This window comes from Zeugodacus cucurbitae, chromosome 2 (genome assembly GCF_028554725.1).
Source record: "Zeugodacus cucurbitae isolate PBARC_wt_2022May chromosome 2, idZeuCucr1.2, whole genome shotgun sequence".
Classification (NCBI taxonomy): domain Eukaryota; kingdom Metazoa; phylum Arthropoda; class Insecta; order Diptera; family Tephritidae; genus Zeugodacus; species Zeugodacus cucurbitae.
The window spans coordinates 41,970,550-42,114,728 of record NC_071667.1 but is presented as its reverse complement, the minus strand read 5'-3'; the positions used below and the strand labels follow the sequence as shown (position 1 = coordinate 42,114,728).

At 35.4% G+C, this 144,179-nt stretch overlaps 5 protein-coding genes and 2 long non-coding RNA genes across 20 annotated transcripts; 4 read left to right on the top strand and 3 right to left on the bottom strand.

Annotated features, from left to right (window-relative positions):
* Positions 1 to 19,995: 19,995 nt before the first annotated feature.
* LOC105219528 (adenosylhomocysteinase-like 1) lies at positions 19,996 to 34,968 on the bottom strand. Of its 6 annotated transcripts, XM_054225993.1 has the most exons (11): positions 34,788 to 34,968; positions 33,821 to 33,930; positions 28,650 to 28,698; positions 22,721 to 22,808; positions 22,343 to 22,662; positions 21,683 to 22,032; positions 21,471 to 21,623; positions 21,244 to 21,409; positions 20,842 to 21,088; positions 20,662 to 20,782; positions 19,996 to 20,611 (listed from the first exon to the last, which is right to left on the bottom strand). In XM_054225993.1, the coding sequence occupies exons 4-11, from the start codon at positions 22,776 to 22,778 to the stop codon at positions 20,524 to 20,526; spliced, it is 1,503 nt and encodes a 500-aa protein (XP_054081968.1). In that variant the 5' UTR covers positions 22,779 to 22,808; positions 28,650 to 28,698; positions 33,821 to 33,930; positions 34,788 to 34,968; the 3' UTR covers positions 19,996 to 20,523. The 6 variants fall into 6 exon arrangements, with proteins under 6 accessions (XP_054081968.1, XP_054081965.1, XP_054081966.1 ...); XM_054225990.1 differs by lacking the exon at positions 28,650 to 28,698; XM_054225991.1 differs by lacking the exon at positions 28,650 to 28,698 and having other exon boundaries at positions 34,917 to 34,949.
* Positions 34,969 to 65,666: 30,698 nt separating this feature from the next.
* LOC128919981 (uncharacterized) lies at positions 65,667 to 67,012 on the top strand. Its single transcript, XM_054225996.1, has 4 exons — positions 65,667 to 65,911; positions 65,982 to 66,184; positions 66,241 to 66,367; positions 66,431 to 67,012. Exons 1-4 carry the CDS (start codon positions 65,888 to 65,890, stop codon positions 66,764 to 66,766), a joined length of 690 nt encoding a protein of 229 aa, XP_054081971.1. The 5' UTR covers positions 65,667 to 65,887; the 3' UTR covers positions 66,767 to 67,012.
* On the bottom strand, positions 66,040 to 68,408 carry LOC128919983 (uncharacterized). The gene is made up of 3 exons (XR_008470093.1): positions 67,614 to 68,408; positions 67,002 to 67,553; positions 66,040 to 66,584 (listed from the first exon to the last, which is right to left on the bottom strand). It is a non-coding gene; the product is annotated as an uncharacterized LOC128919983 (long non-coding RNA).
* A 3,767-nt stretch (positions 68,409 to 72,175) lies between these two features.
* LOC114804937 (uncharacterized) lies at positions 72,176 to 73,597 on the top strand. The gene is made up of 2 exons (XR_003753042.2): positions 72,176 to 73,334; positions 73,396 to 73,597. It is a non-coding gene; the product is annotated as an uncharacterized LOC114804937 (long non-coding RNA).
* A 9,177-nt stretch (positions 73,598 to 82,774) lies between these two features.
* Positions 82,775 to 109,894, bottom strand: LOC105219527 (uncharacterized). Of its 6 annotated transcripts, XR_008470092.1 has the most exons (5): positions 108,315 to 109,769; positions 91,772 to 91,800; positions 89,270 to 89,812; positions 83,746 to 89,203; positions 83,497 to 83,635 (listed from the first exon to the last, which is right to left on the bottom strand). XR_008470092.1 is itself a non-coding variant. In XM_011195727.2 (3 exons), exons 1-3 carry the CDS (start codon positions 109,874 to 109,876, stop codon positions 83,358 to 83,360), a joined length of 405 nt encoding a protein of 134 aa, XP_011194029.2. In that variant the 5' UTR covers positions 109,877 to 109,894; the 3' UTR covers positions 82,775 to 83,357. The 6 variants fall into 6 exon arrangements, 5 of the variants coding, with proteins under 5 accessions (XP_011194029.2, XP_011194032.2, XP_011194031.2 ...); XM_011195727.2 differs by lacking the exons at positions 83,746 to 89,203; positions 89,270 to 89,812; positions 108,315 to 109,769 and adding an exon at positions 109,779 to 109,894 and having other exon boundaries at positions 82,775 to 83,635; XM_011195730.3 differs by lacking the exons at positions 83,746 to 89,203; positions 89,270 to 89,812 and having other exon boundaries at positions 82,775 to 83,635; positions 108,319 to 108,493.
* LOC128919982 (uncharacterized) lies at positions 92,933 to 95,470 on the top strand. Its single transcript, XM_054225997.1, has 2 exons — positions 92,933 to 94,027; positions 94,098 to 95,470. The coding sequence occupies exon 2, from the start codon at positions 94,627 to 94,629 to the stop codon at positions 95,050 to 95,052; it is 426 nt and encodes a 141-aa protein (XP_054081972.1). The 5' UTR covers positions 92,933 to 94,027; positions 94,098 to 94,626; the 3' UTR covers positions 95,053 to 95,470.
* Positions 109,895 to 113,907: 4,013 nt separating the features above from the next.
* LOC105219525 (leucine-rich melanocyte differentiation-associated protein) lies at positions 113,908 to 116,013 on the top strand. Of its 4 annotated transcripts, none has more exons than XM_011195725.3 (3): positions 113,908 to 114,028; positions 114,660 to 115,091; positions 115,156 to 116,013. In XM_011195725.3, exons 2-3 carry the CDS (start codon positions 114,781 to 114,783, stop codon positions 115,586 to 115,588), a joined length of 744 nt encoding a protein of 247 aa, XP_011194027.1. In that variant the 5' UTR covers positions 113,908 to 114,028; positions 114,660 to 114,780; the 3' UTR covers positions 115,589 to 116,013. The 4 variants fall into 4 exon arrangements, with proteins under 4 accessions (XP_011194027.1, XP_011194026.1, XP_011194025.2 ...); XM_011195724.3 differs by having other exon boundaries at positions 113,914 to 114,249; XM_011195723.3 differs by having other exon boundaries at positions 113,933 to 114,217.
* The last annotated feature ends 28,166 nt before the right edge of the window (positions 116,014 to 144,179 follow it).

Genomic DNA, 144,179 nt, shown 5'->3' with positions numbered 1-144,179 from the left:
AAGATGACATGATACGAAACTCTCTCATTTTTCCTCAAACCGAATTCCCTGATCTCTCATTTTAAGCTGGTAGCAATGCGAGTTGATGGAATTTTTGACAGAAAAGGCGGGAAGCCAGAAGTAATACCGGTAAAAGTATATGACAAAATCAGTGCGAAATACAATTTTAGGGAAATTCACTTACAATATTAAATTGAGTGAAACTATTTTTTTGCTATTATTTGTTACAAATGACATCATTATAATTAATATATTATTAATTTTATGTTAATAAATTAATATATTTTGTTCCATGAATATAAGTATATTTAAGTTAGTATATATATGATATAGGTCTAATAGGGAACAGAGCATTTAAAAATAATATCTAAAAGTTAATGTTAAAGTTGTGCAGAGCAAACGCGACTTATCTCGGTGAGAGTATCAAAAGGAAGGAAGCAACTTTATTAAATACTAGCAGACCCGGCCACACGTTTTTGTGGCTAAGGTATACATTAAGTTAAGTTGGTCCAATCTTGGCTTCGGCGACGATATTGATTACTCGAGGTTGATTTATGTTACGCAATATGATTACAACTCACACTACTTTTAATTGCAAAGTACAGGCAATTTTAAATAGTTTGGGATAATTGACTACGTCATCCTCGTTAGTAGCTGTGTCAACTCTCTTGGACCGAAATTCTAAATTGTCGCATTAAGATCATCGATAATTTTTTTTTACCACCAATATAGGTCATTCGATCAGTCATTTATGGTTATCATATTGAGGTTTCATGTCAGGAAAACTTCTCTTTCGAGTCAATGAAGTGAAAGAAATCTGTTGGAAATGCTATTAATCCATCGAGGTGTCAACTGCCAACTATTTCTACAATCGCAATTTGGTATTGTTGCAAAAACACTCATATGTTAGTTGTTAATTGACGATTCTTTATGTGTCGCCACAAATTAAATGATTTTAGGCATGCGATTAGCCCGTCAGTAACAGTTGATCCAGGAATAATTGGAAGAGTCTGGCGTAAATCACCTACTAACAGAATCCTGGCTCCACCAAAAACGTTCATCGACAATCAAGATCTTTTAAAGTCCTGTGCAGTACTTCCAACGACTTCTTGAATATTTGGAAAATTTTCGTTAAAGCGCTATTTTTGACGATTTTGCTGACTGGTGTTTCGTTCATTTGCAATTTAGGAGTAATTTCAAGGCCGAATGTGCCGTATATTTGCCTACTAACAGGTGCCAAGTCGCCCCTATTCCCGTTAACCTTGGTGGTGAAAATGAGTGAAATTGGTTCTGGAATTACATCAGCCCTCATATACTATATATGATGATTTTCTATTGGACTTTATGTCGAATATATAGGTAAAATTGTGTGTTATCTTAATAAAATTACATCAATAAATTGTGAGAGTATAAAATGTTCGGTTGGACCCGAACTTAGCCTTTCCTTATTTGTTACAAATTGTTTTGGGCTATCGACACAACCTTATACAATTGAACAATAACAAAAATATTTTAACAAAGCAACAATGACAACCTTCAAATTATAATTTTTTGTTTTCTCTTTTATATTTTTCTTGTCAACTCGAATAAAATTCTCTTATTATTATCTTCCTCGAAATTTTTTCATATTTACTCACTTTCTAATCTTTTTCTGGCCTTCCACGAATATTTCAAGACTAAAATTAGCCAGATCGGTTTGGCCGCTCTCGTTTTTTTGCGGTACAAACGAACAGCAATTTATTTTTATATCATATTATTATCAAGCGACAATTATTTTTAATTCCGCACAGGACCATTCAAAAATTTCAAAATTTTTAACTCGTGATATCTTTTGAATGGTATGTTAGAATCTAATAATTCAAAAAGTTATATAAAGGTTTTATTTCGATAAGGATTAATACTAAGGTATAAATAAAGAGCCTTTTCAAGTAGTGGTATTTTAATTAATTTTTTTATATAAAATTTTATCTTATTGTGACAAAACTATAATAGTTAGAGGTATGATGTCGCGGCGTTTTTTGTAGATAATGATAAGTTCTACAAAATTGTAGTACAGCACTTTGTTATATTTTCAATTGTTTTCACAGCATTCGCGATTAAAGAAAGTTTTTTGGTATTTTTTTTTAAACTAAATATAGCCTATGTCACTCAGGGATAGAATAGCTTTCCAACGGTGAAAGAATTTTTCTAATCGGTTCAGTAGTTTCGGAGCCTATTCGACACAAACAAACAAAAAACAAACATTTCCTCTTTATAATATTAGTATAGATGAACTTAGCTCCTATTAAAAATGACATCTGTCAATACTAAGTACTAGAAATACACAGGGCGTGTCGCATATCTAATTATACAAATTTCTTCTCAACAGTTAAAATACCCAAAAGTTATTTCTAAAATGCCCAATTTATTTTTTTACACAGTGGGATCATTGTCATATGTTATAAAAAATGTGGATTTTTACAGCGCTCTCTCTCAGCGCTCAGAGTTTCGTATCATGTCATATTTGATCTGAGTCGGCAGAATTGTGCCAAGCAGTGCCGATCAATGGTCTTAACGCATTAACTTTTATTTAGGGAAGGCAGTTAAAGCGTCAGCGGCAAATGACTGTCAAAAAATTCTCAAGGCCATACAATTTGTATGGCGCATACCGAAATAACACGACGGCGACACTGAGCGGTTGAAATTTTCTATTTTGACAGAGCGATCCGTAGTAAAGTTGGCTGCGAAAAACGAATTTCTCTGTACAATAAAATTTCACAACAACAATTCAAGTAAACATTTTGATATTTGACAACGTTAACGCTGAGAGTTAAAAAACGTTCCGCCAACGCTTTTATTTAGGGAAGGCAGTTAGGTGCTCTGCAATTCGTGCGATTTCATCTGATTTCGAATTTCAATTCGGAATTCGGATTCGGATTCCACGTGAGTTTTACTAAAACGTTTCTACTTGTCGACTTGATATGATTTATTTTTGTTTAAGGTTTGTTTCCAGATGTCGGTTAGGTAAGCATGCATTTTCAGAAATACTTAAAAAAATTATACCTTTTAGAAAAGAAACGTACACACCTAATTTAATAAAATTGGCGGCAAGTCTTACGTTTTTCTCTGAAGGTTGATATCAACGTTCAATTGGAAAGGCTATCGATCTTGCTATGGGTAGAAACATAATATCCAAAATTTTATCCGAAGTGATTAATGTTTTAGAAAAATTTTGTGTCCGAAGTGGATTAAGCTTCAAATGTTTGAAGTGGATTCCAGAAAAGCAAAACTTCATTTTGTGCAAAAATTTAAAATACCAAAAGCGATAGGATTCATTGATGGCACTCATGCAGCTACGGTAAAACGATTTGTAAACGAACATCTTGTTTTAACATACAAGGTATTTTCAGCATCAATACAATGATTTTATTAGTTAGCAGCTACGGTAAAACGATTTGTAAACGAACATCTTTTTTTAACATAAAAGGTATTTTCAGCATAAATACGATGATTTTATTAGTGAATTCTTATTTTATTTCTAACCACCTTCTTTAGTTTCGGAAACATGTAATGGGTTTCTCGCTTGTCTGTAGACGTTCTTCCATCGATGCACTAACTTTCTACCCCAAAACTTCGAGAATCCGTCGCAAAAATTTCACAAGTCCTGGCAAAACATGTTAATATACAGTTTGTCAACTAATTCTTTGCAAAATGATAAAAAAAATCAAATTTAACTTTAAATTTCTTTAACAAAAGTTTAGTTTTTTATGATTTTTCTTTTATAGTAATATTATAAGATATGAACATGCACGAAGATCTGCCAAAAAAAATGTAGAGAAATGTTTTTTGTTTGCTATTATTCAGTATATTTCTGAACCTGGGAACTACTGGGATGATGTCATATACTGGGACGAGAACAAGAAGATGTTATATGTATTTCAACAATTGGCTAACTAGAGTACGACACAAGGCATTATTTTCATTAGAAAGACACAACATCATTTCGATTATTTTTTTATAGCACATCTTGATACATATGTATTCATGTCGTATCCTGTTTTGGCGCGCAGTTTCATGAGAAATCTGAATGTTGCATTTTTCCTAGAACTTTTTCGTTAGAACACCGATCGAAATTTTTGGAATTTGGTCAAGTTTTCGAGACATTAAGCACTGTACATGTCCACTTATTTATAATTTAGGGCCTTTTTCTGGCTTTGGTTCTTGTATTTCCATATTTTCTGATCTATTTTAGCCATAATACACTATTTAGAGGGTTAAAGAAAACATTGCTGTTAGATCTCAAACGTTTTTACCCCATTGGGGATTATGGGGCAATAGTTGGACCTCTTCAAACTAAACCCTTTGCATGGAATATTAAAAAGACAATATTGGGTACTTTAGATATGAAAAAAGCAAAAATTAATCACCAACTAATTGACAAATTCATTGTAAATGCCTTTGCGAAGAATAGGTAACGGTGAAGTACGGTTACCTGTATAAGACGTGCTTAATAAGTAAAATAATCGAAGTGTGTAAAGTTTTTCTTGACACTAACAAAATTGAATGATTTTTGTTTTTTGTTGTTCTTGGTTGGCTTTTGCATTGCTTTCGCAGCTTTTTTTGCATCACATCTCTTGAAATACTGTAAGTAACCATCGCTGATTCAAAAAATATGTTGAACTGAAGTAAAATGTAAAAAAATTTGCTGCGGAAAGTGAAAAAGTGTATTTATTTTCAATGTGTAAACTATTTCTTGACATACTGTATGTAATCTCGTCTGTCGCGAGAGCACGAACGAATTCCCATGCAAAGAGCGCGTTTAATATACATACATATATTATAAGAATACACGCGGAGTATATCTGTGTAAAATCTCATCTGTCGCGAGAAATGCTCACCCACAAAAGTGCCCAACGCGCCATAAGAAGTTTTCACTTCAAAAATTGCTTACAATTTTCCTCTTTTAAGTGCCTTTTAATATTTTTGACATTTAATGCGCTGAGAATTGTCAAAAGGAAAACATATACATACATACAGTCCACGACAAAAAGATAGCACATTTGATTTTTTTTCTTTTTTTAATTTTATTGAAACATAAATACTTTTTTATTATATATCTTATTTTTACAATAAAAGGTAGCAACAAAAAAGAAACAAAAAGAAAAAACGTTAAAAAACTCTTATTTGTATTCAGCATAAAACAAAACCACTTCTTGTAGTACGACAAAATGATAGCACATTTATAAATATAAACACAAAATTAAATAAGTAGGCAAAATTTTTAGATATTAAGCGGTGTTTAATAGTTTGTGGATCCTCCTTGGTTTTTAAAACTTCAGTGAGACGATTGGGAATTGACTTAAATAATGTTTTAATGCATTTTTTTCGGAATCAAATCCCATTTTGACACAATAGCATTTTTCAGATCCTCAACGCTAGACTATTGTTTATTTTCTGCAAAAACGTGCCTTGTCAGATATCCCCAACAATTTTCAATAATATTAAGGTCAGGTGAACGTACAGGCCAATCTAAAATTTTGACATTTTTCTCCTGAAAGAAAGTCTTGACTACTCTTGCAGTATGCACAGCCGCATTATCTTGCTGGAATATCATGGGACATTCTGTTAATTGTTGTCCCCGATTCACTACTTCATTACCAATCAAAGCGAGAGGCTGTTAATTTTTGACGGAACAAATTTTATTTCAGTTTTCCCACGATAGCCAATTCCAGCCCAAACAATAACGCTTCCTCCTCCATGCTGGCGGCGACTAAAGAAAAGGTTTTCCTTTCTCAAATCGTGGTAATAGTATGACGAACCATTTTTTCATCTGTAAAAAGCACACGACGCCATCTTTTCTTCGATTTTATATGACTTTCAGCAAACTTTAATCGTGCTTCACGATGCTTCGCTGAAAGTGGTGGTTTTCTGAGCAACTTTCGACGTTTTAAGGTATCGGAATTTTGAGATTTCAACATTGTTGTTGTTGTAATATTTTTTTATATTTTTCCCTATCTCTTTCAGGCAAGTTTTTGGGTTTTTATCTACTTATTGTAATATTTTAGCAAAATCCCAAAATGAAAGATCTGTAAGTTTTCGTTCAGAGTTCTTCCAATGCATTTTTTTCTTTGAAATAATGAAAATACAGTAATCTACGCTTAAATGCCCCTTCATAACATGCAAGACTTTTGAGACACTTAAGCGGGAAAGGCACTTAAATGAATCTCGCTTAAGTGCCTCGTAGGTACTTACCAAGCTTTTTTTCAAATACAACAATCTAACATTTTTTTCTTTTAGACTGAAAATCACATTTATTTCTTATTAATAACAAAAATACTTATTAATAACAATAAATATGGAAAAAAACATTACAAAACTATATATGTATATGTTTTCCTTTTGACAATTCTCAGCGCATTAAATGTCAAAAGTATTTAAAGGCAATTAAAAGAAGAAAATTGCAAGCAATTTTTTATTTGTGACTTAATATTGCAGGCATTTAAGCGGGAAAGGTACTTAGCGGAGGCTCTTAAGCGGGGAATTTTATATGTAAATTTCGAGAAAAACAACGATGCTGCAAAGTATGGTCACTCAAGCGGGAAAGGCACTTACAAGGTCGCTTAAGTGCCTCGTAGGTACTTACCAAGCTTTTTTTCAAATACAACAATCTAACATTTTTTTCTTTTAGACTGAAAATCACATTTATTTCTTATTAATAACAAAAATACTTATTAATAACAATAAATATGGAAAAAAACATTACAAAACTATATATGTATATGTTTTCCTTTTGACAATTCTCAGCGCATTAATTGTCAAAAGTATTTAAAGGCAATTAAAAGAGGAAAATTGCAAGCAATTTTTTATTTGTGACTTAATATTGCAGGCATTTAAGCGGGAAAGGTACTTAGCGGAGGCTCTTAAGCGGGGAATTTTATATGTAAATTTCGAGAAAAACAACGATGCTGCAAAGTATGGTCACTCAAGCGGGAAAGGCACTTACAAGGGGGGCACTTAAGCGGGGATCACTGTATACCAATTGATTAAATTTCTCAAGAACTCATTTGCATGACGTTTCTTATCACACGTACGTTTACACTCTATTATTCAGTCGTTGTCGAACCAGCAACGAGTAAACATCGCGCATGGCTATGGCACTTTGCATAAGTGCCCTGCGCGAAATGTCTACTTTTATGAATGTCGTTTTATGTTATGTATTATATTTATGGTTTTAAGCTATTTAAAGACAGAAAAGTTAATACTTTTGTGTTCTAATATATTTATTTAAATAATAATATAACTAAAATGAATAAATGAGCCCAAAAATTCATGTTTTATGATAAAATTAAAAACATTCTTAAAATGTTAGGCTACAAAGTTCGCACTGGGTATTCATTATTTCGTGCTCACCTATACAGTCACAATTCCTCTCGTGTCGACCACTGTTTTACACAGATATACTCCGCCTGTATTCTTATAATATATGTATGTATACCAGTCTCGACCAAACTACCACACGCACAAAATTATACAAATGTTAGTTAAGAAGAACAAGAAGCGAAGCAAGCAGCGAAACAAAAAGTAAACAAAGCAGCTACACCGAAAAAAGTTTTCATAATTAAAAAATATGTTTATTTTAGTTTATTCAATTATTTTATTAATGTCAATTTCATATTCATAATTTTTGAAGCTTGTAGATATCGTTTATTGTGTTCTTATATAAAGTTGAATCCAGACATACAATTTCTAAGTCTATATATTGAACTTCTAAAAATATATGAACTTATTTGTTCTGTTCGACGGACTAGCGTGGGGCGGGACAAAGGGACAGATTCTAATATCCGACAGGCATCATAACCTTTCTTTCCAAAGCAACTAAAAAATGCAAGATTATTTTCATTTTCATACATAAAAAATTGATCCATTTTTTTGCTCAGTGCAAGAACAAATTTTGCCGTAGCGAGTGTCTGATTTGCTTTAGCGAACGAGTAAGGTGTTGCTTGTTCAAAATTCAGACAGCAACTGATTTGTTTTCGCTTGTTCTGCTGCGAAGCTTCGGGCATGTTGGTGTGAAAAAACGAACGGTCAACTGTAGGTGTGAAAAAACGAAGACTAAAAATAGTAGGAGCTGGTCGACACTGATGTATACTGTGCGCGCTCTTTGCATGGGCATTCGTTCGTGCTCTCGCGACAGACGAGATTACATACCTCCCAGATAGCATTGAGTTGATTGTATGGTGATTTACGTATCATTATTGATTGTTCTTGGTGATTGGTTTTTTGATAAATTTGCCGTTTACAATAACAAATTGTACAAGTATCAAAAAACGCTCAACAAGTTGATTAAATATCAATTGTGTTGTTTCGTGATCCCGTTATGAGTATACAGTTAACAACATCAAAATATTTCTTTTTGTGACAAAATAATGCATGCATTTCTCACTTCCATATAGTTCATCTCCAAAACAACAGCTCTCTAGTGCGTGAAATAAATAAAATAAAACATAATTTTAAAGTAATTAATTAAAATAGCTTAATAATTCATTATTTTTGAATTTGCCAATTAAAGTAATAAAAATTAATTATTTTATAATGTCAGCCACTCAAATAAAAAGAAAAGCTAGAAAGGAAGCTAAAAAGTGTTGAAATTCAATTTCAAGACCAAGGTGTTGCAGTGGTAAATAACATTGATATTGTCAACGAAGCGAGAGGGGAAAGTAGATTTGTGGATTTCTTGGACAGTGATAGTGATAGTGTTACAAGTGATGAAAATGATGTAACCTATGATATGCGTTCAGAGCTTAGCAAATGGGCGTCAGACTTCGGAATAAGTTTTGTGGCATTTAATGCTTTACTGTGTGTGCTAAACAAATGCAACGTAAAAGTTCCCAAAGATGCTAGGACAGTTTTACAAACACTGGCTGGTCAAGCGAAATGTAGGAGATGGGATTTATGTACATTATGGTCTAAAGAATGCGTTGACAGACTTCTTAGTATTAAATAATTTCCGTCTTCCAAATATAATGCTTGATTTTGGCATTGATGGTCTGCCACTGTTCAGGAGCAGCTCGAAGCAAGTTTGGCCAATATTAGGCAGTATTGTCAATGCGGACTATGTTTTCATTGCAGGAATATTTGAAAGCAATTCAAAACCGCACTGCTCGACTGATTTTTTAAGTGAATTTATTTATGAACTTAAAGTCCTGCAACAGGAGGGTCTCGTTTTTGCAACAAAATTTTTTAACGTGGCGGTCCGATGTTTTCATTACATGTCTATTTTCACAACATGTCGTTGGGATGTAAGGAAACTATTACAAACCAAGTTTCATTGAAATCGGTCGAGTAGTTCCTAAGATATGGTTTTTGACCCATAAGTGGGCGACGCCACGCCCATTTTCCATTTTGTAAAAAAATCTGAGTGCAGCTTCCATCTGCCATTTCTTATGTGAAATTTAGTGTTTCTGACGTTTTTCGTTAGTGAGTTAACCCACTTTTAGTAATTTTCAACCTAACTTTTGTATGGGAGGTGGGCGTGGTTATGTTCCGATTTATTTCATTTTTGGACTGTATTAGGTATTAAAAAAAACGACTGCAGAAAGTTTGGTTTATATAGCTCTATTGGTTTGCGAGATATGTACAAAAAACTTAGTAGAGGGCGGGGCCACGCCCACTTCCCCAAAAAAATTACATCCAAATATGCCCCTTCATAGTGCGATCCTTCATACCAAATTTTATTTCCATAGCTTTATTTATGGCTTAGTTATGGCACTTTATGTGTTTTCGGTTTTCGCCATTTTGTGGGCGTGGCAGTGGTCCCATTTCGCTCATTTTCGAAAGCAGCCTTCCTATGGTGCCAAGAAATAAGTGTGCCAAGTTTCATCAAGATATCTTAATTTTTACTCAAGTTACAGCTTGCACAGACGGACGGACGGACGGTTAAGTTCGAAAATGGGCGTAATCGGACCACTGCCACGCCCACAAAATGGCGAAAACCGAAAACACTTAAAGTGCCATAACTAAGCTATAAATAAAGCTATGGAAGTAAAATTTTGTATGAAGGATCGCACTAGGAAGGGGCATATGTGGATGTAATTTTTTTGGGGAAGTGGGCGTGGCCCCTCCCCCTACTAAGTTTTATATACATATCTCGTAAACGAATAGAGCTATATAAACCAAACTTTCTGCAGTCGTTTTTTTTAGCCACTTCCTAATACAGTCCAAAAATGAAAGAAATCAGATCATAACCACGCCCCCATCCCATACAAAGGTTAGGTTGAAAATTACTAAAAGTGGGTTAGCTCACTAACCAAAAACGTCAGAAACACTAAATTTCACATAGAAAATGGCAGATAGAAGATACACTCAGATTTTTTTACAAAATGGAAAATGGACGTGGCACCGCCCACTTATGGGTCAAAAACCATATCTCAGGAACTGCTTGACCGATTTCAATGAAACTTGGTTTGTAATAGTTTCTTTACATCCCAATGATATGTTGTGAAAATAGGCCAAATCGCTTCACAACTACGTCTACTTCCTATATACCAGAATTTTAAGACGATCTGAATCGTTTACTTTGCAATATATAAAGTAAGCACTAGTAAAGATATCGATGCAGAACTTTGCACAAATACTACGTTTATAGTGTGGCAGGCCCATTCTAAAAATCGCCGAAATCGGACCATAGGTTGTCAAGGCCCCATATATCGAACATGAGGACCTCGGTACTTCTAACCTAATATTAGGGTTTCCAACTTTCAATGGACTTTATACAATATACATGACGAATATGTGGGTCAAATTGTGTATTATATAATATTAATAAAGTCAAATAAATAAATTGCGAGAGTATAAAATGTTCGGTTACACCCGAACTTAGCCCTTCCTTACTTGTTTACAAATTGTTTTGGGCTGTCGACACAACCTTATACAATTGAACAATAACAAAAATATTTTAACAAAGCAACAATGATAACCTTCAAAATATTATTTTTTTGTTTTCTCTTTTTATATTTTTCTTGTCAACTCGAATAAAATTCTCTTATTATTATCTTCCTCGCAATTTTTCCATATTTACTCACTTTCTAATCTTTTTCTGTCTTTCCAGGAATATTTCAAGACTAAAATTAGCCAGATCGGTTTGGCCGTTCTGGTTTTTTTGCGGCACAAACGAACAGCACTTCATTTTTATATTATATTATTATCAAGCGACAATTTTTTTTTAATTCCGTACACGACAATTCAGTAGGGAGCCGACCGTGCGGGTGATCTAAACCCCCTCCCGTACCCCCGTGCCCGAGTGACGCCTACAACTCTACAACGCATAGTTAGCCGCCGAGTAGCTTTTCAAAATTTTTAACTCGTGATATCTTTTGAATGGAATGTCAGAATCTAATAATTCAAAAAGTTATATAAAGGTTTTGAAGCGATCTTAAATAATAAATCATTTATTTCGATAAGGATTAATACTAAGGTACAAATAAAGAGCCTTTTCAAGTAGTGGTATTTTAATTATTTTTTTTATATAAAATCGCTTATTGTGTCAAAACTATAATAGTTAGAGATATGATGTCGCGACGGTTTTGTAGATAATGATAATATCTACAAAATTGTTGTACTCTTTGTTATATCTTCAATCTTTTTCGCAGCATTCGCGATTAAAGAAAGCTTTTTGGTATTTTTTTTACATTATCGAAGTTTTGGTAAGGAACCCTATTTTTTTTAAACTAAATATAGCCTATGTCACTCAGGGCTAGTATAGCTTTCCAACGATGAAAGAATTTTTCAAATCGGTTCAGTAGTTTCGGAGCCTATTCGAGACAAACAAACAAAAAAAGAAACCTTTCCTCTTTATAATATTAGTATAGATGACTGGAAATTGACTCAATCAAAATCATTCAATTTTGTTCGACCATTTTCTCCCGAGGGAACAGTCAATTTACAATGAATATTGATATAGAAATTGACTGTTTCTATCAATTTTTCTATTGAAAATGAGTAAATTTCCATTAAAAATTAATAGTAAATTCTGGCTGGGCTATATGTACATATCCTCAGAGTGTATAGGTATGCGAGAGCGCTGCATGCTATACGCAGTCTTTGCATGGGCATTCGTTCGTGCCCTCGCGACAGACGAAATTGAGAGTTTTTATACTCTCTTTTTATAAGTCATAAAACTAAACGAGTTAGATATAGGGTTATATATATCAAAATGATCAGGGTGATGAGACGAGTCAAAATCCGAATGTCTGTCCGTCCGTGCAACGGATAACATGAGTAAAAATTGAGATATCTTAATGAAACTTAGAACACACGTTCCTTGGGACCGTGAGAGGGTTGCTTCAAAAATCGGACCACTGCCACGTCCACAAAATGGCGAAAACCGAAAACGCAAAAAGTGCCATAACTAAACCATAAATGAAGTTATAAAATTTAGAACAGGGGATCGCACTAGGAAGGGGCATATTTGTATGTAATTTTTTTGGGAAAGTGGGCGTGGCCCCGCCCCCAAATCGCTTATTTGTATATATCTCGCAAACCAATAAAGCTATATAAACCAAACTTTTTCCAGTCAGTTCTCTTACGTACCCCACCACACACCATGAAATTAGTTGAAATCGGATAATAACCACGCCCACCTCCCATACAAAGGTTAGGTTGAAAATTACTAAAAGTGAGTTGACTCAGTAATGAAAAACGCCAGAAACACTAAATTTCACACAGGAAATGGCAGAAGGAAGCTGCACTCAGATTTTTTTACAGAATGAAAAATGGGCGTGGCATCGCCCACTTATGGGTCAAAAACCATATCTCAGGAACTACTCGACCGATTTCAATGAAACTTGGTTTGTAATAGTTTCCTTACATCCCAATGATATGTTGTGAAAATAGGCTAAATCGCTTCAACCACGCCTACCTCCTATATACCAGAACTTTGAAGACGATCTGAATCGTTAACTTTACAATATATAAAGTAAGCAGTAGTGAAGATATCGACGCAGAACTTTGCACAAATACTAAGTTTATAGTGTGGCAGCCCCATTCTAAAAATCGCCGAAATCGGACCATAGGTTTTCAAGGCCCCATTAATCGAACATGAGGACCTCGGTGCTTCTAACCTAATATTATGGTTTCCAACTTTCAATGGACTTAATACAATATATATGACGAATATGTGGGTCAAATTGTATATTATATAATATAAATAAAGTTAAATAAACAAATTGCGAAAGTATAAAATGTTCGGTTACACCCGAACTTTGCCCTACCTTACTTGTTTATATTTATTTTATAAATAAATGAATATTAAACGGAAAATTTATTTATTTAAATATTTCATTTGACTTGTGTTGTTGCTATGGTATTGTGTAAAAAAAAAACAAATATAAAGTGTTAATAGAATTAATAGTTAAAACCATTGTTGTAGTGCTTTTGTATATTATAATGTTACTATATTTCGTATATGGGCATTTCCGCCAGAAGGTCTACCAGAGACAAAATATTAAACATTATTAGAATTACAAAGTTTTTGCATATTTTCATAGGAAAATATCTAAATTTATTGATATCAAATTAATTTTAAATTAATTCATAACCAATTACGAGATATACCAAAGCCAAGTCGAATAGGAACTACTTTTCTCATTTCGATTTTTCTACTGCATTTGTTTTTTCGTCAAAATTGTTAAAGAAACATATCATGTATAATTTTTTGCTTTGTGTAAAACCTTTATAAGGGTTCAAAGATCCAAATAAAATGTATAAGAAAGCATGCGATTGCAAATAACTGTAAGTTTTTGCTCTCTTATTATCCTATATTTTAATGTCCCGTGCGACATCAAAAAACAACACTTATTCCCACTGCATCGCAAATAAAAGCAGCAAGCTCGCCAAATTTTGGGTATAAACAGTAAACTTGTATACAATTAAAATAAAAAAAGCCTTGTTCAAAAATCATTTGTGGTTTTGGTAACTACTTAAAATTGGTCCCGTGCGACATCGTAGGTGTGGAATTTAAAAATTGAAATTTATTTTTGGTCTTATAAAATTGACTTAAGTATGTAAATAGATACATTTACATTAATTATTTACATATGAGCAAAAACCGCACTTTAAATTGCACTGAAATAGCTATTCAAATAGATTTTGGCGAAAATTATAGGCTTCCAAATCAAAATAAGAGTGCTCATTTTAACAAGGTTGTAGGGAAAATCGTTTGCTTTTATAAGTGACAAGCTAACGCATGAAATATTATTTTCTTGATAAATCTCTTAACTAAAATTAAGAAATCCTTTAGTTGCTTTTCTAAAATATTTATTTTTTTTTTAAGGTAACTGCTCTCAGTTTAAAAACAAATTTATATTATCAAGCCTGGTTGATTTTATAAAATAATTAAAATACTCTTCATTAGAATAGAATTTTTTTTGCAAGGAGCCGTCGATGGAGTGGGAGCAGTTATCAAAAGGAAAGTCTAGCAGATAACGAAATCCAAAAAATTTTATACCCGAAGACAGCATTTTCTGAAAAAAAAATGTATTTCACATTCATAATACCATTTTCATTTCATACTATAGAATTTTTGTTGTGTTTCTCGTTGGATATTAGTTAAAATAAATAAATAAATAAATTTTAAGTCATTTTATTGGACTTGTTGTTAAATAATTTCGTATTATAAAACAAAAACAACATAAATATTATGATGGAAAAAAATGTCCCGTGCGAATGTGGTTAATAATTAATTAAAAAAAAAAAATATAAATTATTTTTGGATGAAATTCATATCATCTTTAAAGGCCATCAATGCGCAACATTTTACAATCAAAAACATTTGAATATTGCCTCACAATTCGCTGAAATCGCCGTTTGAATCGTTGTTCCCAAAAACGACTTCCATTTTTTGTCCCGTGCGAATGCCTTGGTTTTTTGCAATTATCTTGAAAATGAAAACCGTTCCAAAATCAACCTTAACACTAAATGTAGAGGTAATGAAGGGCTATTAAAAAGTCCTACTGTCAAAATTAAAAAACATTTTTGTTCAAACTTTTTTTTAGTTGAAAGGTGTACGATTGTCCCGTTCGACATGGCGGAAATGCCCATATGTACATTATTACAACTGCTGCTCGTCATCACGTAAGTAAATTATTATTTTATTTGGTAAATTTTGTTACGTACATGATACGTACATAAACAAATGCAACACGTTATTAAATCAAATTATCTACAAGTTTGGCGCTAGCGTTTAAAAGGGCGCTGCATTTAAAGTTTGAAATTGATAAATTTTTACAAAATTACAGAAAATCTCGAAATTTTGGGAAATTAGGAAAATTAACTCTATTCAATTTATTCAGTTAATCTAAAGCTGCTTCCACACTATTTATGATGCAAATTAATAGAAGATTTGATTATTATCCTATGATTTTGAGTGGAAATTTCAACATAAACTTTGCAGATGTCAATTTTTATACTCTCGCAACAAATGTTGCTAAAGAGAGTATTATAGTTTTGTTCACATAACGGTTGTTTGTAACACCCAAAACTAAACGAGTTAGATATAGGGTTATATATACCAAAGTGATCAGGGTGAAGAGTGGAGTTCAAATCCGAATGTCTGTCTGCCCGTCCGTCTGTGCAAGCTGTAACTTGAGTAAAAATTAAGATATCTTGATGAAACTTGGCACACTTATTTCTTGGCACCATAGGAAGGCTGCTTTCGAAAATGAGCAAAATCGGACCACTGCCACGCCCACAAAATGGCGAAAACCGAAAACACATAAAGTGCCATAACTAAGCCATAAATAAAGCTATGAAAATAAAATTTGGTATGAAGGATCGCACTATGAAGGGGCATATTTGGATGTAATTTTTTTGGGGAAGTGGGCGTGGCCCCGCCCCCTACTAAGTTTTTTCTACATATCTCGCAAACGAATAGAGCTATATAAACCAAACTTTCTGCAGTCGTTTTTTTTAGCCACTTCCTAATACAGTCCAAAAATGAAAGAAATCAGATCATAACCACGCCCCATCCCATACAAAGGTTAGGTTGAAAATTACTAAAAGTGGGTTAACTCAGTAACGAAAACCTTTAGAAACACTAAATTTCACATGAGGAATGGCAGATGAAAGCTGCACTCAGATTTTTTTACAAAATGGAAAATAGGCGTGGCGTCGCCCACTTATGGGTCAAAAACCATATCTCAGGAACTACTCTACCGATTTCCATGAAACCTGGTATGTAATAGTTTCCTTACATCCCAATGATATGTTGTGAAAATAGGCCAAATCGCTTCACAACCACGCCTACTTCCCATATACCAGAACTTTGAAGACGATCTGAATCGTTAACTTTACAATATATAAAGTAAGCAGTAGTGAAGATATCGATGCAGAACTTTGCACAAATACTAAGTTTATAGTGTGGCAGCCCCATTCTAAAAATCGCCGAAATCGGACCATAGGTTTTTAAGGCCCCATATATCGAACACGAGGACCTCGGTGCTTCTAACCTAATATTATGGTTTCCAACTTTTAGATTTAAATCAAAATGGTTCATTTCATACTTTAGTTACCATAGACCTATTGTTCCAGTTTTAGAATTTGATGAAAATCCTGATAATAATGATGAAAATGTTGATAATGATGTTGTAAGAGTTGTTGAAATTATGGATGAGAATTGATAAATTTTGTATTTACTATTTACTAATATTTAAAAAGTGCCCACATTGCTTTGATAAACTTGATTTTTTATGTACAATTTCTCATGTCGCGAAGACACCTAAAAATGCTCGCCCAAAAAAGTGCCCAACGCGCCATAAGTCCAAGTTTTCACTTCTGCCTGCACTCCCGGAGTGCAACCCCACTAGGTTTTTTGAAAAAATGTCCCGAACATTTCGCATGAGTTCGTTCTTCGACTTGTGCTTGCAATTTGCAAAGAATTCATTGACAATTGGTTTTTTGTTGGTTTTGCTTATTTGAGGCCTATCTTATGTTTTTGTTTTTACTTTCGTTGTCTTTTTTTAACATATTCTATTACTATTATATAGTATAATAATACTGTAAAAGAAAAATCGTAAAAAACTAAACATTTGTTATAGAAATTTAATGTCAAAGTTGATTTTTTGTATCAATTTGCATTTTGCAAAGAATTAGTTGACAAACAGTATGCTTATAAATATTTAATAATATTATTTTTATGTTTTCTAATAAATACGTACATTGTAATAAATGTTTCTTAAGCAAATTGTTGATTTTGGATTCAAAATCGCTATCGTTTATCTTGCCGAATATGAAATCGGATAATTGAAAAGATTCCGATTTGCAGAACAGGGCGACAAAACAATTTAGTAATATTCTAAAAAACAAAAACGGAACGATTTACAGAACATGTCAAACGATTTGAAAACGGAAAATGCGAAAATATTGCCCGAAAACGATTTGCAAAACATGTCTGATAGAGAAGGTTCTTGGTGCCGTTTATCACGCTGGTCCGCTTTTGGAAGGGGTACTCGTTTCTATAAGCGCGTTCACCACAGTTTAATATGAAAGAGCGTTTTCAGTGTGAGAAATGAGAAAAATTGTGTTATTTTCTATGTTTGTGAATGTACGTTTGACTTATTTATATACAATAGGGGGAACTCCCCTACGTTCGTGATTGCGGGCAGGGAGGAAGTCATTGACCTTACCCTAGTATCTAGAGACATCGTACCTTTTATCTCCGAATGGAAGGTTCTCAATGATCACTCCTTTTCGTATCATAGGTATATCAGTTTCAACCTGGACAGAGCTTTTAGGAACCTTAGGAATACTAATTGCGAACTATATTGAAGGAACCTTCGTTCAGCTCTTCCGGTCACGCCTCCACGAGACTCAGTTCTCTCCGCCAACGCGATTCGCGAGTGTGTCGAAGTTCTGGGTGCAGGATGGCCTTTGAAAGTCCCTGTCCTCTGAGATCTCAGAAAGGCAAAGGGAAACCTCTTTGTGGACGTCGGAACTTTCGGAGCTCATATCTTCCAGTCGAAGGTTCTTCAATAAAGCCCGTAGAAGTGGTCTAGTTGACGACTGGGCTTGGTAAAAGGTGAGACTTGCCATTTTTAAATCTGAAATGAAGAAGGCCAAACGGAATACTTGGAGAGCCTACTGCGAAAGCGTGGAGGGCTGCCAGGAGTCCTCGAGATTTAGACGCATTCTGTCGAAGAGCCCAATAACCGTGGTTTACTTGAGAAATGGTGCTGGTGAATGGACCTCGAGCAGTGAGGAGTCACTTAAGGTACTTTTGGATGTTCATTTCCCAAAAAACCAATCCTTATGGATGATCGGCACCTAACCTGGTCGCTGAACTCTTTAAAACCTTTCAAGTCCCCCGGACTAGGTGGCATTATACCTGCACAGCTACAGCGAGAGGCCACGCTGCAGCTGGCTGGCGCCAATCTACGCGAACTGCGTCAGACTGGGTCATATTCCGGAGGCTTGGAGGCAGATTAGGGTGTCTTTCATCCCTACAGCTGGAAAAACTCTCATGTTACTGCAAAAGATTTCAGGCCCATTAGCCTCTCCTCGTTCCTCTTGAAGGCGTTGGAGAGGCTAATGGATATGTACATAAGGGACAAAATCCCTAGATATAAGATAATTAAAGCTCAATACGTCTACTGTAAGGGCAGGTCCGTTAACACCGCCATACATTCTGTAGTGTCGTGGTTAGAGGAGGAACAATGATTACGCGGTAGGTACCTTCATCGATATCGATGGGGCCTTTAACAATGTAAGACCGGAAGCGGTCATTGGTATGGTACGATTTTGGGGTAGAAGCGAACCTTAAGCATCTCATCTAGTAAAGGAGTATTTTAGATCCTTATCAATAGCTTCTAGCTATTTTGCTATCCCATTAGTGTGGGTACCCGGTCACCGCGGAATCATTGGTAACTGTATATCGGTCAAGCTTGCAAGGGAGGGTACCCTAGCTACATTGACGTCGGAATGGGAGCGCATGTCGGAATGGGAGTCCATGATCTACCTGCGCAAGAGCGCTGGAAATGCAGTCTACGCATGAGCTCGTCAAACGCACCAGCACTTGTGCAGTGGCGAGGTCCTTTTGGCCCTCTGTGGAGCGTAAGAGGTGCTTTCAACTGCTTTCTCTGGGCAAGGTCCATCTCAGCGCGATCATTGGTGTACTTACTGGACATTGTCCAATGGGTACCCATGCGTTGAGTCTTGGGATCGTGGCAAATGCAAGTTGCCAAAGCTGTATGGAGGAAGGCGAGGTGGAATCATCTAAGCACATCCTTCTTCATTGTCCAGCTTTTGCCAGACTGAGGTTGAAACACTCCGGAAGGCCCTTTTTCAGCGATCCTAGCGAATTGGTTAGAATCGACATTAGCCGTCTTAAGAAATTTGTATCAAATTCCAAGCGTTTTGCTGAATCGTAAAGATATTTGATCCACAGGGAGTTTTACTTGTATCACAACGGACAGTGCCAGTCTGTCTAAGTGAGATCTTGCAGAGATCTGCCTACAAACCTAAGATAACCTAACCGAACGTCTATGTATGTATACTGTATACTTTGCATATACATATGCATGTATGTAATTTATAGCTATTATGTTTGATTGATTGACCTATTTTACATTCTCTGCCAAATATTTATTACGGTTCCAAATATGAAACGAGTGTTCTGTTCTGAAATAATTTAAAAAAAAATCTTTAGCCATGGCATAAAATACAGTAATTTGAATCTCGGATCTAACGCATTAACCAACGCCAGAATTGAATTGTCATAAGTGATAATAAAATTAACGGCAGTAGTTTATAAGGACTCATTTCACTAACGAATTCTCAGTATTTTACAACAAAGCAAATGTCAGTGTGACAAAGCGTTTCCAAATACATGGTTTCGGGCAAGAATGATAGAATACAAATCACGACATTCGTTTACAGTTAGCTGTTTTGGGTTTTAATTTCCTGTGACGTGACGTAATAAAGAGCCCATTGTATGGTAGTACAAATCAATAAAACAAAGCCAAAAGGTGGAAGTGAGCGATAGTGCTTTATTTTATTTTAAATTTTAAGTAAAAAATACATTAACTTAAAAAAGAAGTGCACAATGATGGAATTTAATAACAATAGTACAAAAAAATCGTATATAAAGATTTTTCACTTTTCTAACTAACAAAAAGCTTGGCAAAAATGGCGAACTTTTTGTAACAAAACAAACAATTTTAATTATAAATATGCATATTATATGGGATCATTTTAAAGATGGCGATTTTAAGAATCACGTTCATTGTAATATTATATATATATCTATATCTATTATATTATTCAATTTGGTTCACTATATTTTACATTTCCGTTTTTGATTTGACAAAATTTTTTGGTTATTCAACATTCACAAACATTTTCTTTTGTAATATTTTAGAAAGCTTTTCAAAGCTTACAAACATAACGTATTTCAAAGTTTTCTATTTTATGGACGTCGCATGTTTGAAACGTAAACCAAATATACTATATATAGAGAAAATAATCAATTTGGTTTTATATATTGCAACACTGATTTCATATATACATATGTATGTATGCACAAATATGAATATTTGTTATATAACCGTTAGCGATATTTAATATCTGAAAAGATAGCATTATACTTAAAATTTATTTTCATATTATTGGATATATACATATGTAGATACCAACCTATAATAGTTGGGCTTAAATGGTCCAGCTTTATTTAGCCCTAGGTACTTGGCTTGCTCATCGGTAAGCTCTGTCAAATGAGCATCTAGTATGGGTAAATGTAAACTTGCGACATATTCATCTGAAACACATGTAATGCCTAGCATAAATCTATATTTTATTACTCAATCTCATTCATACCCATTTTTTTCGGCAACAGATAGACATCAGATTTATATCGACCAACCGGCGCGTTAAATAACTCTATCAGAGCCAACGCTTGCGCTGCAGCTGTAACTGATACCACGAATGACGGAATCGTCGAGCAAGCCAAATTAACAAGACGTCCTTCTGCTAAAAGGATGATTGTACGACCATCGGGCCATATTATATGGTCTACTTGAGAACGTACTCGCAACCACGACAGTTCAGCAGAATGCAAACTATTCTAAAATTTGTACATTTATTTTAAATGGCAACGATTAAGAAAATATGATATAGTTGTTCCCGATTAGTTGTTATACTACTCTTCATTAAAATGTTGTATCGGGGCAACCTTATATATTTACTATTCGCGTTAAACATACAACAAATGGCACATACCACATCGATTTCGGAATTGGAATGACCCATATTACAAACAATGCAACCAGACTTCATACGATCCATGTGGTCTTTGGTAACTACATTTTTATTGCCAGTAGCCGTGACGACAATGTCCACTTGACGGACAATTTCATTTAAACGAACTACGCGAAATCCATCCATACTGGAAACAATACAAAATTTGTATAATTCAAATGCTGCGGGTATAGTATTTAATGGCTTACCTTGCTTGCAATGCACAGATCGGATCGATTTCGGTTACGTATACTATGCATCCCTGTCCTCGAAGACTTTGTGCACAACCCTTTCCAACATCGCCGTACCCGCAAACGACTACTTGTTTACCAGCAAACATAATATCTGTTGATCGTTTAAGGCTATAAATGAGACGATTCAGTGATTCTATACTTTCGTTGAAGTTAAGAGATTGAAATACCTATCCAAAATTGAATCTTTTGAGTTATAGAAGTTGTCGAACCTTGCTTTTGTTACGGAATCATTGACATTGATTGCAGGAACTGTAAGTTTTCCAGTCTTCACCAACTGATACAATCTATGGACTCCGGTCAAACTCTCTTCGACTATGCCCTTGATCGCTTTGAAGAGAATTGGATATTTCTTCCACATTAAATGAGTAGCATCGCCACCATCATCCAATATCAGATTTGGATGCCAATGTTCGGAGTTGACACACTTGTCAAGGCACCACCAGAAGTCTTCTTCTGTTTCACCACGCCATGCAAATATGGGAATGCCAACTTCAGCAAGTGCTGCAGCCACTGCATTCTGGTACATAACATGGATGCATGTCAGTGCATAAATATTTAGAGAAACTCAAATTCGTCAATATACATATGTATGTAACATTAAAATATTGTATCAGAGATAAACATATACATAGCTTCATTAGAAGTTTTAATTGATATCGAACACTTTTTGTAATTTGTTATAAGTTATTAGAAATACCAAGAGTTCTGAAATTATTTTCTTCAGGCCGTTCGAATGGCTTTTCGTTGTAAATTTTCAATCTATCTATTTCGCTTTACATTGTGATAAACAGCAGTTAACTAATGTAGTATGAAATACAAGACCTTACCTGTGTAGAGTATATGTTACAAGCTGCCCAACGAACGGAAGCTCCCAACTCTACTAGTGTTTCAATAAGTACCGCTGTTTGGGCATTTATATGAGTGCAACCTACAATCTGAGCATTTTTGAGGGGCTTATCTTCCGAAGCCCGTTTTCGTAGTGCCAGTATTCCTGGCATTTCCTTTTCTGCTATTTCAATTTCTCTCCTTCCGAACGTATGTTGTGAAGTGATATTTTTTACGCAAAAATCTGAGCTACCCGCGCTGTTACGCTGCCTTTTCTCGCGCGGGGACACATTATCTTCATCTGAACTGCCAGTATAGCAAGCTAAATATTTATAAAAGTTCTCATTAAAAAAATTTAATTCGAAATAAAACAAACTTACCTGAACTATATGAACACGTAGATGTTGCCGAGGAACGTCTCCGGGTCATACTGGCCATTTTCAAAGCACTCGGTTGCTTAGATTCTTGCTGTAAGACAAAACATATAACGTAATAATTAAATTGACAATTATTACAGATTAATTTTTAGTATCTTTCTAATGTAATTTTTTTAATGTTCTTTCAAAGACCCAACTTTGTCAACGTATATCATTTATGACAAATGACATAATTAGCTTGTTCAAAAATGTTATACACCATTGAAATTATGGAGTTATAAGGTTGATATTTGTGTTTCCAGTAAGCTAAATTTCGAAATTCTAACTCGAACATTTCGGCTCAATCTTCTCGAAAAAAATTGAAAAGAAGCGCATTTGCAGACAAAAAAAGAAAGAGGCCGAAATGCGTGAGTATGAAGAGCTTGACAAGCTGGCCGACAGGGGTAATGCTCGAAAATTTTACGAAAAGATCCGGCGACTAACTGAAGGTTTCAAGACCGGAGCACCGGGTCCTGTAGGACCCCCAGAAGTGATCTAGTTATTGATGACCAGAGTATACTGAGTTTGTGGAGGGAACACTTCTCCAGCCTGCTGAATGGCAGTGAAAGTACAACACCAGGAGATGGCGAACCCGATTCCCCAATCGACGACGATGGAGCAGATGTTCCATCGCTTGAAGAACAATAAGGCGGCGGGGGCCGATGGATTATCGGCCGAGCTATTCAAATACGGGGGCGAAGAGCTGATAAGGTGCATGCATCAGCTTCTTTGCAGAATATGGTCGGAAGAAAGCATGCCTGACGATTGAAATCTCAGTGTTCTCTGCCCAATACCAAAAAGGGAGACCCCACAATTTGCTCCAATTACCGTGGGATCAGCCTCCTCAACATCGCGTATAAGGTTCTGTCGAACGTATTGTGTGAAAGACTAAAGCCCACCCTCAACAAACTGGTTGGACCTTATCAGTGTGGCTTTAGACCTGGAAAATCAACAACAGAGCAGATATTCACCATGCGCAAATTTTGGAGAAGAAACGTGAAAATAGGATCGACACACACCATCTCTTTGTCGACTTTAAAGCTGCTTTCGACAGCACGAAAAGGAGCTGCCTTTATGCCGCGATGTCTGAATTTGGTATCCCCGCAAAACTAATATGGCTGTGTAAGTTGACGTTGAGCAACACCAAAAGCTCCGTCAGGATCGAGAAGGACCTCTCCGAGCCGTTCGATACCAGACGAGGTTTCAGACAAGGTGACTCACTATCGTGCGACTTCTTTAACTTGATGCTGGAAAAAATTATACGAGCTGCAGAGCTAAATAGAGAAGGTACAATCTTCTACAAGAGTGTACAGCTACTGGCGTACGCCGATGATATCGATATCATTGGAAACAACACCCGCGCCGTTAGTTCTGCTTTTTCCAGACTGGATAAGGAAGCGAAGCGAATGGGTCTGGTGGTGAACGAGGACAAGACAAAATATCTCCTGTCATCAAACAAACAGTCAGCGCATTCGCGTCTTGGCTCCCACGTCACTGTTGACAGTCATAACTTTGAAGTTGTAGATAATTTCGTCTACCTGGGAACCAGCATTAACAGCAATAACAATGTCAGCCTGGAAATCCAACGCAGAATCACTCTTGCCAACAGGTGCTACTACGGACTAAGTAGGCAATTGAAAAGTAAAGTCCTCTCTCGACGAACAAAAACCAAACTCTACAAGTCCCTCATCATTCCCGTCCTACTTTACGGTGCAGAAGCGTGGACGATGAGACGGCACTAGGAGTTTTCGAGAGAAAGGTTTTGCGGAAGATTTATGGTCCCTTAAACATTAGCAACGGCGAATACCACAGACGATGGAACGATGAGCTGTATGTGTTATTCGACGACATAGACATAGTCCAGCGAATAAAAAACAGCGGCTACGCTGGCTAGGTCATGTTGTTCGAATGGATGAAAGTGCTCCAGCTCTGAAAGTATTCGATGCAGTACCCGCTGGTGGAAGCCGAGGAAGAGGGAGACCTCCACTCCGATGGAAGGACCAGGTGGAGAGGGACCTGGCTTCGCTTGGTATAACCAATTGGCGCCAAACTGCCAGAAGGAGGGATACGTGGCGCGCTGTTTTGGACTCGGCTATAACCGCGTAAGCGGTGTCTACGCCAGTCAAGAAGAAGAAGAAGTCAAAAGTATTTACGCACCAAACTGTTTTTGAACATTCCTCAGAAACCTGTTATTATTGTTGTTGTAGTTGCAGCGCCCCAAGATTTCATGTTGTTGTAAATCGTGATCTATGCCTAAGGGTGGCTGCAGAATGGACGCTCAAAGCCGGGCCGAGCGCAAAGCTGATGAATGCGAGAAATAAGCTTCAAAGCTGTTCACCACATTTGCATACGAAATCGCACAGGTAGCGCATAGTGGAAGATGACCGAAGCCATGCGTAAAGCTGACCAATGCGAAAAACAGTTCTGAAGTGTTTTTCGGTGCTGACTTGCGCTGAAACATTGCATTTATTCACTTGATTTTAGCGGTTACATGCGAATTTGAGTAGAAATATTGTATGTATTTTAATATGTAAGAAGAAGAAAAATGCGTTTCAGACTCTAAAATGTTTGAGGGTGAACGATGATGATGAAGATTTGGTACTAATTGAGGGGAATCCAAAATACAATATTACAATTTACATGACCATGCCATCGTATTGGTCAATCGGTTTTTTGAAACTTTTGACTGGATTTTACATCACGAAAATGATCCATGTCATAAATAATGATTACTTCATTAGTATTGAGTGAAGCGAAGGCAGCTGTCCTCCGCCGAACACCAACCTAAATATTATGTTGTATGTTTTGGCTTTCGTCAAATGTCAGAGGGCGATTGATAATGACCGAAAACGTTGAAATAACCGCAATTTGGTGTAAATTAACAATAGACTATGCGAACCGTAATGCAGACGGTTTCTGATGCCATAAGCGATGTAAGCAATTATTAATTTTGAGCAACGAGAATAGTAAGTTTTATAATCTAATAATTACTATTAATGATCGAGTTTTAAGAAAATTTTAATAATGAAGGTATTGGCTTTAAAAAGCCAGATAACTATCTTGCGCAACGTTGATTCTTCAAGAGAATTTATAAATACTCTTACTACCCAGCACCTTGGCCTTGCAAAAAAGATAGACGAGTTAAACAAACGTTTAATGTTTATTTTAATGGCTATTTTTTCTGGGCCCACGTAGATCAAATAACTTATTTTGCCACAATCCAATTAGGAGCGCTTCCTCCCTCTCACCACACGAATTTCTTTTTTTTGTACTTTTGTTTTTTCTCCATTCTTTTGAAAATGTAAACAAATATTAACTGACAATTTGGGGATGGCAAAATATGTCTTCCCATTATATATATGGTAGAAATTGGTGGAGTATTTGGAAAGTAAAACAAACGTTACCACGCCCATTATCCATTTTATATACCGACGCACATCTTTTATCTATACTAATATTATAAAGAGGAAACGTTTGTTTTTTGTTTGTTTGTTTCGAATAGGCTCCGAAACTACTGAACCGATTTGAAAAATTCTTTCACCGTTGGAAAGCTATACTGTCCCTGAGTGACATATGCTACATTTAGTTTAAAAAAAATAGGGTTCCTTACCAAAACTCCGATAATGTAAAAAAAATACTTTCTTTAATCGCGAATGCTGCGAAAACGATTGAAGATATAATAAAGTGATGTACTACAATTTTGTAGAACTTATCATACAAAAAACGTCGCGACATCATATCTCTAACTATTATAGTTTTGTCACTATAAGCGATTTTATATAAAAAAATAAATTAAAATAACACTACTTGAAAAGGCTCTTTATTTGTACCTTAGTATTAATCCTTATCGAAATAAATGATTTATTATTTAAGATCGCTTCAAAACCTTTATATAACTTTTTTAATTATTATATTCTGACATTCCATTCAAAAGATATCACGAGTTAAAAATTTTGAAAAGCCGCTCGGCGTCTAACTATGCGTTGTATGTAGAGTTGTAGGCGTCACTCAGCACGGGGGTACGGGAGGGGGTTAAGATCACTCGCGCGGTCGAGTTGCCATCATGCTGCGTAACATAAATCAACCTCGAGTAATCAATATCGCCGCCGAAGCCAAGATTGGACCAAATTAATTTAATGTATACCTTAGCCACAAAAACGTGTGGCCGGGTCTGCTAGTGTACTACATTTATTGAACGTTTCTGACATTTTACTTTAGTGAATTATCGCACTTTAAATTGTTTGCACCCTATCTAGAGCACCTATGTTCAGCAAGTTTGGTGCCTATAGCTGTAATACCTAAAAAATAGATAAATCCAATTATAGGTCGATGCCACGACCACTTTTCTAAATTTTTGAAATTTTCTGTTTTTCTGAATTCCACGATTCCGAAATACTAGCATATACATAAGAAGAAGCGCAGGTTCTACAACATCACATTTTAAATTTCTGTTAAAGCGTTTCAAGTTGATGATCAAATCATCATCTGAGCATAGAGAGTTCTCCAATTCTCAAATTACAAGTTTCAAAATTTTAAAATTAACGATGAATAAAGGTGAAATAAGTGAATTATACCCTTTTACGAAATTGTACACAAACATAGCATTTTATGGAACATTGAAACAATTTTGGCGATAAATGTAAGATGTTGCCTTGACGACGGTATCTTTGTCACTATAATTGAATATCAAGTTGCTTGCAACCTACGTCAGGGCTTTCAATTTATGTCAATTTTCTTGCCCTTGTAACGGCAGCGTAAGATACATGAAAGAGATTTGGTTTTTATCAACTTCATTTTATCTTCATGCAAGGTGTTACATAATTAGCGGTAAGATTTCTAAGAGCAGTAGTGCTTGCACATCCATATTAAGAGCAAGAATGATAGAAGGCAAGATTACGCCATTCGTTTACAGTTAGCTTTTTTGGGTTTTAATTTCCTGTTGAGTGACTCACTCACGACCCCCAAACACGCGATCAAAACAAGAAACGAAAGGAAAACTGATAAATTGCACGGTAGTACAAAACAAGGTAAAAAAACAAGTAAAAAATAAGGCTAGTGCTTAATTATTATTTAAAATTCTAAGTGAAAAATATATTAACTTGGAAAAGAAGTGCGCAATGGCGGAATTTAACAACAATAGTACAAAAAAGTCGTATATAAAGAGTTTTTTCACTTTTCCAGCCAACAAAAATGTTGGCAAAATGGCGAACTTTTTGTAACAAAACATATAATTTTAATAATAAATATGTATTATTATATTGGATCATTTTATAGATGACGATTTTAAGAATCACGTTCATTGTAATATTTTATCTGTACATTATTCAATTTGGTTCACTATGTTTTACTTTTCCGTTTTCCATTTGACAATTCTTCTGTTGCCTATTCCCATTCGGGGGTCGTGAGCGCGACACTATGTCGTAATCTTGTCTTCTATCATTCTTGACGTGTGATGTAAGTTCGCCACAATTGTGCCAAGCAGTGCCGACTACTGGTTTACACGTATTATTGTTAATTTGAGAGCGTTAACTCAGCAAATACTAGTAATGACAGTAGATTAGATTGAAACAAACCAAAACTATAGAGAAATATTCACAAACTACCTCTCCAAACGAGACGAAACGTCCATTCGAGTTGCTCTCTTAATTTCAGTAAACACCAAACTAATATGATACATATTGTTATGTACATATTTATGTATGTATGTATTTTTATACTGTCGCAACATGTTGCACAGTCCTTATGGATAGTCTTTCCCTCATAATATGGACAGTTGCTGAAAATATCTAAAATGTGGATGATATCAATATAATTGTGAAAACATTGTGATTTGATGCGACTGCGAATGATAGAAAACTGTGACAATTTGTCCCGGCAAATAACGAGTACATACTTATGTATATTGCATTCGTCCCAATTTTTTGTTTGCATATCGCATATATCTGAAAAATTAAATAATAATACTATTTCGATTAAAATTGTGTCATGAAGATGGAGAATTGTGCTAATTATATTTATTTCTAATGTAAATACCTCCAATATGAATCAGAATGTATGTAAATAGTATAAATTGATAAATATTGACTTCATCTGAAAGATGTTTTAATTCAAAGGAAATATTTCTCTGCCTTCGACCCTTGCAAATACTTGAGTATAATATGTTCGGTAGTATTTGTTTATATAAATCAGACCACATACATTAATATGTATATTTGCTCACTTAGGGTAGCCTGTTACATGTAACATGTACAGATAAATATTATTAAAAACAAGTCAGGAAAGGGTAAGTTGAGGTGCAACCATAAATTGTATACTATCGCCATTTATTGCTATATTTTTATTAAACACACAATTTGACCCATGTATTTTTGAACATCCTCTAATTAGATATATGAGAGCTAGGGGAAGTTATGACCCGATTTTAACCATTTCTGGTACAGAGACACACTATTAGAAGGATAATATTTCCTCTGAATTAAATTGAGATACCTGAGATATTTTCGGGGAAAAATTACCGTAAGGCACTGAATTCTTCGTATTCGATATCCGGGTCATTGAAAAGTTATAGTCCGATTTCGACAATTTTTTCACATATGCCACAAATCATATACAGTATTTGTGCAAAGTTTTATTTCGCTATCGCTATCCTTATGTATACATATATTATAAAGTGAAGGAATCAAATGGAATTCAATGGAGTTATATGGGAAGTTGTCGTAGTTGTGAACTGATTTCCACACGTGTCATCAGGGTGTCAAGAAAATATTATATACCGAATTTCATTCGAATCGGTCGAGTAGTTCCTGAGATATAATGTATTATATACATATTATATGAATGTTATTCCTAAGTTTTGATCTTGATGAAATGTCAAAAAATGACTAATTATACTTGAGGTTGTTTAACTTATAGGGTATGTTATACGAGTATATAACTATTTCAACTTGTGACATTTCCAGATCTAAGCAAAATTTACCATACAACTTTTCGAGGATAATTTAGACCGTTTACACTACAGTTATTCGTTTTTAACATCAACGTTTTTAACATAGAATCAGTATGTTAATCATAAAGGCGCTGTCGGATTTATATTAAACTAAACGAAATATTCTCCCTAGATTTATTATTGGTGTTATTGATATACATTAACTAACCAATATGTGCGGTTTAGAGTCAGCCGGGAGCTATGGAAAGGGGTTGACCTTTCCTTTTAAATGTAAGGTGTAGTAGTATACTCCAGAAAACACTTAACCTGAAACTACATAGCTCGCGTATGCGAATGCGAATGCGAAAGCGAAAAAAAAATAAATGCGCATTTGAATGCGTTGACAGCTGTGTACAAGGTGATACACATACACACTTTTTATTTGCGAGTTTGAAAACGACCTAAATAATATGGACGGCGATTTTAAATTTTTATTGATTTTTATAAGACCGTTTTCACACGGGCAATTTTTGGAGGAGAATTTCTCTCTCTCTCGCTTCCCTTGGTCGCCCCCTCTCCTATAAAACTAAGAATTGCCGCGACAAAAATTGCCCGTGTGAAAACAGTCTAAGCAGTGTATGTATATAGAAAACCTCGAATTAAGCATAGGAAGGAAAATTTAAACTGCCTGCCTTGTTTATTAAAACTTCATCACCCCCTAATTTTTATACTCTCGCAACCTGTTGCACAGAGTATCATAGTTTTGTTCACATAACGGTTGTTTGTGTCACCAAGAAATATAAGAGTTAGATATGGGGTTATATATACATAAATGATCAGGATGACGAGTAGATTTGAAATCCGGATGTTTGTCCGTCCGTCTGTCCGTCTGTCCGTGCAAGCGATAACTTGAGTAAAAATTAAGATATCTTAATGAAACTTGGAACACATGTTCCTTGGCACCCTGAGGAGGTTGCTTTCGAAAATGGGCAAAATCGGTCCACTGCCACGCCCACAAAATGGAGGAAACCGAAAACCTATACAGTGTCATAACTAAGCCATAAATAAAGTTATGAAAATGAAATTTGGAACATAGGATCCCATTAGGGAGGGGCAAATTTGGATGTAATTTTTTTGGAAAAGTGGGCGTGACCCCGCCCCCAAATAGGTTTTTTGTATATAACTCGCAAACCAATAAAGCTATATAAGCCAAACTTTCTGCAGTCGTTTCTTTTAGCCATTTCCTTATACAGTCCAAAAATGAAAGAAATCGGATAATAACCACGCCCACCTCCCATACAAAGGTTAGGTTGAAAATTACTAAAAGTGGGTTAACTCCCTAACGAAAAACGTCAGAAACACCAAATTTTACATAAGAAAAGGCAGAAGAAAACTGCACTGAGATTTTTTTTACAAAATGGAAAATGGGCGTGGCGTCGCCCACTTATGGGTCAAAAACCATATCTCAAGAACTATTCGACCGATTTCAATGAAATTCGGTACATAACACTTTCTTGACACCCTGATGGGGTGGAATATGGGCGAAATCGGTTCACAACTACGTCTACTTCCCATATAACCCAATTTTGAATTCCATCTGATTCGTTCACTTTATAATGTATTCATAAGGAACCAATGAAGCTAGCGGAATAAAACTTTACACAAATACTGTATTTGAGCTGTGACATCACTTGTGGAAAAATTGTCAAAATCGAACCATGACTTTTCAAGGCCCCTGATATCAAACATGAAGAACTCAGTGCCTAAGGTTAATTTTTCACCGAAAATATAGGTAAATCCCTCAGATATTTTAATGTTATTCATTCCCTCTGAATTTTTTTCTTATAACAGTTTCTCTCTGTACCTGAAATGGTAAAAATTGGGTCATAACTTCCCCCAGATCCCATATACCTAATTATAAGTAATATTAAATTAAGTGAGCGTATAGTCTTCGATACGTTGTATCTTGGTGGTGAAAACGAGTGAAATCGGTTTAGGAATTACCTCAGTCCCCATATACTATTTATGATGATTTTTGTTATTCTATTGAACTTTATGCCGAATATATGGGTCGAATTGTGTTGTCTTTATAAAATTACATCAATAAATTGCGAGAGTATAAAATGTTCGGTTACACCCGAACTTAGCCCTTCCTTACTTGTTAAAGATTACTTTAAATATTTGATAAATATATTATTAATAAATTAATAAATATTTAGGCAATTCACAAGTTTTGTTGTATGTCTTATGTCATATTTTAATATTCTTAAAAAATAAGACACTTGTGAGCACCCTTAACTGTTGTATTTCGTCATATTTCTACACTTAATCATAGCGATTTTTGCTGAGGCCAAAACCAGATATATGTCCGTATTTTCCAGATATATACAATGTGCGGTATAAATCGGTTGAGAAGTGTTCGGGCAGAAGGGCACGAGCAAAACCGACCACTGACCGACCCAAAAAAACCGGTTCTTCACAGAAAACCGACTACGCACTCGTCGAAGTTTTGCCCCAAAACGCCCCAAAGCCAAACCCACCGACCGCCCACACTGCCACGAGTGTGTCCCAAAAAAAAACCGGTTCCAAAAAGTAACCGGTTACTGCAGTACTAGGCATATGCCGCAAAAAACCGAAAAAATTCGGCAGAAAGTGGGTAAGGGTATAGAATAGCGAACTCAAGAAACATACCACGCAGTGTTGTATCAGTCATATTTTAATTTTGCATGTGAAACAACAACAGTGTTGATATGACAGTCATAAAAAAATATGACAATATGACGATATGACACAATATGACACTTTGTGAATACCCTAATTATATTTCACAAAATACTTATATTGTATCGAAGAAAACGAGCTTAAACAATTAAAACATACAAGATTGTAAGTAACATAATATTGGTTGCTATTCTTAAGAATGTGAAGGTTGCTGTGTTAGCGCATGAAAGTTGAAAATTTTCAACTTCTGTGCGTCTTCGAATCCGAGTTCGAAATTCGGAGCGTTGGTTGCGAAAACATGCGAAAGCTATGGAGCTCATCTCATAAGAACATGTGTATTCAACTCAACTGTCAAACATTCGCATTCGCGAGCTATGTAGTTTATGCTTTACATATACCCAATTGCAACGAGATTTATATGTTGTTATGTCTACAGGGTGGCTGATGAAAGCCGCTACCAAAAAAAATTAAATAACTTTATATTTAATGAATCTGGTTAATTTTTTTTTTTTATTTTGCAGATTGACTTTTACATTTAACAAAAATGGATAACTGGGTCACTGAAACAAGAATTTGGATTGTCCGCCGCTATCACGCACTGGGGTCCGTAGTTTCGATTCAAAGAGAGTATAGGCAATCCTCCGAGCAGATGGACCATAATGAGACTTGTAAACAATGAAACAATTTTGCCGAGCATGGGAAAGTCAACAGAAGACCTTACCATCGAAACCCTTCAGTTCGAACGGAGGAAACAATAGCTGCTGCCATACAAAAGAAAAAAAGGTAAGATGCCGCACATGCATCAACGGGGCATTTAAATTCCATTAGTTTTAAAACTAATTAAGCTATATTTAATAAAATTGAATGAGCTTTAACATGAATAAAAGAAAAATGAATTCCATACACTGAAAAAAAAGTTATTTGAGTTTCTTAATGTAGCGTAGCAAAATTCATCAGCCACCCTGTATATGAGTCCTAGGGAAGATCTGAACTAATTTGAGACATTTTCGGAATAAAACTACGGAATATTTAATAATACTTTGTTCAGATATCATACATACTATACATCATACGACTATAGTATACACAATTTCAAAGTTAAAGTTAATTTTTTAATTTTAGCGATGGCATATAGTCAACGAGTTCCCCAGTTCGCTTCGAGGGACTCAGTAAAAATTCTGCCTCGAAAGTAAAATATTAAGTATTGTATTATGTTCTAGTCGAAAAGTCCAGAAATTTTTATGAAATTGGGTTTCTATTGTCAATTCAAGAGTTCGAGTTATAGAAGTTCAAGTTATGGTAGTTCAACTGTAATTCGTTTTCATTTTATTTAACGTACAAAAGAAAGGGTTGATGAGGAGATTTTATTTACACATACATATATGCTAATATATATAGAAAAATTAATTTTTCCTTACCTTATCACCGAACCCTAAGTCCGATGTTGGCGTTTCTGAGGCCATTTTTGAAATATTCATTTGTAAATTTCGTTGAATTTGTTTGCAGTAATGCAAGTTTTTTTCGGAGGCTGTAAAATATTTGTAAAATTCGGTAGGTTTCACTATCTCAATAGTTTACTATTCGTATAAGTATTTACATTTACAGTTCCAAATTTATTTATTTATTGTCACATGTCTAAACGCTTATACAAGTTCTTCCATACATACATAAACACACGTTTTTTTTGTTTTTGTAATATATAATCGAGCGAGATTTTAAGCGTAATGTTCCACTCGTGACTTGAAGCATTAGCAAAAATAAATTACTTAAGCTTGATTTGCATAACCAATTACCTAAATATCTAATACGACCGCGAATTGATCACAGCTCGTGGAGTATACATATGTATGTACATATTTAGTTATCTATTCCACAATTATTTACATATACATATGTACGTATGTAACTATGTACAATCTACTGCATTCTATAGAAAAATTATATACGGATCCAGTCAATCGTCACTCACATGACTTATCTATAGACTTGCTTGTTTATGCTTCTAGATATTTTAAATAAATATTAAGGATAATTCTATTAATTCAGGTGGATAAAATATTTTTCATTCGATGATTCAGCGATTTAGTATTTGTTTACAAAAATAATATTAATGCTAAATCCTTAAATATTTATATTTTTTACAATGCTTTAGTTGATATCTCTGTGAAGACAAATTCGAAAACTTTTTTTTTATAAACACGGTCACTTAATATGTTTAAAAATTTATTTAAATTTAACATGCAATGTGTACTTATGTATGTATGTTTGTATATGTATTTATTTGTATGTATATTTATTTTTTATAACTGCTTATGTGATAATGAATCACTACCCGAATCTCCCATCTGGCCAAATTCGGATAACCCCACTAGAACCTGTTCGTACCGTTCAGCAGCGTCTTGTATTGTATTGTCACAGTAGTTATAAGTAATGCCACGAAACGAAATCGTTGAAAATCAAGTAGACACGACAGCAGAGCCTAAAAGCGCTTTGTTACGATTAAAGTGTTTATACCTTCGACGTGCACTCGCGACTGATGTAAGCTTCTAACTGACTTCGACAGTACTAGAGAGTGATCATATATAAAGCAAAATACAGGTATAATAAGCTGCAATGAGATTCTTATCTTACATATTTCGCATTGCTATCGCACGACATACATCTAAAACTATGTATACTCGTTTGTGGGTCAGAGTGGTGTGAGGAGTGGGGTTCATATGTATTCACTGATAATAACATCAATTTCAATAGCAATTTCTACTCTTGAGAATCAAAAGTAAAGTAAAGGGATGTCTGCAATATTCTATTATGGAAAATGTTCCAAATAAAATATATGTATTTATATCGTTCATATTGTTACTATTATCATATTAGTGCTGAAGTAAGTAAGAACCCTCAAATTTTTAATTGGCCATGTGATAAGCGACATTTTCTCAAAGAGGAGATTCTTATCACTAACCGATATGAATGACATAAAGCTAAGCAAAGAGATGGATATAATACCGGGGAACATAAGGTAAGGAAAGTCGGAACCGACGTGACACGCTTACATGGTCTTTAAAATGGTCCCCATTCAATAATACGCACTTATTTCAGCGATTCTTCCAATCGTCGAAAAACTTTTCAAACTCGGTTTTTGGGAGACCATTTATGTTTTTAAACGATGGCCCTTCCTTTTATTTTTCTAAAAAGTTAAAAGTCTCACGGAGTGTATGTTCTTTGGCGAATATGGTGGCTAAGTTATCGTCACAGTATTGTTTTTGACAAAGAATTTACTAATTGCGAGCTTTTAACAAACGAAAATCGAAAATTTGCTCATGCAAAGTATGTAAGCAAAAAATTCAGCTGGAAATGGAAGGGTACACTGCTCGTCATCAGGATAGCGCCCCCACAAGCACGCTTGCTTGACACCAAATATTATCCATAGTATTTGGGTTAAGGCTACCTAATTTTTTTCTAATAAACTTTAAGCAATTGGCTCAATAGGTAAGGACAAAATACAAATATTCGTTAAAAACCAAAACGGTACAAAAATTTGCAAACGAAAGTTGGGTCATCAGGATAGCGCCCGCCAATTAAATTTTTTTTTATGATAAGTGAAACTTTTTTTATTTGTTTATTTATTGAATCTGCTCTGTAAAGCCTAACAATAAGTTATAAAATCATAATTCTAATTAAAACAAGACAAGCTCAACCAAATGATTGAGTTGTTTTGGTGAAAAGTTGCTCTTCAGTGTGCTGGCATATCTCTTATTTTTAGACGTGATTGGTTACAAAAATGTGCTAAAGCACTAGCCAATGGGTTTGGTTGATCTCGGAGTTTGGATAAATATTTGTTTCTGCTGTTCTCTATTTCTTTTTTTACCATGAGAATACCAAGATCTTTATGCATATTTTATTACTCATGTACCATGTTGAGCACGTGATTGTTCTAAGCATTTTTGATTGGAATCTCTGAATTATATCGATACATCCATACGTATGCCGTACATCTTACGCGAAGATAAGAGCTGCAAACTTAAATTGGCTTCTAAACAAAAATTCAAAACTTAGCCTAGACAACAAAGTTCTGTTATATAACGCGGTCATAAAGACGATTTGGATTGTTTGTCTTCAAAGAGCAGATTCAATAAATAAACAAATAAAAGAAAATGCAGGTTATTTTACTCGATAGGTGTTTTCTTCACGTGAGCTTTCTATCCAAGTGAATACCAAAATATGTTACTTCAGTCGCTTGGGGTACTAAAGTATTGCTCATTTTAACTGCAGGGCACGTTTTTGGTCTTAGTGAAAAAGTAACATGCTTGCACTTTTGTTCATTTACATTTATACACCAGTTGGCTAGCCATTCTTCGGCAAAAATCAAATGCTCTTCTAATACTATTGATACTATAATTGGGCATTTGTTTCGACTCACTAAAGCTGTGTCATCCGCAAAAGTTAATGTCAAAACATTACTAGCTGTTGGAAATGAAACTTAACATTTTTAATTTAAAATAAGAATAGAAATAATTAATATAAATTTGAAATGGGTTGTGACACCTTTGTTGGCAAGAACTTCATAAATTTTATTTGGAAGAGAACTGTATAATTTTTAATAAAATCTAGTGTAATGGTTGACCAAATGAGTCCTATGTCGTAGGTTAGTTCCGTTTTGGTGGTATATTAATGTGTATGAGAACATTTCTAACCAACCAAAATTTGAAATTATTTTTCGATGCCTTCCCGTTTTGTTCAATTTTATACAAAAACAGTCCACACCCATGAACCGCTTCGATTTTGGATTTTTAGATAAAATAATTCTCTTGCCAAATTGAATAATTTGAAAAAAAAACTAGTCAATTAAGCACCACAAAAAATGTGTTGATTGTGGTTTCAAAATTATTTCGACATAATTAACATTGTATTTGGCGGCGCTAATCTGATGACTTAAAGTTTTTTCATCGAAAATAAAACAAGCCAATAAAAATATATAACTGTACTTTCTCTATTTTACTGTTAGTGATAAATAGTCTGTCCACTTAAAACCAATAATAACGATGCACATAGTTAGCTAAAACTAAACCAAAGGGGGCTCTAATCTGATGATACATAGTGTACTTCAGGGGCATGTTTATCAACATAATACAAAATACAATTGGACTCTTTAAACCCATGCAATTTTAAATTTTACAATTCCTGCTTCTTTCATTTTCAGTTGTATAGGGGATGCATGTGCTTTATACCCGAACTTACCTTTATATTATGTTTAAATTTGTATTGTGTGTAAAAAATACATATGTATACATGTATTTTGTATATATACATATACATATATTTCTACTAGCTGACACAGCGGAAAGTTTCTTCCGCCTTACAGACAATAAATGAGGAGATTTTTGATTTTATTGAGTTTTTTATTTTTATTAGATTAATATAAAAAGTATTTTAATGACTACTTATTAGTTACATATGTATTTTGTAGCATGGGTTACACTCTCCAGTCAAGCAACTTGTGATGGACGACATTTTTCGCTTTATAATCAACTTTCAAGGATTGGCCTTGTAATTTGTTAATATTTATAACAAATGCAATGCGGATGGGAAATTGACGACGTTTAAACTCAAACGTAATATTAGTAGGGATCATCGAGATCCTCGAAATGATTTATTCTTCTTTTTTACCATCAAACGCGTTTCGTCCAGTTTTAGTTGGTTTAAGTTTCAAAGCATGATTACTACTAATCCAATCTTTAGTCGTAAATTGTGCGGTGGTAGGTCATTCACATCCAAAAGTTTAAAAATTCAATTGAGTAGTTGGAGGCTTCATCTTCATTTATTACACAAGAAGTGTGAATGAAGTGTAGCAATGATCTTATTCTGAATTACATATGTAGTTTAAGCCATCTACATTTTTATTCTTAGACGCCAAAATTGCTGAATTGTTTTTAAGAATACCTTGTTGATAAGTTCGTTCTTCGATAAGTCAAAGTTACAGAAATTTGAAATCCGTTCGATTCGTCGAAAGGTACTCGACGATTACCAAAAGTCAATAATTGCTGAGATATCTTCAACTCTCATGTCTGTTGTTGGCTGAAGTTTGTTCACATAACGCCATAGATTGGATGATTTGATGCAAATGTTTATTTCGTCGGCAGACGTTTATGCGCCAATGTGCATTCGTCCCATATGATTTTCTATGTTGATAAAACTTTATCAATTAGTGTATCATAAACTTCTTTTTGTTGTTGTTTAGAACTACTAAATTTAATTTCTGGTAATCACATTCACGTTCGCGTTTATGTTACATCCTATCCCATGCTATATAAATGTTGCAATTGGTAAAAATACACTAAATATAAACGCACAGTATTAAAGGACAAACAGATTCAAATATTGCGATATTAAAACCTTTCTCAATATGTATATTTTACCACTTCTTACACTGTAACTGACTAAGCAAGGTCAGGCAAATACAGTTCAAAAAAATAGTCTGTTATCCCAAATTCTTAATAAACTAAACGAACAAGAACAAGATAGGGAGGGCTAAGTAAGGTTGTGACCAAACATTTTATACTCTCGCAATTTATTTATTTAATTTTATTAATATCGAGAAATTAATCGAATTAATCGAGAAATTTGCCTATTCATTAAACAAATGTATCAGCACATTTTCGTCGCTGGTTGTCGTTGTTGTTTTTGAAACTGCTCGCTGTTTGCTTTCTACCATCTTTTTTGTTTTAATATTTCTTTATTTACTGAATCTGCTCCTTAAAGCCTAACAATAAGTTACAAAATCTTAAATCTATTTAAAACTAGACAGCACAATCAAGCGATTGCGCTGTTTTGGTGAAACGTTGCTCTTTAATACGCAGGCATATCTATTCTTTTTAGTCGTGATTGATTACAGGACTGTACTAAAGCATTAGCCAGTGGGTTTGGATGATCTCGGAGTTTAGTTATGTATTTGTTTCTGCTATCCTCTACTTCTTTCTTTACCATAAGAATTCCCAGATCTTTTTGGATATTTTCATTACGCATGTACCATGGTGCGCACGTTATTGTTCTAAGCATTTTTGATTGGAATCTCTGAATTATATCGATATTGGTTGCACAGGTCGTACCCCACAGTTGAATGCCATACATCCAAATTGGCTTTATGACCGCCTTATATAACACAAATTTATTGTCTAGGCTTAGTTTTGAATTTTTGTTTAAAAGCCAATTTAAATTTGCTGCTCTTATCTTCATGTAAGTTATTTTACTCGATATGTGTTTTCTCCACGTGAGCCTTCTATCCAAGTGAATACCAAGATACGCTTGAGGTACTAGCACATTGTTCATTTTAACTGGCGGGCACGTTTTTGGTCTTAGTGAAAATGTGACATGCTTGCACTTTCAAATTTTCTATTTTTGAAATAGGACTCCAAGGTTTTATGCAATTTGAAAGGTAAACTTTTTTTAACCTTATACAAAAGTCCTTCATGCCTTACTTTATGAAACGCCTGTGCCACATCTACATATGTTCTAATGCCTTCCTAATTTCGTTAGTAATTCTATTTACTTGCTCTACAGTGCCATGTTTTGCACGAAAACCGAATTGGTGCGTTGGTATTACATTATTTTCATGAAGGAAAGGAGACACCTTTAATAGTAACACTTTTCCAAATATTTTAGAAAGACAGGGTAGAAGACTGATTGGTCTGTATGAAGACGGCTTTGTCAGGTCTTTCCCAGGTTTATCTATCATGATTATCTGCGACTTTTTCCATGAAATAGGATAGTATCCGAAACTAAAAATTGCATTAAAGAGCAAGGAGAGCACAGTTAAAGCAATATTTGGTAACTCAATTAGCATTTTTGGAGAAATGTTATCGTGGCCTGACGATTTTTTGGATTAAGCTCTTTTATGATTCTAACAATTTCAGTAGTTGAAGTCTTAATAGACCCAAGCGACTCGTTAGCAGTATTGGGGATGATTGGCAACATAAAATTGTTCTTTGGGCAATTTGATTGAAATACCTTTTCTAGGTGATTTGCAAAACAATTTGCCTTATCTTCGTCACTTCGTGCCCATTTTCCACCCAAGCCTCTTAAATGCATGTTGGAGTCGACTGGAGGCTTCATAGACTTTTGGGCTTTCCAAAGGGAGTTTCGTTTACTTGAATTTGGACACACTTTCTTTATATAATTTTGAGTGTTATATTCTTCCTCGTTGGAGCTGAGTAGAAGGGGAACGATTTATTTGCCATTCACGTCTTCATCTACAAGCTTTTCAATTTCGCTATTAGTGATTTTGATTAGCGGCGAAGAGGCTTATAATTCTTATTTGATGTTGCTGAGACAGCTGCATTAGTTATTATACCTTTGAGTAAGAGTCAATATCACTTCCTGTATTCATTTTTAGATCAATATTAATGTGGCTACTGACGTATTTTTTGTATTTTAGGTAGTTAGTTTTATGACATATTAGGCCAACTTTCGTTTCAACAAATATGGGTAGTTCACATAACTTTATTAGTACAGGCGAGTGATCAGCAAATAGATCAGTACAGTCAGTTGATTACCGCGAAATCAATTAGATCTGGTATTTTGTTACTATCACTGGGCCAGAATGTTGGCTTGCCAGGAGAAATTATATCAAGATTATTGTACTTATTCATAACAATGTTGTACAGCTGTCTTACATTGGGGTTAATTAGACGTGATCCCCAGTACATGTGTTTTGCATTGTAATCTCCACCTGCTAGAAATCTAAGACGTAGTGTACCAAAAAGTCTTTAAATTCACTATCTGTGATTTTAAAACGAGGTGGGCAGTATATAGCCGTTAGGTTTAAATCACAACCCCGATTTTTTAATGACTTGTAACTGGGCTGTAGAATGAGATTCGAGAGCATGGTGGTTAAGCCGATTCCTAACCAACACTGCCATTCCACCATGCGCTTTTCCATCGGGGTGATTTGTAACATAGAGTCTATATCCGGGTATATTGAAGTTATTCTTGTTTGTTAGATGAGTTTCTGATATTAGCATTACATCTATATTTTTTTCATACAGAAATCTAACAATCTCTAATTTATGTTGATTAACACCGTTAGCATTCCATATACAAATATTTATTAAAGTTTGCAGCAGTTAGTTTTGTGATTTTATTAAATCTTGGATCATGCTTTGCATAGTAGACATAAATTGAGTCATACATTGCGTAAGATTTATAATCATGGTTTCAATACCTCCATTTGGTGGATTTTGCGGTAGTTGCATTTGTACCGTGTTGACTTTTACAACATTGGCATAGCTCCTTTGTACTGCAGTAGTTTTAAGTATACCGGGTTTTGTGGTCTGTGATATCTACAATTTCATTACGGGGTGTATGTAATATTTGGTTACGACGTGCTTGAATTCCCTGTGATAGCTTCGATTTTAAATCTTTGTACACAGGACAGTCCCTATAGTTGGCAGTGTGATTTCCTCCACAATTGCTGCATTTGTTAGTTAAATCTTCTTTCTTAATTGTGCATTTGGAATAGGGATGTAAATCTCCACATACAACACAAACACTGCGTAGGGTGCAATAGGATTTGGTATGCCCATAATCTTGACAATTGGTGCATTGCACTGGGCCATTTCTTTTGTGTGGTTCTTCAACTGTTACTCTACGGCGTAGCAAATATTTTAAGTTATACATATATAGGATGCGTTTCGTTTTTTTAAGCTGGTTAGAATTCGGCATCAATTTAATTTTAAACATGGGTTGTGGTACTCTGTTTCTGTTGAAGATATTTAAAACAGTTTTAATTTCAAAGCCGCATTCTTCAAGAGCTTCTTTGTCCTTGCTGGAGTCTACGGAAAACTCTATGCCTTTAACTACAACAACTATGCCCTCTGAGCTTTTAAGTTGGTAAGAATAATAGTTCTTATTTTTAGTTGACAAAATTTAACTATGTCCATAAAACTTTTTTCAGTGTAGGACTGAATTTTAGTTTCGTCGATATTGCCTTTTTTCAAAGGCATTATATGAAAAATATTGCTACCTACAATTTCACTTAGTTTAGCAACAAGTGCATTTGAGCTACGCTCTCGCAGATATATTGGTGGCTGTTTGGCATTGGCTGCTGTGGTGGTACCCTTCGCAGCGCCTTCCGAATCATTGCTTAATAAGGCAAATCTGTTGCCATTTAAAATCTCGGGTTTATTCTTGAGTGGCGTGCCGCCATGCAATTTTTTAGGATTGACCGCTGACTTTGAAGGACTTAACTTTCTTTTTATATTGACGTAGCGGTCAATGCCAATCTGAACAGATGAACATTTTTCATAGGTACATTCTCACCTTCCTTTTTGTTTTCTTTCGCTGTCATCTCACTTGCCGGTACCTGCGTATTTGTTGGAGCGTTCCTGCTTGTTGCTAGCTTGTTGACTGCCGTTCTCTGCTGATTTTGTTGTTGGTAAGATCAGCTTAGGCACAGTTGGTCGCTGTGATAAATCATCCTTCTCACCGTTGGTGGGAGCTGGTTTTGCAGGCTCGACAAAGCTAAAGTAGGCATTCAGAGAATCCTGGACACTTTTTTGGATTAAGTTCTTTTATGATGTTAATAATTTCAGAAGGTGAAGTCTTAAAGGACTCGGGCGACTCATTTTTTGTGTTAGGTAAGATTGACAACTTAAAGTTATTCTTTGGGCAATTTGGTTGAAATACCTTTTCTAGGTGATTTGCAAAACAAGTAGCCTTTTCCTCGTCACTTCGAGCCCAATTTCCACCCAAGTCTCGTATAGGCATGTTGGAGACGACTGGTGGCTTCATGGACTTTTGGGCTTTCCATAGTGAATTTTGCTTGCTTGAGTTTGGACACAGCTTCTATATATATATTTCATTGTTGAAATCTTCCTCGCGTTTAAACGCTTTTTTTAATTTGCGAACAGCAGATTTCAATTGAAGCTGAGTGGAAGGGGAGCGATTTATCTGCCATTCTCGTCTAGCACGTCTTTTTTCATTTACAAGCTGTTCTATTTCTCTATTACTGAATTTTCTGAGACCAAGTGGCGCATAGTTTTTCTTTGGTGTTGCTAAGGCCGCTGCGTTAATAATTATATCATTTAGTTCCCTTATACTTTCGTCAATATCTCCTTCTGTATTTATTTTGTATTCAATATTAATGTGGCTACTCACTTATTTTTTGTATTTTAGCCAGTTCGTTTTGTGAGATGTTAGGCCCACTTTCTTTTCAACAAATACGGGTTGTTCACATAACTTTATTAGTATAGGAGAGTAATCAGAAGATAGGTCAGTACATGTATCTACTGTTATGTGCGATTTATCTATATTTTTGATTACAGCAAAATCAATTAAATCTGGTATTATTTGACGATCACTAGGATAATATGTCGGCTTACCCTGGGATATTATATCAGGATTATTGCGCCTATTTATAATGGTATGATACAGCTGTCCTCCTTTCGGATTAATAAGTCGTGAGACCCAATACATATGTTTTGCATTGTAATCTCCACCTGCTAGAAATCTATGACCTAGCGTTTCAAAAAAGTCTTTAAATTCGCTCTATGTAATTTTAAAACGAGGTGGACAGTATATATCCGTCAAGTTTAAGTTCCCGCAACGATTTTTTATAGATATTGTTGTAGCTTGTAACTGCGCTGTAGCATGAGATTCTAATGCGTGGTGGCTTAGTCGTTTTCCAACTAGCACTGCTGTTCCACCATGTGCCTTTCCATCTGGGTGATTTGTAACATAGAATCTATACTCCGGTATAAAGAAATTGTTTTTATTCGTAAGATGGGTTTCTGACAATAGCATTACATCTACATTATTTTTCATTCAGAATTCTCCATTTTATGTCGGTTAACACCATTAGCATTCCATATACAAATGTTAAGTACGCTCATTTTTTTTACTTAAAAAAGTTTGCAACATTTGGTTTTGTGCTTTGATTACCTCTTGAATCATATTTTGCATTGTTGACATAAATTGAGTCATACATTGGGTAAGGTTTAAAATCATTCTTTCAATGCTTCCATTTGGTTGGTTTTGGGGCAATTGCATTTGTGTTTTGTTGCCTTTTACCACGTTTGCATAGCTCCCTTGTGTAGCATTATTTTCAAGAATACATTGTTTTGAAATATGGACAGGGTTTTCAATAACTCCGTTGGAAGGAATATTTATCATTTGATTACGGCGTTCTTGAATTCCAACAGTCAATTTTGTTTTTAAGTCTTTGTATACCGGGCAACACCTATAGTTTGCAGTGTGATTTCCACCACAATTACTACATTTTTTATTTAAATCCTCTTTTTTTAAGAATACATTGTTTTGAAATATGGACAGGGTTTTCAATAACTCCCTTGGAAGGAATATTTATCATTTGATTACGGCGTGCTTGAATTCCAACAGTCAATTTTGTTTTTAAGACTTTGTATACCGGTATAACACCTATAGTTTGCAGTGTGATTTCCACCACAATTACTACATTTTTTATTTAAATCCTCTTTTTTAAGAGTACATTTTGATGTAGGATGCAGATCACCACACACCACTCAGACACTGCATAGAGTGCAATATGCTTTCGTGTGCCCATACTCTTGGCAGTTGGTGCATTGTACCGGGCCATTTCTTTTATGTGGTTCCTCGACGGTAATTCTGCGATGGAGCAAATATTTTAACTTGTAAATTGGATGTGTTTCATTCTTCTTTAGTTGTTCATTATTTGGCATCAATTCTATTTTGAACATTTGTCTGAGGTACTTTATATCTGTTAAATATATTTAATACTGATTTAATACTAAAACCTTCTTCCAGAGCTTCTTTAACGTCGTTGGAGTCTACCGAAGACTCTATACCTTTTATAACTACCACTAGGCCATTAGAGCTCTTCAATTGGTACGAGTAGTAATTCTTGTTATTATTTGTTAAGAATTTCACAACATCCATGAAACGTTTTTCAGTGTACTTTGAATTTTCGTTTCATCTATGTTATCTATTTTAAAGGCACTAACTATAAAGGTCAATCGCCCCAAAACTAATACGGCTGTGTAAGTTGACGTTGAGCAACACCAAAAGCTCCGTCATGATTGGGAAGGATCTCTCCGAGCCGTTCGATACCAAACGAGGTTTCAGACAAAGTGACTCACTATCGTGCGACTTCTTTAACTTGATGTTGGAAAAAATAATACGAGTTGCAGAGCTAAATAGAGAAGGTACAATCTTCTACAAGAGTGTACAGCTTCTGGCGTACGCCGATGATATTGATATCATCGGAAGCAACAACCGCGCCGTTTGCTCTGCTTTTTCCCGCATGAATAAAGAAGCACTCGCGCACTCGCGTCTTGGCTCCCACGTCACTGTTGACAGTCATAACTTCGAAGATGTAGATAATTTCGTATACCTGGGAACCAGTATCAACAACACCAACAATGTCAGCCTCAAAATCCAGTGCAGAATAACTCTTGCCAACAGGTGCTACTTTGGACTGAGTAGGCAATTGAACAATAGAGTCCTCTCTCGACGAACCAAAATCAAACTCTACAAGTCCCTCATCATTCCCGTCCTGCTTTATGGTGCAGAAGCTTGCACGATGTCAACATCAGATGAGACGACACTAGGAGTTTTCGAGAGGAAAATTTTGCGCAAGATTTACGGACCTCAGAACATTGGCAACGACGAATACCGCAGACGATTGAACGATGAGCTGTACGAGTTATACGACGACACTGACATAGTTCAGCGAATAAAAAGACAGCGGCTACGCTGGCTAGGTCATGTTGTCCGAATGGACGAAAACACTCCAGCTCTGAAAGTGTTCGATGCAGTACCCACCGGAGGAAGCCGAGGAAGGGGAAGGCCTCCACTCCGTTGGAGGGACCAGGTGGAAATCGACCTGGTTACACTTGGAATCTCCATCTGGCGCCGAACTGCGAAGGAAAGAGAAGAGTGGCGCGCTCTCACCGATTCGGCTATAACCGGCTAAACGGTTGAACGCCAATCACATACATACATAAAGGTCAATTTGGAGACATTTGAGCTACGCTCACGCAAATAGATTGGAGGAGGTTTGGCATTCACTGCTGCAGTAGTACCCTTCGCATCGTCGTTAGGTTCTTTGCTCAGTAAGGCAAATCAATTGCCGATTAAAATTTCTGGCTTTTTACCATTAGGCGTGCCTGCTTGAAATTTTTTGTTATTGACCGCTGATTTAATTGGACTAGATTTCCTTATTGTGTTTATGTAGCGGTCAATACCAGTCTGAATAGATGGTCCTTTCTTGTATTGTACATTCTCACCTTCCCTTTTGTTTTCCTTCGTTGTCCGGTCAGCGCATTTGTTGTTGCGCAATTGCTGTTTACTGCTGCTTCTGCTGACTGCGTCCTTTGCTTCGATGCCATTTCAGCTGATCGCTGCGATGACTCATCACCGCCGTTGCTTATTTTGTTGGCAGGAGTTGTTTGTGTTGCCTCCACAAAGCTGAAGTAAGCATTTAAGGAATGCCTACGGCTTTGCTGGTGAGGCTGCACAGCGTTCATTATTGTTTGTTTGATTTTATTGTTTATATATTTTTGTTTTGTGCACTATTTGTTTATGTTTATTATGGTAATTTTTGTGCACTGTTTTTTGATTTGATTATTTGTTGACAATTTAACCGATGCTATTTACTTTTCGTTTGTTTACGTTTGTAAAAAAAATCAGCTTTCACGGAGCGGATTTAAAAGCACGTCCGTACCCCTTGAATGCTTTTCACAATATTGGGGCATATGTGGATTTAACTTTTTTAAGTACAAATCGGTTCACAACCACGCCTACTTCCATATACCAGAACTTTTAAATCTGTCTGAATAATTTACTTTACAATGCACTGCTTTCAATGGACTTCATACCATATATATGATGAATATGTGGGTCAAATTGTGTGTTATATTAATAAAATTAAATAAATAAATTGAGATTGTATAAATGTTCAGTGACACCCGAACTTAGCCCTTCCTTACTTGTTTAAATTCAAAAATTATGATTTATACCACAATCCGCACCCAGCAAACTCAACACGAGGAGGAAGCGCGGTTTTAATCAAAAGTATTATTAAACTTTCGAAGAAGCTCAGATTAACACCTGAATTGTGTAAAGCTACTGGCGAATAATCGCCATTATAGTAGCCTTGTCTAGATTTTTTATTATGATAAGCTATTTATCTCAGTTGCCAAGAATATGCAAATAACAGCCCTGAGTTTACATTTTTGGCAATTATTTTGTAAGTATTTGGCAGCACTGATAAAATGTGAGTAACAACCCTGCAAGACGGAGGTAACAAACTGCACAAACACAATCAAACTTTTTCAGATGTTTACTCATACAATTACAACACTTACATTTGTTTACAACTTTGAATTGAATTGGAGAAAGCTTTCGTTAGAAAGAGAAAAAATATTGCCACTGTAAGCATATTGATATAATAATATGCTAAAAGAAGACAGATATGACATTAAAAAAAGAAAAACTGAAATTGAAGCCGCAATTTGGCCATTTTATAAAAAAATTGTCGCTTGAAGAGGTAAGGTTATTTTTGGTTAAATTTTATTATTAATATTAATTGATTTTAATTTTTATGCAGGAGATATATAAAAGTATTCAATTGAAAAGGTAAGTGTGATTTGTGTTTATCTAATAATTTGTGTGTTTTTACTAATACAGCTTTAATGAAATTGCAGGCAAAATCAACGCACAAAGACCGGGACTTGATACAAAAGAAAATGTAAGTTATTTTAAAATTATCTTAATTAATACCTAATTATTATTATATTTAAAGTGTGTAGTTCAAAAGTGAAAAAAAATAAATAAATGAATTGGATAAACAAGCGGTTGGTACCTAACTCATTTAAATAAGTGCTTTCGGATGTCAGGGTATCTGCTCGTTTGCAGAATTCTGAACATATTAACCTGAATGGTTAAATATAAACTGATTAATTAATATTAAAAGCTATATAAAGAAATATATAAAAATTCAAGTGCTAAATTAAAGAATATTATTATTAAAAGAAAAGTGCTAAATATAAGAATAAAAATAAATATTAAAAGCTTTGTAAATACTAGTGGCCATTGTATAGCGTGTAGTTCTATTATGTACTATTTTACACATACTCATCCTTCGTTTTGTTTTTCTGTTTTAGGTGTTAGATGCCTGGATGCTGGGATGGAATTTCTTGATATGTTGTTAGCAGGTTTGCGTAAGGTGTATCCAGTCCACACCCAACATTGTTAAAATATATACATATATTTAGAATAAGAATAAAATAAGATTATATATCATTTGAATTTGTTAAATTAGAACATAAATTGCATAAATATAATAATTTATATATAAATGTAATTTTTATATTAATAACTTGTAAATGTAAAAATTTAATAATAAGTTTAACTGTTTAAGTTTATATGATTGTATTATCTACATATTTGATTTTGTAATAATTAAAAATGTAATAAAATAAAATAAAAAACAAAACGAAAATAATTATTTTTAACTGTTAGCGGAAAAAGATAACAAATATAGGTAACAAGCTGCTAACCAAAATAATGACCCGTACGGTAACAAATACATCTGTTCTGAATAACATTTGCTTCAGCAGAGGTAACATATATATAACATGCCAAATATGAAAATATATGAGGCCATTAACAGACAGTTAGTTGTCAAAACTTGACCAATAGGAGACAAGTATAAGTGTTATCGTAGAACGAGACCACTTATGCAAAATGTAATTGGATAGAGTGAGAAAACCGTTGAACGAGTAGGGGCATAGTGTTACTTCTTTCCCACGCTTCGAACAAAAGTAACACACAAATTAATTTTTGCTAATGTTTAGAGTAACATAGCTGTAACATGTTAGCTAAAAATTACCCGTCTTGCAGGGAATTTGTGCAGTTAACAATACAAATACGCGAACAGAAATATTTTATTTGAAACAAAATACAAAAAAGAACTATAATGAGTAATTATTAATTATTTTTCATGAGTCGGGAAGAAAGCTTGAATGTCGCATTAATTCGACGGCTAATTAGAGATCGTTCCAGTCCTTTCGATGTTTCACTTATGAAGTACGCTAAGGATTCAAATGTTGTTATTTGCTATGTTTACTATATTTTGTATATTTTCAAATAGATCAAACAAAGCATTTTCATACTTGTTGGCCACATTTTAAATCCATCAACCGATCAACTGTTGTCTCTCCAGTTCTGAAGATTTGAGCAGCGCTACGATTCTTTGCTGAAGGTAGCTATCAGAAAAGTCATGGGAATGACTTCGGAATTTCACAACTCAAATACAATGTCAGCGATTCTTAAAGAAGTGACCACATTTATGCAACTGAAAATATGCCGAAAACATATAAAATTTAGCATACAATAAGAGCAAAATACAACTATAATAATACATAATAAGTAATCAAACAGAATTTCCTTATGTGATCCTATGTATGAATGGAACACATGTGCATATTTCAGCACCTAAAACAGAACTGCAACATCTGTATATTAATATCTATCTATACCTCTGAAGTAAATCAAATTTTAGAAATTGCTCAAAAATATAGTATTATTAAAATATTAGCTTCTGTTATTCTTTTCCAGTCCTATGTGGTGACCAGAATCTGTTTATTTCGGCTTCAAAGCCATTCCATAGTTTTGCATTTTGGAAATAATATTTAAAAAGCAACTCATAAAATCATATATCATATATAGCTTCTTCATAAAGAGGTGTAAGTTTGTTGCCTAGCCTCTTATTTATTTTATATATTTTATATCATAAGTACTTTATCCCCTACCTGAAAAGTTGTGTTACGCCTTGTCTCATTATGTGTCCGTAGTTGTATTTCTTGACTCTTTTTTATTTTTTCTTTTATATCTGCTTCGAGATCTGGTGGATGGGAGTGTATTACGTCGATTGGTCTCTTATTTATTATAGAGTGTACTGACTTGTTGTATTCAATTGTTGCTTGAAGTATTAATTCAACTGTGTTTTTCAAGTTTCAAGCACCTAGCAATTTCCGCGAGGGTACTATGAAATCTCTCTACCTGTCCATTTGATGTACTATGGAGTGGTGGAGAGTTTATAATTTGAACGTTAAAACTATTTTCCAGAAGTGATTTTATTGTCCCTGAATTTAAAGATGGTTCATTGTCGCAAAATATAATTCTGGTATGTCCATAGAAATTTATAAGTTGTAAAATTGATGGTTCTATATCAATTATAGTTCTCGACGCTATACGTTGTACTATGGCGAATTTTGAAAATTTATCGATACAAGTTAAAAAATATTTTTTATCTGTAGAAAATATGTCAATATGGAGTATTTCGCCTACATGAGAAGGAATAGGTGTTTCGCCGATAATATGTTTTTTCGGGTGTCGGACATATTTTGCTCTATTACAAATTTTGCAATTTGCAACTATTTCGTTTTATCAGATGGGTCATTTTTGGGAAATAATAGTCTTGAAGTATTTGTTTGCCATTTTCTTGAGCTGCTCTGTGGGCCCTGTTGTGTTCGGCGACTATTATTTATTTTTGCTCATTCTTGTCGATAACGTCTATGACCAATTTTTTTGAGTGCCAAAATTTTGTTGCCGGGAATATCTCGACGAGTTTACTTTGAATATATGCTAGGATTTGTAATTCACACACGATTGTGTTAACCACATTCTTATTGACTGCGTTTTGTACTTTTTCTAGCAGACCATAATTATAGTTCGTGTTGAGGAGACTGAGCTTTCTTCAATGATTATTTGATTCCGGAAGCAATTTACTGGTTTGTCAGTGGAGTCAATGACATTTGTCAACGACAATTCGGTATGTACAGTGGCCATATCAGATGGTACATCTTCTTCTAAAGCATGTAAATTTTGCCTTGATAAAGCATCAGCAACAAAATTTTATTTTCCTGGTTTATAATAGATTTGTGCATTATGTTTATCAATAAAGGCTTTCCATCTTTTTATTTTCGCGTTTGGATTTTTATCCGAAACTGCGAACGTAAGCGGCTGATGGTCGGTATAAATGTTTAGATTTTTTACGCCATACAGATAGTTTCTTAAGGTTTTTAATGCCCACACTATAGCAAGTAGCTCACGCTCATTTGTGCGAAATTTTGTTCGTTTTCCCTAAGGGTCCTAGAAATCATAGTAATTGGTTTCCCAGCTTGAGATACAACTGCTCCTAAGCAAAAAGATGAGGCATCTGTCGTTAAGTTAAATGGTTTTTGGTAGTCAGGATAAAGCAGCATGACGTTTTCCGAAATAAGAATATTTTTTAGTTTGTCGAAAACTAGTCATTGCTTGTCATTGAGGCTTACTGGTATCTTTTTTGATTGACCGGCGATCACTTTACCGTTATCACCCTTCAGAATTTCTGTTCATGGTTTAGCTATAGATGCAAAGGCTTTGAAAAAGCATCTATAATAGCTTGCCATACCCAAAAATGATCGAACTTGAAACAATGTGGTTGGTTGTTCAAATCGGCTATTTTACTTGGGTTTGTTGTAATGCCTTCTCGTGAGACTACGAACCCAAGATACTCGACTTTCTCTTTGAAAAATGCGTCTTTTCTCGTGAAACCCTCATATTGGCCCATGCTATATGTCTTACATGGTCTTCCATGTTCTCCAAAAAATTATAACATCATCTACATAAACGTAGCATGATTTTCCTATTCGCTCCCTAAGTACATCGTCAATAGCTCTTTGAAAAATGCTCCCAGCAAAGGAAGTCTGCAAAATTCGTATTTCCTATTTGCTACAGAAAAAGCGGTTTTTTCTCTGTCCTTTTCAGAAAGTAATATCTGGTGAAATCCAGATTTTAAGTTTAGCGTGGTAAAGTACTTGGTTTTACCGAGATTCGACAGAATTGCACTTATATTTGGTATGGGATATTTATCGTCAATCGTTTTGGAATTTAGCTTCCTAAAGTCTAGTCATTTTTTTCTGTTTCCTTGCTCGTCTAATCCTTTTTATCTACTACCCATACTGGATTATTGTAGGGTGATGCTCTAGATGGCCTAATTATATTATTTCTCAACAAGTTACTAACTTCACTATTTACAAAGTCAGAAACTCCCATTGGGTAAGGGTACAATCTAGAGTATACTGCTTCTTCGTCAGTGCCTCATTAGGGTCAGGAAATACTCCTTGTCTTTTTGTTATCATTTCTCTGAATTTTGGCTGAATTTGAATGTTTATGTTTGAAATCCAATGTAGCACCTACTTCATTAAGCAGGTCTAATCCTATTATTCCGACAATTGTTGACAGATTTGGAAGTATAAAGAATGTAGTTATGGTGTTGAAAATATGCATAGGACATTTTTTTAACGAAGCGACTTAACTAAGAAAGATTCGTTTACTGCAGTGACGTTTTTTAGTTCAGTTAAAGGTTTAATATAATTTTTTTAAGGTCCTGTGTCAATAAGAAGCTTTGTGGTTCTACCTGCTATCGTTCGCTCTACAAAGGGTAACAGGGAGCAATTTCTAAAAAAATTACTTCATCATATTGATTAGTTTCATCTGTAATATCATTTGCCTCTAATTCGGCTGTAGTTTGATATTCAGATTCGTCTTGAGCAAGTGTGTTTTTATTTTGTAAAAGATGATTTATCCTTTGTCGCTTTGGTCCCGTATACCGTGCAGTGCCATTATATGATCTTTTAATGATCTGATTAGGGGGTGGTACATTAGGGTGGCCCTTAGTTGTATGGAGGATAAAAAAAGTTTATTTATTCTCGATCGCTCCCCCTAGAAATATGCGATAGCCCAAAAACTAGTATATACAAAGTTTTGGGTCAATCAAAAAAGGTTTAGAGGTTGCGCAAAGAGCTTGAAATCCTGAAAAAATAAGATTTTTTGCCATTTTTATGTCTCAGTCTTCCATATTTCAAAGTCACACTATCCCTTACTGGTTTTCCATACCGTAATAAAAATAATAAAAATAACATTAGAACCGTTATAACGGTATATCAAGTGCTGAACACATAGAAGACGACAAACGACGAGCGACATCTGTCAAATATTAAAATACACGCGTTCTTATGGGCACAGATTTTTTGACAACAGCACGACTTCACGACAAAAGGGTTGAAGTCTTCGCTGTCGCCAAATTAGAAATGTTTCTAATTTTGCCGACGACAATGGCCGCTGTAGAGCTGCCACTAATATGTGAAATGTAAAATTATTCAAAGTTCTAACAAGTATGACGTTATTTTGCCAGCAGAAACGTAAAATAACTTTGATATATCATTTATAATAACAATAGATTATTAAAAACAAATAAATCGACCATTTTTACATTTTTTGCACAAATAATTTTACTTTAAACTAAATATGTAAATTTTATTTAAATGAAAGGTTTTAGTACGGCAACAATGAAATTGCTGTTTGATATGTCGCTGCCGTCTTCAAAATGTTCAAGACGCTGGCTTCAAAGCGACATTTGTGATCAGCCGTCGCTACGTCGTGTCGTGTCGCCGTCTTTGTGTTCAGCACTTCACGCGCATGCGACGCTAGAGAATGCACCACATTAAATTTACTTTCATATTTGTATTTCTGTAACTCTATCATCAATCGACCGATTTTAAGATCGTGGTAATTTTGGAAAGGTAATAAAATGCAGATCTTATTACGGTATGGAAACCAGATAGTGTGGCTTTGAAATATGGAGACATAAAAATGGTAAAAATTCTTAATTTTTCAGGATTTCAAGCTCCTTGCGCAACCTCTAAACCTTTTTTGATTGACCCAAAACTTTGTATATACTAGTTTTTGGGCTATTCGCATATTTCTAGGGGGTGCGATCGAGAATCGGAATACTTTGGAAAATAAGGGCCACCCTAGTGGTACATAATGAGAGAAACTTCTATTTGGTTGTTGGATAGACTACCTAAATCGAGATGAATTGTCAATGTCCATCGGTTGAGGTGTATCCTGTTTTGAAAATGGTCTTCTATTTTGTGTTTTTTGTCTGCCAAAAAATGGATTTTTAGCCAGTTGTACGTTTTCATTGCTTTGATCAAAGATTTTTCTTTGCCGATATTAATTTCTATGAGCTCTTTCTTCTAAGCTTTTAGCAAAATTGTTTGCGAATTGGAAACGTTCATGATTAGACTCAACTTCTTGAGCTAAGGCTAATGCTGATGACAGGTCATTTGGACGTGCTGCAAAAAGAATGTCACTTAAGGGTTTTTTCTTGCCTGAAATAAATACTCTCAGTGCATCTGTTCTGTATTTGTCGTTAAGGGAGGAAGCTAAGGGGCTGTCGTGTGGTATTATAGTTTTATTAATGAGGAGCCTTAACTTACGCTCGATTTCCTCATAGTACTGCATTATTGACAAGTTTCCTTGACGTAGAGTCGATAACTCTTGTTCAATAAGGTAAATAGGTCGTTTGTCAGCGTAGGTAAAGTCTAGCCTGTTAATAATAGCTTTAAAATTCAGTGGTGTATCGTATGAGGACAGCACCAGATCAGCGGAGCCCCTCATTTTATTTCTAATAATGCCTAATGCCTGGTAGTGTTTAGAACTTCCTACATAACTTTCAAACAGTTTATAAACTGCATGAGCAGCCTTTCGCCATGAGACATATGTCTCGTGTTTCCCTTCGAAATCATGTAGTGACTTAACCATGTCTTATGATTCATCGCAACACATTCCTGGCACAATTTCAGCATCTTTAAACACTTCTACTTCAGGTACCGTTAATGATGCAAATTTATTTTCTAAAGTTTTTACTATTTGTTCAAAAATTTGAGCTTGTTTTGAAAGTGCCGAGTCAACCGCAAACTCAATAAGCGTTTTTATTTCTAATTCTCTAAGTGACATTTTATATGGTCCGGATACTCTACTTCACTATCACTCGTAAAAATATTACAATACATCTCCGTCTGTGGATGAGCAATTTGAGTTAACTTATATACGTGCAATCGCAATAGTAAAGGTCTGCCAATACTTTCGGCAAAAGGTACGTATATTTAATATTATGTACTCCAGATCAATTTAATCGATTCCCAAACGAAAGAAATTTATGAGCACAAAAAAAGTTTCATTACCTTAAAGAAAAACCATATACATACTATATATTTCAAACGAGTTTTTTGTTTACCTGAATAGTGATAAAGTTCGTAAAGTAAGGATACACTTGTGTTCACTAACTTCACTAATCATGAAATTGATCAAACTTTTTTGGCAGAATCCCACGTGTTAAAAAATAATTAACCTGCAATTGTATAAAACGCTTGGTACAAATGATGTCACAAAAAGTAAAGATTAAAAACTTCATTTTTTGAAATGAATGCGCTGAGCATTGTCATTTGTGTGCAACAATAGTTGTCTTCGATTGGCAAAGTGTTAGACAGAAGCCAATCGAACACACGAACATGTGGTGTAACCCTGTGTTAAAACATCCTTTTAGGCATGCGTAATAGTTTTGATTAAATATGCGCAATATGCCTTACGTTTTCTTTAATCAGCAATATATTTTGATCATTCTGACAATAATTTGTCCTTTGGACATTGGACATTGAAATCAGCTTCTCTGAGCATTCTTCTTGTGGTTTTGAGATGACTGTTCTTCGCTTCGTTGCTTAAACCTGGAGCACTTAAATGAGGATTTTCTCGTATTTTCCGCAAATATTTTATTATGAAAATAAATATTTTCAATGAAATGCCGAATAGTTCCATCACACAGTTTCCTCATTTACGCGACTTTGCGTTGACTTTTTCCGTCTTTATAATACTTAGGACTAACTCGCGCACTTCAATACTTGTATGGCGGCCCATTTTAAAATATACCTTACAAATGACAATACTAAAATATCAAAACGATTAAATATTATTCCAGGATAGCTCACATTTATAGCAGTATATACTTTGCATTCGAAAATCGGCGCCAAGCTGTGGCCGCTAACGGTAAGCATTTATGCATCATTTTAACTGCGAGCTTTTACTTCGGTATACGAACTAATGCCCGACCGATACCAAATTTTTGGCCGATGCCGATTCTTTCATCAACAACTTTGGTAAATTAGTATAGTAACAAAAGAAAAACAAGTAAGGAAAGGCTAAGTTCGGGTGTAACCGAACATTTTATACTCTCGCAATTTATTGAAGAAATTTTATTAAGATAATGCACAAATTTACCCATAAATTCGGCATAAAGTTTAATAGAATAACGAAAATCGTCATATATAGATATGAGGGCTGAGGTAATTTCTGAACCGATTTCATTCAGTTTCATCAGCAAGGTACACTATATCCAATACTACACGCTCACTTAATTTTGCTAAGATAAATCACATATTAACCAATACATATATACGTAATAAAGCCCAACGAATTTTTGAAAAACCTTTAATTAGGTATATGGGAGCTAGGGGATGATATTTTTGCAAAACCTATAATTATGTATATGGGAGCTAGGAGATGTTGTGACCCGATTTTAATAATTTTTGGAACAGAGACACACTATTGGAAGAAAACAATTTCCTCTGAATTACATTAAATTAGCTGAGAGATTTACCCATATTTTCGGTTAAAATTTAACCTTAGGCGCTGAGTTCAACATGTTCGATATCTGGGGCCTTGAAAAGTTATAGTCCGTTTTCGACAATTTTTTCACAAGTGATGCCACAGATCATATACTGTATTTGTGTAAAGTTTTATTTCGCTATCATCATTGGTTCGTAATGTATATATTATAAAGTGAAGGATTCAGATGGAATTCAAAATTGAGTTATAAAGAAATTTTCCACACATGTCATCAGGGTGTCAATAAAATAATATATACCGAATTTCATTGAAATCTGTCGAGTAGTTCCTGAGATATGGTTTTTGACCCATAAGTGGGCGATGCCACGCCCATTTTCCATTTTGTAAAAAGATCTGAGTGCAGCTTCCTTCTGCTATCATTTCTGTGAAATTTTATGTTTCTGACGTTTCTCGTTAGTGAGTTAACGTACTTTAGTCATTTTCAACCTAACCTTTGTATGGGAGGTGGGCGTGGTTATTATCCGATTTCTTTCATTTTTGGACTGTATAAGGAAACGGCTAAAAGAAGCGACTGCAGAAAGTTTGGTTTATATAGCTCTATTGGTTTGCGAGATATATACAAAAAACATATTTGGGGCGGGGTCACGCCCACTTTTCCAAAAAATATTACATTCAAATGTGCCCCTCCCTAATGCGACCCTATGTTCCAAATTTCATTTTCATAACTTTATTTATGGCTTAGTTATAGCTCTTTATGTGTTTTTGGTTATCGCCATTTTGTGGGCGTGGCAGTGGTCCGATTCCACCCATCTTCGAACTTAACCTTCTTATGGTGCCAAGGAACACGTGTTCTAAGTTTCATTAAGATAACTAAATTTTTACTCAAGTTACAGCTTGCACGGACGGACAGACGGACGGACGGACAGACAGACATCCGGATTTGAACTTTACTCGTCACCCTGATCACTTTGGTATATATAACCCTATATCTAACTCGTTTAGGTTTTAGGAGTTACAAACAACCGTTACGTGGACAAAACTATAATACTCTCTTTAGCAACCTTTGTTGCGAGAGTATAACAAAGACAAATAACGTCACAAAATAAGTAAACAACTCAGTTCATATGTAAATATGAAGTTGTTTATTCATTTAATTAATATTCAAAACTAAATTAATTATTATTATAAGATATATGTTGATAGAAAAAGTTTGTTATTCGCGTTTTCTCAAAGCGAATCAGCAATATAGCTTTTTTCCTTTAAGGACATATATGAGCATTAAAGCCAATATTGAAAAATAGTAGGTCTAGTAAAAATAATCCGTTATTTTCAAAAAGATGACTTTTGTCATTTATATCTCGTATTGTGAAAGGCGTCACATGGTGATAATGACTCAATAGAAACTTCGCAAGCTTGTTTGGGAGGTTCTTTTGTATGCACCTTCTAGTCCAGGCCAGCACCAAGTGATTATTAAGTGATCCTGTCTATGGCGAACTTTTAAAAATAGACTCTCCTAGTCACGAGTGCTATAATAGTGGCTTTATGACATTATTTCAAAATCTCAACAAGTTGTTAAACAAAACTGTGAATATTTGAAATAAATCGAATCTTTCTAGCAGTGCTAAATAAAGCCTTCAATGTAATGCAAAATTATTGAATTTATTTATACTAGACTTAAATTATCATCGTGATGAATTATTAGTTTAGTCAAATGTGAATCACTCTGTTTTATATGGTAAACAGAAGAATTTAAATTTTATGCTTTAAAGAAATCAAAAAAGTAAAAAAATGTATTTTAGTGTAATCCGAAAGAAGTTGAAAGAATTGGCCAAATATCGCCGATGCCGATGCCGATGCTGAAATTTGTGGCCGATTAATTGGTCAGTCTCTAATACGAACATGTTTTTACTTAACGCTTTTAAAAAATAAATAATTTTTGCGTTTTTTTATTTACAAAATTCAACATATATTTTCTTAATCAATAAATTAGTAAACGTTTTTAATTTCGAAATATAAACATGATTTTTTACTAAGCGATTTTTCATTTTGTCGCTGCACCATTTTAGCTGAGAGCCACAGTATATAAGTATGTATGCAAGCAGCGCTCAAAGATAGCGAGCAGAAAAGTGACCAATCGATTACAACTAATATTGACGTTGAACATTTAAAGCAAAAACTTTTTAAAAGAGATTTAAAAATTGTCATCAGAAAAAAATTACATACTTTTTAATAATTATTATATAATATTTATTTTTAAATAAATGTCCCGTTATACTGCAAAGCAATTTTTAACGTACAAGAAGAAATATTTTGTATATTTTATTCCATGTTCCCTATTTGTGTAAACAAGAAAACATATATGTACATATTCATAATTTTTTTTTTTGAAGTTATACTTCTTATACGACTTCGGAAAAGGTTGCGATAATTGTTTAACGCTTCAGTGGAGAGGGAATAGCGTTGAACAATTAACGCGAGAGAGAGTGAAAGAGAGTAAAGCAGAGAACTTAAAGCACTTGCCATGCTTATGCTATTTGAGCAATTCTTGATTTTGTAGAACAATGTTTAAATTTTTGGTTGATGATATATTCACATGTGTACGCATATTTTTCTTTCGAATGAGGAGGTACCTATATCGTTTTATCTGACAGCGTGAGGTTTATGAACTTCATTTCTAATTTTGTCTTGTGGCATATTAGAAATTATGTTTCTTCGATGATCCCTGGGTTACAACGGATAAAACGACTTCTGGGTGGTGACTTTAATGAATAAATTTCAAGGTAATTTCTTTATATTCTTTCATACAATATGATATGCATTTCTTGGAATATCACTTCTTCCTCGCGTAGGGACTCCACGCACCTTTTTTGTTATTAAAAAGAAACAATTGTGATTTTCATTCTAAAAGAAAAAAATAGTAGATCGAGTTATTTGAAAAAAAAAAATTTATTTTGGTAAGTACCTCGATACAATTTTCAGTTTCGAATACTATCCAGTTTGATAGAAAAAGTCGCAAATCATCAGGATAGATAAACCTAAGAAAGCCTTAACATACCCGTTTTCATACAGACCAATCAGTCTTCTACCCTGTTATACATATTTTGAAAGTGTTACTATCAAAGGTGTATATTTGCCTTCATTAAAATAACGTAATATCAATGTATCAATTTGTAGTTTGCAGTTTGTTTTTGTAGGCCTTTTATATAAGATTAAGCTTTTCGGCCTCAACGCTGCCTTTGAGCAGTTTCGGTTATTTAATGGCAAGTAATAGCTTTTTGTATTTACATCTGCTAATTCTTAGTAATAACGGTCCTCTTAATTATCTACACTGAACGTGTCCCAAAAATCATATTTAGAGATCATTTGGATAAGTAATATTCAATAAACTGCAATATTTACATATTATATATAAAAAAAAGAAAGAGGCCGAAATGCGAGCTTGAGAAGCTGGCAGACAGAGGTAATGCTCGAAAATTTTATGAAAAAATGAAGCGACTTTACGAAAGTTTCAAGGCCGGAGCATCCTCATGTAGAGACCAAGGTGGTAATCTGGTAACCGATGTCCAGGGCATACTGAGATTATGGAGGGAACACTTCTCCGACCTGCTGAATGGCAGTGTAAGTACAACAACAGGAGATGGCGAACCCGATTCTCCAATCGATGACGATGGAATAGATGTTCCATTACCCGACCATGAAGAAATTCGAATAGCAATCACCCGCCTGAAGAACAACAAAGCGGCGGGGCCGATAGATTACCGGCCGAGCTTTTCAAATACTGAAAAGGTGCAAGCACCAGCTTCTTTGCAAAATATGGTCGGAAGAAAGCATGCCTGACGATTGGAATCTCAGTGTGCTCTGCCCAATCCATAAAAAGGTAGATCCCACAATCTGTGCCAATTACCGTGGGATAAGCCTCCTAAATATCGCATATAAGGTTCTACCGAGCGTACTGTGTGAAAGACTAAAGCCCACCGTCATCAAACTGACTGTACCTTGTCAGTGTTGCTTTAGACCTGGAAAATCCACAACTGACCAGATATTCACCATGCGCCAAATCTTGGAGAAGACCCGTGAAAATAGGATCGACACACACCACCTTTTTGTCGATTTTAACCCTGCATAACCAATCATATTTTTATGCGTTATAACCAATGTTAGTCGATTCGACTAATGTACCCTAAAAATCGATTCTATGGAACCGGTTCTTCATTAAATATTATAAAAGATATCAAAAGAAGAAAATAATACAGTTTTTTGATTTTAAAAATAAAAAATCATTCATATTTAGTTTATTTTTGATTAACTTTGGTATAAAATTACTTGCTACTCTTATTCAGTCTTATTAGTATCATATGGTACTAAGAAAAAAAAAATAAAATAGAACATAACTTAAAAACATAAAAGGCTTTCTGCCGTTATAAAATTAAAGCATTACTTGAAGTAACTAAACTAGAAAAAAACTTTTAAATCATTATTTTGCACAGAAGGCACAAAGCTCAACTTTGTGCTCACCACAGGTACTTTTGCCGCATTTTGTGCATACTGTCTTCGTCATGCGGTGTTTTTGATATGGGCAGAAGTCGCAAATTTTTCTTTTGGTGTTTTTTTTTTTGGAGCAGCATTCTCTGTGTTAGTCTCCTCGACTTGTGTCGATAAAATATTTTGTATGTTTTCGCGTACACATGACTTAAGAGTAGGAGTCCTCAAGCGCTCTTCCATTAATGGTGTGACTAGAGATGAATGAAGTTGCTTCATGAAATCACGACGAGAAAGGGGTTTTTTCTTTTCGCTTATCATATTGTGCGTGTAGATCACATAGCTCTTAACAAATGCAATATTTAATATGCCAAAAAATAGGCACATTGGCCATCTCTTTGTTTTTCGTGAGCACGAAACACATTGCTTTGTTTGCACGCAATGTACCAACTAATGTGAGCTTGTACGGCTCTTGTAACAGCGACTTTGCGAGCGGAACTGACGTGAACCAATTGTCCATCGTAATATTTCGATTGGAGCCGTGAACAGTTTTCGTAATTTCTTTTACGCAATACTCACCAAGAGGAATATTACTACAGTTGGTACCCTTGCCTAAATAAGGCATTGCATCCACTACATAACATGTTCCACTATCGCAGAGAACTATGATCTTTAGCCCATATTTAGCTGGTTTGTTTGGGATGTACATTCGGAACAGGCATCTTCCACGAAATGCTAAAAGCTGCTCATCAATCGTGAGATAGAGCCCGGGGTTATAGTTCTCCCGACATTTTTGCATAAACATTTCCCAAACATCTCTTATAGGAGCCAATCTGTCATTAAGACGTAAAGTTCTTTGAGACCTATCGTCAAAACGTAAACACGCCATCAAGAAAGTAAATCGGGAGCGGCTCATTATTGCTATGTATCTAGTGCCAGAATATTCTGAGTTAAATAGTTCATGAGAAGTCAAATGGTTATCTTTCATAACAGCGCTTAAGGCCAAAATTCCAATAAGAGCCTCAATCTCCAGATTGCCTCTGTTTCCATTTTTCAATTTCAATATTGGTATAGCGAACCACCGTGTCTATAATTTCTTCAGTAAAGAAAAGCTGGAACACTTCTAAAGGTTCAGTAATACCCTTAGCCTGTCTTGTTGGGCCCCTAGCCTGATGCACTATATTTCCCGCTGAACGATGTCGTCTTCCTTTGCTTGTCAACTATTTGTGTTTATTCTTCCCACGTAAAATGTTTTTTGAAAAAGGTATAATATTTTTGTGAGTCGGTTGAGTAGGACTGCTTTCTTCATCGCTGCCTTCCAGATTGTGATCACTGCCTTCATAATCATCACTATCTACTGCTTCATCTGACGAACTTCCCTGCATCATTTCTTCGGATGGACTTGGTGCGTACTCGCTTTCGGAAGCACTGAAATCTTCTTCTTCATCACCGGAAAGATCTAAAATTCTCTCAATTTCATCGTCATATATTCTATGTGCAGCCTCGCTAAAAAAAGTTGCACTAAACCCAATGTTAGTCGTTACGACTACCTTACTTTTACAAAAACATACATACCCTTCAGCTAATCCACACAACGTGACTGCCAGAGATAAAGAGATGTTCAACTCTCATTTTATTGGAAGTGAGAGCATATTGACAAACGTCAAAACCTACCAATCTTTGACATTTGACTGGAATCAGTAGGTTTTGACGTTTCGTAATTGGGAAACTGGAACGGCCAGATTGAAATGTTGCTAAAAAAATTTGAAAACAGAGATATTTTCAATTTTTTCATCCATTTGTAACTGCCACAAATAAGAAGAATAAGAATAGAAATAGAAAGAACAGCACGCAGCTTTAGTACATGTAAGTATATTTCAATATTTGTAAAATAAATAGGTATTTATTTAATAATTTTTATCTAGATTTTTCAGACAAAATGCCGAAAGCAAAAGAAAGCTGGAAAAAGTGTGTTGTTGGCTGCGGCGAGGGAGGAAGGGTGTTTAAATTTCCTAGCGTGGGAGCGGACCTCGAACGGTAAGTAATTAAAAAAACGTGCAAAAAATAGTGCAAAAAGTGTCATAAACCAATAAAGCAAATATAAATATAAAGTGTAAAGTAATTGCGGTGCGATAAATTTGAGACAAAAAAGTGTTAAAATTGCTTTTTTTTTCAATAATGTGTAGGATAGTTTTCGATATATCGAATTTTTATTATTAAGTTTTTTTGAAATAACGACTGCGCGCGCTTATGATTTGAATATAGTGGATGTACCATCAATAGTCCAATTTAAATTGTCGTTCGGTATATATATTAAACGTGTGTAAATGTCTATAAAAACTGTTAAAAAAAACTTTCGATATTTTTCGATATATCGATATTTTAAAATTTTTTAAATTATAGAAAATATCTACAAACAATTTTTGTGTAAGGAAAATGATGTGTTTTGACTCTTTTTGCATTATTATTATTATTATAAATATTATTTTTTACGATAATTATATTTTTCCTTTTAATAGGCGTAAATGTTGGCTCAAGCGTTTAGGTGTTTTTGAAGAAGTTGGCGAAAAAACGCCTAAACACATTTTCGCGTGTGAACGTCATTTTTCCGAAAAAATGCGTCACGAACGAAAATTGCGTCCGAGGGCCGTTCCCGACGTAAATTTAGTAGAGCCTACATTTAATGCCTCTAATTTTCTATTAGAAAAACCCATAGAGTTGGGTACGGAAGATTTCGCTCCTATTGAAGAAGCTGTCTCAAATGCGACCGGTGCATCGAAGCAGCTTCTTCCACTTTTTGAAACGGGAAATCGCGATATAGTTCTAGAGCCTCTTCCATTCCTTGAGGAGGAACATTTAAATAGTTTTGAAAAGGCCGCGCAAACAGGTCGGGGTCTGACAGCAGGGACAGATAGAAAGAAGAAATTGAGGGAAGAGAATAGGATTTTACAAATAAAATTAGATGAAAAAGAACAGGAGAATAGGAGTTTAAAGGCTCAGTTGGTCCAAATGGCCACTGAATTAGAAAGATGTAGGGAAATAATAAGAAATAGTTCATTTAGGGAACAGTCAGACCCTCTTGAGATAGTTTGTAGCAATGTTCCTCCTCAGTTAGGAGCTTGTATTAGGAGTAGTTTTTTTAATAGTAAACGTAAAAATCACGGTCAGCGGTATGATAATTTTTTTAAAACCATAGCTCTGGGTGTATTTTTCTTGTCGCCAGTTGCTTATCGATACCTAAAGCACCAGCTTAGTTTTCCTTCAGAAAACACTTTGCATAATTTTTTTACAGATTGGCCTCGTTTCCCAGGTTGCACCCAAAGCAGCATAAAATCGTTAGAAATTAGGTGTAGGGGATTTTCTTTTGAACAAAAGTTCGTATCCGTTTCTTGTGATGAAATGTCACTGAAATGTCATTTGCAGTATGATAGGAAATTTGATAGGGTGATAGGTCTCGAAGATTATGGCGATGAAAATCGTACATCTAGATTAGCCACAACTGCAATGACCATAATGGTGCAAGGTATAGGTGGCGAACCTTGGTCCCACCCATTAGCGTATTTCTTTGTAAGAGGTTCTTGCAAAGGAGATGTCCTCAAAAAATATATTCTTGAAGCCATTACACAACTTCAAAATATAGGACTAGTTCCTTGCCATTTTGTTTGCGACCAGGGTACTAATTTTCAAAATTTTGCTAATTTGTTAGGTGTTTCAGCGTCACGGCCTTTTTTTAATGTTAATGGCAAGGAAATATGTTTTTTTACGATAGCCCCCATTTGATAAAATGCAGCCGGAACTGCTTACAAAATAATAAAAATAAAGTTTTCTTTAAAAATCGTCGCGTTAGTTGGTCCGATATAATCCATTTTTACAAAATGGACTCTAAGTCGAGTTATCGGTGCGCGCATAAATTAACCGATGCTCATATTTACCCCAATACCTTCCAAAAAATGAAGGTTAAATTCGCGTCTCAAGTGTTAAGTAATACGGTCGCTTCTGGTATGTTATCCCTTTACAGCTCCGGAGCCTTAAGCTCAAATAGTGTAAGCTTTATTAATACCGCGGAATTCGTTTCTTTTTTTAATAAGTTATTCGACATTTTTAATAGCAGTTTTGTTGAGGCTATTGTACCCACTAAAAAAGTTTTTGAAGGTTCCGAAGAGCAAAAACAGTTTTTAGATGAGGCAGAACAGGTTTTAAAAACAATCCGGGTCGTAGATGAGTTAGGAAACAACACAACAAATAATTTCAATTTTATAAAGGGGTGGATAATTAACATAAATAGTTTAATAGCCTAGACAGACGACATCGCTAATTTGCATTAGCGGCGATGATTTGCTTTAACTCGCGCATTAATTCATTTTAAAGCAAATTAGTAATGCACAAAAATTTCGTGCATTTAGCTGAATTTACCACATTTGTGCTGGCAATGCTGCCCAAAAATGCCCGATTTTTGCTATTGTGAATGTTAATTGATAGAAAGAAGAAGAAGAAAACGTCAACAAATGATAGAAAGGAAAGCGTTAGAGGTAAGAAGTTTTAAATTTCTTTTTCAATTATGTGCAAGTTTATTGACAAAATCAAATTTTAATATTTTAGAAGATGGCAGAAATTAAGCAGCGAGTGGTTTGGACTAGCACTGATGAATGTGTGTTAATTGACTTGTGGCGTGAGCGGGCCGATGATTTAAGACGTGCCAAGCGCAATTTGCATATATATGCCGATATATCTGTGCAAATGGCACATAAATTTACTCCGAAGGAAGTCCATATTAAAATTAGAAACTTATCACAAAGATACAGGTATACTATGCTATTATAAAACATTTTTAACATTATTAACCTTTGTGAAATTGTAGAGAAGAAAAGAAGAAAACTGGCCCATCGGGGGGCAGCCCATCGACGTGGAAATATTTTGATGCGGTGCATCAAATCATAGGGCTGACTGCAGCCAATAATGCAGAAATTTATGAATCATTAACTGTGGTAAGCTTAAATTTCATCTTTTTATTTCTTTATCGTATTAACTTAAAACAATTTTTTCTTTAGGACATATCGTCATCAACATTGCTGCCGTTACCGCCATCTGTACCTGCAGCATCACCAGTAACAATGTCCCCGGAGCCGTTGTCGCCAGTAATACCATCGACCAGCTCGCCATTGTTGTCGCCACTGGATACCTCGTCCACATCCATGAGCACTTCTAAAAAGAGAAATTATATGGGTGAATTGGTGAAAGTGGCAAAACAACAACATGAATTGCTTAAGGTAGTGGTGGAAGATGGAAGAGATTTAAAAGAAAGAATCATTAATTGTATTGAAGAACAAAATAGTTCTACAAAAGAATTTATAAGTATTTTTAAAAATTTGTTGGAAAAAATGTAAATATTATATTTATTTTGTATACTATTAGTAGTTATTTATTTTTATTATTATTAATATAAATGTAACTGAATTAAATGTTAATTTAAAAAGGAAATATTAAATATTTAAAATAAAATGAAATGAATTAAAATGTAATGTAATAAATTGAATTTATTAATAATAAAAATAAATTTAAAAAAAGGAAATTTGAAATGAAAAATAAAATAGCTACCGTGGTATGTAACATAATTTGTACCGTTTTGAAATCTCATTGCTATGGCATTCCTAACCGCTGTCGCAGTTTGGTCATTTTCTCCTAATCTTGTTGTGTGATTGGGTTGATGTCTTCTTTCATCTTCTGCTGCTTCTGGTATCCATGCGGGAAAAACTTCATCGTTCTCAATCTTTAGAAAATTATGCAAAATGCAACATGCTCTAATTATAATATTAACATTTTTAGGAGCAACTTGCAAGCCTCTTCCAACTTTACGGAAGCGCGCTTTAAGTTGACCAAAGGCATTTTCGATCACTCGGCGACATTTGGACAGTCGATAATTAAAGATAATTAAAGTGCTTTTCAACAGGCGATTGATTAACCCCATATGGATATGGTTTCATCATATGATGTGATAAACGAAAAGCTGAGTCGCCAATAAGAAGCACAGGTACATTGATGCCTTCAATTATTTCGCTATTTTCCTTAAAAATACGAGCGTGTTCATGAAATTTCTTAAGTGAACTCCTCTCAAATATGTACGAGTCATTATTTCTCCCAGTGGATCCTATGTTTATGTACGTGAACTTTGATCTGCAAGTTATAAGAAATGTAAACATATGTGTATGAGAATCAATACAGTCATAAATTTACCTCTGATCACAGCTTGCCAACAAAATGACTGAATACCAGCCTTTATAATTGTAATAGTCTATGGCTTCCACTTTTTTGGGTTGCACTTCGATGTGGCAGCCATCAACAGCACCAAAGCATTGTGGGAACCCCATCAGTTTGAAACCTTCTACAATTCTTCTTAATTCTTGCGGATGTGGGGGGTATGCATTAATGCAATCCGAAAGAGTACCACATACTTCATGACAAAAATCGATCACAATTTCTCCAACTGTGCTGCGCCCAACGCCAAACAAACTAGCAACAGTCCTATATTCCGCTGCCGAACCCAAAGAAAAGAGTGCTATAGCTACTCTTTTTTCAAGTGAGATACAGCGCCTCATGTTGCTATCCATTTTTCCAATACTCTTTACCTTTTCGCACACTTTTTTGAATGCCCTTCTATCTAGCCGAAAATTTTCTTTGAACCTTGAGTCATCCATGGTTGGGACATCGTGCTCCCAAAATATACCACCTCGATCCTTAAAATATGCAATTTTTGATTTCAATCCCAAATTGAAATAACTATTTACTTACGAATTTCCAAATATGTCGATGGTGCTCCTGAGCGAATACAAGTCCAGCATGTATGATTTCGTTAAAATCCACTATTGCTTTTAATTGCACTTCATTATCTTGTAATGTATTTAATAACAATTTAATTCTTTCATTAAATTTCTTTTTGTTTTCCAAAAATACCAAAATTGCCATTAATAACTCTTTTTTATCCATTTTTATTTCACGTTTGTAATAAATAAACAAATTTCTCAATCAGCTGTATAAAAGCACAAAATTTGTCGTCTGTCACTATAAAATTTCAATGCGCATTATCATTTCTTAATGCCAATTAATTTTGTTCGTCTGTCTAGGCTATAAGACGCTTGTGGCGATTGCTGCCACATTCAGGATTTCCCTACCTAAAGACAAGACGACTATGCCAGGACAGTTTAGAACATTTTTTTGGTCAGATTAGAAGTAGAGGAGGTACTAGAGTAACACCTTTCATGTTCTCTAGCCTATTTAGAAAGTCGTGGGGCCTACGTTACGTAAATATCGTAACCAAAGGAAACTGTGAGCTGCCTTTAGAACCCGAAGCTACAGTAATTTCAGAACATAGCAACAATGTTCTTCTTAATGTGTGCAATGATTCCTTTTTGAACGACCTTTCTTGGCAGGATTTTCAAGGCTTACCACGGCCCGAACACTCCATTGTTAGATCCATCACTTTAGATACTAATTTAGAAATCAATTTTTTAAAAGAAAACGCATTTAGTTACTTCTGCGGCTATCTATATTTGAAAATTTTCAAAATGCACACATGCCTCCTGCCCTTGCCTTATTTAGGAGATGAAATTCCTTCTGATGAATTCATCTTCCTGCACCAAAATCAAATCGATAAATGCAACTTAGTTAAGCCGCCTAATGAATTTGTTGCATTTATTAATAATTTAGAAACTAAATTTGTTGAGGAATTCGACAGAAATTGTCACAAGATAGGTGTAGGAGAAATTCTTTTTTCTAAATTAAAAGATGTTAGGCCCTTCTTATGTTGTAAAGACTGTGACCCAAATGTAGCAATTGCTCTTTTTATTAGAATTAGGATTTATTTTATAACTAAATTTTTAAATAGAGATCTTTCAGTCCCCAATTTTAAGAATAAAATTTTATGTGTTTCTAATTTGTAGTTTTCTTCTTTTTTAGGGGTTACAATAGTTTTTTTTTTAATACACAGAGGCTCTAAAGTCAGGTTTTAATTTTTAGATTAGGTGAGAGTTAGGGTATTAAATGTAGGCATTTGTATATATGTATATATTTATTTTATTATAAAAATTGTTATTGCATGCTGTGATATTGTTTTTGTCAATTTAATTTGTTATTTATGAATTTATTGTTATTGCATGCTATTGTTTTTATCAATTTTATTTTTTTATTCATGAATTAATTGTTATTCTTTTGTTTTTTCGTTTGATTTATGTAAATAAAATATTTTTATGGGTGATATAGGCCTACTGGGGAACCGAGCACCCAAAAATAACTTCGGTAACGCGCCCTTTTGCGTACCTCATAGGTGGTGTGGAAAATGCAAATTGGGTGTTTAATTTAGAATGCCCAAAAAATTCTCTTTTTTCAGATCTGGCAACAATGCGAAATGTTATAAAAAACGCAAATTTTGAGGCGCTCTCACACTGGAATAAGTTGGACATCCCCTTATCCCTGGTGACTGCGTTCATCGGCAGTAGCTTTGCAACTGAATCAACTGTCACAATATTAAATGAGAGGACGATAGATAAAAAGAAAAAAAATTGCGAGACCAAAAAGAAACAATGTTAGTCGAAACGACTAACATTGGTCAGCCAGGGTTAAAGCCGCTTTCGACAGCACGAAAAGGAGCTGCCTTTTCGCCGCGATGTCTGAGTTTGGTATCCCTGCAAAACTAATACGGCTAAGTTGACGTTGAGCACTACCAAAAGCTCCGCCATGATTGAGACCTCTCCTATCCGTTCGATACCAAACAAGGTTTCAGACAAGGTTCCTCACTATCGTGTGACTTCTTTAACTTGATGCGTGAAAAAATTATACGAGCCGCAGAGCTAAATAGAGAAGGTACAATCTTCGCCGATTGTACGCCGATTGATATTGATATCATCGGAAGAAACAACCGCGCCGTTTGTTCTGCTTTTTCCCGCATTGATAAGAACGCGAAGCGAATGGGTCTGGAGGTGAATGAGGGCAAGACGAAATATCTCCTGTCATCAAGCAAACAGTCGGCGCATTCGCGTTTTGGCTCCAACGACACTGTTGACAGTCATAACTTCGAAGTCGTAGATAATTTCGTATACCTGGGAACCAGTATCAACAACACGAACAATGTCAGCCTCGAAATCCAGCGCAGAATCACTCTTGCCAACAGATGCTACTTTGGACTGAGTAGGCAATTCCAAAGCGTTGGAACGTATCTTAAGTATAATGCGCTGTTTACAAGGTTTACATTTTTTTATACAATTCTTTGGTAGATTGCGTAATATCTCTCCGCTTATTAAATCAAACCCAGGAGCTTGTTTGAGCCTTGCGTTCCTGATAAGACTTTTAATTTCTTTACAAGTAACCTTGCAGCTTTCCAGAGCGAATAATCGGTAGTTTTATCAACAGCGAGTTTGGACAAATACGTTTTGAAGGAATTGGAATGTATTTTGGGAATTGGTTCCACTTAGATTCACGCGAATATTCGGTGTACTGTTCCACGCAGCATTTTGAATTACTTTTGTGAACATTCAACTTCATAATCTAAGTCAACATCTGTCGATATGCGCTTCAGCTTAAATCGAATTTAATCAGTATAGTCTTAAATTTATACGAATCAGTATGTTTATTAGATAAAGAACACGTGCCGGACGAAATTACTGGTTTTTCACATAAAGTTAGCATCGTAACACTGGTGAATGATCAGAGCATAAATCTGAGCTATCTTCAATACGTAAATATAAATTCAATACGTAAGATACTTTGTTGATGACAAAAAAGTCAAGTATATCTGGTAATTTCCTACTATCTGCAGTCCAATAAGTGGGTCTCCCTGTCAAATTGACATTGCATCCAATAACTTGTATAGCTTTCAGTAGTCCTCGACCTTTGGTTGTAGTAAAACGTGATCCCCAATGAGTGTGTTTTGCATTAAAGTCACCATCCATGATGTATCTTCCGTCACTTTTTTTTTAATAAACTCCTATAAGTATCAGTTTTGATATTATGCCTGGGCGGACTATATAGAGCAATTAAGTATAATGACTGACTGTGCATTTTTACTGAAATTTATGTAGCTTGAATTTCTTCAGTCTTAATATGGGCTTCTTCGAAATGTTTAATAATACTTTTGTTTAAAACCGCGCTTCCTCCTCGTGCTGAGTTTGCTGGGTGCGCAGTGTGTTATTAGTAATAATTTTTGAATTTTAAAAATGAATGGTTCGTAAAATGTTTTTCGGACAACAAACATTCATCAATATTTATGTCGTTTAGAATAACTTCCAATTCATTTTTACTTTTGAAAAGACCATTGGCGTTCCATAGCATTATTTTCAAAGATTTACTGTTCATCAATAAATTGTATATGGTATTCAAGAGCGCTGAGCCGCTCATTTATGGACTTAAATAATTTTTCTTGTTCGTTTAGTTTATCCAGAATGTATTTGTCTGACCTTGCTTAGCCATTTGCGCAAATGTTAGTTTAAAAGTTGATGGGAGGGGTCTTACTTCCTTCCTTCCTTTGTCCGCAACGGGGTTTTTCGCCTGAGCATTGACATTCTCCTAACTGTATTACCATTCTAGGAATTAATTTAGAGGCTTTGATAGGCTCAACCTTGATAACGATATTAAGAATGCTCTTGATCTGACAAACTTTCTTAATGTCCTCGGTAGCATCGAATACTACTTAAAACATATCTAGCGGTTCTTTAACTTAAGTTTGTTAATTGCATTTAACACATTAAAGCCTTGATCTTTAAGGTCGTTCAAGATGGATTGAGTAACACATTACCTTTATTGGCCTGTTATGTTTGCTCTCGTAGCTAAACCAAGGTATTCTTTATGCTTTATTAAAAATTTGTTTTTTGTTACAGCGGTAATATTCGAATGTAATTTATTAAAATCTTTAACATCGTTTATTATAATTGGTGGTGGTCGATGAATTTTGGTATCATTAATGGCCGCATTTTCATTATTTTTATTTTCCAAAGGGCTACTAATTGTTGGGGAACTATCAGCTTTACGTTTTTTTGAAGAGCGCTTCTTTTTGAGTATCCACTCAGTTTCTTTCATCTTTCATCAGTTCATCTTCATCCGTATTCTATACTTCATCAACATTTACATTTGATGGTTTTGGCGCTGTACTAGCAGGCTCGCTTATACTGGCTTTCAGTTCTACGTTTTCTTTTTTGAATGCTATATTATCTTTGTGTAATTGATTACACATCGCTTTTGTAACTCTTTAATTGTATTTACTCTAAACGTGCTTAGACTATTTCTCGGCGTCACCTCATGTTGAGGTTCAGCAATTTTTTTGTTTTTAGCGATTTCCCTACTGGGTGTTAGCAACCTGTCATTTGGTCGGTAATGCAGTTGGGAATAAAACGTTTTATTCTGTATTTATTAAACCTGTATGGCAGCTTTGATCACAGCTGGTAATTGTAAGAAGAGAACAGCTGATTGTACAGCTGATTTAGTACGGCTCTCCCCAACCACAATAACGCTTTGTGTTTTTTTTCTCCCATCTCCTTTCTCTTTATACAAATTGTTTTTATAAACTTTCGGTTCACTAACAAAACGTTTAAGGAATTCAGTTTTCTTTTTTTACAAGATTCCGCAAACCACAAAAGTGAAGACACATTCAATCCACGCCAGGACTCTGTGTCTTTATTTAATGCACAAAAAAATTCGGTTTCGCATTCAGTTTAACAATGTAATTTAGACTTTTCCACGGCACCGAAAATTGCACTTGCGTTCACTTCAACTGTTCATTGTTGTTGTATAGTCTTATATGACGAAAGGCCTTCTAACGTCGGTTAACCTTTTGTTTTCGTTGAAGGAAATGAGTATATTCGCAACAGGTACTGTAACTAAAAATCGAATAAGCAATTGTCCGCTTCTTTCGGATGTTGAACTAAAAAAAAGGCGAAGGTGCTGTTTTGATGTGAAATCAGTAATAATGGGGTATGTGTAAAATGGTTTGACAATAAATGAGTGTTACTTAAGGCGTGTTTTATTTGACCAGCAAATCAAGCTATTAGCTTATTTTTTATGGAAGACTTATCCAAAATATAATATAATCGAGCGAAGACCATCAACCTGTTGGGACATGTCAACGTTGGAGTCTAAAAGAAAAGGCTTATATTGATGTTGAAAGTTCTGCGATTGTTGCTTCTTATAATTAGGGTATGGTAGGAATATATTTGGCAGACATGCTCATGGAGATGTATAAAGTCAATCATCCAATCATGAAATCTTTTATTGTGCCTACAAACATGCATAGCAGCTGTATAGAAAGCATTTAAATTCGGTAAACCCGACGCACAATCATATTCCGCCTATAAAATTGCAAATGGAAGTTGCTCATGATCTTTACAATGCGCCACTACTTTCTTCGAAAAAAAAGAGATGTCGACCATCAAATTTAGAAAGGGAAAGGGAAAGTATTAACAACAGCCAAGGACTAATTATAAAATTTAACATATATATACACGTTAATAAAGACTTATTCTTTATCTTATACTTGTATTTATGGTGTTTAGAATAATGTTTTAAATCTACGATGGATTGGTCTTTTTGGCGTTCTGGAAAAATCATCTGAAACAAATATTCAAGCAATGTTATAATAAGTTTATTATATATACATACATACATATACAGTAAACGGGACACTTATTTGCAGTGACTTTAAATCGATGTAGTATTAACAAATCAAACTCTCATATACAAGAAAGTAGGTATATACAGTGGAACTTCCATAACTCGAACTTCTATAAGTCGAAGATCTCCATAACTCGAACACTTGAATTGGCGATAGCGTTTCGAATTTCATAGAAATTTCCTTCCCTAACTCGAATTTCTACAACTCGAACTCTTTCATACAAATTTCCTTCCATAAATCGAACTTTTTGGTCAGGGCATGATACAAAATTTAAAATTTTACTATCGAACAGAATTAAAAAAAAAATCCCTCTATATCGTACGGAGGCGAATAAAAAATATGATATCATCCTTATGGATTGCATAAATCATGTAACAAAAACATGGGATACAGACGTCAAGCTGAATCCGGACGCCCGAAGAGGGCTACTGTCAAGGACCACCATATTAAGCGCTGAAGACATTAGAATCGAAGTTCGGAAACTCAATGAAACCGAAATCAGAACACGTATTGTACTACGGCGCCTCCAAAGCCGGACTAGCTGACCGTTGGCCATCCAAAAAACCACTTTTATCGGTAAAAATGCGACAAAAACGCATCCAGTGGGCTAAATTGCACAAAATTTGGACCATTGAGTATTGGAGAAAAGTCATATTTTCAGATGAATCCAAAATTAACCGCTTCGGTTCTAACGATATGTCGCACGTTCACAGAAATGTTGGTGAACGTTTCAATAATTCATGTGTCAGAAGTAACGTTAGGCAGGGGGACCCTAATGATCTGGGAGTGTTTTTCGTATTATGGTGCTGGAAAGTTGCCCTTAATTAAATACCAACAGCTCTTACTGGAGAACATGGCCCCTTCAATCGAAGATCACTTTTCCTATATGGACAACGTATATGGCTGTGAAAAACAAAAGTTTCTCTGTACAAAAAAAAATTTACAACAACAATTCAAGTAAACATTTTGATATTTGATGTAAAATTGCCGCATTTATTTAGGAATGGCACATCGACGTTAACGCTGAGCCGTAAAAAAAGTGCCGCTCAACGCTTTTATTTAGGGAAGGCAGTAAATGTTAATGTTTTCATCACAATAAAATAATGTTATGCAACTAATATAATTACAGTCCGCAGATGCTTTTCCGATGATATGGAGAATTTGGACGAAGTTTTCGATGGAGTTTAGACGGACGCAAATTTTTAAAACAGTATAAGTGGTGGTTCTTTGCAAACAAAATCTAATAAAAAATCATTAAAAAGGCTATATAATATTTGTCCTAATTGTACGGCATGCAAAAAAAAAATACATTTAACCTCGTTACTACTTATTACTACTCATTACCAATAAGCTACATGTTAAAATTCTTTTTACCTTCTTTTGATTCTACTGGTTCTTTAAAATATGATTTTAGGACGAATAAAACAACGCCTATAAAACATCGTAGTCAACTAGTTCACCGATTACTTTTATTGCTAAAACATAAATATCCTTATAATTAAGTATACCAAATTTATAAACTTTCTTGATATTTAAGTCTTTTTGTTCTAAATATCTATTTTTAATTTTCTGCACAATTTCATCCGCTTTTCCAATTTATTTTATTTTTTTTTCAAAAGTTGCATATCATTTTCTAACTAATATAATTTAATAAAAGCATGAATTTTAATAGAAACTGTGAAACCATACGCAAATACGCAAATTCTAAAACTTTTCACTACCTGATTTACTCCTACTTTCAGTCCTCATCCTCTTCTTGACTGGCGTTGACATCGCTTACGCGGTTATAGCCGAGTCCACAACGGCGCGCCACGCATCTCTCCTTTTGGCAGTTTGGCGCCAATTGGTAATACCACTAGAAGACAGGTCCTTCCATCGGAGTGGAGACCTCCCCCTTACTCGGCTTCCACCAGCGGGTACTGCATCGAACACTTTCAGAGCTGGAGCACTTTCGTTCATTCGAACAACATGAGCTAGCCAACGGATGTCTGTTATCTTCCCAGAGGATATTTGGTCTAAGACCGGAAGTCGTAAGCTGCTTGAGCCACGTAAAAAAGAATCGTTCCTGGCCACTTCCAAGTGAATGGCAGTCAGAAACTTTCCTCACTTACGTGAACTTCTACATATGGCTCCATCCTCCTCCTTTCAGTCCATGTGGTTATAAATACCTAACCTCATCACAAAATTATGGAAAAAAATCTTCTAGATTATCTTTTCCTTGAAAACAAACATTTAAAAACAAACTAACTTTTGGATAATTGACATACATATGTTCCCATTATGGGTCAATATCAAATTTTGGACGATTTCGTAGTTGTTGAGCATTCACTCACACATTGAATATCAATATATTCTAAAAAATTAAAACCTTCTGATTGAAAATGGGTTTGATACGAAAACTCTTCTCCTGATAGATCATCTATTTGTACATTGTAAAGTTTTTGCGTATAAGGATAAATTAATACTGTCAAAGTATTATCGTCATTATTATCGTTTTCATCTACGTAGTCTTCGCGTATTTTTCGACTTCGCCCACAGACCTTCAACAGACAGCCCCTTTGCTGGTACTTTGAACGTCGTCTAAATCGGAAAGGATTTGGCTATATGAAACCATAGTGAAATTATTATTCGGTATGATCCTTTTGCGGTGGAGGGCGCTTCAAGACTATTTTAGCGTTTTTAAAGTGCAAGTGGCTGCGTTAAAGGTAGCAGCAGATGCTTGCTTCGAAGTGTAGCGTCCTTCAGATTAATGACAATTCAGGAAATTGTACACATGTCAGTCTTATCGACAGGAGAATGGATACAAGAAGGAGCATTACCTATCCTATTGTGATTTTCTACTGGACAATTGGGCTTCAGCTGAGCTGCACAAGCGCTAGTCAGTATCAAGATCCTTCTGACCCAAGGAAAATCTCGACATTTTACGAATTCTCGACATCTTGGGAGCTCTTAGTACTCAGTTTTTTTTATACTTTCGCAACAAAGTTGCTAGAGAGTATTATAGTTTTGTTCACATAACGGTTGTTTGTAACACCCACAACTAAACGAGTTAGATATAGGGTTATATATACCAAAGTGATCAGGGTGAAGAGTGGAGTTCAAATCCGAATGTCTGTCTGTCTGTCCGTCCGTCCGTCGGTCCGTCCGTCTGTGCAAGCTGTAACTTGAGTAAAATTAAGATATCTTGATGAAACTTGGCACAATTATTTCTTGGCACCATAGGAAAGTTGCTTTCGAAAATGAGCAAAATCGGACCACTGCCACGCCCACAAAATGGCGAAAACCGAAAACACATAAAGTGCCATAACTAAGCCATAAATAAAGCTATGGAAATAAAATTTAGTATGAAGGATCGCACTATGAAGGGGCATATTTGGATGTAATCTTTTTGGGGAGGTGGGCGTGGCCCCGCCCTCAAATAGGTTTTTTGTACATATCTCGCAAACCAATAGAGCTATATAAACCAAACTTTCTGCAGTCGTTTTCTTTAGCCACTACTTAATACAGTCCAAAAACAAGTAAGGAAGGGCTAAGTTCGGGTGTAACCGAACATTTTATACTCTCGCAATTTATTTATTTAACTTAATTAATATTATATAATACACAATTTGACCCACATATTCGTCATATATATTATATAAAGTCCATTGAAAGTTGAAAACCCTAATATTAGGTTAGAAGCACCGAGGTCCTCATGTTCGATATATGGGGCCTTGAAAACATATGGTCCGATTTTGGCGATTTTTAGAATGGGGCTGCCATACTATAAACGTAGTATTTGTGCAAAGTTCTGCACCGATATCTTCACTAGTATATTGTAAAGTAAACAATTCAGATCGTCTTCAAAGTTCTGGAAGTAGGCGTGGTTGTAAAGTGATTTGGCCAATTTTCACAACATATTATTGGGAGGTAAGGAAACTATTACAAACCAAGTTTCATTGAAATCGGTCGAGTAGTTCCTGAGATATGGTTTTTGACCCATAAGTGGGCGACGCCACGCCCATTTTCCATTTTGTAAAAAAATCTCAGTGCAGGTCCCATCTGCCATTTCTTATGTGAAATTTAGTGTTTCTGACGTTTTTCGTTAGTGAGTTAACCAACTTTTAGTAATTTTCAAATTAACATTTATATGGGAGGTGGGCGTGGTTATTATCCGATTTTAACTATTTTCATGGTGTGTGGTGGGGTACGTAAGAGAATCGACTGCAGAAAGTTTGGTTTATATAGCTTCATTGGTTTGCGAGATATATACAAATAACCGATTTGGGGGCGGGGCCACGCCCACTTCCCCAAAAAAAATTACATCCAAATATGCCCCTTCCTAGTACGATCATTTATTCCAAATTTTACTGTTATAACTTTATTTACGGCTTAGTTATGACACTTTATGTGTTTTTGGTTTTCGCAAATTTGAGGGCGTGGCAGTGGACCGATTTTGCTCATTTTCGAAAGCAACCCTCTCATGGTCCCAAGGAATATGTGTTCCAAGTTTCATTAAGATTCTCAATTTTTACTCAAGTTACAGCTTGCACGGACGGACGGACGGACAGCCATCCGGATTTCAACTCCACTCGTCATCCTGATCATTTATATATATATAACCCCAAATCTAACTCTTTGATTTCTTGGTGACACAAACAACCGTTATGTGAACAAAACTATAATACTCTGTGCAACAGGTTGCGAGAGTATAATGAAAGAAATCGGATAATAACCACGCCCATCTCCCATACAAAGGTTAGGTTGAAAATTACTAAAAGTGGGTTAACTCTCTAACGAAAAACGTCAGAAACACTAAATTTCACATAAGAAATGGCAGATGGGACCTGCACTGAGATTTTTTTACAAAATGGAAAATGGGCGTGGCGTCGCCCACTTATGGGTCAAAAATCATATCTCACGAACTACTCGTCCGATTTCAATGAAACTTGGTTTGTAATAGTTTCCTTACATCCCAATGATATGTTGTGAAAATAGGCCAAATCGCTTTACAACCACGCCTACTTCCTATATACCAGAACTTTGAAGACGATCTGAATCGTTAACATTACAATATATAAAGTAAGCACTAGTGAAGATATCGGTGCAGAACTTTGCACAAATACTATGTTTATAGTGAGTCAGCCCCATTCTAAAAATCGCCGAAATCGGACCATAGGTTTTCAAGGCCCCATATATCGAACACGAGGACCTCAGTGCTTCTAACCTAATATTATGGTTTCCAACTTTCAATGGACTTTATACAATATATATGGCGAATATGTGGGTCAAATTGTGTATTATATAATATAAATAAAGTTAAATAAATAAATTGCGAGAGTATAAAATGTTCGGTTACACCCTAACTTAGCGCTTCCTTACTTGTTTTTCAATATTTCCTTATTTGTTGAATCTGCTTGTTTTTAAGCCTAACAACAAGTTATAAAATCTTAAATCAATTTTAAAATTAGACAAGCTCAACCATGTGATTGAGCTGTATTGGTGAAACGTTGCTCTTTAGTACGCAGGCATATCCCTTCTTTTTAGGCGTGTTTGATCGCAGGAATGTACTAAAGCATTAGCCAATGGGTTTGGGTGATTAGATATATATTTCAATCTGCTGTCCTCTACTTATTTCTTTACCATAGGGATACCAAGATCTTTATGGATATTTTCATTGCGCATGTACCATGGTGAGCACGTGATTGATCTAAGCATTTTCGATTGGAACCTTTGTATTATATCAATATTAGTTGCACAGGTCGTACCCCACAGTTGAATGCCATACATCCAAATCGGCTTTATGACCGCATTGTATAAAAGCACTTTGTTGTCTAAGCTAAATTTAGAGTTTTTATTTAAAAGCCAATTTAAATTTGCAGCTCTTATCTTCATGCACGTTATTTTACTAGATATGTATATGTTTTCTCCACGTAAGTCTTCTATATAGGTGAATACCAAGATAGGTAACTTCATTCGCTAGAGGCACTAGAATGTTGTTCATTTTTACTGCCGGGCACATTTTTGGTTTTAGGGAAAATGTAACATGCTTGCACTTTTGTTCATTAACATTTATACGCCAGTTTGCTAGCCATTCTTCGACAGAACTTAACTGTTTCGATAATAGTCTTGAAGCTATAATGGGGCATTTGTTACGACTCACTAAAGTTGTGTCATCCGCAAAAGTTGATGTCAAAACATTATTAGCAGTTGGAAGATCAGATGTATATAAGATGTATAGAGTTGGGCCTAAAACACTGCCCTGTGGTACTCCAGCCCTTATTGAACGTTCATCAGATATAAAATCACCTACTTTTACTGCAAATTTTTTATTTTTTAAATAGGACTCCAAGGTTTTATGCAATTGGAAAGGTAAACTTTTTTTAATCTTATACAAAAGTCCTTCATGCCACACTTTATCAAACGCCTGAGCCACATTTAGAAATATAGCAGAACAGTAATCAGTAATATTTTTTTTTCTTAGTTGAAGGGATTATTGTCCCTTTAAAAATTGGAACCGGGTGCTAGCTGCAGAAGCTTCCTGGAAGAAGATGAGGTGGAAACATGTCAACACTTCCATATGGAATGATAATTTATGCTTTACAACAGTCGCGTAATTGGCTTTATAAACGGAATATTCATATTTAGCCCCAATACGAATTATCAAAAAACCAAACCAAAAATATTTGTGACAGAATATCGAATAAAAGTTTTCATTCACACGAAATTCATGATACAAAATAAAAATTCATGTGAATGTTTTATTCACACGAAGTTTACAATAAGGCTTAAAATAAACTCTATAAAACCCTATTTGAACTTGAACTAATTTCTTTTTTTTTGTTATTATTCGTTAAGCTTCGCAGAATGTATAAATTTATCGTTTGGCTCTATTTTAAAAGGAAGAAAGCGGAATTGAGTTCAGTAATATCTGTACAATATTCATAGACGATGTCATTATTATTAGTTCATAGAATATTATGATTACAAAAAAATCGAAATGAAGTAAAATAATCATCGATTGAGTATATTTATTTTATCGGACATCACTGTATATAGCATAGAAGTAGCTGTTGAATATTATTATCCACTTATAAGTTTTATAATATTGTTTACATTTTGAAGTTAGTATTTCGTCCAGTTTACAGGAATGCTTTATCGAATGTTGATATGTATCGCTTAATTTTGACTACTTTCTAGAAAATTAATTGTGACCTTTGCAGTGTGAGTAAAAATGGTACTGAGTAGTTTCCGACCGATTAACAATTTTTGGAAGTAGATTTTAAAAATAATGATGTATTGTTGTACCACACATTTGTTTGAATTTAATAATAATTAATTAATTAATATTCCATATTAAATAACTTAGCTTTATAAAATTTACAGTATATATAAACATTTTTTGGCGTGTCCTCCAAGCATGTTGGTACGCTAGCAGTATAGCATTCCTTTTTCCTTTATGGACAAATAGAGCGTAGAGGCCATATTCTTAAATAGTAGGTCCAGAGAAAGGAAATCCATTTTTCTTTCAATAGATGATTTTAACAATGTATATCTCGTTATACTCTCGCAACAAAGTTGCTAAAGAGAGTATTATAGTTTTGTTCACATAACGGTTGTTTGTAACACCCAAAACTAAACAAGTTAGATATAGGGTTATATATACCAAAGTGATCAGTGTCCCCGCCCTCTACTAAGGTTTTTGTACATATCTCGCAAACCAATAGAGCTATATAAACCAAACTTTCTGCAGTCGTTTGTTTTAGCTACTACTTAATACAGTCCAAAGAAATCGGATAATAACAACGCTCACCTCCCATACAAAGGTTAGGTTGAAAATTAATAAAAGTGGGTTAACTCACTAACGAAAAAAAAATTTACACTAAATTTCACATAAGGAATGGCAGATGGAAGCTGCACTCAGATTTTTTTACAAAATGGAAATTGGCGGGGCGTCGCCCACTTATGGGTCAAAAACCATATCTCAGGAACTACTCGACCGATTTCAATGAAACTTGGTTTATAATAGTTTCCTTTCATCATGATATTTTGTGAAAATAGGCCAAATCGATTCACAACCACGCCTACTTCCTTTATACCAGAACTTTGAATACGATCTGAATCGTTTACTTTACAACATATAAAGTAAGCAGTAGTGAAGATATCGGTGCAGAACTTTGCACAAATACTATGTTTATAGTGTAGCAGCCCATTCTAAAAATCGCCGAAATCGGACCATAGGTTTTTAAGGCCCCATATTATGGTTTCCAACTTTCAATGGACTTTATACAATATATATGGCGAATATGTGGGTCATATTGTGTATTATATAATATAAATAAAGTTAAATAAATAAATTGCGAGATGAAAAAAAAAATTGAAAAGGTTCGGTTACACCCGAACTTAGCCCTTCCTTACTTGTTTTGAATAAGTTCAATCGGTATTTTTGATGAGGAGTTTACCAAAGGCTTCATGGACCATATTTCCATCTGCAGTCGCTGTTGAATCGCAATAAAATCGATACATTTCAGAATCGGATCGTTACTGTTGATGAAAAATGTTTCAGTTTTGAACAATATGGGAAGGCTTGTATTCCATTAGGACAAAGTCAGGCAACTCATATCGATAGTGACTCGACAGAAGATCCGTGAGTTAGCTTGGAAGCTTCTTTTGAATACACCTTATTGTCCGGAACTGCCACCAAGTAATTACTACCTGTTCCTGTATATGTCAAAAGACGTTGTTTGAAAAAAAAATAATTAGATTAAGCTGTGTACAATAACTAAAGTTGTTTATTCATTAAAAACCATATACTTGATATACCAACATTTAATAAGTCTATAACATCAGTGAAAATAGATATTGGGCGATGCTTTCAAGATCACAGATTAATCTCACGAGTTTTATAATTACAATAAACTCTAATAATGCTTATTAAAAATTTCTTAATTGATTTAAGGCACTTATCTTTTTACAATAATAAATACAATGTATGACTTATAAATATTTAAGCGTAAATTCATATTAATCAATTTGCGCGAAATTCTTGAATATGCCATTTTTTGAAAATTTACTTTTTGAAGTACATAAGCTTTATTAGACTAGACCTTTTTATATGAAGTCTCTAATTCTAATATTTTATACAAATTTACTGTTAATATGTATATATTTATAAAGAACATAGAAGATAATCTTGTTACAAAAATATAAGTAATTATAATATAACTACGTTTAAACGAACAAGATGAGGAACTGTTCCCTCTCCCCGCGTAAAACGATTTTTCCGGCTGACATTTAGGAATAAATTATGTATAAAATTCTGTACTCCATATAAAATAAAAGCACAACTATGAACCACTTGATAGCGCCTTGTCCATAAGATACCATGGCAAGAAAACACTGACAGCCACCGCCGCAACGCAAGTTACACAAAATGCTATAGTTGAAGTAATAGTACTACCCGAATAACCGCTTTTTCTATATTCAATATCTTCGTGGGGCTGTTTCTCAAATTCCAATACTTCAACATCAAAACGAAAACGCACTTTAGAACTAGGAGACTCCTTACGCCAAACCAAGTGACCAGATGATTGACGACGCTCCAAACTCCATTTTGGGTCTTGAGCTGTAGAGATGTATACATAGTCGTTATCAAAATATATTTTATTAATATTAGTTTAATAATAATGTATAACAGTTTAGTATATTGTTTTAATATTTATTATATATTCTTACTGCAAATTTCATTTTAGCGTGATATCCATAGTTCCCTAAGACTTATTGAAGTGTTGACACTGTAAGAGGCTCTGTTACATTAACCTTACAATTGTTAGTTGAAAGATAACTTACTTTTAATATAGAACATAATAAACTTTAATTTCCATATCTACCTATGAATTATACACATTATGGCTCTTAAAATTATTCGAATAACCCGAAAACCGATTATTATTATTCGAATAATTCCCTACCCTGTTAATTCGGTTAGTTGATTAGTCTAATACACATATATGTATATCATAATTCCAATAATATTTTCATCAAATTTCTTTATCTCAGAACTAATTTTTAAGTCGGTGGACACGATTTCTCTAAAGTTGCAGAGAACGTATAATATAGAGAAGGTTCAATTGCGGACAAGCGTGTGAATTGTCAAAACCTATCAAAATGCTATAAGCTATCACCACGGCCAACTTGGAAGGAGAAATATTAACAGTGACTCGTAACAGAACTGAGTATTAATTGAAAAATATGCTCAGAAGTTTACATTTCTATTATAGACGCATGTTAGGCTTTTTGTTTATATGTTGATGCATTTATATGCTTACTATATACAAATGATATGAAATTCATAAATGAATTTTATACAATATACAATTGATATGAAATTCGTTTTGCAGATATTTATAAATGCATCCACAATTGAAAAAATGTCAAATGAATTATGCGAATTCAGAGACATATTTGTAGAAAAAATATATGTTTTATAATAATATACATGTGTATGTACATACTTCCATAAAAAATATGTTTATATTTTTATACTAAATACATTTCGTACAATACCAAAATAAACTACATATTTCATAACTCTAAACTTGTATACATATATATGTCTATATACATAAGCATTTACGTGTGTATGTATGTGATTGGCGTTGCAACCGTTTAGCCGGTTATAGCCGAATCGACGATAGTGCGCCACCTCTCTCTCTCCTTCGCAGTTCAGCGCCAGTTGGAGATCCCAAGTGTAACCAGGTCGCTCTCCACCTGGTCCCTCCAACGGAGTGAAGGCCTTCCCCTTCCTCGGCTTCCTCCGGCGGGTACTACATCGAACACTTTCAGGGCTGGAGTGTTTTCGTCCATTCGGACAACATGACCTAGCCAGCGTAGCCGCTGTCTTTTTATTCGCTGAACTATGTCAATGTCGTCGTATAACTCGTACAGCTCATCGTTCCATCGTCTGCGGTATTCGCCGTTGCCAATGTTCTGAGGACCATAAATCTTGCGCAAAATTTTCCTCTCGAAAACTCCTAGTGTCGTCTCATCTGATGTTGACCAAGCTTCTGCACCGTAAAGCAGGACGGGAATGATAAGCGACTTGTAGAGCTTGATTTTGGTTCGTCGAGAGAGGACTTAACTGTTCAATTGCCTACTCAGTCCAAAGTAGCACCTGTTGGCAAGAGTTATTCTGCGCTGGATTTCGAGGCTGACATTGTTCGTGTTGTTGATGCTGGTTCCCAGGTATACGAAATTATCTACAAGTTATGACTGTCAACAGTGACGTGGGAGCCAAGACGCGAATACGCCGACTGTTTGTTTGATGACAGGAGATATTTCGTCTTGTCCTCATTCACCTCCAGACCCATTCGCTTCGCCTCATTATCCATGCGGGAAAAAGCAGAACAAACGGCGCGGTTGTTGCTTCCGATGATATCAATATCATAAGCTCAACGTCAATTTACACAGCCGTATTAGTTTTGCGGGGATACCAAATTCAGACATCGCGGCGTAAAGGCAACTCCTTTTCGTGCTGTCGAAAGCAGCTTTAAAATCGACAAAAATGTGGGGTGTGTCGATCCTCTTTTCACGGGTCTTCTCAAAGATTTGGCGCATGGTGAATATCTGGTCAGTTGTCGATTTTCCAGGTCTAAAGCCACACTGATAAGGTCCAATCAGTTTGTTGACGGTGGGCTTTAGTCTTTCACACAGTACGCTCGATAGAACCTTGTATGCGATATTTAGGAGGCTGATCCCACGGTAATTGGCGCAGATTGTGGGATCTCCCTTTTTATGGATTGGGCAGAGCACACTGAGATTCCAATCGTCAGGCATGCTTTCTTCCGACCATATTCTGCAAAGAAGCTGATGCATGCACCTTATCAGTTCTTCGCCGCCGTATTTGAATAGTTCTGCCGGTAATCTATCGGCCCCCGCTGCTTTGTTGTTCTTCAAGCGGGTAATTGCTATTCGAATTTCTTCATGATCGGGTAATGGAACATCTGTTCCATCGTCATCGATTGGGGGATCGGGTTCGCCATCTCCTGGTGTTGTACTCTCACTGTCATTCAGCAGGATATGTAAATATGTCTTCAAAAATTCGAATAGTATCATTATCACTTTTCAGTGAAGGTCATGTCACATGTGCACGCATTGCTCTGTATGCATATATCTACATACATATGTTTGCATGTCACTGAACAAACACACAAACTTACATTTTCATATGCGTGTACGTAAGTTTGTCAACCACCACAAAAACAACAAGCACCTCAAACGCATGAGTAGCATCACAAGTCAATATGGTAACCAATCGACATAGCCAAATATTGTAGTAAACGCAACAAAAACATTTTCATTCACGAACGCAGGCGCACATTCACTTGGCAAAGTTGCTTCATTCATAAAAGCAGAGCCATATACATCTCCCCGCGCATGCCATGCCAACAAACGCTTTTTCGCGACGATGACAAAAATCATAAATTGAAGATTTTTTTAATGTTCCCTCAGAAGGAAAAGTTGCAACGCCGCAAAAACCTAGGGAGAAAAGTGGCAACATTGCCCTTGAGTCGATTTAAAATATTTTTCAGCAAAAATTCTGTGGCTCGCAAAAATTTATGTCGATATGTTTGCATGCTCATACATATTTACGGCAAGCCGATTTTCTACCAACAACGCAATGTAGCGTCGCGCAGGCGGCCATCAATTTTTCGACACATCGAGCTTTACAGAGCCGTTTCAAGTGATCCCGCCGTAAAAATAATTGCGCTTAATATGCGTTGACAAATATTGAAGTATTAATTGGTTATCTACATAATTAAATGCATTTTAATGCCTACCAACACATTGAGTCATATTTGAAATGAGTACTATTAATTTTTGTAAGAACCAAGGCATAAAACTTAAAGACATGATATGTTAAGCATCTGGGCCTTTTTGCCTGCGTACGCTCCACAATCATTACAACGTTTTGAAATGAAAACAAAAAATCATAGGCTTCGGCCATTGGTTGACCGTGGCAACGAAGATTTTACATGAAGCCATGAGTGCACATTTTTACATACAATTAGAATGATTCTTTGATATTTGTTTACATGCACACATAATTACAAATGCGCGGACGTTTATGATTTTGAGATATTATAGAAATTATTTATGACCAAAGTAATTAAATATATACATAGTAATTATTATTAATATTATTTTACATATATAATATTTTTAGTTTATTTTATATTTCAAAGGTTTTTATGGAATAAATAATGGGTAGACATTTATTACATATGTGTGCATGTCCTTTAATATCAAATATAAACAAAATATCTGTAAATTTCATACATATATAAGTGTATACAAGTCGTTTGCGCATTGTATATAAGCGAATCTGTAAACGTACATTTACTAACATTTAAATTAACACAATTTTTCTCATTTAAACATGAAAACGCTCAAATCTGTTATTTTTGAGCCCTCTAATGTTAAGCTGCGGTGAAACACGCTTATAGCTACATGTGGTGAAACACGCTTATAGAAACGAGTACCCCTTCGAAACCATGAACCTTCTCTATAATTGACATTCTCTGGTTAGAGTGACGAAAATTTGACAAAAACAAGAGTTTTTTTTGTTCAAAGTCTGTCAAAAATTAAAATTTTTCTTTAATAAATAATAAGAGCCAATATATGACGAAAATTTCTCAAAAAGCAGAGTTTTTTGTTCAAAGTCTGTCAAAAATCAAAAATTCCCTTAATAAATAATAAGATTTATACCGGTATTCTGCGAGCAGTCTCAAGTCTCTAATAGAGACTTCTATAATGACTTTTTGGTATTCTGGCGCGTTTGTCTCATCTCTAGTTTAGCAATATCAGTCTCTAATTTGTTATGTGTTTTAAACCAGCTTACAGAAAAACAAGAGTACAATAATGAATGATGCAATTGGCCTAATATATATTAATATTTATATTATGAAATCGAATTGTCTATAATTGGTCTCACTGAACTCTTTGACAGTTCGCTAACAAAACAATTTAATTTTCAAAGTTCGAAAAAATCGAATCATTTTATGTTAAAAACGAAAATGGAAAATATTGTGTATTTTAATTTTTTTAAACAAATGTAATGCATTGTGTTTATACCAATAAATTATTGTGCGGGTTTCTCAGTATTTACAAAATGAAGAGGAGCTTATGATTGGAAGTGCTGGTATACTCAAGAATGATAGAAGAGAAGATTACGACATAGTGACGCGTTCACGACCCCCGAATGGGAATAGGCAACAGAAGAATTGTCAAATGGAAAACGGAAAAGTAAAACATAGTGAACCAAATTGAATAATGTACAGATAAAATATCACAATGAACGTGATTCTTAAAATCGTCATCTATAAAATGATCCAATATAATAATACATATTTATAATTAAAATTATATGTTTTGTTACAAAAAGTTCGCCATTTTGCCAACATTTTTGTTAGTTGGAAAAGTGAAAAAAAAATCTTTATATACGACTTTTTTGTACTACTGTCTTTTTCAAGTTAATACATTTCTCACTTAGAATTTTAAATAATAATTAAGCACTAGCCTTGACTTCAGCTCTTTGTTTTGGTTTTATTGTTTTGTACTACCGTGCAATTTGTCAGTTTTTCTTTCGTTTTTTGTTTTGCTCGCGTGGGGGTCGTGAAAGCGTCACTCAACAGGAAATTAAAACCCAAAAAAGCTCACTGTAAACTTGTCTTCTATCATTCTTGGGAAATATCATCTAGCTCCAGTTTGGAATCATCAATAAAGCTCTGAGGAATCGGATAGGGAGGAAACCAATAAATGCCAAAACTTTTGCGAAGTCATTGAAGGCTATGGCGAGAATGAATTCAAATCGCACATGAGATTGCGGCGTTCTGTGGTATATATTTAGGGATGTGTATTTATGGACGCATATATTTATTTTATTGACTTTACAAATTTATTTTAACATTTTACTTTCCGAGAAATATACAATAGCATTGAGCCCAAAACAAATACTGGTGGAAGAAAAATTGTACCACCTAGAAAAAAGTTGTATATTTATATTTGGTACATGAGTAATATCGTCACTTTTCGGCTGCTTGCTAATTTGTTTGGAGCGTATTCTTCAACTACTTGAACTAAGTAGCATTTTAGTAGCCCCATGGATTCTACCACCGTCCATGTCTTACGTTTTCTGCAACAAATTTAATTTTTATTAAAGTTTTTTATAAAAACAAAAATTGTATCCAAAAATACTTACGATTTATTTTCGCCTGCCATTTTCAATTTCAAATTTGTGTATAACAATTTTTATTATTTTGACAGTAATTTGTCCTTTGTAAAATGGTTCTAAAATGTGTAAAACAAAACTTGGTAGCACTCAGCAAGCGAGGATAGAATTTTTAATGAGGTATTCGCATACTCTCCTGCACGAATTCAACTAAATAATCTTATCTTTTGCAACACTCATAGGTGCAATCTGGCTATTTTGCCTAACAAGGAAAATCCCTTTTTATATGCAGAAAATACGTTTAGGAAAGTCTTTCGATTTCCAAAGTACAAATATGTATGTGTATGTAAATATATGTACAATCCAAAATCCAAAATATATAATAATCTTGAAATAATGAAATTTGTATTTTTTTTAAATTATAGCAGTGACAGATGACAAATTTTGTGCATTTAGACAGCTGATTGAGAAATTTGCCTATTCATTAAACAAAGTAAACAAATGTATTAGCTCATTTTCGTCGCTGGTTGTCGTTTTTGTTTTTGAAACTGCTCGCTGTTTGCTTTCTACCATCTGAAAACATTAAAATTAGTTATTGTTAATAAATTTGCAAATAATTTAATTGGCAAAATAGAAACATAAATCATTGTTTACGTTTTTTTCTCCTTCTTTGTATCAATTAGTATTCAGAATAGCAAAAATCGGAATTTGCTTTGAAATGGATAAATGCGCGAGTTAAAGCAAATCAACGCCGCTAATGCAAATTAACGCTGTCGTCTGTCTAGGCTATTACTCACCTTTGGTTGGGTTGTTCAAATTTTTCATATTTTCTTAACAGTTGATTCAGAAAAAATACATACATATATTACGCATTTATTACAAACTATTTCAGTATTATTTTTCAATAATTGTATTATCCAATTATTTACAAGAAAATTTTTTGCTGAAATTTGGTTTAAAAAATAATAATTGACTGTAACCAATTCATAAATTACCATTGTGAACATGCACTCATCTCAAATCAGCTAAAATAAAATGCCAACTATCAACATTTTCTTTTCTTTTCCCCACACTATTTAGTGAACATTTTTGAGACTGTATCAGTCAGAATACCAAAATGATACATCCTGACTAAAAGGGTATTGTATATACCTACAAGTAGCAAAAGAATCAGCTGGATAACGGGAAATTTTTCACAGCTGAGATCACCTGTTCTATTTACTACGTATTTCGACACAGAGTTTTAAATAATTGCAGTACGTTTATGGAAATATTTTAATGAAAAATTTCATTCGTAACAATAATTAATTGCGTATGTATTGCTCTTCCTCACCACCTCTGAGGTTGCAATATAGGCGCGTTACCAATTTTTTTAGTGTATATATGGTTCAAGAAATAACGATCTAAACAATCTACAATAATATTTTTGCAATAACAATATATACAAAAGTCACCCACAGCCAAATCTTAACTAAAAAACCCTATCAAAAGAATAGTGGTGGAGAAAAGTGTTCTAAACCTAGTACCCGAAACGGTTTAAAAGCACAAAAAAACAATAATAAGCGTACAAACTAATTCTAACAAAAAAAGTCGTCTTTTCAAAATATCAAATCAAATGAAAATTACATTGAATTATTAACAAAAATTAAAAAAAAAGACAAAACCACAGACACAGATTATACTCCGACCCATATAGACAGTTAGGCAAACGGACCCAGATTTAATTCCGACTAATATCGACAAACAAAAAAATTACTAATAATTTACTAAAAGTAAATAAAAATAAAATTCAAAAAAAAAAAAGACAAAACCACAGACACAGATTATATTCCGACCCATATAGACAGTTAGGCAAACGGACCCAGATTTAATTCCGACTAATATCGACAAACAAAAAAATTACTAATAATTTACTAAAAGTAATAAATATTGTAGTATAACACGGCAACTCGACATTGTAGTTTTGGGTCTTTTTTAGTACCATGCAACCCGCGCGAAGTGTCCATTGCCTTGAGTTGTTGTTGTTCATAGTACCAAAATCTGCACTACAACCCGCGCCAAGTGTCGATTTAGTAGTATTTATCGACATAAATCCTTGCGAAGTATCTTGCGTTTACCTTCATTCTATTGCATTCGTGTCGCAATTTCTTTATATGTATTTTAGATTATCTACTTGTAGGTTTCTACAATGTAAAAGGGTCGCTAATTCACAATTGTGAGAAATAGAGACATGAGACAATCGTGACAATTAGAATACCGGCATTATTTATATATTATTGCTTAAATGGAATATATGATTGTATGCATATATTAAAAAAATTAAAAATGCCCTTGTTGTTTCCACCTTTTATACCAACTTTCCCTCTTAAATTAATATCGGTAAGATGTGAAAGCTAATAATAAATACAGTAATGTCATACATAAAAACGCACATTTCTGGACTTTATATAAAAATATGGTTTTACTTAAGTCACTTTTCATGTATTTAATTATATAATTAATCTTAATTTAAATAACTGAAGAAATACTCACGCGTCCCTGTCATATTAAAAATGAGTGGTCTGAAAAATAAATTTTAATAATATTAATGAGAAAGGAATATAAATAAATTTTGCGAAAAAATAATATATGTATTTTAAAAATGTTATTATTTATTTGTATGATATTAAGAGCTATAAGGTTGGTATTAAAGAAGGGCAAAAGCGGACAGTTGCCATGTTCACAAAATACCGTTAAGTGTAAGTCTATAAAGTGATATAACCAAGTTACAAATTAAAGTTCGCAGCAGAGATTCACGCTACGAAGCCACCTATGCGATTAAAATTTTTTTTGGAATGTGAGTGTGCCAATGCTAACTTTTGTGCGTGACATTATCCTGATATATTTCTGTTGCAATTTGGTAATTGGTGAAATCGAAATACGCATATAACTTAATTTTAAATGTCATCTCATCTTCCGTTTTTACACTCTCGCAACAAAGTTGTTAAAGAGAGTATTATAGTTTTGTTCACATAATGGTTATTTGTAAGCCCGAAAAATATAAAGTCATCAGGGTGACGAGTAGATATGAAATCCGGATGTCTGACTGTCCGATCGTCTGTCCGTCCTTGCAAGCTGTTCCTTGGCACCATAAGAAGGTACCTTTCATAAATGGGCGAAATCGGACCACTGCCACGGCCACAAAATGGCGGAATCCGAAAACATGTAAAGTGCCATAACTAAGCCGTATATAAAGTTATGTAAGTCAAATTTGGTACAAAGGATCGCACTAGGAAAGTGCATATTCGGAAATAAATGGGCGTGGCCCCGCCCCCAAAATGGATTTTTGTATATAAATCGCTAATCATTAAAGCTATATAAAACAAACTTTTTGCAGTTTTCCCTTACGTACCCCATTACAAACCATGCAAATTGGTTAAATCGGATACAAAACCACGCCCACCTCCCATACAAAGGTTATGTTGAAAATTACTGAAAGTGCGTTAACTCACTAAAGAAAAAACTAGAAATACTAAATTTTTCAGAAATTACAGAAGGAAGCAGCTAATTGAAAATGGGTATATAGTATTTTCTTGACATCCTGATGACACGGATGAAAAATCGGCGAAATCGGTTCACAACCACGGCTACTTCCCATATAACACAGTTTTGAATTCAATCTGATTCCTTCACTTTATAATATATATGTACATTAGGAACCAATAAAGATAGCGATATAAAACTGTATACAAATACTGTATTTGAGCTGAGATATCACTTGTGGAAAAGTTGTCGAAATCAAACTATAACTTTTCAATGTCCATGATATGGAACGTGAAGAACTCAGTGCCTAAGTGTATTACTAAGTGTGCCTCAAATATCGGTAAACCTCTCAGATATTTTAATATTATTCAGAGGGAATAATTTTCCTCAAATAGGGTGTCTCTGTACCAAAATGGTTAAAATCGGGTCATAACTTCCCCTATACTAAGTGACAAACCGACCAGGTGTATTGTGCGATAAGTAACATTGTACAAAGTCGCCACAATGTCGGTAACTATTTGATTTACAGTTACTTTAAATTCAAACTAGCTAAGGTATTTTGAATTTTGTCACTTAGATTCATTTGAGTGTGGTTCATAAATAATATACAGAGGTAGTCAAAATTGTTTACACATCGAACGATTTTTAGATGTTTCACACAAAAAGCTTTCGCTTGCTGTTGTTGTTGTCGCAGGGTAACAAAATGTTATGTTGTTGTAACATTCCTGAGCGAATGAAGTCTGTTTGGCTAAAATAGCTAGAAATATGGCGGGGAAATACGCAAATGAACTGAAGACTCGCAGTAGTCGAAAGTATTTACACACAACTTGAAATGGATTATCCTGTAATTTTTTAATGATAATTTTTTTAATTTTAATGTTTAGTCTAAGTTACTATTCTAAGGCGATAAATTCATAATTGGTTACATCCTCTTTGGCATCAATAACAGCCTATTTTATGGTTCGAATTGATTCAACACATTTGGGCGCTAAGTTAACTGTTAAATTAGACCAAATGTCGATAATTTCGGCGTTGTTACCCTGCGACAATAACAACAATAAGCGAAAGCTTTTTGTGTGAAACATGTAAAAAAAAGTCCGATGTGTAAATAATTTTAACTACCTCTGTATAATGGATCATAAATAAGTGAACAAGCAACAGTTTGTCAATTCATATTGTGTAAAATCATTCGAAGTGAAGTTTTTATTTATTTATTCGAAATATTGAATGAAATAGCATCTACTGAAGATATACAAATTTTTCCTCGTAAGTAAAATAATTTTTTTTAAATCATTTTTTTATATCATATCCTGTTTTCGTAAATATTTCATTACAGTTAATAAATATGGGGAAAAAACAACGTTTAAGTACTTCAGAACGCATTTCAATTGTTAATTTACATAAAAAAGATGTAACTTTACGCTCAATAGCAAAAACTTTCAACAAATCTCCTTCAGCAGTCCATAAAATCATAAAAATTATCATTATTGAGAATAGAATTGCTCTTAAGATTTCCACAGGAAGACATAAAATTGCATCAAAACGTGTTGATTACGGAATTATGAAATTATGAATTATCTTAAAACCAAATAATTTTGGTCAAAAATTCTTTGGAAGGACGAATCAATGATAAGGATGGAGTACAGTGATGGCCAATGGATTTTTGTGGCGTAAACAAGGCGAAGCATTGACATTCAAGTGTGTAAAACCTACCCCTAAAGAAGACATTATGGGTCCCATGGTATGGGGCTGCATTTCTGCAGAAGGAGTAGGCAAAATAGTTGTACTTGAAGTCAAGTTAACGCTCAAGCGCATCTTAACTTAATAAAGTAAGTCATCATAATGCTCGAAAATTTTACGAAAAAATGAAGCGACTTAACGAAGGTTTCAAGACCGGAGCAACCTCATGTAGAGATCAAGATGGTAATCTGGTATCCGATGTCCAGGGCGTACTGGGATTATGGAGGGAACACTTCTCCGACCTGCTGAATGGCAATGAATGTACAACACCAGGAGATGGCGAACCCGATTCCCCAATCGATGACGATGGAATACCATTACCCGACCATGAACAAATTCGAATAGCAATTACCCGCCTGAAGAACAATAAAGCGGCAGGGGCCGATAAATTACCGGCCGAACTATTCAAATACGGCGGCGAAGAACTGATAAGGTGCATGCATCAGCTTCTTTGCAAAATATGGTCGGAAGAAAGCATGCCTGACGATTGGAATCTCAGTGTGCTCTGCCCAATCCATAAAAAGGGAGATCCCACAAACTGTGCCAATTAACGTGGGATAAGCCTCCTAAATATCGCCTATAAGGTTCTATCGAGCGTACTGTGTGAAAAACTTAAGCCCACCGTCAACAAACTGATTGGACCTTATCAGTGTGACTTTAGACTTGAAAAATCCACAATGGACAAGATATTCACCATGCGCCAAATCTTGGAGAAGACCAGTGAAAATAGGATCGACACACACCACCTTTTTGTCGATTTTAAAGCTGCTTTCGACAGCACGAAAAGGAGCTGCCTTTATGCCGCGATGTCTGAATTTGGTATCCCCGCAAAACTAATACGGCTGTGTAAGTTGACGTTGAGCAACACCAAAAGCTCCGTCATGATTGGGAAGGACCTCTCCGAGCCGTTCGATACCAAACGAGATTTCAGACAAGGTGACTCACTATCGTGCGACTTCTTTAACTTGATGTTGGAAAAAATAATACGAGCTGCAGAGCTAAATAGAGAAGGTACAATCTTCTACAAGAGTGTACAGCTCCTGGCGTACGCCGATGATATTGATATCATCGGAAGCAACAACCGCGCCGTTTGTTCTGCTTTTTCCCGCATGGATAAGGAGGCGAAGCGAATGGGTCTAGAAGTGAATGAGGACAAGACGAAATATCTCCTGTCATCAAGCAAACAGTCGGCGCACTCCCGTCTTGGCTCCCACGTCACTGTTGACAGTCATAACTTGTAGATAATTTCGTATACCTGGGAACTAGTATTAACAACACCAACAATGTCAGCTCGAAATCCAGCGCAGAATCATTCTTGCCAACAGGTGCTACTTTGGACTGAGTAGGCAATTGAACAGTAAAGTCCTCTCTCGACGAACCAAAATCAAACTCTACAAGTCGCTTATCATTCCCGTCCTGCTTCATGGTGCAGAAGCTTGGACGATGTCAACATCAGATGAGACGACACTAGGAGTTTTCGAAAGGAAAATTTTGCGCATGATTTATGGTCCTCAGAACATTGGCAACGGCGAATACCGCAGACGATGGAACGATGAGCTGTACAAGTTATACGACGACATTGACATAGTTCAGCGAATAAAAAGACAGCGGCTACGCTGGCTAGGTCATGTTGTCAGAATGGACGAAAACACTCCAGCCCTGAAAGTGTTCGATGCAGTACCCACCGGAGGAAGCCGAGGAAGGGGAAGGCCTCCACTCCGTTGGAGGGACCAGGTGGAGAGCGACCTGGTTACACTTGGAATCTCCAACTGGCGCCGAACTGCGAAGGAAAGATAAGAGTGGCGCGCTCTCATCGATTCGGCTATAACCAGCTAAACGGTTGAACACCAATAACATACATACAAGTCATCAACCTGAAGGCAGGCGATTAATTTGCGAGGATTTTATCCTTCAACAGGTCAACGCTCCTATCCATAAGGCCAAAATTGTTCGACAATACCTTGCAAATAGTAACGTGAGGTTGCTGGAATGGCCCCCACAAACCTCTGCCTTTCCCCATTGAAAATGTATGGGCATGTTTAAAAGGTAAGGTTACCGAGAGAATGCCTCGATGTTTAAATGAATTAAAGGATATAATTATGGAAATATGGCCAACATTTTCACCACAAATGTGTGGAAAGTATCGTCTTTCGTTGCCGCAGCGGTTGACGAAGCTATCACAAAATAACGGTGGTAATTGTGGTTGCTAAATTAAATGTTCACTTACAGAAATAAAAATTTCAACAGCTAAGATTTAAAATTTACAAAAACAAAAGGTTAACATTTTTTTTATGTTACTTATTAAGCGAAGGCAAAACAATTTTTTTGATCCTAAAGATCGAATCAGACAGCTCATATGTACTGGAATGAAAATTAAAACTTGATATCAGACAAAAAGAAAGAGCTACAAACTGGACCATTCAGAAGTTTTACTAGAAATATTATGCCTAGCATTTCCCTACGACTAGTGAGTGTAGGTAGATTTTTAAGTTTTAAACGACTAGTATACGGAGGAAGATTCAATCTTGAATCCCAATGTAAGTGACCTAAAGCAAAAAGTAAAAATTGTTTTTGAACGGACTCTAGCTTATAAATATGGTAACTAGGATTCCATACCACAGAACCATACTCCAATATAGGCCTTACCAATGTTGTAAAAAGAATTTTAGTAATATACGGATCAGCTAAATACTTGCTATGAACTGAAGTTATTTATTACATAGGGAGAAGGATCAACAGATCTACGGGAAAAGTACATCGTTTTACATTTTTGAGATTCAGTGACATATCATTTTTGTGACACCAAGTACCTAAATTATTAAAGTCCCATTGTAACTCAGTTCTTTCGTTATAAGAAGTATATGATTTAAAAAGTTTTACATCATCCGCATATAATAAAATGTTTGAAAACTTAAATACGGAAGGTATTAATAAACTATAAGAACAGAATCGGACCGAGATGACTACCTTGTGGAACGCCTGAAGGGACCGTAAAATATTATTAAATATAACTTGTTGTTTTCTATTATTAATGAAGATACCCAATTAAGAAGTCTTGGTTGAAAACCAAGATAATCCAATTTTTGCAAATGGATTGAGTGGTTTACTCTATCAAATGCTTTACTAAAGTCTGCATAAATAACATCGGCATTCTTATTGTCTCTAAAACCCATTGACACATGGTTTACGAATTCAAGCAAGTTTGTTGCTGTAGATTTCCCTTTACAACATCCATACTGAGAAAATGAAATTAAAGGAGAAATCGAGAAAGTAATTTGGTCAGTGGTAATAAATAGCTTCAAAAAGTTTGGGTATAGCTGACATTTTTGCTATCCCCCATTAGTTCTCCACGGATGATCTAACACCAATATTAAAATATTTGAGAGATTTACCGATTTTCTGTGAAAAATTACTCTTAGGCACTGAGCTTCATATTCGATATCCGCGACCTGGAAAAGTTACAGTCCGTTTTTGACAATTTTTCCACTAGTGATGCCATAGCTCAAATACGGAATTTTTGTAAAGTTTTATTCCACTAACTTCATTGGTTCCTGATGTATAGTGAGTGTGAGTGAACGAATCTTATGGAATTCTAAATTGTATTACATAGGAAGTAGCTGTGGTTCGCGATGACCGATAAAACTATTATGACAATATGTTAATGATTTCCAATAATTTGAATTAAAAATTAAATGTTATGCACGGAATTTCATAGAATTGAAATCGGGCGAGCAGTTCTAGAGATGTGGTTTTTGACTCAAAAGTGAGCGAAGTCAAACCCATTTACCATTATTTAAAAAGATTTGAATGTAGATCCGTTCTGCCATTTCTTCTATGAAATTTAGTGTTTCTAGCGGTTTTCGTTAGTAATTTAACGCACTTTTAGTAATTTTCAACATATACTTTGTATGGGAGGTAGGCGTGGTTATTATCCGATTTGTATTTTCATGGTTTGTAATGAGGTACCTAAGAGAAGTGATTGCAGAAAGTTGGGTTTATATAAAAAACCTATTTGGGTGGCGGGACCACACCCACTTTCCCCAAAAAATTGCATCCGAATATGCGGTTCCGTTATTTTGTGGGCGTGGCAGTGGAACGTTTACGCCCATTTACGAAAGCAACCTTCTTATGATATCTCAATTTTTATCCAAGTTACAGCTTTCACGGACAGACAGACGGGCAGATTTCAACTCTACTCGTCACCCTGATGATTTTGGTATGTATAAACCTATATCTAACTCGTTTAGTTTGAGGGCTTACAAACAACCGTTAGGGGAACTCTTTGCAACTTATTGCAAGAAAGCGAAAATCAAAAAAACATTTGGAAAGCGTTGGATGGAAATGCCTTTTACATCTACTTCAGTATATTGAATTACCAACTATCTAGTAGTTGTAGTAAACATTTCGTGTAGTTGACTTATAAAATTTCTTCAAAATATCTGAAAATATAGGTAAGTATATATTTTTGGTAAAAAAATTAGAGGAACTGAAACTTATGGTCCCATTTCGATGGTTTTTAGAAGAGCGATGCCACACTATAAATGCATTATATATGCACTAGTGCTTACTTTATATAGTGTAAAGTGGATAATTCAGATCGACTTAAACGTTCTGGTATATAGGAAGTAGGCGTGGTTGTGAACCGATTTGGCATATTTTCACAACATATCATTGGGATGCAAGGATAATATCACAAACCGAATTTCATTGAAATTGGTTGAGTAGTTTCGGAAATATGGTTTATGACTCATAAGTGGGCGGAGCCACACCCATTTAAAATTTTGTATACCAATTTGAGTGCAGCTCTTCCGTACCTTTTTATACCCTGAACAGGGTATATTAAGTTTGTGACGAAGTTTGTAACACCCAGAAGGAAGCGTCGGAGGCCCTATAAAGTATATATATAAATGATCAGTATGTTGAACTGAGTCGATTTAGCCATGTCCGCCTGTCTGTATATATACGAACTAGTCCTTCAGTTTTTAAGATATCGTTTTGAAATTTTGCAGATATTATTTTCTCTTCAAGAAGCTGCTCATTTGTCGGAACTGCCGATATCGGACCACTCTATCATATAGCTGCCATACAAACTGAACGATCGGAATCAAGGGCTTGTATGGAAAACCTCTGCCTTTTACTACATATCTTCACGAAATTTGGTGTGAGTTATTTTTCACAGAAATAATTTATTCTCCGAAAAAATTGTTCAGATCGCTTCACTATAGCATATAGCTGCCATACAAACTGAACGATCGGAATCAATGGCTTGTATGGAAAACTTCCGCATTTTACTACATATCTTCACGAAATTTGGTATGAGTTATTGTTCATAGAAATAATTTAATCTCCGAAAAAATTGTTCAGATCGGTTCACTATAGCATATAGCTGCCATACAAACCGAACGATAGGAATCAATGGCTTGTATGGAAAATTTTTGCATTTGACGTGGTATCTTCGCGAAATTTTACATGGATTACTGCTTAAGGTAATAATATAATCTCCGAAGAAATTGTAATTGTTAATGTTTCTAGCAAAAAACCCGGCTAAAAAGAACTAGTAAAATGTTTTCTTTTAATACTCTCACAACAAAAGTTTCTAAGAGAGTTTTATAGTTTTGTCCACATAACGGTAAGTCATAAAACTAAACGAGTTAGATATAAGCTTATATATACCAAAGTGATCAGGGTGACGAGTAAAGTTCAAATCCGGATGTCTGTCTGTCCATCCGTGCAAGCTGTAACTTGAGTAAAAATTGAGATATCTTAATGAAACTTGGAAGACGTATTTCTGAGCACCATAAGAAGGTGGAAGGTGGTGGTGGTGGAATATGGGCAAAATCGGTTCACAACTACGCCTCCTTTCCATATACTCGTAACTCAATTTTGAATTTCAAATGAAACAAACAAATGAACAAACAATGGAACAAATGAAGATAACGGAATAAAACTTTACACAAATATTGTATTTGAGCTGTGACATCAGTTGACTTTTCAAGGCCCCTGATATAGAACATGAAGAACTCAGTGCCTAACGGTAATTTTTTACCGAGAATATAGGAAAATCTCTCAGATATTTTAATGTAATTCATTCCCTCTGAATTTGTTTCTTATACCAGCTTGTCTCTGTACCAAAAATGGTTAAAATAGGGTCATAACTTCCCCCAGATCCCATATACCTAATTATTAGTAATATAAAATTAAGTGACCGTAGGAATTACCTCAGTCCAATTACCATATACTATTTATGATGATTTTCGTTATTCTATTGAACTTTATGCCGAATATATGGGTCGAATTGTGTTATCTCTAGAAAATTACATCAATAAATTGCGAGTGTATAAAATGTTCGGCACCCGAACTTAGCCTTTCCTTACTTGTTAATTATAGAGTTCAAGTTTGCTGAAATTGCTGAAAGTTTTATTCTGAGATCGGGTTCCACTTCCAGTCTGTTTCGATATTTATTTTTAAGGTAAACTAGTGTTGAAAATCCAGCTTCAGATTTGAAAGTGGTCACAAAAGTCATTGATTAATGAGCTAGTATTGTGTATTTTTGACGACAAGATAACCAAAACTCAATCAATGGTCTTGTATCAAATGTATCCTTGAATGCTGTATCAGTTGACAGTTCAATCAACGAATCAACATCTGAATCTGGAAAATTTGTTTCAGAATCTAACTTGAATGTAAATGGGTTTCTTATCCAAGCTTTGTTGTCATCGATTGGAGGAAAATATTCTTGAAAATTCATCTTCAGCTCTAATAAATGTTCTTTAAATTGAGTTAAGATGTCTTGTGGCAATGCAGTAATGTTATACTCTTTTTGTATTTCACATAATTACTAAATGATTTAAAGTTCCCTGTCTCCGCGCGTTGCAACCACACTATAAGCTTTTTTCTTGCAGCTTCCACTTTGTCTTGCACTTTAAATATTGTTACATTGTTACCTTGCAATGCCATGTTTAGATTATTTAAAAATTCAAAAATATCAGATATGTACGAGTAAGCCACTTTTACCAACCAGCTAACATCACGAAATCTGTCCTTGAATTCAAATATTACATCTCTAGCTGTTGGGGGATCTTGCTCCAAAAAAACTTTAACTTCTTCTTTTAATTCAATAAGCCTTTTTAAGACATTACAAAACATATCAGATTGGCATTATCGGAAATGTCTGTACTTTCATCGATTTGTAAGGAAAAATAATGGCATAATTTCAGATGGCTTACGACTTCAATTTGGACCATCTTTATATCTTTAAGTTCTTTGGCTGAGCTTTCGCCTCGCTCTTTTGTTTCAACTTCAGGTCAGTCATCAGCGGTGAGTGACACGTACGGGCGCGCGCGCGCCTATCATCCGCTTACGAATATTACGATGCATCGATCGATCGATAGTAGGTATTATTTCGAAAACAAGGCGGGAATGTTGCGACCCGATATTTTTTTTGATGGCCCGGTACCGGGTCGCGACACGGCATTTGGGAAATTTCTAAATCGATATAACCACTGTAACGAACCGCATCGAATGTTTTCTGCCCAGCATAAAATAAACAATTGCAAAATATCTAACAAATATATCAACCTCCGACATAACAAGGGAAAATGTGCACAATTTAACACAAACATAGAAACACTATTCAATATAACAAAGAGATGATTACAATAATATAACAATAAAAATAAACCCCACACAGGCAGACGTGACGTGTTCTCGTCATTCTCTTTCGTATTATTTTCTCAATTTCTTGTTCCCATCGTTTCCAAACAAAAATATATTTCATTAACTAATTTTTATCATTATTCTCTATTTTCTAACATATTTTAATTACATATATTATACATATTTCTATATGTATTTGCAAATTACATACAAAAAATTAATTATAAAATGCAAATTTTCAAAAATATTGTATACCCCTTTCCGACCGTGTAAATTTTATTATCTCGTTCAATATCTGCCCTATTAAAATGAGACCTGAATAGCACAATTGTGTGAGCTGTTTGTCTAATAAAAACATAACGGACCGTTTTCGGAGTCCGTTAATTTTGGTGAATTTCGCTATTTTAATATTGCATTTCAATCATTTGTAAAAATGAGTCGGACGAATAAGTGTGATAAATTATTTGACTTGTTTAAAAAGTTAAAATCATTATCAAAAATGTGTAATCTCAATCAAAACAGAACAAGTTTTAATTGAAAAGTGGCATTCAGTATTTATTTTGTAACTTCAAGTGTTTTTTAGACTGTTTTGTTTCAAGTGATACAATTGTGCTGGTCAGGACTTATTTAACGAAATATGAATATGATATTTTTTTTCATTTAGAGCAATTCACTGAAGACAAAATACTTAGTGCACTATTGGAGTCGGATTTAGAGGATTTTAGTAGCGATGACGAGCTTGTGGATGCGACTTGGGAGCTACCTTCTGTGGGAGATGAAACTTTAAACGATCACCACAAAATGTCACTGAAAACGCCAATCGCCGTGATATTTGGAGGAAAAGACCTTTTGTTATACAATTGGAAGAGAGTGCTTCTCAATCTGCGGAAATTAACGTAACTTTGGAGTCTCCTAAACATTATTTCTCTGCTTATTTCAATGACGATTTTTTAAAAAGAGTAGTGGAGTACACAAACAGGTACCATATGCTTACGAAAGGAATACCACTGGCGGCTACAATCGGAGAAATAAAGAATTTCTTTGGTATAATTGTTGCAATGGGTTACATACGTTTCCCAAGATTGCGCATGTACTGAAAAAAAACAAGACTTCCTATTGTAGCTGATACAATGAGTCGCGATCGTTTCCTTCTTTTGCGAATGTGTCTCCATGTGGTGGACGCCAATGAAGTAACAGAAGAAGAGAAACAATCCAATGTCTTTTGGAAAATAAAACCTTTGATTGAAGTTATTAGATCAGCTTGTCGAAGCCTTCCCAGAAAGCCAGGCGATAATTATTCTATAGACGAACAAATGATCCCATTCACAGGCTGTTGTCCTGTTCGACAAAGTCTCCCTAACAAACCAAGAGGAGTGGGATGAAGTCTTAACAACATCTGAAGATCTGGTGCTTAATTTTGAAATCTATCAAGGAAAGACGGCACCACTTTCGAATACGAACTTGGGTCTAGGACCAGCCTTAGTTTTGCGTTTGGTTGAAACACTGCCAGAAGGTTCAAAAGTTTTTTTTGATCGCTACTTTACGATAATACCGCTACTTCAGACGCTTTTAAGTCGTGGTAATAATGCCACTGGAACAATAATGAGAAACATAATAGAAAATATCCACCTCACCAATGAAAAACAAATGAAAAGGGGCGATATGGAAGAATTTTGTCAGCGAAGACAATATTGTCGTGGTGCAGTGGAAAGATTCTAAAGCGGTAATCCTGGCATCATCAGCATATGGTTGTGGACCGGTTTCCAATGTTAAACGCTGGGAAAAAAAAAAAAGAAAAAAAGTATGTTGAAGTTCCAGCCCCAAGGATAGTAAGAGAATACAACAAATCGATGGGAGGCGTGGATATTAATATCAGTTAATGGAGACATATCGCTCATTTTTCAAGACGCGGAAATGGAATTTGAAAGTTTTCATACACTTCATTGATCTTGTTTGCTGTAACGCTTGGCTACAATATAGAGATCATAGCAAAATAAACTCGAAATCTCGAGATTCTCATGACCTGCTAAGTTTTAAATTAGCTTTAGCTGAACAACTGATTGCTATTGAGAAAAGGACACATGCTGAGTATGAATCCGACACCGAGGAAGAAGAAACTCAAGGTTTTGCGAAAAGATATCGTCCATCTTCCCAGCCATGCAACGATAAGAGGCTTGATCGGTTCAACCACTGGCCAATTGAGCATGATTTGTCATCCGCAAGATGCTGTAGGCTTGTTGGTTGTAGATCTCGGACACGCACATTTTGTTCCAAATGTCAAATTTATTTATGTTTAAATAAAAGACAAAATTGTTTTATGAAATATCATACAGAAATAATAAATATAATAAAAATAAAATTGAATTAAAGAACATTTCGAGTTATGTTTTGCACATTTTTTTATTTGAAATCAGACCGAAACGCATCAATTGTGCGTATCCTAGAAATAAAGGATAAACTGAAAATTTCAAAAAACAAACGTATTGGTCATTATCTACAATGGCCAAAGTAATAGGACCTAAAAGAGAAACAAATTTTATTAAGTAGATTTGCTATAGGCCGGAAAGGGATACATTAATTTTAAAATGTTCGCAAATGCAACACCGTTACGTAGCAGCGAACTGTTACGACTAAGAATAGAAAGCGTGTTGCCGAACACAGCAGACTCTGCGCGATTATCCTCTCTTCGTCGCTCTCTCTCCTATAAACTAAGAATTGGCGCAACAGGAATTGACCAGTATGAAAGAGCTCTAATGGAAGGAATAAAAGCTAAATTAACCACAAATACAATAAAATGAAAACATACAAACTCATAATAAAGACATATACTTCAAAAATAAATATTAAAAGAAAATACGAACCTCGACGTAATAAATAAATCCTTTTTAAAATAAATCAACAAAGGATCCAAAAATTTAGGAACCTTGTTTTACGAGTTTTTTAAGATGCATTTTCAGAATAACTTCCACTTTAGCAACCGGACACCCTCATGACCGGACGCGGACACTTTTTTTACTAAAGTAAAATTTCAATATTTTACAACCCACTACTTCTACTGCTAACACCCGTTGTCAGCCCCTCGATCAGGGCATTATACAGAATTTTATATGTCGCTACAGATGTAATATTATCACACATCTTTTGACAAGAGTAAAAGACATTTCAATAAAAAACTTTCAAAAACATTTAGCATTTTGAACGATGTATATTTTATTAAGTCTTTATAGGACAACGTATTTATGGAAACAATTAAAAACTGTTTTCAAAAAAGTGTGAGTGTTAACTTTGATGCTGAGGACGTTATTCCCATATCAACGTTTTCAGCTTCAATAAAGCTTTTAAATGAAAATCAGCAAGATCAGTTTTCGGACGACTTTTTGTTAATCGACGAAATTGTTAATACAGAAAACAATAATATAGACATTGTCATTGAAAAAAATGGCAGTGAAAGTACAACCCCAGGAGATGGCGAACCCGAGTCCCCAATCGATGACGATGGAACAGATTTTCCATTACCCGACCATGAAGAAATTCGAAAAGCAATCACCCGCCTGAAGAACAACAAAGCGGCGAGGCCGATAGATTACCGGCCGAGCTATTCAAATACGGAAGAAAGCATGCTTGGCGATTGGAATCTCAGTGTGCTCTGCCCAATACATAAAAAGGGAGATCCCACAATCTGTGCCAATTACCGCGGGATAAGCCTCCTAAATATCGCCTATAAGGATCTATCGAGCGTACTGTGTGAAAGATTAAAGCCCACCGTCAACAAACTGATTGGACCTTATCAGTGTGGCTTTAGACCTGGAAAATCCACAACTGACCAGATATTCACCATGCGCCAAATCTTGGAGAAGACCCGTGAAAAGAGCATCGACACACCTTTTTGTCGATTTTAAAGCTGCTTTCGACAGCACGAAAAGGAGCTGCCTTTACGCCGCGATGTCTGAATTTGGTATTCTCGCAAATTTGGTATTCTGCTACTTTGGACTGAGTAGGCAATTGAAAAGTAAAGTCCTCTCTCGGCGAACCAAAATCAAACTCTACAAGTCGCTTATCATTTCCGTCCTGCTTTATGGTGCAGAAGCTTGCACGATGTCAACATCAGATGAGACGACACTAGGAGTTTTCAAGAGGAACATTTTTCGCAAGATTTATGGTCCTCAGAACATTGCCAACGGCTAATACCGCAAACGATGGAACGATGAGCTGTATGAGTTATACAACGACATTGACATAGTTCAGCGAATAAAAAAAACAGCGGCTACGCTGGCTAGGTCATGTTGTCCGAATGGACGAAAACACTCCAGCTCTGAAAGTGTTCGATGCAGTACCCACCGGAGGAAGCCGAGGAAGGGGAAGGCCTCCACTCCGTTGGAGGGACGAGGTGGACAGTGACCTGGTTACCTTTGGAATCTCCAAGTGGCGCCGAACTGCGAAGGAAAGAGAGGAGTGGCGCGTTCTCATCGATTCAGCTATAACCGGCTAAACGGTTCAACGCCAGTCACATAAAGTAAATAAAGTTGCCAATAGGCAAACTTTCATCCATATTAATTAATTTTATTGATATACATATGTATGTATGTGTGTAGTTATCGACGCCAAACAAGTTTTCGTCTGACCACAATGTTTTATTTTCTGCGACTTTGAATTCGTTAAGATAGGTTTTTAGACGCACAGAGCGTCAGACAAACATATATTAATACCAAAAAACAATTGTAGTAGGTAATACATAAAAGCGTATTAAAAATAGTAAAACACATATCAAAATATATTTGTACAATATAAAATGTAATTTCATTAAGAGAATTTCATAAGTTCACGCTTATATATACTATATACGTGTATATATATTTACATCATATATACGAGAAAGTGTTTACACACTTGGTATACATAGTATATAAATGTAAGAGGCAGTGACTTGGACGACGTAAACAATATATTGAAAACAAAGCCACAAAACATCGGACTATGACCATAACCATTTTTACGTAGTTAAATATGTACATACATATATATACAGCGAGGTTTAAAATAAAAGCAGTGTTCGAATGCACGAGAGGCCGGCAACCGATTCGAAATATTTGGTATTAACAGCCGGAGAACGCATCACTCTCGTTCTCTGTTCTTCAGAGTAGACTCCGCAAAACGCCCACTTGTACAGACATAAACCGGTTGTCATATTGTCGTCAAAAGAATAGATGAACGCTTTTATGCCATGCAAAGATATTAACTTAACAGGGTTGGGGTTGATTTGTCTCATGACACAGCACACTGTACACACATGGCAACACAATTTCGAATGTCATCTACTATGTTTATGCTTATTTTCTACTAGGTTATATTTTAAGTTCAGGGTAAGTTCAACCTACATGCAGAAACACTTTTTCACCACGAGATGGCCTACTCGGATAGAATATACACATTCGATTGTATTAAATTATATTTAATACACTTCTGTTATTGAACAGCTGAAGCGTGTTGGCAATTATAAATGGATAACGTCACAAACACAGAATATCGCTAGATGTGCCGTTATACTTGTATTGCGTGTTTAACATACTTATGATACAATTTTTAATTTCATTTAGCTGCTATGATTACTCCAATTATTTTGAACATGGCTGTATTTACAAACTTATTTTTTCCTATCGAATATTCGTTCCCAAAGAATAGTAAACATTGCAAAATAGTTGTACTCATAATATAATTTACTTGTAGTAGTATTCAAAGTATGATATTCACCCATGTCTATGATTTCATATATATGTACATATATACATATATGCGTATGTATTGATTAAGGTTAACAAATTCAATAGAAAGAAACAAAGCAAATAGATAAACACTAGTTAAATCAATACCCAATATTGTGCTCAAATGCTAGTATGTGCATATGTCCATAGTTTCTCACTATATTGTAGTGAATACTTATATTTGTAAGTCATTTACGTTTATCTATACACTCTTTATACACATTTCTACGTAAGCAGAAAATTATAAATCCGAATGTTTACAACACACAATGTGCTTTTTTATGGTATTGGGCGTAGTGAATGACATAACCACTTCAATAACAAACTTTGGAATTTTTAGATAATTTTTTACAAAAACCCAAATGATAAATCACTCGTGTCAAACTAAGCGTACTTACTCACTGTGAATATATTAAAGATATTCATGCATTGAAAACGCCCGTTGGCTAGCAACTAACAGAAACAAAAAACGAAAGTAAAATTCATTGATAAGCGAACGAATATTTAATGTACTATACGAGCGAGCCTACAGAGTCCAACTACCCAGCTAGCCTATTGACCATTACATCTATACCGCCAATCCAAAGCTCACTTTTATGCTATCGCCACACTTCGCAAGCGAACCTCCCGCTCATTGTCAACACTACGTAGACTTACTAGCTAGCAATCCGAAAACCCTCTCAAAATATGAGTACAGTAGTTTTCCGAAATAACGAATATTCGTTTTAACGATAACCGCTTATAACGAACAAGCAAATTTTTTACATTGAGTACCGTAAATAACGAACATCGAGAATTTGTAAGTACTCAGTTTAACGAACAACATGAAGAAGACATATGAAGAAAGACGAAAAAATCAAATACGGTCGAACAAGAATTAAAAATAAAACTGGAAAAATTCAAAAGAAATGTGCAAATTAAAAAATGTTGAAATAAAAAAATAATTAAAATAAAAAATTTGAATGAAAAAATGTTGCTTAAAATTATTGATCAGCACCAAATAGAAGTATGAGTGTCAGAATTGGTCCATTTTGGAAGAATTTATTGGATTTGAATTGTTTTGTTATAGTTTTTCATTTTTTAACAAATAATTAATAAACAATTTATTAAACTGCAATTTACGGATATATAACTCATTTTTATTGATAAAAATACCTCTAAGTGAGTACTCGAATTACCGAAAAATTCGATATAGCGAAGAGGCCTGACAATTAATGTGTTCGTTATTTCGGAAAACTACTGTACACAAAACATGCACGACGCATACTTGTATTAATATATGTATGTAAATGCGCAGAGGCATTTATACCCTGCAGGGAAATACTATCGTTTAATATAGCCCAATTACTTTTTTTGACTTTTGTTTCAAAGTAGCTAACGTAGAAGTAAACATCTATTCGATGAACCATCAGATTTAATAAATTAGAAGAATCCGATACGTTAGACTATTTGTTCACGCTTGATTAATAAACTCTTAGTAAGTTTTATTACGATATATACCACACTTACACACTCATACTTCAGAAGAAGTACATCAATTACAGATATGGTGATTAGTTTCCCTATCTCTACAGGTTCAGTATATAAATATATGCAAAAACTAATACATGCATAGAAAAAATAATTGGCGTAGTCTGCGCTCTTCCGATGAAGAAAGAGAAATATCAACAAGGTTGCATGCATTAGGGCAACTTTTTTGTGTTTTTGTTCAGCTTAGTTTGCTGCAACTAAATTTGGTATTCTTTTTCAACTTGTATTTCTTTTAATGATTGCAGTTGTGGTTAACTAAAAATTAATCTATTAAGGCTTTAAAAAAATGTAACAATATTCATAATATAAATATTTTAAAAATATGCACGTACCGTTTGAATGGATGCGATTTGCTCCAAATGAGCCCAAAGACAACACTAAAAGAGAACTGCCATGTTTCAACAGTGTGTTGGCTAAATACGTTCATCATGAATATTCACTTTCACTAAATTTAGTGAGTCTAGCATTAGATTTGTATCGATCTCTCACTATCAGAATAAACAGTCTCAAAGAGTAAGATAATTGTTTACCAAAAGTATTGGTACCTGTTAAACTATATTGCTAATTACGTTCTACGAATGGTTGAAACAAAACATTGGAACAAATTAAACTTAGATAGATCTGAACTTTGTAATGACATGTATGTACAACCCTACAAGGTTGTTTCTGGTTAACGAATTTCATGTTGAAAGAGTATCATACTAAAATCTGGTACGTAAATGTTCGATGTAGCAGCGTTTGCGTCCATAATTTTGGATTTCCTTGCAGCAAATATTCCCATCCCTTCGAGAGTTCTACGCTGATACCATATGTGACCCCAATTGGTTGTGTACCTTTAACGCGCCGTATGATGTTTGAAATATCTGTATGGAAAATTAATTAGAATTTAAGACAAGATAATATTAATATATTCAACATTTATTTACGTATTCAATGGTTTCGTCCTTGATGTTGACCATTGTTGGCGTAGCTTCTATTGCGTGCTTCTAATTGACAATGAGATGAAGTATTACTGTATCACCCTCTTCAATTCCATCTTTTGGCTTTAGAAAACTTATATTTTACGTTTTACTTATTTAAAAATGCGTGGTTCAATAATTTAAACTTTAATTAGGCTGCAGATCATTGATTTAAATAAAACAAGCAAAACAATATTCCACAAGCAGCTATGATAGAGCTCAAAACAAAACTTGTTCAAACACACGAGAACTTTGGTTGTTTTCGCATTCAGGGTTTTGTACGAGAGAAGAGTTGATTATATGCGTGTATGTAGTGGTGTTATTAAAATTTATTTGAATGTGTTGGAGTTTCAGTACCCATTACTTGCAGGGAATGAACTACAAACGGATCCATTCAGAATTTTTACCAACAATGTAGAAATTTTAAACTAATTGTATATATTATGTAAAAGAATTAAAAGTTTTAGATTTCGAAAAATTCCAGCATAATTTTTGGAAATTTGATATGTTACTCTTTTGTTTTTATGTATATCTCTTCTATATATGTATATATATATAAATATTTCAGTAAAAAACAGTACCAGTAGAAAGATGGCGTAACCACATACACAACCATACTTAATTTATAAAAATTGGCTTTTATTTTTTTCGAACATCTAACTTTAGCCCTTAAAATATTTTGTCATATAAGTTTAAACGAAAAATTATATACACCATTGAATAAAAAGGAAAATTTAGATTGTATCCATATTTTGGATCTCTTAGTAATTAGAGTTGAACTTCCATAACTCGAACTTCTACAACTCGAAGTTCTCCATAACTCGAATTCTTGAATTGAATTGAAATTTAATACAAATTACCTTCCGTAGCTCGGAAGTCTCCTTCACTCGAAGTTTTTTGTGGATTATGGTGATTCGAGTGAGCGAAGTTCAAATAAATATCCTCTAATTAGTTATAATGCTTTTTATTAAGCCATTTTTCGAAATTCGAAAGAAAATATTTCGATTTTGGAGTCTAACTTCGAAAATCGGAGAATATACGTTCTTTACTTATGACTTAATCTCCCAGAAAAACTATGTTTGATCCAATACACAGCCGAGTGTTGTATAGTGTTATTATAACATTTCTTTCTTAAATCCGAACGTATATGTTTATATAGTCAATAAGTAAGCTAATTTACTTGACAAAGTTAAAATATGATTTTTTTCTATTCTCTCTATCTATGGCTTTAATTTGAAATGTTTATTTTAGTAGCAAACTAGTTCGAAGCATATCTTTTAAATACATTTAACTCTAAATTTACGAACTCGTCAATTTGATGAGTTTGCGATTTCATGCTTAAAAATTCTTAATATAGAAACAATTTTTTTTTAATATTAAATAATAGTTTTTAATAATCTAATGCTGCGTATATAAACCAATAATAATTTTTCCTGAAACAGTTGTTTTTTTATTATTTCTAAATGTAGTATACCTATTTTAGCGAAAACCCGTCATTTTACGGACAAAGTTAAATGAGTATACAAATATGAAAAAAGTGACAAAAACAAAATGACTTAAAACTGAATAAGAAATAACAACAACAAGTTAATATCGTCAATTTCACTGTAAATTCGTGAGTGAATATTATCGTAATACCTAAAATCGTAAAAGTGAAATATGGATATTATTAGAGATACTGAAATCGAAAGTATGGAAACCATTAGATTAAAGTGGAGGTAGTGGTAGATAACCAGCTTATATTATATTCAAAGATGTATCAAAATCAACAGCTTAAATAAAACGAAACGCGTAAAATTTGAAAAAATAGATTTTGAGTAGTTACAATGGCATAATTACAATCATTTCTATAGAGTTTGAATGTTATAGGTGCGTGTAAAGTGGGAGCTTCGAAATCTCCATATTTAGAATCTAAGAAATAGGGTCTTTTCACAAACAATATCCACATTATGAAAATTTCATTCGCTTTATACGAAGTCAGAGAATAACATCGGACAATTTTATTTTAATTTTAACAATATAGAAGGGATTTATCCAAAGTAATCAGTCTTTTTACAAGAATGTTTTATAACAGAATAGAAATGGGAACCAGCAATGTCTCTATATTGTGGAGAGAGGCCACTGTAATAAACATATCCCAGAAAAATTGGCTTTTTCAATTAGCTGACGAAATGCGTAGTGACTATTAGGACGAAAAAAAATCCATTCAACTCAATTCCTGATATCCGAAATCCAAGCGAAGGAAAATCTTTCCAAATTTGGTTATGTAACCAAATAAAAGTAACAATATTTGTATTAAATTTAAATATATATGCGAGAAGTGTACAACCAAAATGGAATAAACATATATAAAATGTAGATAATAATGAATAAAAATTTTGAATTAAGTTTTTTATAAATAATTTACAACAAAATCGCACTTGAATATACCCGTCAAAATGACGGGTTGAGTAAAAACATGTAAGGAAGGGCTAAGTTCGGGTGTAACCGAATATTTTATACTCTCGCAATTTATTTATTTAATTTTATTAATATTACGCACAATTTGACCCACATATTCGTCATATAAATGGTATAAAGTCCGTTGAAAGTTGGAAACCGTAATATTAGGTATATAGAAGTCAGGTGAAGTTAAGACCCGACTTCGCGTATTTTTGTATTAAAATAACATAAGTAAATTACGAGAGTATAAAACGTTCGGTTACATCCGATCTTAGTCCTTTTATAATTGATTCTCATATATTTTTCTTCGACATAACATTTTCAATTCCTTTTTTGTTACTTTTATTTTTTTATTCTTACAGCTAATCAAAACAGATCAAGGTTTTTAATTGTGACATGTACCATCGGAATCCATGCTGTGTGGTTAAAAATATTAGCGGGAGTTAGGTGTAGAAGTTGCCTGGAAGAGGATGAGGTGGAGTCATCTCATCACATCAAGATAACTATTTCCTGGATCTTACTTTGTTGAAAAACCGCGCGAACTACCGGCTTTGTCGAATTTTAATATCCAATCAAGAGAGTGATTCTGACGAAGGACTGTCTCTCATAGTCTAACTGTGTTTCCCTCGGGGAACAGCCATACAACCTATGATAGTCATGATTAAATTGCACGTGTTTTGTTTTTACGCCATTTTTTGGCCTATTTCTTGCTTTTACAGCGGCCCATAAATTGAAAACCGTAGTATTCTCGTAAGAAATCGTCATAAAACCGTATAATTCACTGAAATACAGATAATGCACTGCTGCGTATACATATGTTGAGTGAAGATTCGGTCATTATGCACAAAGAACGGGCGAAACGGGTGATAAGCCACAAGAGCATACATCTTATTGCTTATTTCTTTTATGATAAGAGCATGTCAAATGTATGCATGTGTATACATACACCTACGTAGTATTCGTCAGTATGCATGTTATTTGTGTTTAAGTTTATTATATATGTATGAATGCAAATACATATATACATTGTGTAAACAAAGTATGATAAGTACAGTGTCATTTACGGCTTGTTGTCGCACTATTTCTGTATTCTCATTATTCCGTCAGTATATCATTTGCTTGTGCAGCATCTCATCCGTGTCTTTAGTATAATTGTCGACGAACTGTCAGCATTAAATAAAGTGATATTTTTGGCAAATTTTGTCTATATAGAAATTTTAAACATTAACTAAATTCGTTCTGTTATCGAATATTTTTTGTTTGTTTCGTTTAAATCACATAACGGATTTATATGCATAAATTTTGTGTGTTGCCTGTGAACTGCAAAGTATTATGTCTGATGCGACTACAGTTATAAGCCAAGACACAAGGTTATATTTCGATTTTAATGAGTATTTATTGGGTGCTGTATCCACAGACTAGACCTATAGTTGTTAAATTTAAATTTGCTTCTCGGAAAAATTGTATAGCCCGTTGAATAAGAGATTTTTTTGGAATTTTTAGTAACGGTATTTAGTAATTAACAATAATAAAACATCGAAACCAAATATTCCATTTTCGAAAATCGTAGAATACAATTTTATTTACTTATGACTCAATCTTCGGGAAAACATTATTTTGGTTTCGAGTGTTGTACGGTGTAATGAATATTTTCCTAAAGATACTTTAAATGAAGGCTAAAGTAAAAAAAAAAACAGTTAAATGTCAAAAATGTATACCGATTTCATAAATTTTTGACATTTTTCTTCCTATATACATATAATCCCTCCTTTTTAATAATGTATTCATTTTCATATTGTTTCATAATTTTAGTGAATGTCACCAATTATTCGAGGTTATTAAAAGTTGTGTTAGCCTGGAATTTTACGAAGATCAATGGTGTTATGGTGACGACGACAATTTCACAGATTTCAATTTTTATTTTAATAAACAAATGATTTCATCCAATGAGTTCAATATCAGTGGAAATATCTCAACAAATAGTTTTGCTAGCGATGATTTCGGCGATAGTATTTTAGAAGAAAATGGGAGAATATCCCTGGCTTATGAAAATTTACGAACAATACCCCAACGAATCGCTGTGAAATTTGCTACGCACACAAAATTTCTGGACCTTAGTTGTAACCAGTTTCAAAATTTATCGTTTTTATCATTCTTCAATGAGTTGGATACTCTAATATTAGATCATAATTGTAATTTGGATTCTAGTACGCTACCGTTTTTGCCCAATTTAAAAATTTTATGGTATGTATTATTTGAACTATATAACTATATCTACTACTCATTTTATAAATAAAAATTTTGGTAGGATTAATAACTGTAATATTTATAATCTGGACGAGTGGATGGAACGGATACAATCTCATTGTCCATTATTGGAACATCTTTCTGTAATGGGTAATCCGGTGGCCAACAAGGACATAGTACACACAATAACATCAACACCCAAAGAATTGTCTTCGGCAACCAGTTCTAAAGCCGACTACCGTGAATATATCCTTAATGCTATGCCCTTTTTGAAGAGCCTGGATGGAATCGAGAGAAGCAACAATTTATCGACACAGAAAGAAATTGACTACACATTCAGCAGCAGCTATGGTAATAGTCAATCCACTTCTTCTAACTCAAACAACTTATTTCCTAAAGATGAGAGAAGCCAACAAATGTTTCAAATTTTTAATTTAAAGAAATTATTTCAACTTAGTGGAAGAAGAAAAAAAATACCATCATCTACCATTTAGTACACATACATACATATAAAACTTAAGGAAGATCATGTGTAAGGTTTCCATAACTTTATTTAATTTCTCGAATTAGTCAATATTACTGTATACACGCACTAACGAACCATATAGTAGATGTATTTAGTTTTTGTATACTATCTTAAAATCATACAAATTTAAACAAAATATTCTTAAGTATTAAGTTATTTAATTTTAGTAAACATAAATTTCATACAATGTTTATAATGAAGCATAATACAATTAAAAAGCATAAAATATTTTAGTGGACCAATGTCCATGTCAGTGATATAGTGGTTGCATGTAGAGTCTGACTGCGTTGGAAATTGAAAAAAAACTCACATTTTTAATTAACCACCATTGGCGAATCGGCGAATTTCACTCAAAATTGGGAGATCTGAGACCGTCGTTCGAAATTTGTCAAAAAGCTGAGCTTGCGTGATTTAGCCCAAATTCATTACGAAACCACCAAAAACAGGCTGACATGTGCACAAATAAAAGATAAATTATGTCTATCTGTGATCAAACGACACCTTGTACGTATTTTGAGAGAAACTGGAGGCTTAAAATGGCAAGAAACGTTCGGGCGTCCAAATTTGTCGAGGATGCACAAAACAAACGTCGACGTTTGCTCAAAATTATATGCACTGGAAAACGGAGTGAGAAAATGTCATATCAGATGAGAAGAAATTCAATCTTGGTGATTCTGATGGTTTAAGCATTTCTTGGCAGGAGGCGCAATTTTGAAGAGGTTCCGTAATGAAAATTAAATTGTGTGCAATTTAAAACGAATAAAAGCTTGTTGGATGGAAATTGAATCCGATGTACTTGGAAAATTAGTAGAAATAATGCCCAATAGAATTTTCAAACTCATAACATCTAAAGGAATTGTAATTAAGTATTATTACTGACTATTCACCAGTATTCACACTTATTTTTTACGAAAAGTCAAATGCGTTTAATCAATTCATTAAGTAGTTTTATACTATTTTCCCAAAGAAAATATTTTGAGAAAAAATTGTTTGTGAATTTATTAAAAACAAATTTTCAAAAAGACAATAGAGTTGGTGTTTGGAAATACAGTTGAAGTGAACGTAAGTACAACTTTCGGTGCCTGGAAAAATCTAAATTACATTGTCAAACTGAATGCTAAAACGGCCTTGAGTTGTAAGAATTGTACATTAAAGAAAGGCACAGAGTCCTAACGTAAATTGAATATATCTTCACTTTTGTGGTTTGCGGAATCTGATAAAAACGAAAACAAAATTACTTAAACGCTTCGTTAGAGAACCTAAAAATTATAATATAAAAACAAGTTATTCTTATTAATAGTGACAGCCGTACTAAACACGTGCTTAAGCAAATTATTATTATATATATATATATTTGGCGTAGAAACCGCTTAAGCGATTATAGCCGAATCCACCAGAGCGCGCCACTCGTTCCTACATTTTGCTTTTTGACGCTAACTGGAAACACCTAGTGAAGCCAGGTCACTTTGCATTTGATCTTTCCACCGGAGTGGAGGTCGTCCTCTTCCGCGGCTACCTCCAGCGGGTACTGCATCGAACACTTTCAGAGCTGGAGTGTTTTCATCCATTCGTACAACATGACCTAGCCAGAGTAGCCGCTGTCTTTTTATTCGCTGAACTATGTCAATGTCGTCGTATAAATCGTACAGCTCATCGTTCCATCGTCTGCGGTATTCGCCGTTGCCAATGTTGAGAGGACCATAAATCTTACGCAAAACCTTTCTCTCGAAAACCCCAAGAGTCGTCTCATCGGATGTTGTCATCGTCCACGCTTCGGCGCCATACATCAGGACGGGAATAATGAGCGACTTGTAGAGTTTGATTTTTGTTCGTCGAGAGAGGACTTTACTGTTCAATTGCCTACTCAGTCCAAAGTAACACCTGTTGGCAAGAGTGATTCTGCGTTGGATTTCAAGGCTGATATTGTTGGTGTTGTTAACGCTGGTTCCCAAGTAGACGAAACTATCTACTACTTCAAAGGTATGACTGTCAACAGTGACGTGGAAGCCAAGACGCGAGTGCGCTGACTGTTTGTTTGATGACAGGAGATATTTCGTCTTGTCCTCATTCACCACCAGCCCCATACGCTTCGCTTCTTTATCTAGTCTGGAAAAAGCATAACAAACGGCGCGCTTGTTGCTTCCGATGATATCAATATCATCGGCATACGCCAGCAGCTGTACACTCTTGTAGAAGATTGTACCTTCTCTATTTAGCTCTGTAGCTCGTATTATTTTCTCCAGTAATAGATTGAAGAAGTCGCACGATAGTGAGTCACCCTGTCTGAAGCCTCGTTTGGTATCGAATGGCTCGGAGAGGTCCTTCCAGATCCTGACTGAGCTTTTGGTGTTGCTCAACGTCAGTTTACATAGCCGTATTAGTTTTGCAGGGATACCAAATTCAGACATCGCGGCATAAAGGCAGCTGCTTTTCGTGCTATCGAAGGCAGCTTTAAAATCGATGAAAAGATGGTGAGTATCGATTCTTCTCTCTCGGGTCTTTTCCAAGATATGGCTCATGGTGAATATCTGGTCCATTGTCGATTTTCCAGGTCTAAAGCCACACTGATAAGGTCCAATCAGTTCGTTGACGGTGGGCTTTAGTATTTCACACAATACGCTCAACAAGACCTTATATGCGATATTGAGGAGACTTATACCACGGTAATTGGCGCAGATTGTGGGGTCTCCCTTTTTATGGATTGGGCAGAGCACACTGAGATTCCAATCGTCGGGCATGCTTTCTTCCGACCATATTCTACAAAGAAGCCGATGCATGCACCTTATCAGTTCTTCGCCGCCGTATTTGAATAGCTCGGCCGGTAGTCCATCGGCCCCCGCCGCCGATGGGGAATCGATTGGGGAATCGGGTTCGCCATCTCCTGGTGTTGTACTTTCACTGCCATTCAGCAGGCTGGAGAAGTGTTCCCTCCACAAACTCAGTATACTCTGGTCATCAATAACTAGATCACCTCTGGGGGTCCTACAGGAGTGCGCTCCGGTCTTGAAACCTTCAGTTAGTCGCCGGATCTTTTCGTAAAATTTTCGAGCATTACCCCTGTCGGCCAGCTTGTCAAGCTCTTCATACTCACGCATTTCGGCCTCTTTCTTTTTTTGTCTGCAAATGCGTCTCGCTTCCCTCTTCAGCTCTCGGTAACTTTCCCATCCCGCTCGTGTTGCGGTCGATCGCAACATTGCGAGGTAAGCAGTCTGTTTTCTCTCCACTGCGAGACGACAATCCTCATCATACCAGCTGTTTTTTTGACTTTTCCGAAAACCAATGGTTTCGGTTGCAGCAGTACGTAAGGAGTTTGATATGCCGTCCCACAGCTCCCTTATACCGAGATGCTGATGAGTGCTCTCAGAGAGCAGGAGTGCAAGTCGAGTAGAAAATCGTTCGGCTGTCGGTTGTGATTGCAGCTTCTCGATGTCGAACCTTCCTTGTGTTTGTTGACGTGTACGCTTTTCTACACAGAGGCGGGTGCGTATCTTAGCTGCTACAAGATAGTGGTCCGAGTCGATGTTGGGACCACGAAGCGTACGCACATCAAAAACACTAGAGACATGTCGTCCATCTATCACAACATGATCGATCTGGTTGCGAGTGATTCGATCAGGGGACAGCCAAGTAGCTTTATGGATTTTCTTATGCTGGAATCTAGTACTACAGACGACCATATTTCGGGCCCCGGCGAAGTCGATCAGCCTCAGACCGTTTGGTGATGTTTCGTCATGGAGGCTGAATTTTCCGACTGTTGTGCCAAAGACACCTTCTTTACCCACCCTAGCGTTGAAATCGCCAAGCACGATTTTGACATCGTGGCGGGGGCAGCGCTCATAGGTACGTTCTAGGCGCTCATAGAAGGTATCTTTGATCACTTCGTCCTTCTCTTCCGTCGGGGCGTGGGCGCAAATAAGCGATATGTTGAAGAACCTCGCTTTGATGCGGATTGTGGCTAGACGTTCATCCACCGGAGTGAATGCCAGGACTCGACGACGGAGTCTCTCTCCCACCACGAACCCCACACCGAATTTGCGCTCCTTTATATGGCCGCTGTAGTAGATGTCACAAGGACCCACCTTCTTCCGTCCTTGTCCCGTCCATCGCATTTCTCGGATTGCGGTGATGTCAGCCTTTACTCTTACGAGGACATCAACCAGCTGGGCAGAGGCACCTTCCCAATTAAGGGTCCGGACATTCCAGGTGCATGCCCTTATTTCGTAGTCCTTTAAACGTTTGCAGTGGTCGTCATCAAAATTGGGGTCTCTCATCCGAGGCTGTTTTTTCTTTTTCATTGGGGGGTGTTTTTATGTGGTGGGTCCCAAACCCTACGCACAACCGCATAGGCGGGCTTCGCCTTCTCACTTTAGCTCGCCTCCAAACGGATGTCTGTTGGCTACCCAGAGGATACTTGGTCTAAGACCGGAAGTCGTGAGCTGCTTGAGCCACATGTAAAAGAATCGTTCCTGGCCACTCCCAAGTGAATGACAGTCAGAAACTTTCCTCACTTACGTGAACTTCTACATATGACTCCATCCTCCATATATATATATACATATGATAATAATATATTTAAAAATATTTGGAATGCAATTTTGATTTAGTTGATTGTTAAGTTTAGCTTCAGAAAAGTTCCTTGGGGACTACGAAATCTAAACTTTCTACTCTAAACTAAGTGTACTGCGGTAACACTGTTTTGTTTCTTTCCTTTTTTCTTTTCTGTGCTGTATAAGTGAAGTTGTGGTGCTGGTGCTGCTGTGCAATCAGATATAAAATAAGAATAATAAATAACTAAAAGAAGATATAAAGCTTGTGTTTAAAATATATTTTGTGAAGGATAAATAACAACAGGTTATGGGCCCAGTCCACGCCTAAGAAACAATAATTAAGAAAATTAAATTTAATTGTGAAATACATATTTCAATTTCTGGTGAAATTCATTTTTCAAAGAAGCGGGTCATGTACTACGCATTAGTTTGAAAGGCTGTGTTTGTGTATGAAATACAATGGACAAGGCAAAGCGAAACATTAAACCGTGCGATGGCGAGAAATACGCGATATGGAAGTTTAGGATTAGGGCTCTATTGGCTGAAATGGATATTCTTAAAGTAATTGATAACAATGCACCTCATGAGGCAGACGAGGAATGGAAGAAAGCCGAGCGTTGTGCGAAAAGTACACTAATAGAATATTTAAGTGATGCTTTTCTTAATTTCGCCACAAGCGACATAACGGCGTGTGAAATTCTAAGAAATTTAGATGCTATATATGAACGAAAGAGTTGGCAGTTAGAAAACGTTTGCTTTCTCTCAAGCTATCGAGTGAGAAGTCGCTACTGTCCCATTTTAACATTTTCGACGAATTGATTAGTGAGTTACTAGCAGCAGGAGCAAAAATTGAAGAGATGGATAAGATCTCTCATTTGCTGATTACATTGCCTTCATCTTACGATGGCGTCATCACAGCAATAGAGACATTATCTGAAGATAATCTAACTTTAGCTTTTGTGAAAAATAGATTGCTAGACCAGGAGATTAAAATAAAAAATGATAGCAACGACACAAGCACGAAAATTATGAATGCGGTGGTTAAACACAAAACAAACACTTATAAAAATAATTCATTTAAAAGGCAGGGATATAAACAAAAGAAACCGTTTAAGGGAAATATTAAAAGTAGGGTTAAATGTCATCACTGTGGCAAAGAAGGTCACATTAAAAAATATTGTTTTCATTATAAAAGAATAATAAATGATAAAAACAAAGAAAATAGACAAGCCAGCACCACACCACAAGCAAGCACCGCAACATCACAGGGCTTCGCATTTATGGTAAAAGTGAAAAGTACCAAATCAATGGATAAGTGTGATTTTATCCTTGATTCGGAAGCAAGTGACCATTTAATAAATGATGAACTACTTTATACTGACGCTGTGGAGTTGGTGCCGCCACTGAAGATTGCAGTTGCCAAGCAAGGCGAATACATCTATGCAACAAAGCGTGGCATTGTGCGATTGTGCAATGAATACGACATCACGCTGGAGGACGTGCAATTTTCAAAGCAGGCTGCAGGAAACTTAGTTTCGGTGAAGCGTCTGCAGGAGGCAGGCATGTCAATACAATTTGACAAGGATGGTGTATCCATCTCTAAAAATGGATTAACGATTGTTAAAAATACAGGTATGTTAAATAATATACCTATTGTTACGTTTCAAGCATATAGCATAGATGCGAAACTTACAAGTAATTTTCGGTTATGGCAAGAGAGGTTTGGCCATATAAGTAATGGCAAATTATTGGAAATAAAGCGAAAGAATATGTTTAGTGACACTAACCTTTTAAAGAATTTAGAACTAACAGGAGAAATTTGTGAACCATGTCTAAATGGAAAACAGGCTAGATTACCGTTTAAACAGTTTAAGGATAAGACCCATATAAAAAGGCCTCTATTTGTAGTTCACTCAGTTGTCTGTGGACCCATATCTCCAGTTACCCTAAATGATAAAAATTATTTCGTGATCTTTGTTGATCAGTTTACTCACTATTGTGTAACTTATCTTATGAGAAATAAATCAGATGTATTTAACATGTTCCAAGATTTTGTGGCGAAGAGTGAAGCGCATTTTAACCTAAAAATTGTTAATTTGTATATTGATAATGGTAGAGAATACCTATCAAATGAGATGCGACAGTTTTGTGTTAAGAAGGGAATTTCCTATCACTTAACAGTGCCGCATACCCCACAGTTAAATGGCGTTTCGGAAAGAATGATCCGAACGATTACAGAAAAAGCTCGTGCCATGGTTAGTGGTGCACAACTAAACAAAAGTTTTTGGGGTGAAGCAGTATTAACTGCAACTTACTTAATTAACAGAATTCCAAGCAGAGCAATTTTTGATAGTACGGTGACTCCGTATGAGATGTGGTACAATAAAAAGCCTAATCTAAAACATTTGAGAGTGTTTGGTGAAACTGTATATGTGCACAGTAAAAACAAAAAGGGCAAGTTTGATGATAAATCATTCAAAACCATTTTTGTGGGCTATGAACCAAATGGTTTTATATTGTGGGATGCTGTTAATAACAAATTTATTGTTGCAAGAGATGTTGTTGTAGATGAAACCAATATGGTTAATTCTAGAGCTGTTAAATTTGAAACAGCATTCCTGAAAGACAGCAAGGAAAATATAAATGAAAATTTCCCGAATGAAAGTAAGGAAATTAAAGAGACAGAGTTCTCCAAATGCGACAACACACAATTCCTGAACGATAGTAAGGAAACTAATGAAAATTTTCTGAATGAAAGTAAGAAAAGAAAGCGAGCTGATTCCCTGAATGAAAGTAAGGGAACAACCAACTCGAATGAGAGTAGGAAAAGTAAAACAGCTGAACTTGCAACCGATAGCTCTAAAATAATGAGTAGAAGAAGCGAGAGATTGAAAACTAAGCCCCAGATATCATATAATGAAGATGATAATAATTTAAATAAATTTGTTTTAAATGCGCACACTGTTTTTAACGATGTCCCAAATACATTTGATGAAATTCAGTATAGGGAGGACAAATCCTCTTGGGAGGAAGCCATAAATACAGAATTGAATGCCCATAAGTTAAATAATACCTGGACAGTTACACAAAGGCCTGAGAATAAAAACATTGTTGATAGCAAGTGGGTATTTTCTATTAAATATAACGAACTAGGAGATCCAATTAGATATAAAGCAAGACTAGTTGCACGAGGATTTACCCAAAAGTATCAAGTCGATTATGAAGAGACGTTTGCCCCAGTAGCTAGAATTTCAAGCTTTCGAATTATATTACCTTTAGCAGTACAGTACAGCTTGAAAGTTCATCAAATGGATGTGAAAACAGCTTTCTTAAACGGCACATTGAAAAAGGAAATTTATATGAAACTTCCTCAAGGTGTACCAAGCAATGGTGACAATGTGTGTAAATTGAATAAGGCAATTTACGGACTCAAACAAGCCGCTAGATGCTGGTTGAAGTATTTGAGCAAGCATTGAAAGACTGTAAGTTCGTTAACTCTTCAGTAGATCGCTGTATATACATATATTCTTGATGAAGGAAATATCAAAGAAAATATTTATGTGCTGTTGTATGTTGATGATGTAGTAATAGCTACGGGGAATATGGAAACAATGAATAACTTTAAAAGGTATCTAATGAAAAAATTTAGAATGACAGACCTTAAAGAAATAGGACATTTTATTGGAATAAGAATAGAAGTGTATGAAAATGAAATTCATTTAAGTCAGGCTGCTTATGTTAAAAGAATTTTGAATAAATTCAACATGGATAATTGCAACGCAGTTAGTACACCCTTACCAAGCAAACTAAATTATGATGAACTAAATTCTGATGAAAACTGTAATGCCCCATGTCGTAACCTCATAGGATGTTTAATGTACATAATGCTGTGTACACGTCCAGATTTAACTACTGCAATTAATATCTTGAGTAAATATAGTAGTAAAAATAATTCCGAATTATGGCAGTGCTTAAAGAGAGTTCTGAGGTATTTAAAGGGTAGCATAGATATGAAACTTGTTTTCAAAAGAAATACAGAATTTAAAAATACAATAATTGGTTTCGTGGATTCTGATTGGGGAGGTAATGAGTTTGATAGGAAAAGTACCACAGGGTATTTATTTAAAATGTTTGATTCAAACCTAATATGTTGGAACACAAAGAGGCAGAACTCAGTAGCAGCCTCGTCAACTGAAGCTGAGTATATGGCCCTATTTGAAGCCGTGAGAGAAGCGCTATGGCTAAAATCTCTTCTTAGCAGTGTTAATATTAATCTGAAAAACCCAATCAAAATCTACGAAGATAATCAAGGCTGCATAAGCATAGCAAATAACCCCTCATGTCATAAACGGGCTAAATACATAGATATAAAATATCATTTTGCACGAGAGCAGATCGATTGTAATACCATTTGTCTTGAGTATATTTCCACAGAAAACCAGCTTACGGACATATTTACGAAGCCATTGCCGACCTCACGATTTGAAGAGTTGCGGAAAGAATTGGGACTAGTGAAAGATAACTGATGAATTGTTTGCCGATACTGTAAACTTTAAGATTACTAAGTAAATTCATTGAAGAATTTTGTTAATTTTAATATGTTAACTTTATTTTGAATAATTTGAATCAATTCAAAGAGTGATCTGATCGGGTTTTATCTGGGTTTCCCCGAATCCTTGCAGAAAATGCTGGATCACTGAATAACTCCCAGAATGCACACCACCCACATTAGAATAATTTTATAATAATGAATAAGTTTTATTAAGTTTATATATGTTGTTTTTGAGTGGGCGTGTTGGAATACCCCTATTCCTGTCTTCAAAACAACACTGACCAACACTTATTCAAGCAATACTTAAATGCTTGAATAAGTGTACTGCGGTAACACTGTTTTGTTTCTTTCCTTTTTTCTTTTCTGTGCTGTATAAGTAAGTAAGAAAACACATAAATTGTCATAACTAAGCCATAAATTAAGTTATAAAAGTAAAATTTGGAACAAAGGATCGCACTAGGAAGGGGCATATTTGGATGTAATTTTGGGGAAGTGGGGAAAAAATTACATCCCAATATGCCCCTTCATAGTGCGATCCTTCATCCCAAATTTTGTTTCCATAGCTTTATTTATCGCTTAGTTATGGCACTTTATGTGTTTTCGGTTCATCAAGATATCTTAATTTTTACTCAAGTTACAGCTTGCACAGACGGACGGACGGACAGACAGACATTCGGATTTGAACTCCACTTTTTACCCTGATCACTTTGGTATATATAACCCTATATCTAACTCGTTTAGTTTTGGGTGTTACAAACAACCGTTATGTGAACAAAACTATAATACTCCCTTTAGCAACTTTGTTGCAAGAGTATAAAAATGAGTAATATCGTGCTATGTTTAGAGGTGCCTCCATCGACGTGAAGTTTTGAAAATTTAAGCCTAATACTCATAAATTCACAATCATTTTATAAACACTATTTGATGTTCTTATCGATGCTATGTTAGAGTAAGATAGAAATAAATGTCCATAGAACAAGTGTGATACGTATCAGGGGGAGGGGGTATTACTTTCTTTACATCCACCGATAGAGTGATAGTGACTTTTAGAGTTTTCGCGAGCTGTCCTGTTTTTGGTTTCCCGGAGAAGTTACCTGTTTCTCGAATATCTATAAATACTGGATCCGATTCAGAAAACTTATTAGGAGGAATAAAAATTCCGACAATGAAGAGACCTTCTGCCGTAGTAGCTCGACTGCAAGCTACATTTAGCGAAGCTCTAGGCATTCTGGGTCGAGTGTGAACAACAACTTTACTATTTGTGACACCCTGACTTTTATGAATAGTTATTCCCTCAGCCAACAACAACAACTGGAAATTGATTTCTTTCAATTGAAACTTGTTCGTTTCTGTTATATTGAAAAGATCTCAGAACTTTTTCAATTGGTGTCCAGGAAGTTTCTAAAGGATGGGGCTTTCTTGATCGTGCTATCACAACTAACAGAAGGTTCCAAGAATTTAACCCAAACAATTGCTGGAAAATTACAATGAACATCAATTTCCATAAGCTGTGCAGTTGCTCCATTAACTGAGTCTTTAGCAGTGGAAAGGATAGCTTCAGTTGGTATTCGACTAAGCTTAAGGGCATTGAAATTATTTGTCTCTTCGTTCAACCGAAATAAATGAATGACATCATCGGGAACTTCTTCGGAAGCAACTATTCGAGTTTGAATTAGGGATATATCGTAATTTGTCATATTTAGTACCGGATGACATACGGTTTAATGCTATAGCAAAAGCCTCATTATTTCGCTAAATTCAACTCCCATAAAGAGGAACCAACTAAAGCACTTTATGCATTATTTGGATTAGAAGAGAATATCCACCTATCTCCAACATGTGAAAGTCCGAAGGGACTCTCTGTTTTGAATATTTGTTTTAATCTGGCGTCAACAGAGCGCCTTCCATCGATATCTCATCAATTATAATTAATTTTAAATCGATAATCCTGGAATACAATGAATTAACTACGTCATTGCTAAGTGGACTCAACTCTCTATTCTGATTAGCAGGCAACGAAAATATTTAGTGAAGCGTCAGTCCACCTATTCCGAAGGCTGCTTTACCTGTAGGTGCGCAAAGAAGAACTTTCAAGGAGCTTGGATTGGATCCAGGTGTAGAATTAAAACGATGGTTAAGTGCTTGATATATCGCAGATATCAAACGACTCTTTTCTACACCTGCTCTGCCACCAATAAACTCATAAAATGGCCGGCTTGTTTTCAGCTGGTGCATCAAATGAGTTAAGTAGGTTTTTGTTTAATAATTCCTCAACTAGAATTAAAGGGGGTAGTTTAATTATTCTAATTTTTAGGTGCGCTCGCGACATGAGAAATTGTACATAAAAAATTAAGTTTATCAAAGCAATGTGGGCAATTTTTGAAGGGACATGAAGTATAATAATATGGAAACTATATTCGAAGGAAGTGGTTTTATTTAAATAAGTAAATATGATTTTCATCAAATTGAAAAACTAAAACAAAAGGTCTATGGTAACTAAAGTATGAAATGAACAATTTTGATTTAAATCTATTTATATATCTTGTAAATACTGCATCAATAGTAGTTTTGTATTTTGTTGTGCTAAGATTGCGATCATTGGACATCGTTAAATCAAATTCTTCATATAAAAATTCAATTAATGATTGATTTTTTAAATCCGCAAAGTTTATGTTGAAATCTCCACTCAAAATCATAGGATAATGATCAAATCTTCTATTAATTTTCATCATAAATAGTGAGGAATCAGAATAAATGAATAAATTTGAATAAAAGAACTCTCGTATTGCTTGTAAAGACTGTTTTGGTGAAATATAAACGGCAGCCATTATTATTGTTAGTCCATTAGAATGGCATTGGGAAATACATATATCACCAATATTCGAAACTGGTATATCTCACATGCACTTCCATATGACGAGCAGCAGTTGCAATAATGTATACAAAATATAGTAACACTATAGTATACAAAAGCACTACAACAATATTTTTATTAATTCTATTAACACTTTAGATTTATTTTTTTTTTAACACAATACCATAGCAGTAACACAAGTAAATGAAATATTTAAATAAATAAATTTTCCGTTTAATATTCATTTATAAAATAAATATAAAAAACTCTCAATCTGGTCTCTCGCGAGGGCACGAACGAATGCCCATGCAAAGACTGCGTATAGCATGCAGCGCTCTCGCATACCTATACACTCTGAGTATACATATACATAGGTATGTAATCTTGTCTGTCGCGAGAGCACGAATGAATACCCATGCAAAGAGCGCGTATAGTATACATCAGAGACCTGCAGAAGTGCACCGGCATTCAAAATACACCGCGTGCTTACTCGCATATTTCTCACACTTGTGTATCAAAAACACTTAGCCAAATATGTCGCGGTGGTTTTAACATTCACAGAATTTTTCCACTTAGCTCAAAGCGGTTAAAAAACACTTAACTCTCTTCTGCTTATTCATGTTATTACTTAAGCTGAGCGACAACACAAAAAAAGCGGTTTGAGTAAATGACATTCTCAAATTTTAGCAACTCTCTGAGTATTGAGTTCATTTAATACTTTGCTGTTCTTTGCACACTCGTTTAGTGTGTTTTGTATGTGATTTACACGAGTGGCAGATTGAGCAGCCGAAGACGCTGTCATCCATGTGCTAAACCCCTGTAAGAAACAGCTGAAGGTCAAATGATCAACAAAACAATAATTAGTGTGTATATGCATGGACAAGAAATAATAATCGCTTTTTTCCAAAAGCAAACTTTGACTATATTAAAAAGGGATATAAATATTTAAATTTTACATGCTAAAAAATTTTTTAATTCTAATTATCGTACGAACAGTCAAAAGGTTGACATTGTTCTTGCAGGGAATGTTCCACAACGAATGACACACTTGCGTCAGCATACATAAAACAACAAAAAAGTTTGCAGTTCTTAATAAGCAACGCACAAAAAACTGACGCACGACAAAAAAAGAATGCACGAAGAACAATACAATAGTAAACACTAAAGTACACGCGCTACTGGTGATGAATGTGTCTTGCTTTTTCCTTTGCTGGTCTTGAGTATGATCACCACTTGTCAGTGAAAATCAAAAGAAGAATGAGTCAAACAAATACAATTAATATGCAATAGCAAGTATATGACTGGCTCAGTAGCTTCTCCACTCATAGTTCTTTGAGTAGATGTTAGCTCACAATGCATGTCTATGAGTGTGAGTGTAAGTAAGTACGGAAATTAGGCACTCATGCAGTTCTCTGGTATGCATTTATTATAAGAATACAGGCGGAGCCCTGCCAGCCAAAGGTGGTAACAAAGCTGGTTAAACCGAAGCTTTTTAAAACCACAAAAGTGGTGAGTTTGCCATAGGCCAGCATAGCTGCTTGTGAGTTTTTTAACCCTCATACGTACGAATACATGTGATCTTACATCTCTGTTGCGCTCATTATGCAGTGTCATATAATTTATATACACAAAAATATAGCTGAACTGCTCTAATATCCCTAATCCTCAGCTGATGCAGGGTTGCATTTTTTTTCATCCCTATTTATAAATTTTCTAAAAATTTCAAACATATATTTAATTTCAAAATTATTTTTTTAAACTTTATTTATTTATATGTTAACATATTTTCATTTTATTTTTAAAATTATTTAACATAATAATAATTTTTACAAATTATTAGTATAATTAAATATTTATTATATAAAATATTTTTTGTAAAATATGTTATTGATATCTGATAAAAGAAAAAGATTATTAATATCTGAAAAAAAGGATTTTGTTTGAGAAATATATTAATTAAATAAAAATAGTTATAATATCTGAAAAAAAAAGATTAATAAAAGCTGAAAAAAGATTGATTAAATAATAATAATTATAAAATATAAATTAAATATTTTTAATTATAAATTCTGAAAAAAAAAACATTAATTAATGGTGAAAAAAAAATAAAATCTGAAAAAAGGTTAGTTTAAGCTGAAAAAAGATTAATTAAATAATAATAATTATAAAATCTGCAAAAAGGTTAATTAAAGCTCAAAAAATTATATATATTAATTATCCGTTTGTTCATTTTAAATAATAATAATAATTCTAAGATAATAATAAAGATATAATATTAATAGTTATTATATAATATAATAGTAATTAATAAAATATAATATAATAATAATTAATAAAATATAATATAATATAAGTATATATAGATAATTATATTTGGGGGTCATATGTAGAAGTTCACGCAAGTGAGGAAAGTTTCTGATTGCCATTCACTTGGGAGTGGCCCGTAACGATTCTTTTGCATATGACTCAAGCAGCTCACGACTTCCGGTTTTAGACCAAGTATCCCCTGGGTAGCTAACAGACATCCGTTTGGAGGCGAGCTAAAGTGAGAAGGCGGAGCCCGCTTCTGCGGTTGTGCGTAGGGCTTGGGACCCACCACATAAAAAAATCTCCCCAATGAAAACAAACACCGAGCCTCGGATGAGAAACCCCCCTTTTGATGACGACCCCTGCAAACGTACTAAGGATCATGATTTGAGGGCATGCACCTGGAATGTCCGGACTCTTAATTGGGAAGGTGCCTCTGCCCAGCTGGTTGATGTCCTCATACAACTAAAGGCTGACATCACCGCCGTCCAAGAAGTGCGATGGACGGGACAAGGACGGAAGAAGGTGGATCCTTGTGACATCTACTACAGCGGCCATATAAAGGAGCGCAAATTCGGTGTTGGATTTGTGGTGGGAGAGAGACTACGTCGCCGAGTCCTGGCATTCACCCCGGTGGATGAACGTCTTGCCACAATCCGCATCAAAGCGAGGTTCTTCAACATATCGCTGATTTGCGCCCACGCCCCAACGGAAGAGAAGGACGATGTGACCAAAGATGCTTTCTATGAGCGCCTAGAACGAACCTATGAGCGCTGCCCCCGCGACGATGTCAAAATCGTGCTTGGCGATTTTAACACCAGGGTGGGTAAAGAAGGTGTCTTTGGCACAACAGTCGGAAAATTCAGCCTCCATGACGAAACATCGCCAAACGGCCTGAGGCTGATCGACTTCGCTGGGGCCCGAAATATGGTTGTCTGTAGTACCAGATTCCAGCATAAAAAAATTCATCAAGCAACGTGGCTGTCCCCTGATCGAAACACGCGCAATCAAATCGATCACGTTGTGATAGACGGAAGACATGTCTCCAGTGTTTTAGACGTGCGTACGCTCCGAGGACCAAACATTGACTCGGACCATTATCTAGTAGCAGCAAAGATACGCACTCGCCTCTGTGCAGCAAAGATCGCCCGTCAACAAACACAAGGAAGGTTCGACGTCGAAAAGCTGCAATCACAACCGACAGCCGAACGATTTTCTACTCGACTTGCACTCCTGCTCTCTGACAGCACTCATCAGCATCTCGATATAAGGGAGCTGTGGAACGGCATCTCAAACTCATTGCATACCGCTGCAGCCGAAACAATTGGTCTCCGGCAACGCCAAAAAACCAGTTGGTACGATGAGAATTGTCGTTCCGCAGTGGAGAGAAAACAGACTGCCTACCTCGCAACGTTGCGATCGACCACAACACGTTCGGGGTGGGATAGATATCGAGAACTGAAGAGGGAAGCGAGACGCATTTGCAGACGTAAAAAGAAAGAGGCCGAAATGCGTGAGTATGAAAAGCTTGAAAAGCTGGCCGACATGGGTAATGCTCGAAAATTTTATGAAAAGATGAGGCGATTAACAGAAGGTTTCAAGACCGGAGCATTATCATGTAGGGACCGAGAAGGTAATCTGGTAACGGATGTCCAGAGCACACTGAACACTTCTCCGACCTGCTCAATGGCAGTGAAAGTACAACACCAGGAGATGGCGAACCCGATTCCCCAATCGATGACGATGGAATAGATGTTCCATTACCCGACCATGAAGAAATTCGAATAGCAATTACCCGCTTGAAGAACAACAAAGCGGCGGGGGCCGATGGATTACCGGCCGAGCTATTCAAATACGGCGGCGAAGAACTGATAAGGTGCATGCATCAGCTTCTTTGTAGAATATGGTCGGAAGAAAGCATGCCTGACGATTGGAATCTCAGTGTGCTCTGCCCAATCCACAATCTGCGCCAACTACCGTGGTATAAGTCTCCTCAATATCGCATATAAGGTTTTGTCGAGCGTATTGTGTGAAAGACTAAAGCCCACAGTCAACGAACTGATTGGACCTTATCAATGTGGCTTTAGACCTGGAAAATCTACAATTGACCAGTTATTCACCATGCGCCAAATCTTGGAAAAGACCCGAGAGAGAAGAATCGATACTCACCATCTTTTTATCGATTTTAAAGCTGCCTTCGATAGCACGAAAAGGAGCTGCCTTTATGCCGCGATGTCTGAATTTGGTATCCCTGCAAAACTAATACGGCTATGTAAGCTGACGTTGAGCAACACCAAAAGCTCCGTCAGGATCGGGAAGGTCCTCTCCGAGCCGTTCGATACCAAACGAGGCTTTAGACAGGATGACTCACTATCGTGCAACTTCTTCAATCTATTGCTGGAAAAAATAATACGAGCTGCAGAACTAAATAGAGAGGGTACAATCTTCTACAAGAGTGTACAGCTCCTGGCGTATGCCGATGATATTGATATCATCGGAAGCAACAACCGCGCCGTTTGTTCTGCGTTTTCCAGACTGGATAAAGAAGCGAAGCGTATGGGTCTGGTGGTGAATGAGGACAAGACGAAATATCTCCTGTCATCAAACAAACAGTCAGCGCACTCGCGTCTTGGCTCCCACGTCACTGTTGACAGTCATAACTTTGAAGTTGTAGATAATTTCGTTTATCTGGGAACCAGCATTAACAACACCAACAATGTCAGCCTTGAAATCCAACGCAGAATCACTCTTGCCAACAGGTGCTACTTTGGACTGAGTAGGCAATTGAAAAATAAAAACCCTCTCTCGACGAACCAAAATCAAACTCTATAAGTCGCTCATTATTCCCGTCCTGATGTATGGCGCTGAAGCGTGGACGATGACAACATCCGATGAGACGACTCTTGGGGTTTTCGAGAGAAAGGTTTTGCGCAAGATTTATGATCCTCTAAACATTGGCAACGGCGAATACCGCAGACGATGTTGTACGGATGGAAGAAAACACTCCAGCTCTGAAAGTATTCGATGCAGTACCCGCTGGAGGAAGCCGCGGAAGAGGCCGACCTCCACTCCGGTGGAAAGACCAAGTGCAAAGTGACCTGGCTTCACTTGGTGTTTCCAGTTGGCGCCAAAAAGCAAAAAGGAGGAATGAGTGGCGCGCTCTGGTGGATTCGGCTATAATCGCTTAAAGCGGTTCCTACGCGAAATATATATATATATAGATAATTATAGTTCTAATAAAAAGAAAAAATCGAGCCGAATTCCGATATCAAAAATCGCAATCTGAAAAAAAAAATTATGAAATTAATAATGCGCAGGCCGCTTGAAACACTTTTCTTTTTATAAATTTTTTCAAATCCGCAGGCACACAAAACATATGCATGCACTAAAATTATTGCACTGCGCAGGCACACAAAACATATATGGGAATTTCCGCCACAGACAATCGATTTGTTTGTTGCATTATTTCACTGCGCAGGCACACAAAACATAAATGTTGCACTGCGAAGGCACACAAAATATACAATTTTTTTAAGCAAAACTTACATTTTTTTGTTTGCTGCTGCTTCTTGCTATGTTGCTGATTGTTGTATGCTGCTAGAATAATGTTACAAATTAGTTAATTTTATATAAATTATAATAAAAAATATTAAAAATTCCATTCAATTCACCTCTTTGGACATATGTGCGCAAATGACTCGCGTTTTTATTATTTTTTATTTCCCTTTATGGAATTCTTTTGGCACCAATGACAATTATGTTTTCTCTTTCACACTCATTTAATAAGAACAAGAAATGAGATAACTAGTTTTATTCTGTTTGGGAAATTCGAAATGTATTAACCCTAGTATGATTAATTCGACTTTTGAGGAACATATTTCTAAGCATTTTAGAGGAATTATTTTTTCATCGCATTAGGGTTAAAAAACAAAACAACCCAAACGTGTGCGTTGTTGTTAGTAATTGAAGAAACATGAGGGGAAAGTGGTTAGGCCTGGCTGGCAGGGAGTATATCTGTGTAAAATCTCATCTGTCGCGAGAACGACTGAAAATGCTCACCCACACAAACAAAATTCTCCGAATGCCTACTTTAGCTTTGTCGAGCCTGCAAAACCAGAAGGATGAGTCATCACAGCGATCAACTGAGCAGCACCCGAAGCAGAGCTTACAAACAACAAAAGCAGCAGAGAACGACAGTCAACAACGGCCAGCAACAACCATAAAAGGTCCATCTGTTCAGATTGGCATTGACCACTACGTCAATATTAAAAGGAAATTAAGTCCTGTGAAGTCAGCGGTCAATCCTAAAAAATTTCAAGGCGGCACGCCAATCAAGAATAAACCTGAAGTATTAAATGGCAACAGATTTGCCGTACTAAGCAATGTTTCTGATGATGATGCGAAGAGTACCACCACAGTCGCGTATGCCAAACCGCCCCCAATAAATTTGAGCGAGCGTAGCTCAAATACTCTTGTTGCTAAATTAAGCGAAATTGTAGGTACAAAAAATGGAAAAGCACATGGCGGAACGGCAGTGTTGGCTAGAAATAGGTTAAGCTACTATGCTGGGGAATCTAATTATACAGCCCAATTATAAGCTACAACAAGTAAGGAAAGGCTAAGTTCGGGTGCAACCGAACATTTTATACTCTCGCTATTTATTTAGAGATTGACCTATATTTTCGGTGAAAAATTACCCTTAGGCATGTTTGATATCAGGGGCCTTGAAAAGCCATGGTCCGATTTTGACAATTTTTCCTCAAGTGATGTCACAGCTCAAATACAGTATTTGTGTAAAGTTTTATTTCGCTATCTTTATCTGTTCCTTATGTATACATTATAAAGTGAAAGAATCAAAAAGATTCAAAATTGAGTTATATGGGAAGTAGGCGTAGTTGTGAACCGATTTCATCCATTTTCCACACGTGTCATCAGGGTGCCAAGAAAATATTATATACCGAATTTCATTCGAATCTGTCGAGTAGTTCTTGAGATATGGTTTTTGACCCATAAGTGGGCGACGTCACGTCCATTTTCCGTTTTGTAAAAAAATCTCAGTGCAGCTTCCTTCTGCCACTTCTAATGTAAAATTTGGTGTTTCTGATGTTTCTCGTTAGTGAGTTTTTTAGTCATTTTTAACCTAACCTTTGTATGGGAGGTGGGCGTGCTTATTATCCGATTTCTTTCATTTTTGGACTGTATAAGGAAACTGCTAAAAGAAACTGCAGAAAGTTTGGTTTATATAGCTTTATTGGTTTGCAAGATATATACAAAAAACCTATTTGGGAGCGGGGTCACACCCACTTTTCCAAAAAAATTACACTCAAATGTCGACGATGTCAAAATCGTGCTTGGCGATTTTAACACCAGGGTGGGTAAAGAAGGTGTCTTTGGCACAACAGTCGGAAAATTCAGCCTCCATGACGAAACATCGCCAAACGGCCTGAGGCTGATCGACTTCGCTGGGGCCCGAAATATGGTTGTCTGTAGTACCAGATTCCAGCATAAAAAAATTCATCAAGCAACGTGGCTGTCCCCTGATCGAAACACGCGCAATCAAATCGATCACGTTGTGATAGACGGAAGACATGTCTCCAGTGTTTTAGACGTGCGTACGCTCCGAGGACCAAACATTGACTCGGACCATTATCTAGTAGCAGCAAAGATACGCACTCGCCTCTGTGCAGCAAAGATCGCCCGTCAACAAACACAAGGAAGGTTCGACGTCGAAAAGCTGCAATCACAACCGACAGCCGAACGATTTTCTACTCGACTTGCACTCCTGCTCTCTGACAGCACTCATCAGCATCTCGATATAAGGGAGCTGTGGAACGGCATCTCAAACTCATTGCATACCGCTGCAGCCGAAACAATTGGTCTCCGGCAACGCCAAAAAACCAGTTGGTACGATGAGAATTGTCGTTCCGCAGTGGAGAGAAAACAGACTGCCTACCTCGCAACGTTGCGATCGACTACAACACGTTCGGGGTGGGATAGATATCGAGAACTGAAGAGGGAAGCGAGACGCATTTGCAGACGTAAAAAGAAAGAGGCCGAAATGCGTGAGTATGAAAAGCTTGAAAAGCTGGCCGACATGGGTAATGCTCGAAAATTTTATGAAAAGATGAGGCGATTAACAGAAGGTTTCAAGACCGGAGCATTATCATGTAGGGACCGAGAAGGTAATCTGGTAACGGATGTCCAGAGCACACTGAACACTTCTCCGACCTGCTCAATGGCAGTGAAAGTACAACACCAGGAGATGGCGAACCCGATTCCCCAATCGATGACGATGGAATAGATGTTCCATTACCCGACCATGAAGAAATTCGAATAGCAATTACCCGCTTGAAGAACAACAAAGCGGCGGGGGCCGATGGATTACCGGCCGAGCTATTCAAATACGGCGGCGAAGAACTGATAAGGTGCATGCATCAGCTTCTTTGTAGAATATGGTCGGAAGAAAGCATGCCTGACGATTGGAATCTCAGTGTGCTCTGCCCAATCCACAATCTGCGCCAACTACCGTGGTATAAGTCTCCTCAATATCGCATATAAGGTTTTGTCGAGCGTATTGTGTGAAAGACTAAAGCCCACCGTCAACGAACTGATTGGACCTTATCAATGTGGCTTTAGACCTGGAAAATCTACAATGGACCAGTTATTCACCATGCGCCAAATCTTGGAAAAGACCCGAGAGAGAAGAATCGATACTCACCATCTTTTTATCGATTTTAAAGCTGCCTTCGATAGCACGAAAAGGAGCTGCCTTTATGCCGCGATGTCTGAATTTGGTATCCCTGCAAAACTAATACGGCTATGTAAGCTGACGTTGAGCAACACCAAAAGCTCCGTCAGGATCGGGAAGGTCCTCTCCGAGCCGTTCGATACCAAACGAGGCTTTAGACAGGATGACTCACTATCGTGCAACTTCTTCAATCTATTGCTGGAAAAAATAATACGAGCTGCAGAACTAAATAGAGAGGGTACAATCTTCTACAAGAGTGTACAGCTCCTGGCGTATGCCGATGATATTGATATCATCGGAAGCAACAACCGCGCCGTTTGTTCTGCGTTTTCCAGACTGGATAAAGAAGCGAAGCGTATGGGTCTGGTGGTGAATGAGGACAAGACGAAATATCTCCTGTCATCAAACAAACAGTCAGCGCACTCGCGTCTTGGCTCCCACGTCACTGTTGACAGTCATAACTTTGAAGTTGTAGATAATTTCGTTTATCTGGGAACCAGCATTAACAACACCAACAATGTCAGCCTTGAAATCCAACGCAGAATCACTCTTGCCAACAGGTGCTACTTTGGACTGAGTAGGCAATTGAAAAATAAAAACCCTCTCTCGACGAACCAAAATCAAACTCTATAAGTCGCTCATTATTCCCGTCCTGATGTATGGCGCTGAAGCGTGGACGATGACAACATCCGATGAGACGACTCTTGGGGTTTTCGAGAGAAAGGTTTTGCGCAAGATTTATGATCCTCTAAACATTGGCAACGGCGAATACCGCAGACGATGTTGTACGGATGGAAGAAAACACTCCAGCTCTGAAAGTATTCGATGCAGTACCCGCTGGAGGAAGCCGCGGAAGAGGACGACCTCCACTCCGGTGGAAAGACCAAGTGCAAAGTGACCTGGCTTCACTTGGTGTTTCCAGTTGGCGCCAAAAAGCAAAAAGGAGGAATGAGTGGCGCGCTCTGGTGGATTCGGCTATAATCGCTTAAAGCGGTTCCTACGCGAAATATATATATATATAGATAATTATAGTTCTAATAAAAAGAAAAAATCGAGCCGAATTCCGATATCAAAAATCGCAATCTGAAAAAAAAAAATTATGAAATTAATAATGCGCAGGCCGCTTGAAACACTTTTCTTTTTATAAATTTTTTCAAATCCGCAGGCACACAAAACATATGCATGCACTAAAATTATTGCACTGCGCAGGCAAACAAAACATATATGGGAATTTCCGCCACAGACAATCGATTTGTTTGTTGCATTATTTCACTGCGCAGGCACACAAAACATAAATGTTTCACTGCGAAGGCACACAAAATATACAATTTTTTTAAGCAAAACTTACATTTTTTTGTTTGCTGCTGCTTCTTGCTATGTTGCTGATTGTTGTATGCTGCTAGAATAATGTTACAAATTAGTTAATTTTATATAAATTATAATAAAAAATATTAAAAATTCCATTCAATTCACCTCTTTGGACATATGTGCGCAAATGACTCGCGTTTTTATTATTTTTTATTTCACTTTATGGAATTCTTTTGGCACCAATGACAATTATGTTTTCTCTTTCACACTCATTTAATAAGAACAAGAAATGAGATAACTAGTTTTATTCTGTTTGGGAAATTCGAAATGTATTAACCCTAGTATGATTAATTCGACTTTTGAGGAACATATTTCTAAGCATTTTAGAGGAATTATTTTTTCATCGCATTAGGGTTAAAAAACAAAACAACCCAAACGTGTGCGTTGTTGTTAGTAATTGAAGAAACATGAGGGGAAAGTGGTTAGGCCTGGCTGGCAGGGAGTATATCTGTGTAAAATCTCATCTGTCGCGAGAACGACTGAAAATGCTCACCCACACAAACAAAATTCTCCGAATGCCTACTTTAGCTTTGTCGAGCCTGCAAAACCAGAAGGATGAGTCATCACAGCGATCAACTGAGCAGCACCCGAAGCAGAGCTTACAAACAACAAAAGCAGCAGAGAACGACAGTCAACAACGGCCAGCAACAACCATAAAAGGTCCATCTGTTCAGATTGGCATTGACCACTACGTCAATATTAAAAGGAAATTAAGTCCTGTGAAGTCAGCGGTCAATCCTAAAAAATTTCAAGGCGGCACGCCAATCAAGAATAAACCTGAAGTATTAAATGGCAACAGATTTGCCGTACTAAGCAATGTTTCTGATGATGATGCGAAGAGTACCACCACAGTCGCGTATGCCAAACCGCCCCCAATAAATTTGAGCGAGCGTAGCTCAAATACTCTTGTTGCTAAATTAAGCGAAATTGTAGGTACAAAAAATGGAAAAGCACATGGCGGAACGGCAGTGTTGGCTAGAAATAGGTTAAGCTACTATGCTGGGGAATCTAATTATACAGCCCAATTATAAGCTACAACAAGTAAGGAAAGGCTAAGTTCGGGTGCAACCGAACATTTTATACTCTCGCTATTTATTTAGAGATTGACCTATATTTTCGGTGAAAAATTACCCTTAGGCATGTTTGATATCAGGGGCCTTGAAAAGCCATGGTCCGATTTTGACAATTTTTCCTCAAGTGATGTCACAGCTCAAATACAGTATTTGTGTAAAGTTTTATTTCGCTATCTTTATCTGTTCCTTATGTATACATTATAAAGTGAAAGAATCAAAAAGATTCAAAATTGAGTTATATAGGAAGTAGGCGTAGTTGTGAACCGATTTCATCCATTTTCCACACGTGTCATCAGGGTGCCAAGAAAATATTATATACCGAATTTCATTCGAATCTGTCGAGTAGTTCTTGAGATATGGTTTTTGACCCATAAGTGGGCGACGTCACGTCCATTTTCCGTTTTGTAAAAAAATCTCAGTGCAGCTTCCTTCTGCCACTTCTAATGTAAAATTTGGTGTTTCTGATGTTTCTCGTTAGTGAGTTTTTTAGTCATTTTTAACCTAACCTTTGTATGGGAGGTGGGCGTGCTTATTATCCGATTTCTTTCATTTTTGGACTGTATAAGGAAACTGCTAAAAGAAACTGCAGAAAGTTTGGTTTATATAGCTTTATTGGTTTGCAAGATATATACAAAAAACCTATTTGGGAGCGGGGTCACACCCACTTTTCCAAAAAAATTACACTCAAATGTGCCCCTCTCTATTGCGATCCTATGTTCCAAATTTTGTTTTCATAACTTTATTTATGGCTTAGTTATAGCTCTTTATGTATTTTTGGTTATCGCCATTTTGTGGGCGTGGCAGTGGTCCGATTCCGCCCATTTTCGAACTTGATCTTCTTATGGTGCCAAGGAATACGTGTTCCAAGTTTTATTAAGATATCTCAATTTTTACTCAAGTTACAGCTTGCACAGACGGACGGACAGACGTTCGGACAGACAAACATCCGGATTTAAACTTTACTCGTCACCCGTGACGAGGATAAGCAAATTGTTTTGCAAATCACCTAGAAAAGGTATTTCAACCTAATTGCCCAAAGAACAGCTATAAGCTGCCAATCATATCCAATAGCGCTAACGAGTCGGTTGAGTCTATTCAAACGTCATCTTCCGAAATTATTAAAATCATAAAAGAGCTCAATCCAAAAAAGTCGACAGGACACCAAAAATGCTAATTGAGTTACCAAATATTGCTTTAACAATGCTCTCCTTGCTCTTTAACGCTATTCTCAGTTTCGGGTACTATCCAATTTCATGGAAAAAATCGCAGATCACCATGATAGACAAACCAGGTAAAGCTTGACACAGCCGTCTTCATACAGACCAATCAGTCTTCTACCCTGTCTTTCTAAAATATTTGAAAAGGTGTTACTATCAAAGATGTCTCCTTTCCTCCATGAAAATAATGTAATACCAACGCACCAATTCGGTTTTCGTGCAAAACATGGCACTGTAGAACAAGTAAATATAATTACTAACGAAATCAGAAGGGCGTTCGAGTATAGAGTGTACTGTTCTGCTATATTTCTAGATGTGGCTCAGGCGTTCGATAAAGTGTGGCATGACGGGCTTTTATATAAGATTAAAAAAAGCTTACCACTCCAAATGCATAAAACCTTGGAGTCTTATTTAAAAAATAGAAAGTTTACTGTCAAAGTAGGAGACTTCATATCTGAAAAACGACCAATAAAAGCTGGTGTACCGAAGGGCAGTGTTTTATGGCCAACTCTATACATAATATATACAGCAGACCTTCCAACAGCTAGTAATATTTTGACATCAACTTTTGCGGATGACATAGCTTTAGTGAGCCGAAACAAATGTCCAATTATAGCATCAAGAGTATTAGAAGAGCATTTGATTTTTGTCGAAGAATGGCTAGCCAACTGGCGTATAAATGTAAATGAACAAAAGTGCAAACATTTTACATTTTCACTAAGACCAAAAACGTGCACTGCAGTTAAAATGAGCAATACTTTAGTACCCCAAGCGACTGAAGTAACATATTTTGGTATTCACTTGGATAAAAGGCTCACGTGGAGAAAACACATATCGAGCAAAATAACCTGAAGATAAAAGGTGCAAACTTAAATTGGCTACTAAACAAAACTTCAAAACTTAGCGGTCATAAAGACGATTTGGATGTACGGTATTCAACTGTGAGGTACGACCTGTGCTACCAATATCGATATAATTCAGAGATTCCAATCAAAAATACTTAGAACAATCACGTGCTCACCATGGTATTTGCGTAATGAAAATATCCATCAAGACCTTGGTAATCTCATGGTAAAGAAAGAAGTAGGGAACAGCAAAAAAAAATATTTATCCAAACTCCGAGATCACCCAAACCCATTGGCTAATGCTTTAGTACATTCTTGTAATCAATCACGTCTAAAAAGAAGAGATATGCCAGCACACGGAAGAGCAACGTTTCACCAAAACAACTCAGTCACTTGGTTGAACTTGTCTAATTTTAATTAGAATTAAGATTTTATAACTTAATGTTATGCTTCAAAGAGCAGATTGAATAAATAAACAGTTTGGTACGTTTTTTAACACAACCGTTATGGTCTTTAAGTGGAATTGGAACTCCAATATCTGGTAAGTTGTTATCTTCCCTCTCTTCTTCTTCTTCGTTATCATTGGGCTCTTATAATTTATACGGTTTTACACCAAGATCTTTGCGTAAAATCTTCCATGTGGTCGAATAACACAAACCCAATTGCTGCGAACGGCGACGAATCGACATTTCACGGTCTTCAGCCACACTCTCAGAAACAGACGCAATATTCTCTTCTGTACGCACTGTACGCATTCGTGTGGTTGGTTTAATGTCCAATAAAGTAAACTGAGTGCGAAACTTGGTCACAATCGCATTAATTGTTTGCTCACTTGGTCGATTATGTAGACCATAAATCGGACGTAAAGCGCGAAACACATTTCGAACCGAACACTGATTTTGGTAATAAAATTCAATGATTTGCAAGCGTTGCTCGTTAGTAAGTCTATTCATGATGAAATGTCAAAGCATACTGAGCATCTTTCTCTTTGACACCATGTCTGAAATCCCACGTGATCTGTCAAATACTAATGCATGAAAATCCTAACCTCAAAAAAATCACCCGTTATTTGATTTAACACATTTATACATTGATGCAAAATAAGCTAAGCAAACATTTTCTAACTGATGGAAAGATGGAGCCCAATGCAACAATAAACAGCTTCTTGTGCAGATATTTCAATGCCCGATATAAATTTATGACCTATATGTTGAGGCTTTTGCTTAACTGTATAATTTCATTAGCTTCATTTAAGAGCCTAGAAATTTTTCTGTTCGATTTGTTAATATAATTAATTATATAGGAACAGCAAGCGTATGCATCGAGTATGTGTATATTGGATATCCATATTTGTTCTATGGAGTTCCAAAATAATAGGTTTATAAGCATTTATAAAACGCTCCTGTATTTTTCTTTTTAGAAAAATTTAGGGTTTTGAAATGCTTGATTTCAGAGCTACCAAATAGTCATCAAAAGACATGTCTATTCTACTATCTCTCAGGAAATATTTAAATTCGAAATATCTTCTGTAGTCAGAGATGAATTTAAAACATTTTGAATTCTAGAAAAGTTATCCTTATGTCCTTCCAAATTTTGAATTTTGAGTTGTTTCTGAAAAGGGAAGCAAAATTTGTGTGAAAGGCATTGGCGGATATGGTATACCAAAACGGCAATACTGCTGTTCTTTTATTTCTCTAGTACAAGACCTACTGTGGTTATGCTTTTGGTAACCTAAATAATTTTCCAAATGGCTCACCGAACCATATGGAGAAATATAACTGTCAATGAAATTAATGACATCAAGGAATGTTTGCGGATCTAGAAGGTTGATCCTGGGAGCATTATTTAGCCAGTACATGCGGAGAACCTCTCTGTTGAAACTCTACCCTCCAGAAAAGTTTTTAACAAAGTGTTCTCTAAAAATTCCGGTATTTTTTTTTTAACTTTTAGAATTTGTCGGTAACGTTAGTCAAATTATCTAGCACAAGTAACCGCATCTGGACGGATTAAGCGATATCTTTCTTGGGTTGATAAAATGTTAGCTTCCTCTTCCGAATTCCGATTCCTTACAATCAACAGTTTTAGAAAGAATTACCAAAAGTTCAACCCACTGAGATTCGGCAGCCGATAAAGTTATAAAGAAGGTTGGAAGTCCAAATTGACGAATCATTGCAATTGTCTTTTTTTCTCAGCTCACACCTTTCAAAACTTTGTAACCATCGTCGTGTAGAATCAAGTTATGAACAAAGCTTTCATTTAATTTGATGTTTAACATGGTTGCGACTATTTTTAATTTGTAACAATTCTAATTTTTTATAAACGTAAAACAACTTCGGAATAGTACATGCTTTCTCTATCTTACTATATGTTTCAGAGCATGTGCGTTTCATCCCAACGTATACAGTTCCAATTGACAATTCTTCTGAGTTATTATCCTGAATTATGTCAATTGGCCTTTGTCCTTCACCTGGTGCTGTAACTAAGCGGTTATAGTCTAAGTTCTCTACAGGAATATTGTCCAAAAGAGTATCTTGACCACCTGGATTAAGCTCCTGAGGTTCAGGTACGATGGATATATGATTATTATAGAAAATTTCTTCCTCAACCAGTCTCGCATCCTCAGCAGATGCATTAAAAGGAACTTCTTCTTGATTATTAAAATCTGAAATCCAAATCTCATTTATGTGTATATTATGCTCCCGATACAGAGGAGTATTCACTAAGAATCGCAAAGCCTCCATAACCTTCCCAAGCCGTATGGTATCAGTCATATAATCATGATTGATTTCCATACGCCTTTTTAAGTGAATTTGTATCACATGAGTTTGATCAAAAGTCAGCGGTAGAGATGTCACAACATTGTTAACAGGAATAGGAATATTAACAACGGCACCTTTAAGAGAACTTTGCCCTTGATATCCCAAGGGACGGATGGTCATAAAAGGCAATCTGGGCAATATTAGCCGTTCTTCAATAGGGGTTAGATTTTTTAAACAATCTGGTATTTCTGGAAAGTCTAAACCATTTGACAAACATATTTATACTCTC

Excerpts from the sequence above, each read along its gene's own strand:
- LOC105219528 (XM_054225989.1), bottom strand. Across the intron at positions 21,410-21,470 it reads ATCTGTGCATTGCAAGCAAG|TATGGATGGATTTCGCGTAG; the intron begins GTAAGCCATTAA and ends TATTGTTTCCAG. Across the intron at positions 20,612-20,661 it reads TTTAAGCCCAACTATTATAG|TATAATGCTATCTTTTCAGA; the intron begins GTTGGTATCTAC and ends ATAAATTTTAAG.
- LOC128919981 (XM_054225996.1), top strand. The coding sequence starts at position 65,888 with ATGATAGAAAGGAAAGCGTTAGAG. Across the intron at positions 65,912-65,981 it reads TAGAAAGGAAAGCGTTAGAG|AAGATGGCAGAAATTAAGCA; the intron begins GTAAGAAGTTTT and ends TTAATATTTTAG. Across the intron at positions 66,185-66,240 it reads AACTTATCACAAAGATACAG|AGAAGAAAAGAAGAAAACTG; the intron begins GTATACTATGCT and ends GTGAAATTGTAG.
- LOC128919982 (XM_054225997.1), top strand. The coding sequence starts at position 94,627 with ATGAAGCGACTTAACGAAGGTTTCAAGACCGGAGCAACCTCATGTAGA.
- LOC105219527 (XM_011195727.2), bottom strand. The coding sequence starts at position 109,876 with ATGATGAACGTATTTAGCCAACACACTGTTGAAACATGGCAGTTCTCT. Across the intron at positions 91,801-109,778 it reads AAATCGCATCCATTCAAACG|ACCACTCATTTTTAATATGA; the intron begins GTACGTGCATAT and ends TTTATTTTTCAG. Across the intron at positions 83,636-91,771 it reads TTTTAATATGACAGGGACGC|CTCAAGACCCAAAATGGAGT; the intron begins GTGAGTATTTCT and ends ACATCTCTACAG.
- LOC105219525 (XM_011195723.3), top strand. The coding sequence starts at position 114,180 with ATGTCTGATGCGACTACAGTTATAAGCCAAGACACAAG. Across the intron at positions 114,218-114,659 it reads GTTATAAGCCAAGACACAAG|TGAATGTCACCAATTATTCG; the intron begins GTTATATTTCGA and ends TCATAATTTTAG. Across the intron at positions 115,092-115,155 it reads CCCAATTTAAAAATTTTATG|GATTAATAACTGTAATATTT; the intron begins GTATGTATTATT and ends AAATTTTGGTAG.